The 144,179-nt window shown below is 35.6% G+C and overlaps 3 protein-coding genes across 3 annotated transcripts; 2 read left to right on the forward strand and 1 right to left on the reverse strand.

The window, feature by feature from the left end:
* The first annotated feature begins 23,737 nt into the window (after positions 1-23,737).
* Positions 23,738-24,178, forward strand: LOC145692305 (uncharacterized). The gene has a single exon (XM_081767603.1). It carries the CDS (start codon positions 23,738-23,740, stop codon positions 24,176-24,178), a length of 441 nt encoding a protein of 146 aa, XP_081623729.1.
* A 6,804-nt stretch (positions 24,179-30,982) lies between these two features.
* Positions 30,983-96,378, reverse strand: LOC145692307 (putative glutamate receptor). Its single transcript, XM_081767604.1, has 4 exons — positions 96,234-96,378; positions 53,581-53,586; positions 42,616-44,231; positions 30,983-31,051 (listed from the first exon to the last, which is right to left on the reverse strand). Exons 1-4 carry the CDS (start codon positions 96,376-96,378, stop codon positions 30,983-30,985), a joined length of 1,836 nt encoding a protein of 611 aa, XP_081623730.1.
* A 16,201-nt stretch (positions 96,379-112,579) lies between these two features.
* Positions 112,580-113,433, forward strand: LOC145692308 (histone-lysine N-methyltransferase SETMAR-like). Its single transcript, XM_081767605.1, has 2 exons — positions 112,580-112,833; positions 113,016-113,433. Exons 1-2 carry the CDS (start codon positions 112,580-112,582, stop codon positions 113,431-113,433), a joined length of 672 nt encoding a protein of 223 aa, XP_081623731.1.
* The last annotated feature ends 30,746 nt before the right edge of the window (positions 113,434-144,179 follow it).

Consider the following 144,179-nt stretch of genomic DNA (forward strand, 5'->3'; position numbering starts at 1 on the left):
GTACACTCATGTCCAAAATTATTGTCGCATATCTATAACTGTCTTCTTGTAAGAATATAATTTGATAATGATTTTGCAGGGTACTTTTAATACTGATACTATGTGTATAATCGGGAAATATATACTTGTGGGAAATTTCATAGGAAAAAAAATTATAAATAAGAAAATTAGAGTGAGTAAAACAAAATGTTGCTAAATGGATAGGAAAATTTTATTTTCGTTTTATTAGGCTATTCTTATTTACTGCTCTTTTGACATGAAATTTGCCACATACATGTTTTTACCGATTATACACATACTAACATTATAAGAAATACCGGCCGAATTCGTTATCAAATTGTATTCTTAGAACAACATATATATAGACATGCGACAATAATTTTGGACATGAGTGTACGTTATTGAAATACATCACATAAACTGTTAAATCGTAAAAATAGTGAAAGATAGAAAATACAAGCGGTTGTAGTTTCACATATCAGCAAAAGAAGAATTGGCAGAGTAGATCATGAACCTCCGCCGCCATCTTTTAAAACGCCATTTTGAAATTTGATATTTTTTTGAAATGGAAAGGTAGTCATGTGATATATCAAATAGGGCCAGCTAGTTTCCAGAAAGTCAATTATGAAGTTTAGTGATCATTATCTGCACTTATCTGTAAGATTTAAGATTATCCTTATAGTTATTTACGAAAATTAGGAGACTGATACTTGTATGTTGAAAGTTTGGATTATCACGAAAACGTATGTAGGTTAAACATATCTCCAAGCCAAGAAAACTAACTGAAATTTGATATCCAAGTTGTATATTATTACATTATTTTTCATGACATTACTTCCAATTTGCTTCATATAGTGCCGGAGAGAATTGTTCCGGTCTGCAAGAACCGCTTCCGCTTGATTTTTTGTTTTTGTTTTGTTTCTTGCGCTTTCGGTCGATAACAATCTGGAATTTATTTGACTACCTTTTGTTAAATGACATATTTACCAATATAGACCATAACACAATAAGATCTGATAGATTGGAACGCAATTATTACTTCTGTACGTAGATCACTATTTTTTTCACTACTTGCTATATTTTTCACTCAACTTTCTTTGTCTATCTTCGTAAACAATAGCAACTCGGGATGAGTGTAGCATCTGATATCTGAATGAAAAGTGGACTACTGCAGTCGAATACAGCAATGAAGTTGAAACGGAAAATAAGTTATCGGGTGAGGTAGCTTTCTCGAGTGTCTATTGTGTAGCATTATGTTTGGTCGGTTTGTTTAAAATATGAAGCCTTCGATTATTGTGACAATGTCAGCAAAGGACATGATTGTTGTGTCCTCCGACGATGGATCATCATTGCAAGTTCCAAACTTGCGAACCAACATTGTCAATAATCGAAGGCGAATCAATCACGAACAAAACTTTCAATATACAAATACCAGTCTCCTAGATTTTCGTAAATAACTATAAAGATGATCATAAGTCTTCCAAACAAGTACAGATGGCGATCACTAAAGTTCATAATTGATTTTTTGAGAACATGCTGGCCCTAACTGATATATCACATGACTACCTTTTCATTTCAAAAAATATCATATTTCAAAATGGCAGATTTCAAGATGGCGGCAGAGGTTCATGATCTACTCTGCCAATTCTTCTTTTGCCAATATGTGAAACTACCACCGTTTGCGTTGTCTATCTTTTACTATTTTCACGATTCAACAGTTTATTTGATGTATTTCAATAACATTTCATAGCGCTTCTTCCAGCAACTTTGACCCCTTCCCGCTCCGTTTCTTATGGCACTCAGCGGCTATAACTTTGCACATATACATATTTTCACACCCACTATCAGGCGCACTATGTCTCATCCCGCAACTCGATTCATCCATTCGGACCCTTTACTTGTGAGTCAATTCACCGCGACTGTTATCAATAGCACACGGCATCCGGCAACTGATTTCCGTGATTTCAAGTAGGGGGTATACCAGCATCGACCGCCAGCACGAAATCCTAACTATTTCAACGCAAATAAAGATGTAGATAAAGATTTGCGCAAATACAAAGTATCGCATCCGTGTCCGTGCCACATACTTGTAATTCACCAAGTTCAAGGAGTTTCGGTATGTAAGTCGAGGTGAAACGCGTATGAAGCGGACAATTCGTTGTACTCATATTTCTTACGCTATATCCTGATGGGGATATGTATGTTCATCCAAATCCTTACATGTAACATTTACATGTACTAACCTTCCATTTACATATTTCTGAGTTTCTTGATTCGTTTCTTTTTTTTTTTGACCTGGCTTTTGTAGTAATCCCCATTTTCAAATTTCAAAATTTAATTAAATGTGAAGATGAATATTTTAAGCAATTACCCTTAATTGTTATCATTACAAAGTACGGGATACAAGTCATGAAGAGGTTTTTAAAACAGCATACTCCTCGCATATGTTGGGAATATGTATGAAATTACTGGTATTTAGTATATACATTACATAAAGAAGAATTTTCCCATCTACGTGTGCAAAATCAATACACGTAAATGTCCACCATTATTCAGTTCGCACACATGATCTCTTGCCACAATATTCGTCATCACGCGTTTCATTCTTGCTAGAATTATTGTATGGATTTCCGCACGGATGTTCTCCTTGAACTGCATTCGTGAGTGAGGTTTATTGGCATATACCTGCTCGTTGAGGTGTCACAAAGAAAAATAAAAGTCTTGTGCTAGCAAATCTGGTGATCGTGGAGGCCATGTGTGCGCTGTAGCGCGATCTTGCTGAAACCAAACTTCTAGCCTAGCGGCGAGCACGTGGTCACCACGCTGCGACGCCATGTTCCTAACAGGCGCATCAGGAGCTTTCTAGATCTAGTGGCCGTTACGTCTTGCTTTCACGTGGCTCCCCAATTTGCCTCACGACGATGGGTGGACTCCGAAATTGGGAAGCACTAGCTGGGAATTGAACCTGGGACCACACAGACATGAGTCCAACGCTCTAACCACTTTTTTTTTCAAAAAAAAGAAAGAAGTTACCTGATTCACCGAACGTGCCCCATTAACTTGATTAACTACTTATTTCTAAGTTTCTACTTATTTCACTCGCTTTTCTATTCACCTAGAACGACAGGGACACGAACACAGAAACATCGAGGACAGTTAAAATTCCAAAGACTCTCCCACCAGGTATCGAACCCAGGATCCCGTACACCAAAGGCACACATCCTAGCCACTAGAGCAGCGGGGAGGGCTAACCACCAGACTAAGGTGTTCCATACATATGTTTCATACAATCTTGATAATAAAAGCAAAATGATGGTTAGGGAACTTTCCTCCATGCTTCTACTACGGCTATCGCGACATTCACATTAACCTCATTCAAATGGACAAGATTTTGTGTTGCGAACCTTCCATAAATTATGGCCAACTTGTTATAACTTCCTCAGAGAAGAACCATCAAACAAATTATAGGTCTAATAAAGCTGATTAAATAAATTGCAGGAACTATATACGAAACCAATTAACACATAATTTAGTGAAGTGTCGTGGGGATGTCTCTGACGAATTCAATACAAATCTTCTTGGAAAACAGGTAAAGGAGTTTAGCTTACACTACTACCAGTATAGAGTGTTTGGAGCATTTTTTAAAAATTAAAGTCATATGTTACAAAATACGGATGTCTAAAAGAAACTGACTATTCATGTGTACGTATATAAACAAAGAACTACAATACATGTAAACCCAGCGAATTTAGAACAGGAGCAAATTTCTGCCGAAAAAGGTTACTCAAATGATAAAAACCACCCTAACAAACAAACTAAAAACAAAAGATGCTACCAAATAGTAATAAATAGGGATGCTACCAAGACCTGCAACTAGTCTCGGTCTCGTTTTGTCTCGATTCGGTGTGAGCGGTCCCAGGTTCGATTCCCGATGGGGACTCTGTCGAAAAAGTGTATAAAGCTTTTTCAGGCCAGCCATCCTGAATGAGGTTTTCCTGGGTTTTCCTGATTCGCGTCAGGAGAATGCCGGGATGGTACCTAACATATAGATCCCAGGTCATTTCCTTCGCTCCCTGATCTTTTCTTCCTTCTTTTTCCCTAGATACTGTGTTTCTTTTTAGCGACTAGATGGTGATTCAACATATCGAGATATACTCGAAACGAGACCGAGATACACACACACACACTCTTGTCATTCGAGATGATACCAGGCCCAGTCTTGAAAGTCTCGGTCTCATCTCGAATATTGAACAAAAAATTACTGAAATTACCTTTACTTAAACTTAGCTGTTATTAATATACATGTGGCACGTTCAGTGTACAAGGGAATCAAGTCCACTTTTTTGGTTATTTTGGATATTCATCACCTCTAAGATCTCTATCTGAAGCTCCCTTCAGAGCATAAAAGATTCATGACTAGATACAGTACTCTTATAAGTAAATAACTTTTATAATTAATGGATACTGTCAACTTTTCTATGCACTTAAGCGTATCATACAAACTTTGTGAATCTTTTTCTTACATCTTTGGTATTTGAATTTGATTGCTTTGTGATCTAAACGCCTTATGAAATATAATGGTACGTTTTCTCTTGAAAGACCGCATTCATATGCGTATAGACGAGAGAAGTGGAAACTATGGCAAATGCCACCTTCGGTCCCTTGCTATGTCGAAAATCTTTTAAATTGCACAAGATTTTGAAATGGAATACAATATATTTTATAGTTTTTCCGGTTATTTTAATTGTTCAAACAGCATGTTGCCAACATATTCCGAGACATAATATTGTAAACACATAATGTATCAACTTTTCAACATTATTTTTGCATACAGTTCAGCAATTCTCCGAGTAAAGGCATATGTAAACTTTCTTGTTGTTTTTTGTTTTGCAACTGTTCGTATAAGTTATTGTATTACCTTTTTCTGAAACTAATTGTAAAATTTTTAGATTGGGACACATGCCACTGGAATTCCATAATTAGATAAACGGGAAGAACATCAGATTAAACCAGAGGATTGGTTAGTACCACCAAAATGCCGGCACTTTACATTAAAACCTGTAACAAACTGTATAAGATAACCAAGAAAGTTCTGTCGCTTTTCCACCCACCATCTTCGAACATCGATATGTCACATAACACGTACCTGGAAGATCAAAAATAGTGCCCATCAGCATCGACGACCTTCTGCCAACGTTCTGGAAGGCCATGGATTCCACCGCGGTAGAACTTAGTGGGACGTGAAGAGAAGGTATCAAGTACATTCTGCACCTCTACTAGGAATTTGAACTGTCGTCCTCTAAGGTGATTGTCCAAGAAATGGAACAGGTGATAATCGGACAGTCAGGGGAGTATGGCGGATGCAATAGTGTTTCCCATTGCAGGGTAGACCTGTGCCCTGTGTCATCCTACCCACATGGGGATTAGTGTTGTCCTGTACAGGAGGGCCCCTTTGAGATTTAGAAATGTTTCGAGTTTTTCTTGAACATTACTCACCTGCTGACAGTACATAGTTGCATAGATGCTCTGACCAGCTGGTGGCATTTCACGATGCACGATGCCGCGAGTAGGTCACCAAACACACATTATGATCTTCTTCTGGTGCAGTGCTGGTTTCGGCTGTTTTGGAACTGGTTCAAGGAATGCTAATCAATGATGACGGCGCCCTGGAGCTTCGTACAGAACCCACTTCTCATCACATGTTAACACCCTGTCCAGATATGGCTCCTTCCTCAGACGAGACAGCAAAGAAACACAGGTTTCTGCTTGCGTTACCTTTGGGCCCGAAGTCAAATCATGTGGGACCAATCTACCACACTTGTAGTGCTTCTCAAGTTGGTGTAGGTGCTGTCGAATGGTTTCTCCACTCACACTGAATTGTAGTCCCAGTTCCTCACATGTCTGGCTGCTGTTTGCCTCAATTGTTACCTGAAGATCTTCATTTTGTACATGTGTTGGTCTTCCGGCACGTGGTGTGCCTTCTTGTGTTTTGTCATCATCCTTAAACTTGTTAAACCACCGCTACACTGTCCACGTAATCACGACACCCTCACCAAAGGCTTGACATATCTTTCGCCTCGTTGCAGCGGCGTTTGACCAAGTTTGAACTCGTACAGCATACACACCCTTATGACGCTCTGTGGAGGTCCCATGTTCATTCTGTACTTCGCAAGTTCACGATGTAAGTGAACTGCCACAACCAGGTAGTATGTTGGATATAATCAAGCCAACAACTGACGTTCACCTTATCACCATTCGCATTCAACTCACGGTGTGAGGGCCAATGGAACACGGGCCTCTACAAAAAACGACAGAAGTTTCCTAGTTACCTTTATATTTCTAAAACATTTTTAGTAACTAATAAAAGTGCTGAAAAGGTGTATCCGGAGTGTACTTTTGAGGTATAATCCCAGTATTTGCAGTGGAGTTAGGGAACCTGTGCAGAAGAGATCCTATTATTCTTTTAAACGCAACATTGAAATCTACGTTACATATGAATTATTTAATCCCAGTTGGCTGGATAGCTGAAGGCTCATAGGATCTTTTCTTTCTGTATCCTTAAATTTTCAAGACAAATTAAAAACTCAATATGCTAAAATATTGGTATTCCCTGTTTCCTAGCAGCCGTGTTTGGTACATTTTTTCAAGTTTTGCTTATAATTTTTCAGATATCTAATTTTCCCGATAATTACACATTTATTTTCATAGTTGTAGAATTTTAAAGATAATCTTAATTTATATCGAATTAAATACGTAAAAAAAAACTGCATGTATTACTTCACTTTTAAACAGACTCTTCTGTATTCATTAAATCAGGAAATGCATTCCTGTTCAATAATATCCTCTTGCGTTTTTTGTTTAAAATAATAATGATATTATTATTACAGTAATATGATCACGATTTTACAAAATAGGCATCTTTCGGGAATTTGCCGGGCCTGATAAGATGCCAATTGATTGTATAGAGGCCCTCAGCGCCCATGGCCTGCAAATTACAAAGGGGAAAGGAACCTGAGGAAGATACCATTAAGGTAAACAACCGTCAAAGCTTCCTTTTCATAGAGGGTCTTGTTCCCCTTCCCTCTGTTGCCCCTAAGTAATCTTAACAGCCAAGTTACAAACTAGCATATTGATTTAACATTCATGCTAGTCCTTGTACACGTTTCTTCTTCGTTCCTAGTAACGTTTTTAACCTCAACGCCACTAGAAAAAAAAAAGTGGGGTACTTACCTGTTTGCACGACGTTTAACCATAGCGCACAAATAAAAGAAACTTAACTCTTAGTAACGATTTGATTGTTGACCTTTTAAACAGTAATTTGGATTTCAAGCAATGTTAAAAATTTTGAATAATGAAAATTTTCTTTCTAATGTGTTATTTTCAATTTAAATACACTTCATTGTTAATATACAATATAGGTTTAGTATATATTTGAAAACCAATTTTCACAAATAATTCATTAACGTACCTCTTGCTTATATAACATTTTATTTCAAACTGTAGTAAAATTAATGCTACGCAAGCACAAATGAGAAAGTATTAAGTAGAGCGAAAATATACTAAAATATGAAACATATTGCACCATAGTTACAGTCATCTGCAGTAAAGATAAAAAATAAATAAAATAGAGGACCAATCAATCAATCAATCAATCAATCAATCAATCAATCAATCAATCAATCAATCAATCAATCAATCAATCAATCAACCAATCAATCAATTTATTTATTTATCTATCTATCTATTTATCTATCTATACCATATCCCAAAATTGCGGTAACCCTTTTCTTAATTTATTACGGTATACAAAAATTACAGTGATATAGCTGTCGTGTATACCTATGTAATATGAAAAAGTATCTCACTTTTTTAAAAGTATGAGTCCACAATGCTTCGATATGGAAACTATGTGTAGCATGACATATGTCTAGATGGTAATCAAATTCTTGCCAAACTCGTTGGAGCATATCCTGAGAGAAAAAAGTTTTCTAAATTAGCTCACAAAAATATATGTCTTTTTCGCCGAGAAGGCTGAGTGAGTCATTTGTTATTGTTGCAGGAACCAAGAATAGACCATCAATAAAATCAGTGTACATGAGTTTTTACTCGGAAGATTTTTGAGATTTTTACAATTAATTTTAATTCTCTATAACTATCGCCTCATACGTGGTTGCAGTACACGAAAGGGCTGCATTTTCTGGTAATGGTGGCACAGACAGAGTATCTTTTATGTATCCCCATAAGAAGAAGTCACAGGGAGCTAGATCCGGGGATCTTGGAAGCCACATGTCGAAACACTGATCATTTTTCTCTGCTCGCCTATCCAGCGTTGGCGTAACTCATTGTTCAGGAATTCACGAACGTCGTGATGATAATGGGGTGGGGCCCCGTCCTGCTGGAACAGGAAATAGTTAGCGTCTTCTTGTAACATATCGAGGTATGTATGGCCAGTTACAGTTTTTTGCGAAGAAGAATGGTTCGTAAAGTTTCCGCAATGACATTGCGCAGAAAACGTTAACTTTGAGCGAATCACGCTCATATTCCAAGAATTTGCGAGGATTCTGGGTGCCCCATATTCGACAGTTATGTCTGTTCACTCTGCCACTTGTGTGGAAAGTTGTCTTATCACTAAAGCTTATGAGATCCACGAAGTTCTAATCCTCTTCCATGAATCATTGCACTTGGCTACAAAACTCAAAAAGCTGTTGTTTATCGTTTATCTTTTTTTTTTTTAATTGGTGCAAGAGCTGCAATTTATAGGGCTTCGTACACAGTCTCTTACGTAATGTTCTCCACACTATCGTCCGTGGTATTTGCAGCTCGCGGGATGCTCTATGAACAGACTTTTTCGGACTTCTTACAAATGACTCTCTCACACGGTCAACGGTCTCCTCACTCACTTTAGGATGGTCACTTCTTTTGTTAGAACACAGGCAGCCAGTTGTCACAAATTTATCGTGCCAGGCATAAATATACTTCCTGCTTGGTGCTTCTTTCGTGTACTTTGTCCTAAATTTCCTTTGCACATCTGTAGCACTCTTTTTTATCTAACTCCAACATACAGAAAGCACGCTGTGCACCAGAAGTCACTATGTTTACAACATGACGACGCCAACGCCAACTGCGGTTAATGTAGGAACTACGAGCATTGCCTAAAAAAAAAAAAACATTTGAGATACACTTTCCTATGACATATATCGTACACGACAGGTATATCATTTGTAGTTTTTGTGGAATAAATTGAGAAAAGTGTTACCGTACTTTTGGGACAGGGAATATATATAAAGAGAGATAGAGAGAAATGAAAGAATCTGAACTATGGCATGACTTTTTGTATAAACTAGCTTAAGTGAACTATTTGAACCTTCTTTCTGTCTACATATCTTCCTTTAGGGTGATTTTTTTTTTTTCAACAAAGTGAATTTATACGTAGATACCGAGCAGAAGCCAAATGCTGTTCGAAAATCAAAATTAAACAGTTCAGCTCTATTCTTCGTGAAAGGCGACGTACAAATTTGAAAATGCAATATTAAAGAAATTGCTGTCTTTCTCTTTTAGAAACGGAAGTTTCCAGAACGCTTGAAATAGTTTTCAGTTACCTTTAATGAAGAGATTGTAGGCTATACCGAGTTTCATCTTTCTATCTTGAGAGAGATTTTATTTACTGTGTTTATATAGCAAAGAATTTGAAACCCTTTCCCTTCTTAGTAGCATTATAATGAAACTGACGTAAACAACGGCAACCCAGAACTAACGGTACTGTACCATACCCAAGAACTAACTATATTTAAAAACTCACTGAACTGCATACATTTCAAGTTGAATAGCCGGTTTTTTCGTGATGTATCGCAGAACATGGAAAATATTATAGAAATTTCTCCTCTTCCTCTATAGAAGCCGAATTTTCGAAAACATTTTCACAGGACATGTTTCTACTTACAGGGCGTGCTCGATAGTTAAACACCTATGGGCGTAGCAAGGTGTTGAACTACAAGAAATATTGATTTATTGTAAAAAGTTCAAGTTATGTACTAACTACGAGGCACGTGGCTACCCCTAAAAGGCAATGTTGGGAAAACGGATAAGGTTGAGCATAAGCAGGAACATACTCTAGTATTCTGTGTTTGCAACAGAGATAGAGTCAGTGGCGTAAGGAAGGGGAAGGGGCAGAGGGGCCGGGCCCCCTCCAAAGAGGTTCGACAATGTACTTTGGTACTTTGATGTTTGTAATTTTTTATATATTTTATATTTATATATTTTTTGTTTGTATTTTTTCTATATGAACCTATAACAGCACTTGCCCCCTCCCCCCAAACACACATCCTGGCTACGCTACTGGATAGAGTCATCCGAGTAGTTGTTAATATAAGTAGCATATTATGAGAAAAAAAGAAAATATCTAAAACTCACCCCTTTAACCTTAAATAATACGTTGTAATTATTCAATAGAGATTGTACGTGTGAGTGAGAGAAAATTTAAAGTAACGGCCACAAGCAATTACAGTTCTTCTTTATTCATACCCCGTAACGTCTAACGTCTTCAGAACTTAGGACGTCATTTTCACTTTGAGAAAAGCCATTTATCGGTATATATATATATATATATATATATATATATATATATATATATATATATATATATATATATATATATATATATATATATATATATATATATATATATATAAAACAACTAAAACAATTTGGTTCTCCACTTGAAAATCATTCGTAATCGTCACACAGTTCTATATGTGAATTGAAAGGAAATATTGATTTTAAATATTTTTTTCTAACAGTAAGATTTAAGAGTTACTTGACCCTGTGTGCCCTTGGCAACTGTTGAAAGGTCATATTGATTTATTGATTTCCAATCCAATACATTATTACACTTGTAAGAAAGGGGAGAAGAATTCAACCCTCGAAAAGTTAAAATTTCTTGTTTGCTATTTGGAAATATTATTTAACAGGTAAGCTTGCGTCTCTCCTTTCTCGACTTGCCTGCAGAAGGCTCTGTTTTAATATCACATAGAAGTAGACCCTCATATATACATACATACATGAACAAGATCAGGTCAAAGGGAGGGATGTAACTTTAAACTACATTGGTTAAAAATGCAGAATAGAGAGTAAAACCTTATAATGGACAAAATAACGCATACTCCCTTCCCTTGAGCAAGCCTGGATCCACGCTTCTACATATATATACGTATACAAAGAGCAGATCATTTATGTTGAAATATGCGTTTAAGTTTTAAACTAATAAATAAATAAAACCCTGAATACCACCAGATGAACAGTGCTGACAACTCAACACAATGTTTTTTTTTTTTTTTTGAAATGGCACTATACCAAATTATCAATACTAGCAGAATGTCCATTCTTGACACAGGGAGAATACGTTTCATTTTGAACATAAAGGGCACCAAAACTGTCACCAATCAATTTAGGCGCCCAGAAACTATGAATTCGCCACTAAAATCGGTCATTTTCAATTATTTTTACATGCCACCATCTCCCCTTAGGAGTACTTTTCCTTTCCAAGTTGCAGGGCTGGATTTGGATTTAAATGGCATCGGAAGTGTCACAGTTCATCTCAGCGTCCCCGAACACTACGGATTTAACACTAATAAAGGTCACTTTCATTCACCTCAGCGACCACAAAACTATGGGTTCAACACTAATATCGGTAATTTTTGATCATTTTTATATATCTCCCTCCCTGCTCTCCCTCGCTAAGTTGCACTGTCAGAGTGAAATGATAAAATAAACATCCCAGGCCCGAACCTCACCCATGTTGAACATTTGATCGAGATGAGCGGGTGGTTCAAGAGTTAAGTCACAAACATAGTCACTTTCATTTTTACTTATATAAATAGATACAGGTAGATATAGATTTCAAGTCTACATTTTAAATGAAAATGGTAAGACATATATTATACATACATATACAACGTACTATTCAGTGTTACAAACTAAGGACGTTACAGTATCGCAAACATCAACATTTTTAGAGGTCTCTACAGCAATAATGAACAAATGAACAACCGAAGTCCATATATTAAATATTATGCTCATGATTTCGATACTTATGACGTATTTCCAACAACCATGATCGAAGTTCCAAGCAGGGGCGGATCCAGGACCGACTTCTTGGAGGGCGGTGGCTTGTCATACTGCTACTTTTAAGGGCTCCAAACTTTGGGATGGGTTTTATTTATATATATAAAATAAGAAAGTTTCCTCTTCTGGTTAGAAGGAATTAAAAATTTGACGCCACAGTATCACTAACATCCAAACTTCGGAATAATCTGCATAATAACGCAACTGAGAGGGGCAAGACACTGCACAGTCAAAGTGCTTTAAGTGTCTAATATTATGGTCATGGTACTGTATGATGTATTTCGAATTTAGCAGTAGGTTAAAGTTACAAGGAACTGAAAATTTGACTTTTTTTTAAAAAAGTTTTATTCCGAAGATTTTACATAAATATCACATCCAAGGACTTGTAGGGTTTCCAAACAAATAATAATAATAAATAAAAACTTAAAACTTAAAAGTAATGCAGTTTATAGCAATTTAATATCTGAAAACGTCCCAGAGATGTGATAAACATTCTTATGATATTCAACATTCTGAAAATTATGCATTGCAGAAACATTTTGTACTTGTAACTAACAAAAGCTATTGATGTGTTGTTATAAAATGAAGGGAATGTCACAATTGAAGGGTTGGATGCAAGAACAAGGTGTGTCCTTTTTTAGAAATTTTTCACGAGCTACGAAAAATTGTTTAAAATATTTAAGAATTGTACAGTGAAAGATGTGTTTATTATAATGTATGAATTGTGGTAATTTCTATTAGTTGAAATTATTTATACAGAGAAAAACTGCACTTTTGTTTTGTAGAAAGCAAAAACCACTCTTTTGGAGCCACCTGGTTCTTGCAACAAAATGTAAAAAAAAAAAAAAAAAAAAAAAAAAAAAAAAAAAAAAAGATATTGATCTATTTTGTACTGTAATATAAGCCTTCAGTTTAACTTCCAATTCTGGGTGGAAATCGACAAACATTGACAATGCTTCATGACCAAACGGGAATTGCATTGACAGCTTGCGCACAAGGATATTTCTGAATTTTGAAATTAAAATCCAAATGTGATTATTTCTGTGTAGCCACCACGTAGATATTAATTAACATGGACAAATCAACGAATCTGATTGTACAGCATCCGATCAGGAGAATCAGGTATGTGCTGAGGAAATATGAACCAATGCAGCTTAATGACGGTCACATTGCACGGCACATTTAACACTATGACTTTGATTTTCCGTAGATAACAATAATATTGACTAACTACAATATTAATTTAGAGAGATGAAATATTCCAGCTGTTATTCTGATTTATGGCTAATTCTTATTACAAAAGTTTAAACCAATTGGACACACAGGTATGAATTCATTTTTCCAAATTGTTTAGATTTATACATTACAGTCGATATGGTGAAATTTTACTGTATTTATTATTATTAACAACCTCAGGATACTTTTTCCTTATTCACCTATCTTAACAGAAGGATACGAGCATTAACATTTTAATTCCATGATGGTGAGTGCCATAAAGTGAAATTGAAGCAAAATTTACATTTTTCAAAAGTTTCTCCCCGGCCCATTTCTCATCCAAAAATTTGAAAAAAAAAATAACTTAGCATAATTTCATTGGTAATAATATATGAAAAAAATTGAAGAAAATCTGAGACATTGAAGTACGGCCATGTTTTAAAATTAGGTGATTTGACATGGAATGACCCAAGTAGATAATGCAGTTGTAGTTTGGCCACATGGAAGGGATGCATTTCTAAATTTCTAATTTAATACTGGAGATCGAGAATGAAGGAAAAATATTTTTGGATATAATAATTATGAAGGAAACCTCAGGACAGTAGAGTCGCAACGTATATAGAAAACCAACTCATCCCAGATAAATTCAGTATTAGAAACATTGTTACACAGGGTGTAACGTAGCCTGAGTGGGAAATAATGATATTCCCACAAAAACTAACGCTATGGGACATGTACTGGTAAAGTACATCCACAATTGGCATTAATTATCAGATAAAATCTATCTCTATGTATACTAACAAATAAACTGAAAAATAGAAGCATTTTTCAGTTCTACCAACTAAGTAAATCGTTCAATAGGTTATTCGAATTGTCTGCTGAAATAATAATATAACTTTAGTCGGATTATATATATTACTTAATTATAGAAAGAAAATGCAGGAATTTAAATAGGTTGACTGCAGGAATTTAAACAGGTAGTTTCAAGCCGCAATACCCGTTTACGGGTTCCACTTATCACTTGTTAACATGATAAAAATAATCCTTTGGCACCAGAATGTTACACGATCCTCGTAGCCTGGCCCTAGAAAGCAACCGGCGCTTATAACAATGGCGTCAAAATGGACGTACCATGCGGATTCATTTCTGCAATTTCTTTATTATTTGACACAACAGAGTGTTACACACAATCTGGCTTTGGCAGTCAACTTGATAAACAATTTTTTAAAATGCAAAATAGATATTACAACAAATATAACAATTTAATAATTGTGTAATCCATTGACTATCTCCACAAAAATATTCAATATTCCATTAAAGCTATTTTATTTGATAACCCTCAATACTAGTTGAATCAATTTAATAGAATAACCTTGAGACGAAAGGATTTCCAATTACAAAAGTTGACATTTACCAATTTTTCCCGCACATGACTACAATGTCTTCCATAGCGAATAATACACTTTGTATATTATAAATATGGTGTTATTCCAAAACAAACTAATAAGGTACTTCCAAAACCACTTGAAACGCCATTCATTCATACTCAATACTCACTTGACTTTGACTAATACTCACGCTATAGCCGTATTCACATTAAATATAAAAACAGCGAGTGTATAATATGACACCAAAGACTTCACCATATAACTTCGTAAATAGTTCCAGTTCTTAGACAGAATAAAGAATTATTCTTGGGATATACGTTGAATAATGCTACTTATCACAACTTTCCATTAAACAATTCACACACAGTGGTAACGTAACTTATTATAAAAAAATATCACTTCCCATAATAACCTGTAGATTATTGACTTTCGAACAATTTCTAATTTCCTAGTTTCGCTATGAAATTATTATAGTAAACATTTTGTTGCTATTTGATAATTGACAGCTTATCCAAAATACCGAAAACTATTCTTCATTTTACATCGAAAAGTATTCCATTTGCAAAGAACTGAAAACGAAGTCCCAATATCACTACCTAAACTTTCAACATTTGACTGTCCCTTCTCCATCGTAGCCGTAATTATGAACATACGGCTACAGACAACGCACAGTCCAGCGTCTCGAGTTCTAATCTTTTTCACTTTCATACTTCATTGAAATCGCTACAAGGGCGATATTAATATCTGACAATCTTCAAAAAGAAATACGTAATACATTTTTTATAGAACATGGTTACAATAAAAAAATATAAATAAACAGTTAAAAATAATCCCTAAAATGTAACAAGAAGCAGAATTTGGAGAGACTTGGGAAGAAAAACCAAGATTAGTATTCATACCCTTCATTCACAATATCTCTAACTATTGTAAGAAAATAAGCTCCTTATTAAAGAGATGCTGAATAACAATAATTCATGTGCCGTCTTTAGAGTTTAAATAATTACTTGAAAGATAAACAAAGATTTGACACCACAAGTATTATATTCGGTCGCATGTGACTATGGCGTAACATACAATGGAAAAACAGAATGAACAATTAAAACGTAATATTGGAAGCATATTAGATCTGTACGACTGAACCAACCGAGAACAGTGATGCCAATACGTGGGAAAGATCCCATTTCGTGGGATTTTTGAGAATGGGATAAAGAGATTTTTTCACGAAATTGGCTATAATGGGATTTTTCTCTCACCCACAACAAATTTTCAAGTTACGGGAACATAAACGAGATTGTTCCTTGTCGTGTTCTCTTACTTTCGTAACAGCTTTGAGTAGTTGTTGTAACCACATGCTGCAGCGATTCGCCACCAGGAGAACACATCCACAGGTAATGCATTTGTTCAGGAGCAGAAAACTCGATCATAGAGGTCAGGGATGAAAAGTCAAGAGAGGTAATGCTATACTCAAACGCGCCCGCGAAATAAGTGTTCACTGAGGATTGTCATTGTTTTGTAGTCGGTAGTTCTTATTCTTTGTTGTCAAGGAAACCCCTTTGGTTGTGAAGTTCCAGAATAGTGTGAGAAGTGGTTTAATATGTGTGATAATCAAAAATTAAGCAACAAAAGGCGTAGGATGTGCTTAGGTGAAATATCCGGAGGTGATAAGCCAAGTGAAAAATAACAAACTACCAAAATATTTCAAACAAAATGGCTCGAGAACGAAGCTTTTCGAGGTTGGTTGCGTCCAGTGGAAAGTGATATTACAAATGCTTGTTGTGGGGCTTGCAACGTTACAGTATCTTGCGGAAAAATCGAACTTGAACGGCATGCTAGTACAGCTAAACATTTGAAGAATGTGAAAGCAATTGAAGGTATTAAAAGTGTTGTGGAGTGTTTTGCTAAGGAGAGTGGAGACACAAAGCATTCTGATAATGTTAAGTGTGCGGAGATCAAATTAGCGGCATTTTTTTTTTTTTTTTTTGTAGAACATAACATTGCATTTCAAGTTGCAGAACACCTGACTTCCGTGATAAAAATCGCATTTAGCGATTCAAAAGTAGCAGCAGATATGTCATTAGGGCGAACGAAATGCACGCAATTAATAGAAAAGGCGGTAGCAAGAGTGAAAGTGAGAAAACAGTAGGAATAATTAAAAGTAAAAATTTTCAGTTCTCATTGATGAAAGCACTGATATAGCTGATGGAAAAGCATTGTGTGTTCTTGTTAGGTATGTTTCCCCCTATAACTGGTCGCGTGAGAACAGAATTACTTGAATTGATCTCGCTAGATGCAAGGAACTGCTCGTTGGGGAATACATTTATAGCTTTTCAGAAGTATCTACAAGAAAAAGACGCCCTCCTACAAAACATAATTGGTGTCACGTGTGATAATGCATCTGTGATGATGGGTTTTCACAACTCATTTGTTTCTAAGTTGAAGAAGATAGTACCAAATCTTATTGTGCTTAATTGTATTTGCAATTCATCGGCTCTGGTAGCAAGCAAGGCTTCTGAAAAAATTCCGCGCTCATGTGAAGAATTAATACGTGGTGTGGCAACATATAGTCCGGCAGTGCTAAACGTTGTGCAGAGTTTCAGGAATTTTTTAATGTTGAAAAGCATAAACTATTGAAATTGTCATGCACAAGATGGTTGGCACTGCATTCTTGCATAGTTAGACTGCTAGAAATCTGTGATGTGCTTCAACATTATTTTCGAGTTGCTCCCTTGGATCACGAACTGAATAACTCTTACACAAAGGCGTATATGTTGTTTCTAAAATATGTACTTGTCTTCTTCAACAGTTCCAATGCTCTTTTTCAGTCAAGGCAGGTACTGATACATGAACTATTTGATAACTGTAAACGATTATTGAGAAATTTTGGTCAAAACTTTTTGTTACCCGATGTCCTTGCAGAAGTAGAAAATATCAATGTTTCTCATCCTGAAAATTTTGTGCCTCTAGAGTCAGTTTATCTTGGCCCGGAATGTGAGAACTTCTTCCAATCATTGCCGACTGAATGTGAGAGTGATGTATATCTGGTGAGACTTAAATGTCTACATTTCTACATCACTGCAACGGAAGAAATGAAGAAACGATTCCAGGTTAACTCTGATCTATTTAAGCAGATGACGTTCCTCAACCCTTCATTTGCTTTAGAAATGGAAACAAGGACTGAAGTAAAAGTTCTGTCAAAGCTAGCTACACGTTTTGGTTGTTTTGACTTAAATGCATTAGAAGTTAAATGGAGAGGTCTTCCAGTTTTATGCGAATCTCAGAAAAATGAACTGATTGCAATGGATGTGGATGTTATGTGGAACGAGATATCGAAAATTTCGATGGACAATTGTGCTTCCCAAATATTAGCAGACTAGCAAAATACGTTCTTTCACTCCCACATTCCAACGCAGAAGCCGAAAGAATATTTTCCATTGTAACTGATGTCAAAACAAAGAAAAGAAACAGAATCGGGGCTAGCTTGAATTCCGTATGCCTGATAAGATCAACTTTTGGGGCGCATGAAGTTGACTGTACATCATTTCGAGTTGGGAAAGAACACCTCGAACTTCATAACAAAGCAAATGTGTACGACTGAAAGAGTAATTCAAATAAAATATCACGTATAAAAAGACAAAAGAACACATTTGTATGTGTGTGTGTATATATAGGTCTGTATATATATTATGCGTGTATAGTGAACTCTGTGAACAAAACTGTCCAAATTCTGTGTAATCTGTTATTACTACGGAAGAATTAGAACTTTTTGAAATACTCAGACTTCCATCGAGAAAGGTGAGTGACACATTTTTTTATATTTTAAATGCAAGTTTTGTAATTATTTGGTCTAGGAAATAATTCGTGCGGGTGGACAAGAGATGGCGCAACGAACGGAGCGTCCCACAGTTCCGTGTATCCACACATGTGTTGCAAACCCCTGTCATCGCGTATCGTTCGTAGTATAGGGCAGTGGATTAAAGCATCAACAACACCAGTTTGTATTTAAGTGAACATGGCGCAATTTGTGCCTGATAAAGTGTTTTTGCGGGGTGTCCTGCTGCATTACTTTAACATGCAGAAAAGTGCGACTGAAAGTCATCGTATTTTGGTGGAAGTGTATGGTGACCATGCTCTAGCTGAGCGAACGTGTCAGAAGTGGTTTGCACGGTTTAGAAGTGGTGATTTCGGCTTGGCAGACCAAGAGCGAGCTGGACAGCCAAAAAAATTTCAAGACGAAGAATTGACAGCATTGCTCGACCAGGATTCGTGTCAAGCGCAGGAACAACTTGCAGCAGCATTAGGCGTTGATCAAACAACAGTCTCCAAATGCTTAAAAGCCATGGGAATGATTCAAAAGATGTCACATTGGGTTCCAAGTGAATTGAAAGACAGAGACATTGAAAGACGAAAAACCATTTGCGAATTGCTGCTTCAACGACAGAGCAGAAAGGAGTTTCTGCATCGAATTATTACGGGTGATGAGAAGTGGATCCATTACGAGAACCCTAAACGAAAAAAGGCCTGGGTGAAACCAGGTGAACCAGGTCCATCACAACCAAAACGAGATATTCACTGTGCAAAGGTTATGCTGTGCATATGGTGAGATATGAAAGGTGTGGTGTACTATGAGCTGCTGCAACCGGGTGAAACTATGAATGGAGAACGTTATCGACGACAATTAATGCGTTTGAAGCAAGCTCTGGCCAGAACACGACCAGAATGGGAGAACAGACATGATAAACTTATTGTTCAACATGATAACGCTCGCCCACATGTCGCAAAACTGGTCAAAACCTATTTAGAAAATGTCGGATGGGAAGTTTTACCCCACCCGCCGTATTCACCAGACGTTGCTCCTTCGGACTACTACTTGTTCGATTGCATGAACAACGATTTGATTGGACAGCGGTTTACTTCTTCAGAAGATATCGAAACATGGGTCTCTGACTGGATCGCTTCCAAGGATGAGGACTTCTTTCGCCACGGAATCCGTACATTGCCTGACAGATGGGCAAAAGTGGTGGCTAGCGATGGACAATATTTTTCTTAAGGTATTTATGTATTTTGTGTTTGTACTACAGCTTCAATGTGTGCGTACCAACCGCACGAATTAATTCCTAGACCAAATAGTTTAACATGGGAATTTTTGGTATAAAATGGAAATTTTTGGTATAAAATGGGAATTTTTGCCTCACGAGATGGGATTTTGTAACATTTCAGGTTGGCATCACTGACCGAGAAGTAAGAATTATCACAGCTTTCATTACAAGAACAACATAAAATTTATTTTTTCGAAATGCATCGGATTCACTCACTAATATAATAGATTATTACGAGAAGAAATAGAAATAAAATTACGTCATAGAACATTGAATAGAGAAAAAAGTTTGAATTTGAGTGCTATTTAGAATATCTTAGTACAATAATAATAAAGAAAACTTTTATATTATAAATTTGAATTAAACTACGAATTATAACAATATTTGGTTGTTTGATATTCAAATTTAATACTATAAAAATGTAACAATTAAAATTATACCACAACATTGCGATTTAAACTTTAAGTATTAGAACTGTCACAAGATTCCGTGGTCCAATCTTGTTAGTAGTTTTGAACAGATATCGCACACGTTGCTAGAGATGGAAATATAGATCATAAAGTAATAATATAGTATAAGAGTTTTCGGCTGCTCTTTCCGCTGAAACTATGAAGACTGTGGCGCCGCCACTCAAGGAAGTTGAGTACTACGAACTACTAAAAGCAAAAACGAATCAAATCATTCAGAGTGCGTGAGTCTGATAGAATTAGCCAATGATACACTTGGCTACTGCCAGTAGCAGACGATGTAGTTAGTTACAACTCTAGCCGGTAGTGTCGCCAGGTCACTTTTGTTGCATTGTGGGAATGATTTAAATTTCTATTAGGAATGTAGGGAGTGGTTCATCAGGGTAATCAGTGATGTAGATAGTTTCGCGTTGCTATTACAGTGGAAAGCAGGTAAAACAATGCTACTAATCTCTTTGTGTTTGTGTATGGAAAGAGAATGAGTGTACGTGAAAACAAGATTTTCTTTAAAGCTCATGTGAAAGGTAACTGCAGGTATGTACGCCAGTGCAGATAAATACACCAATTGTCCATTGTTGGGACGTTTCCGATTAAATGAGCTATAATGTGCCTCCAATATGTGCCACGGGCTTGGACAAGTTCGAACTGACGAATACAACGCTGAGACCAACACATCGTGCGGTGTTGTTTGCTTCGGGAAGATGGAAGTACGTTATTATTTCAATAGAGGTAAGAATCCGTTACTAGTGCCGTGCTAACTCAGAACATTGCCGATTATTTACAGCAATTTACACCTTTTGTCGGGTCCGTCTAGAAACACTTTGTTTTGTAAGTGTAACTTTAGTATTTGTGATGCCATTGCTAGTAAATCAACGCCAAGCATAGTGCAGTGAAATACGCTAAAGCTTGGCGTATTTAGCTGCACATATGGCGAAATTGAGGATATGCACGCAGTGAGAGCCGCAAGCTTGATAGGTAAAAAAGCCGCTGATTTTTATAAACAAGCGGACGTTGACAGGAAAAGGGCTAAACATTAAAGATGACACTGAGTTTACGTCTATAGAAGATTTATATTAATTGTTGTTTATAATTTATTTGCTTTCAGACAATATCTCCAACCAAAAATAGTTCTTCCCGTCAATCTTGGAATCAGTCTTCTCTTGAAGCAGCCATCAAACCATTCGAAAAAAAAAAATATCAACAAACAGGGAGTCGATCGCCTATGGTATTCTCAGACGCACGCTGCGTCAAGAAAACTGGCATCAGTAGGCTAGCCATTAACTCCAAAAAAGTGTTCGAATGAGTGTTTATCGTTACTGTAAAGTCAAAGGGGAAAACACCATTCTCGCGAACCAACAAAATTGCAGGTCGATGTTGGTTCAAAGCATTTATGTAAAGAAACTGGGATGTGTCGATAAGTAAGTGTCAGAGTTTAAATTCCGCACGTGCCCAGAAACTAAATCCATTCATTGTCAAGAACCATTTTACAAAACGTCGTGAGATCATGATCAACTTACGTGTTATGGACAAGTCTCAGTGTATTTGGAATATGGATGAGAAAGGAAACAGTTTGTGCCAACATAAGCAGCCAAAAGTTTTGGCTGCAACCGGTGCTCGAAGGGTGCATCTAGTTGCTGAAGAACTCAGATGAAACGTGACTATTATGGCATGTGCAAATGCTTTCGGAAACGTCATTCCCCCAATGATTTTCTACAAGAAAAAACGAATGAGACCTGAATAGAGACTTAATCTTCCTCCAAAAAGAATATGCCAAATGACGAAAAAAGATAGTATGAGTATCTCTGTTTTCAAAAACTGACTAAATCATTTTGCCTCTTTCAGAACTCCAGGACCTTGTCTTTTAATCGTTGATGGTGCCACTAGCCACCTGATTACTTAATTGTTGCTGATGCAGAATGTTTAGGTATCACGTTGTACTGCTTACCTAGCAACACCACTCATGAATTATAGCCTATGGATAGAGCAGTGTTTGGACCATACCATTGGGACCAGGAAGTGTTGAGATTTTTTGACCAAACGCAAGCGCGTAAGAGCACGAAATCCCTCGTTAGCAAAATATTCACACCTTGTTGGGATAAAGCAATGTCACCGAAGAACATCAAAGCAGGCTTCGCCAAAAGTGGTATTTTCTCCTATTATCCTGATGGCATCCCCGATGAAGCCTTTGCCCTCAGCGCGAGCTCCGAGCGTCCTGAACGCGTAGCCGTGGATACACGTGGGGTTGAATTGCCACCAGGAAAGGAAGGAAAGTACCCTCATTATCTGCGGTAGCAGAACCTCAGCCTTGGTGTTCTGGAATCTCAAAAACAGCTGTCGTAGCCAGTGCGGTGGAACGAATGTCTGACACTACAAATAAGAACAGTGATGATGCACAAATCCTGAACGAGATTATGGTTGAAGTCGCCCTTGGAAGAAGTCAACTATCTTCACATGGAAATAACATCCGAAAAATCCGATGTATCTCTTGGCCATGACCCTGACGAAACCTTCACTTCAATGCTGGTACTCCTAAAGTAAAAAAGAGTACGAATCCCAGACGCCGTGTGCTGAACAGCCGAGCCTAACTTCTTCACGCTTAACCCGGGAATACATAGTGGGGTCCAGCCCGACCCCAAGTGAACTACCGACGAATAGTGTCAAAAAATGGAACTAGTTAGAACATTCCTCCTCTGTGTAATTTCAGTTGTCAGGCATAGTGAGTAACGGTCACAATATTTCTTTGCTCCTTCCTTGACAATCAAGGATATGGGGTCAGCCTGGACCCCGCTATACGTTTACGTACGTAAAATTTTAGTTTCGAGTGTTTATTTTCGTGAACTGTTTCTTGTGGATTTTTATCATGTTGGTAATTCGAGCTCGTCAAGATTCACTGTCCATTAACCCAGTGTTGTGAACTCAAATTTAGATAATGACGATAATTTTGATAGCGACGCTGACAACAGTGATACGTTCATTGATAATTTAGAAGTTGACCACGAGGTATCCGATGAACAATGTGCATCAGAAAGTGAGAGTGAAACAGCTGAAACTGATAGTGACACTGTTGATAGGGCAAACGTAATAAAAGAAAAAAAATGGTTTCCGTTGGTCGATTGAGCCACGTGCTCAAACTCGCCCTGTGGCACGGAATATTATTCGGATCCCAAAAGGCAAAGGTGTAGCACCGAATGTGAAGACAGGAACAGAAACCTGGAGCATCCTTCTTACACCAGATATAATAAAATTTATTGTTGTCCATACAAATGAAGAAATTACAAGACACGGAACAAGGTATGCATCAAATACATCGTATGATCAGAACACAAGTGAAGAAGAAATCAGAGCTCTGATACGGTTGTTATATATTTCCGGTGCTCAAAAAGATGGACACCTAAGTACTAAGAAAATGTGGTCCACTAAATTCGGTTCCCCCATTTATTATCATTGCATAATGTCTGAATGTCGTTTCCGATTTTTGATAAACTGTTTACGTTTTGATGATAAGTCCACTCGTAATCAACAAGATAAATTTGCTCCAATTCGAGAATTGTGGGAGGATCCACAAGAATACTGCACAGTGGATGAGCAACTTTTAGGGTTTCATGGCAACTGTCCTTTTAGAGTTTACATTACTTCCAAGCCCGACAAATATGGGTTAAAAATAGTAACAATGTGCGACGCAACAACGTTCTATATGATAAGTGCCATTCCTTATATTAGATCTGAAGAAAATCGCACAAAAGAGCCTCTTGCTATACAATATGTGAGAGAGTTATCATCAAGTTTCCATGGGTCAGGCAGAAACCTAACGATGAATAATTGGTTTACATCAGTTTCCCTTGCAGAAGAAATGCTGAGGCACAATCTTACAATAGTTTTAACACTACGATAAAATAAGTAAGAGATTCTGCCGTTCTTCCAGCCTTCTCGCAAGAAAGGCATTGGCACATCTGAGTTCGCATTCCGTAAGGCAAAATTTCGTACTGTACCAGAAAAGGAGAAAGCGTTTTATTGTTATCAACGATGCACACGAATAAGGATATAAATGAAAAGACTAAGAAACCGGAAGTTATTCATTTCTATAATGAAACTAAATGTGGTGTTGACACCTTTGATGAGTTTTGCCATACATATACAATGACACGCAAAACTAGGAGGTGGCCTCTAAGATTCTTCTATGGTATTCTGGATCAAGCTGGTGTCAATGCTTTGGTTTTGCTCAAAATTGCTAATCCTGGGGAGAAGATCAATCCGATGGATGTTTTTAACATATATAGGAGTGGAATTAGCACGAGAGTACATCGTTCAGCGTTACATTTCTCAGAATCTCAATAATGAACTAAAAATGTCCATAAGAAATATTCTCCGAATTCCAGAAGGCAATGAGAGATCTGAAGCTAATCAAGATAATGGCTCACAGAAACGTGGAAGATGCTATCAGTGCCCGAGAGCGAAAGACAGAAAAGCACGCGGTCAGTGTGGCAAGTGTCGAAGACCAATATGTGGAGAGCACAAAATGGCATTTGCTCTTCATGTCTGTAAGTGAGATACGAAATGTACGAGTATAAATCACATTTTTGAATATCTCTGTTATTTGAAAACTATACTCATAAAAGCATTTTATATTTTTGGTAATGTCCCGATATATAATTTAAAATGAGTTATTTAGATAAAAAAAATAATAGGGTCATTGATTCCTATGATGGCCATTGTTCACATGATGGCCACAATCACGTAATTTCAGCAGTATTCACAGAATATCGCTAATTGTGAGTTTTGTAAATGAGGAGAGCCACGCTAATTTCGAGGTGAAATTGTCATCGTTGAAATGTAAGTATTAACTCTCGTACACACAACGTTTTGAGAAATATGCATGTTTTAATACTTTCTTATAACATTTGAGTAGGTTCAACAGGGATGCATGTCTAGCTAAGTGTGTTTTTTTAAACAATATTGTTGGTGTCGCTTTAACCTTTCTTCTAGTTGGTAAAACACGAAAGCCTAGCTGTCGTGTTAGAGTGATCTGCCCTTTCGTCGGTAGTGAATTAAACAAGTGTGTTTGCCAATGACGGCCACAAAGTTCTGTTCCTATGATGGCCAGAGAAGTTAAGCGTGGCCATCATTTTCACAGAGCCATCGCTCCATCTACTGACACTGGAAAGTATAACATCATTCATTTAATGGCTTACCTGGAGATTCACCAGCGCAGAAGCAAACGCTGGCGTCAGACTTTGTAGAAGTGAAAAGTATAGTGAGCATTTTTTTCCCTGTTACTAAATTTATTGGAATACTCAGATAATTGGGTAAACAGTTATACATGAAGACCATTCTATGCTGATCCACGGCAAATCTCTTGACGATTGCCAATAGAATTCAGTTGCGACGTTGTCAGATTTTTTGTATGTTAGTATGTGACTGAAACATCTTTTTCGAAGTGCCGTTTTAAGTTTATGCGTGAAGTGAGTCAATGCTACTATCTCTGTAATTGGCTAGCCTGATGAAAGAGACCACACCCTAAAAGTCAAGAGATTTGGCGTTTCCTTTAAGTAGAGATGCATATAGAATAAGAATTTGAATGTAAATTAGCAAAATCAGATTTAAAACAAAATTCCACTTGGAACGTCAGCATTTAGAAAAATAGTTTTAATCTACATCGTTATTAACCAGACAAGTAAGAAACGTTATGACTGGGTTGTGAAATCAGACCTGCTTGCATTATCGATAGCATTAATCTCGAAGCGAGGGTGGATCCAGAGAAAGGATGCAGAGATCCCTCCACAAAACAGAATGAAAAAAAAAAGAAAACGAAATGAAATTTTTAAGTTTTACGTCCCACGATTATGCCGGTCAGGCTAAATGAGACGGTGATGATAAATGAATGAAACCTTTAAAACACTATTATAACCAGGCAACTAACATTTGGGAAAGACGCCATTCTTCAGAGGCTTTCATTAAGAGAGCTTTCCCAGTGTGTTCTTCGAAGCCTGGTCGCAAGCAGCGAATGTATCTAACGGTGTCAGAGACTTCGAAGCATGTGGGATTTTTCCAATCAATCCTGAAAAGATTCCTCCAGAAGGATATGCTTTCAGTGAAGATTCTGGTTCTGTGGACACAGAGACTCACATGGAAACATTCGAAAACCAACAACAAGAGGAATGCAGTGAAGACAGTCAACGATGCAATCAAACCAGCTCTCCTCAACCCACCATATCCACTGTATCTGACACTACCGTTACCCAGATCTGTGAATTTGCCTAATGATATTGATTGTACGACTATTCATACACAACCTGATGAACAACAAGTGACATTTGAAGATATTTTGCCAATCTCTCAAGCGCAGCCTACCAACCGAAAGAGGCCACATCGTAATGCTATTTACAATCCATTGTCTCCGTCCAAAATCCAACACATAAAAGAAAGAAAATCACGTGCCGTGGCTACAAAACCTAAGTTTTCTAGATCTCTTCATCGTCAGGAATATAGACCCACCAATACTAAGACTTCCAACGATACATCGGACATGTTAAAGGCTGGGTCTTCTACTCGCGTAATGACTAGGGAATCATCTAAGGCATGGAAAGATTTTTGTGGACAGTGTAACGGTTATTATTATGATGACTCTGGAGATGCTAAAATCTAGATTTAATGTACTTTTTGTAGTGTTTGAATGCTTCAATGTGCTTTTGTAGTGCGGGTACATGAAACCTGTGCTCAATCATAAGGTCGAATGGCAAAAACTAAATATTTTTGTGATGACTGCTTTGATGAGTAGGTAACCTATATAAATGATGTAATTATAAATGGTGAGTAGGTAACCTATATAAGTGATGAATTACTTCTGTAGTTAGCCCATGTCCAATATCTTAGTTAAGTAGTAGCTTGTGTTAGACCCTATTTAGTGGTTAGCCCTTACATATAATACTTGTAGCCTAGCTTGTATATCATTTATCCAACTATGTACGCCAGGATGTCCAATTGTTGTGTATGTCCATGTGTATGTTGTGAATAATATAACGTCATAATACTAATATACAATGAAAATAACATTCTTCTTATTTGTTCACACAATTTATTCGTTCTTTCGATCTCAGTAGAAGGGAAAATAGGCAGACCTTAATGTGGCCATATTAGGAGCATACCTGTGGCCATCAATGGAGCGTGTGTTTCAATGATGGACACTTTGCATCCTTTCAGTTTTTTGTAATAAATTAGGATATACTAAGCGTCCTTTTTTGTTTCTGGTGACTGTGTATAGTTGAAGTATGTCACTTCGCGTACACAACTTTTTGTGAGTATCGTTGCAATATCCTGCATGTTATTGAGCAAACAACGTTACAGTGGCCATCATAGGGGCAATGACCCTACTTTGTGATCATAGTGACAATCACATCAATAACTTTGTGCTTAAAATAATATGTTGTTTGTAGTTACATACAAATATCTTGGTATTTATATTTTTAAAATGCAATTTATTAGTTTTAATTACAGAATAATATCTGAAAACAGGTTCTATATTACTTTATTTTTGTTAAAAAGAGAGTTAAATAAACTGTGTTTATCTATGTTCCCAAGTATTATAAAAATTAGTAGTATGTATGTAAAATTTGGATGTGGTCCATATAGACCCCACCTATGCATTAAAGGGTGTAATTTTCACCTATGCAGTCCTGGGTTAATATTCGCTTAAGAGAATGAAAACAACTGTGACGATGTAGTGAAGAAGAAAATCATCAAAAAAGATTTACGACAAGACTTGAAACAACTGAGTGTCGACATAAAGAAAGAAAATGAACAAATACAATTGCAGAGAAAAGAAAAACAAGCGAAGAAGCCTGTTACTGATGATGTATATTGTTCTCCAAGATCAGTGGTACTGTTTTATGTGTGACGGCGGTGATGTCCTGGACATGCGAGCTTGTAGTGTGTGGAAAATATGTTCACGAGAAATAGGTAGGACGGACTGAAGAGGACAAAGATGTTTTCATTTGTCCCACATGTTCCATGTGATATCGGTGTACTTTTTTAAGTCAATGTACAGTGACATTATTTATTTTCTTATGGACTAAAACTTTTCAGTTTGAAACTTCATTTCAACTTTGGAGATTATCGTCGTTTTATCTTCATCTTAACTTTGGTTATTCTATTTTTTGCTTCAGCCATGTTGTGTAGCAATATTTGCGTTCGCGTAATACAGATGATGTAAGTAGTTGCAAGATTTATTACAGATTTTCAGTAGTATCCTAGACCTGGCGTAATTACCTGCACGTGTTGGTAATACGTATCTTTGTAACTTTTTTTTTTAACATTGGGTACAAGACAGAAGTGAGTCACATCATTGACACATTTTTTCTATACGGGAAAAACGGCTACTCTGTAACGCACATGTGGGGTTCTTTCTGGTTCATGAAAATGAAGGCCGTAAACAACCCAACAATCTTAACGTGACGTATTTATCTGCACCTACCTTAGTTCAACTATCTAGCGAAAAACAATAATTAGCAGTGCTATCTGCATATTACGACATTCAACAACTAATCATAAAAATGAGGGATCGACTGTTTTCTTTGATGATGCCGCCATTAAAGTTACTCCAATATATTTTGGCCTTCTGATTTAGCACTAATTTTCTTTCTGTACGGTATCGTCAGCACTAATTTAACACCAACTTTGTGTGTGGATTTCATCTCATTTGGTTGAATTAGTGGGGCTACTGTTAACCTAGCTCCACCTAGAATATTGTTAGTTATTGGATACTTTTGTAACGGCATATTTTTTTAAACACTATAAGTCCCTCAGCACTAATAGGGCATTAATTTTTGGCATATGTTTTAAAATTAGTGTGGAGTTGGGCAGTGGCGGATCCAGGGGGGAGTGATCGAGGCCTTCACCTCCAGAAGAGGAAACTTTCTTATTTTATATATAAATAAAACATCCCCGAGTTTTGAGCTCTTAAAAGTAGCAGTATTAAAACCCAGCGCTCCCCCAGAAGTCCGTCCTGGACCCGCCCCTGGAGTTGGGTAGGGGTCAGGTTCACTGACATTTTCTATAGTTCGAAATGGCTGCCGACGCTATTTATGTTGCACTCTAGTAGATAGCAGCAGTTGCCGTGGAAATAACAGGGTACCTCGTGCCGGTTTCACCCGCCTACCCGGTTTTGTACGACTTTTCCCTACACTATCATCAAAAGTATAATTTTTAGGATGAACGTAACATACACCGTAGGTTCAAAAGCATTTTCTACATATTCAAAGACATTTACATCGAAAGGAAAGTATACAATCATTTAAATACACACACAAAATGTACTATTGAAATATTCTATCATCTGTATTTTTATTATTTATTTCATTAGAACTGGAATAATATGTAATCTCGAACTTAGTGGCTTTCACTAAAATTATGCACATATCTTTCGTTAAAAATAGATGTCAAGCTCATCACTTAATGTTGATTTCTTTAAAAAGTAGGTAAGAAGTATATTTCGAACAGATTGTAACTGAATCGACAAGTGGAGAAAGAACATTCCACAACACCTTACTTTTCGAAAACAAAAGCAAAACCGCTTACCGAAAATTCTGTTGCAAATACAAAAGTATTTGTATGGGTCAGCATATATTAAAACATTTCGTTTCCGAAAACACCAATAACGTAACGAGGATGGATCATAGAACATTTTCTTTTCAGTATTCATCTTTTACCACTCACCGATTCAATTATTCTAAGGATATAGGAGACAAGACACGAAGGTGGTCATAAAGGTTTATCACCTCGAAAAAATCAAGCTGCACCCTGATGTTAGTCTCTCCTTACATATTCGCCTTCCAATGTGAAACATTTTCCCTAACTATAGATCACTTGGGTCACACTTTGGTTGTAGAAGTCTTCATTTTGACTGTCCAGGAAACGTTCTCCCTGAAAATCACCTCGTCGTCATACCTGAAATGCCTTCCATGCAATGGTTTCTTCGTCCTCGGAAAGAGGAAAAAGTAACTGTGTGCCATATCTGAAGAACAAGGTAGTGAGGTAAAATTAGATAGTCCAAAGAAGCAGCATGCGTGACTGTGTCCCGTGCATAATGAGCTAGGGCGTTGTTGTGAAGTAAAAAGACCCTCTTGGACAACTTCTCTCGACGCTTCTTCTTAATAGCTTCTTCCAACCTCATCAGGAGATTTTGGTATTATGCTCCTGTGATAGTTTGGCCCTTACATGCATGATATGTTAACACCACATATGACAGTCTCAGAAAAACACTCAGCATTATCTTGCCTGACGATGGCTGGGCCTTCCTTTTTTTCGGCGGTGTTGTAGCCACATATTTTCACTGCTTTCTTGCTCCTTTGTCTCCTGTTCCTAATGGTACACGAAGCACTTTGTCCATGGTGATTAGGCACTTAAAGATGTCATCTGGATTGGCCTGACACAGCTGCAACGTTTCTGCCGCTGCCTCGGTTAGGCGAGCTTTTCGAATGAGTTTGAGCAGTCCAGAATCCAACGGACCTTTGTCATGTGCAAAATGATCCATCACTGATTTTCACTTTTTCCACAATCGCCTTGATTGTGATACGCCGATCTGCGAGCACAAGGCCTTCTCTTACGATTCTCGGCAGAGAATCGGCATGGTCTGCCACTTAGTTCTTTGTCATTCAGACTTGTCTGACCACATTGGAAGCATCTACAACACGTAATCACTGTGTCATATGATGGTGCATTGTTTCCATGTACTTTCACCAACCTGAGCGTGAATTGGTGCAGCGTTATTCACCTTCAAATACAGAGAACAATTACTGGACGAAACTCCACTTTATTAATGGCCTGCACCATTTTGTTTTAGCTCTTCTAGTGGCGTGCGACGGTACTGATGCTTGGGAAAAATTAAATGAAATCTTTCGGTTTAACGTCCCTCGTTTGTGCCCTTTAGGCTAAGGGAGACGGATGATTAAGGGAAGTGAATGATGATGGAAGAATTGGTGAAATGGAATTCTGGGAGAAAACAGGAGTACTAGAAAACCCACGGACACGATGTTATCCACCACGAACTTACTTGGTCGGCGATCGAACCATGGACTCCATGCATCAGAGGTAAGCACTCTATCACTGAGCCATCACGTCTCAGCGACTACTTCTTTATTATTATAATCAACGATTGTTAAATTTTTCTTATTTTTGTTTTATCATGCTCAAGAATTGTACTACATTAATATTATTTCCAGGTTCACTTGCAAAACAATCCACTATTGTTTTTTAATCAAACATCCAAATCTCTCTCTATATAAAAGAAGACCTGACTGATTGACCAATGCCTAACCCAAACATATTAAGCTAAAAACTTGAAATTTGGACACTTCATAGGATTTGTGAGGTAAGGTACCACTAAGGAAAGATTTTTTGGAAATTCGACGAGGAAATGGGAAACTGAGGTGCCAATTATTATATAAAATGCCTATATCTCAGAATCTCTGAAGGTTAGAAAGATGAAGTTTAGTATACAGAGTGTAACAAAAGTAATGACGAAAAATGAAACCACAGATTCCTGTCATCAAAACAAGAAAAAAAAGTTATATGACATATAGTCCGGAAGTGGACAGGGGCGAAGATAGACAGCTTCGAATGTGGGGGGAAAGGAACTTCACACTTAGGGAAGAGAACTTGCCGATTTACAAAACCGCATTGAAAATGCGTGTCAACAGTTACGCAACACTCCGGGAGTGATGGAATGCATTTGAAATTCACGATTAGCACGTTGGATAGATGTGGGAGAACAGCACTTTGAATATCTTCTGTAGGTACGTTTATTATTAGCCCGTGTGACCTAGTAATTTGTAGTCTACTCTGTGTAAGGCACTACGTTACAAATACGGTACGTCGTTGTGGATTCTGCCTGTTATTTCATTACATGGCACACTAGTTACACTTGTTTTTATTTCTATCCCCTCTCTGCAAATTTCTACCTGGCATACCACTTTTCATAAATCTGAAACCTGTTAGCTTAGACAGTAATTTCTGCCAACACAGCTCGCACATTACTCACTTATTCTAACTTATTCAACCTTAATACCATTTTTCATCCTCAGCGCTTAATTTCATAGAAAGGTATCTTTCTTCGCGTACGTAACGTTGTCATTAATGTAAGTCAGCTACACCTCTGACTCATTTAAATTTTAGAGTAAATGCACATTACAGAATCCTTTTCCGCTCACTAATTTTCTATATGTGTGATTCGATTGAACAATTGTGCGAAATTAGCAATTACATTTGCATCCAACAATGTTTAAGATTCGTAAACGCGTTATAGAAGAAGAAGAAAGTTCGAAACTATTCAGGTAATGGAATTAATATTCAAAGTGTGGCTTAAACTAGGTTAGAAATTTCTTTTTAGTCTCTTATCCGTTGGCTAACGACAAACCTTTATCCTACAGGAAAGAGAATACTAAACAAGTAAAATGTATGCATGTATGGTACAAAATACAAAACAAAATTTGTATCGAAAACGAAAAAAAAAAAAAAAAATGAAATGAAATCTTTGAGTTTTACGTCCCACGGTTATGCCGGTTAGGCTAAAGGAGACGGTGATGATGAGAGACGAGTGAAATGGTGGAATGAAGAAAGTGGGAGGAAACGGCAGAACCCCGAGAAAACCCACGAGCACGGTGTTTGTCCACCACAAAGTTCACTTGGCGGGGGCTGGGATCGAACCCAGGACCCCAGGCACCAGAGATGAACGCTCTACCACTGAGCCACCGCGCCCCCTATCGAAAACGAATACTATAATTTGTTATTGTATGCTGAATATAAGTAATTCTTTTGTTATCAAACGTTTCCTGTTATTTGGCTCAACCATTTCGTTCCTGTAAAAGCAGGCGAAAAATTGTGGTCGGTCATTGTCTCAGTGCGAAAACAAAGCAACTGTTAATTTGTTTTAATACAACAATAGTTATATTTTCTTTCTAGTTTAACAACTTCCCGCCTTTAACATACAGTATTCAAAAAGAGCAAAGACCTTCGACAAGTTGATGTGTTGCGTGCGCTAAGCGTATAATATGGAGGTCGGGCGACAGACAGGAGAGGTCTTTGGGTACAATCGTGCGCTCCGAACGTCCTTTCACACACATATATACTTACTTGCTTACATATGCGTAAACTGTATACATTCACACGTCGCAGTAGCAGCAACATCTACACGTTTAACGAGCAAGTTTGGCTGCATTCGCATATGCTAAAAATAAACATTTTGGCATCTGTGCTGAAAGCGAAGTTTTAAAAGAACGACTGACTAAAAATTGTCTCAGTACTCCTAACTAAACAGTTCCGGTTATTTTTCTTTCATATTGGTTCCATTTCTAACAAATTCTATTTACTTAAAACGTATTAAAAGCGTTATAATGTTTTCCTGTTATAGTGCAAATTGACTTCATTGATGGCAGAACCAAAATTCACAATTAAACGACATTTTAGTTGATCAATGCGAATTTTCGAAGATTTGTTAAGATATAGTTGCCATGCGTCCTGTTTTAATACAGAAATCCCGGTTTGAAGGCTCCTGTTCTGGTGTTCCGTCGGTTCATATTTTGTCTTGGTTTTCAGTTGTGACAATCGTCACACCCCTTTCTATGAACGTTCATGTCCGTCCAAAATGATTGTCGCATATGTAGGGTAGTTGTGCCAGTCTTCGACCACCCCCTAGTTGCCGACCACTTTTCACTTTAAAACCAAATATTAGGTTTATTTTCCGATAAAAAAGCATGCTTTTTCGTTATAATTGAATTGCAGCTTATTTTGAACCAATCACAAAGATACTGTCAAAATATATTGCACATGCATTCGGTAATAGCCAATTAAATATATACCTACGGAAGACGCACTGAGTTTTCGACAACTTTAATCTGTTGCAAATGGGAACGACAGCGCCCTGTTTTTCGTGCTTTTCCATAGTTTTATCTCACCAGGTAAGAAATGCACATATTATTCTGTTACATGGAACTGTAGAGCACATTTTAGTAATTAAATTTTAGTGATAACTGTAAGGTATGAGGAAGAAATCAATAAAATGTAGTGGTCGGACAATTACTTATGAAATATTCTTTGTTAACTAGTGTTCGACCACAGGGTGGTCGAGCACTGAAAAATTGTAGAAATATCAATAACGACTAACTTTCGATTCATCTACATGAAATGAGTACCTAGTTACCAATTCTGAAGTTATAATGGAATACGAAAACATTTACTAGTGTTCGACCACTACTTTTCGTAATACATTTGTACTGGTCGAAGATTAGCTGTTTCTTCCTCAATGTCCGACCATGCTTTGCGTTTGTATTTTCTCGCAGAATTTCTTGATTCAAACAGTAATTCAGTGATCAATTTACATTTGTATAATCATCTGCTGAGTCTTACCGTTAATACATGAATATTCACCGAATGGCCGTGGCTCAGTGGTAATGGTGAAGAGGCAATCCATTGAGGATTCGAATCCCTCTCAAGAGCAAGGGTATTTTTAATTGTCCTCGATATTTCTGTGTTCGTGTCCCTGTCAGGATTGGATTACCTCCAATTGGCTCGAGGAGCATTCAGGCTTAATGTCTCGGCTGAGACGAACTTTGAAAAAAAATAGTAAAGCGTTGGTTTAGCATTCGGAAGGTCCTCGGTTCGATCCCAGCGGTCGACTATCTTGACTGAGTTCTTTCGGGTTTTTCCTCAGTCACACCAGGCAAATGCTGGGATGGTACCTTCAAAATAGGCCCGGGCCGTCTAACTTCCAACATTCTCTCCCCCGGTCGGAACCGTAGATGCCTAAAGGCCATAAAATAAATTCAAATTCAAATAACTGAATATTCATGTAGTTTCCGAACATTTTCAAGGATCATTAACGACACTGTTAGGATATGACATTTAATTTGAACAATAAATTTATTATATTTGGTCTAATTCGTTCAATACTGAACTACACTATTCTCGCTTCTATTCGTCGTGGAACGCATTCAAATATTGTTAGCTACTATCAGCTTACGTCTGGAATACATTTGTTTTCCTTGCATGTCCTTAAGAATTTTTGTTTCTTTCAGAGATATTGAGTGAGTAGGCCTAAGTTTAAACTGCCACCTTATTCAAACGAGGATCTACAAAAAGCTCTGGAGGCTTGTCGAAAAAAAAAACAAAAAAAAAAAAAAAAAACAAAAAAAAAAAAAAAAAAAAAACGCGCTCCATACGAAAGGCATCAGTAATCTTCTGAATTCCTCGGGTAACGCTGATGAATAAATTTCATGGTCAGTCCCAAAAAGCGAAACATAGATCCAGAACCATACCTAACACAGAAAGAAGAAGAGGAATTAGCAAACTGGCTCCTTAATATGAGCAAAAGGGCTTTCTACAGAAGAAATACGATCTTCTGAACAGTGTTAAAAAAATTGTCGATTCAGAAAAACGTAAAACGCCGTTCAAAGACAATCGAGCTGGTGAAACCTGGTACTACACTTACTTGAGGAGACATCCACAAATCGTGTCCCTAAACTTTGAACAAAGCGCGATACACTGTAACCGAGGGAAACATTCGCTTGTGGTTTTAGGACCTTGAGAAATACTTGAAACGAACGGGACAATCTAAATATTCTAAATGAACGGGATATTCTAAATGATTCTGAGCGAATATTTAATGCTGATGAATCCAGCTTTCAATTGTATCACAAATCAGGAAAGGCGTTGTGTCCAAAGCGTGGAAAAATATGTACGAGGTGAAGGGCAACGAGAAAGAAACATTAAATCTGCTTTGCACTTTTTCCTCAGCAGAAGAAATTGTATCCCCGATGGTCGTATATCTGTATGTAAGACATCTTCCAAAGGACGTCATCAGTGCAGTTTCTTGAGAAATTTTCGTAGGCCGGTCAGGTGAGATAGCGTCTGGATGCGAAGTGAAACACTACGAATGGATAGCAAACGCTTCCTGAAATGGGTGAATGATCCCTCTATTAAGAAACCAGTCCTTCTGCTAATCGACGGCCACAAGACTCACTTGGCAATGGAAGTCAGCGAATTTTGTTCCAGCCATGCTATAGTACTCTACTGCCTTCCACAAAACAACACACATATTCTTCAACCCTGCGACGTATTAGTGTTCAAATCGTTTTCGAGAGTTCTACATGGAAACTGAGTAAAATGTTATTTCTACACCACTAATTAAAAGAGTGATATACAAGGTAGCAACATAATTAGTAACTAAAAACGAATTTAGAAGATGGGGTTTATACCCCTTTAATCCAGAGAAGACGAAGCATGTTTGGTGCTGCATTTCACTGAACCTTAAATGAATTTGGTGGTCCCTTTCTTGACAAAACTATCACAAAATTACTTATTCTCAGCGACTATTGTGCGAAACTGCGAAGTGATACCTGAAAAACTAATGATGTAACATCTACAGATGCTATTAGTTTGGTAAAGTTATGCTTTAGCCTTCATAATGTAATTAAAAGCACATTAACCGAGTAGTGGTCGATGACTAAACAATAGGCGGTCGAACATTAACGAAAAATGGTCGAACACTAAAAGAAATCAGTTATTGGTGTTTCTCCGACTAATATTACATAAATGGTATAAGTTATCTCAGTTTTGGATAAAGTATAGATAAAATATAATTTTAGGAACACATGTGAGCTACTTGCATCCTCCTAAGTTGTTCCATTGAGTGAAAAACGATTAAGGACCATAAGAAAATGAGTTAGGTGGTAGAGGACTGGCACATTTACCCTATTACTGTCTTGTTGTGGGAATATAATTTGATAATGATTCTGCAGGGTACTTTTAAAACTGTTACTATGTGTATAATCAGGAGATGTATATTTGTGGTAAATTTCATAGGAAAATAATTATAAATACGAAAATTAGAATGAATAAAACAAAATGTTGCTAAATGGATAAGAAAGTGTTTTTCGTTATATTGTTCTTATTTACTGCTCTTTTGACATGAAATTTACCAGTCTTTGCTGATTATACACATACTGACATTATAAGAAATACTGGGCAAAATCGTTATCAAGCTAAATTCCTCAGCGCTTAATTTCAATTTGATAGAAAGGTATCTTTCTTCGTGTACGCAACGTTGTTATTAATGTAAGTCAGCTATTGTACACGTGATTCATTTAAGTTTTAGAATAAGTGCACATTACAGAATCCTTTTCCGCTCACTACTTTTCTATATGGATGATTCGATAGAACAATTGTAGGAAATTAGCAATTGCATTTGCATCCAACAATGTTTATAGATATTCGATAATCATTTTGTACATGACTCTACCTTATTTCCTCATTGTAATATTCTAAAATATTATTTTTGGTATTACATACTTTTGGTCCTTAACTTGAATTTTCCATGAAAAAATCAAGGACGCTACTATATATCATACAAGTTCAATCAAATTCATCCGATCGGGATTAAACTTGGCACGACGGTAGACCTTGAGCTGCTATAAAAGAGCTGGAAGTATTATGTTGTGCATGCTCTAGGTCCCCGAGTTATGGGCGGTAACATTTTGAGTCATATACTTTTTTTTCGAAAACAAAATGTACGTCGAACCCATCCGATCTGAATCAAACTTGGCATGATGTTCAGGACCTGCTATATAAACGTGTAAAATACTATGTTGCATATAGCTTTTGGTTCCGGAAATTGTCGGAGGTTAAATTTTGAGTTACATTATCGAAAACAAAGGAAAGACAAAATATCAACTGAAATCATCCAATCCGAAGCAAACTTAACATAGTAGTAAACCTACTACACAAACTTGTGAAATATTATGGAGTACAGGTTTCTGGTCACTATGATATACAGAAACCTCTAAAACAATACATTAGGCATAATAAAAACGTTATAAATACATTTTAAATAGCAATTAAAGGTCAGTCTTTGACAGAAACAAAATAATAAATACTGTTCAAATAGCAATTAAAGGTTAGTTTTGGACAGAAAGAAAATAATAAATACTGTTTAAACAGCAATTAATGGTGGTTCTTATTTTGTTCTGGTGTACAATGAGTTAGAAATTGGCACGAATTGCTTTAGATGGCAACACGTTTGATGACTACACTGACTCAAATCCCCGGGGCATGAGGGGGACATGTACTGCCATAAACCTGGAACTTGGGGGGACTGTCTCTTCCAATAATCCAATTTGAAATGTGATTTTCATCTATTGTAGATGAAGATTATTGTGGATGCTTAAGTAGAAATATACCAATTATAAATATACATTATTCAGATTTCAGAATGTATTCACTGCACTTATTTGTAATACTGATATGTACCATCTACATCAGCTGATATATAAATATACAACAGGTTCACCTCAGAAATCAGATTTATCTACTCTAATATGAATCTCATCTCCCCCTTCAGAATAAGCGTGAAATCTTCCCGCCTCCCAGTGGTGAAGACAACTCTTCTCCCCTGATCCTCCACAGCATTGTTTTTCAACTTCATAAATATTTTGAACATCGCTTTAAAAAAATTATGAGAACAGTCTTACACGCCCCCCCCCTCCCCAAAGTTCAAGACAATTTGCAGCGCTAGGTGACTACAATTTATGTAGTGTAACACTAACAAAAATCAATTATTTTATTTCCTACGTAACAAACTGTATTATAATATTTATGACAACGCGGTCAAAAAACCTTTATATTTGCTACTATTTTCTTAATTTTCAGCGAAATCTTGTGAAAATATACATAAAAGGTAGATAGTCAATATAATAAACTTGCATTGTCTTTTTTTTTTTTAAATTTGTTTTTAATCTTAACTTCAATATTTCGTGTTTCAAGTCTATTATACAGAATGTTCGAGAAGCTTAGACTCTTACAATTTTTGTATTTGGCAATACTGTAATTACCTTGTACACTTTTTTTTTTTTTTTTTTTTACAGAATATAAGTTACAGAATGAAAAGAAATGCTCAGAAAAGAAAGAAAGAATAGTGTTAATGTGGTTTGCTGTATTTTAGACACCTACAGATGTGAAAAGAGAATACAAAAGGAAATTTTCATATTTAAAGAGTACTAAGTATTTTAAGTATTAGCTTAAAACTTTTAAATGATGCATTTGAAAGGGAACATGTGTTTTGCGATCTTCTTGTGTTATCTTACTATCTTACCGAGACACTTATTATTTGAAGAATATATACGGTAATTATACTGATTAAATGTTCCTAAACGTGTTAATGTTTCTAATATTTGAACTAAGAAGTTTATGAATATTTTACATATTGTTTAGTTTCAACAAGATGAAAAGCATCTACATTTCTCTAAACCTATTAAATCAATTTGAATGGCCAGTTTCAAGACTGATGGGCTAGACTCGTTTATTGATCACTAATGCAACTGACTTATTAAGGGCAATTGATGAAAGGTTTATAGAAAAAGGCAAAGAGTGTATTTGTATTTATAGACCTAGACAAGGCTACTGGCTGCTTGAATTGGGAGTTATTATTGCGAGTTCTAGAAAAAAGATTGGGCTGCAACGGGATGATTGAAGACTCATGAGAAATTTATATATGAACCAACAAATAAGTGTTAGAATAGCGGAAAAATCAAAGGAAAGTGCAATTGGAAGGGATGTTTTCTCTCGCCAACATAATTTATTAATTATTTAAAAGAGATAGTAGAAAAGACCCTACATAATGAAAACGTTATTTCGGCAGGAGATAGAATGTTAGGTATATATGCTGTGCAGCTGATGTGGCGGTTGTAGCGGCTTCTGAAAAAATAAATAAGATTATGGAAAACTTGAGGAAGGGCTGTGAAAAAAAATTGGAATGAAAAAAATATTGAAAGATAAAAGTGATGGTGATACGAACAAAATGAAATGAAGTCGTTAAGTTTTACGTCCCACGATTATGCCGGCTAGGCTAAAGGAGACGGTGATGATGAGAAATGAATGAAATGGTGGCATGAAGAAAGTGGGAGGAAACGGAGGCAAACACACATGGTATTTGTCCACCAGAAAGTTCACTTGACGCTAGCTGGAATCGCACCAGGAACCCATGTACCAGAGGTGAACGCTCTACAACTGAGCCACCGCGGCCCTAGGTGATAGAAACGAAGCGGCTGGTGTCAAATATTGAAGTAGAAGGAAAGAAAATAGAACAAATGACTACTTTTCGATTCCTGGATAGTGTTATTAGTGATGATACAAAGTGTGAACGTGAAAAAGAAAAGCAAGAATAGGAATGAGAAAAGATGTATTTAGAAGGAAGAAAAATCTACTCTGTGCGGCTTTGAATAAAGAGCTGAGGAAAAGGCATAAAATGCTTCGTGTGAAATATTATCCTCTTTGGGGCCCAAACATGGACATTATGCTAAAACGATGAAAAAGGACTGGAAGCTTTCAAAATGTAGGAGTGAAGAAGAATGGAGAGAATTTGATTGTCGAGCGCAAACCTAACAAGAGGGTGTTGTTAACTGGTAGGGGAGAAAAAGAACAATTTTAGACATAATTGAAAAGAGGAAGAGAAATTGGTTGGAACATTGACTGAGAAAGAACTGGATCATGAGGGATGAGCTAGAGGGTATAGTGACAGGAAAGAGAGGAAAGGTGCGAGGAAGGCTGCAGTTGACGATATCAAAACAGAAAAACCGTACATCAAGATGGAGACCGTGGAGACAGAAGTTTGTCAGTTGCGGCAGAAACCTGCCAATAATGGCAGAATACTTATGATGATGAATATTACTGATTATGAAACCTTGAATAAACCTGAACGAAGCTAAACTACAGCTGTGGAGGTAAACACCATTATACCAGCAGTATATTATAAGTTGCAGAAAAGTAATCCCTACAAAATAGTCCTTACTCACATATAATTCAAATTCTATGGCTAGAATTGTTAAAACATTGGTACATGCCAATCCTTATCTCTTCTTTGTGAGTTTCTTAGTTACTTTTGCCAAAATAAGACCTTGACATTAGTTTCAACTTGTCTGATGAGAAAAGCTCAACCGTTAGTCTGTTCTTAACTTTTATCTTCAGTTGTTAATTTAAGCCTGATTATTAGTATCAACTTATTAATTATTTACCTAGGTATAAACGTTTAGAAAATACTTTTATATTCCGTCTCGTTTTTTCTCAGAGCAGCCTCTGCTGTACCCGCACAATTGATTTCAGCTCACCTAGAGGGTACTGAACTCCTTCCGCAACAACGTTTTAGAGGGCCAGGACCTACAGGCTGCTTGTGACATTCATGTCTTTGCGATTATGTATAGTCAGTACTTTGTTCTTCTCGCCGTTAATGCTGGATTTCTAGACGGAAGTTCGATATTTCCTTCTTTCAAATAGTTCCCCAATTGCCATGACGCTGGATGGACGCCACTATACTATCAACAGTAGTAATACCATGCGGAGTTCTCAGCGCTGAGTGACGTCATTCAGCGCTGAGAACTCCGCATGGTATTACTACTGTTGATCAAAAGCAAGTGAAAGGTTATGAATCCGATTTTGCATTTCTTACCATTATTGCCATTTTATATACGTATTTTAATCACTGAGTCAGTTGAAAGGGAAAGTTCAACAGCATGAAATTCGTTTTAAATACACTTCATTCAGAAGGTTTCTATTACAATTAAGTAAGAATTGAGTGGATATTTCAACTTCGGATTCATTCACGGATTGGATTCTTTGAAAATTTCCTTGTAGTGAAAATGGCATGAAAAATGGCAACCCCTCATTAGGCCCCAAAGATTCTTTCTCTGCGTGCATAATTACTGATGATTACCACCGTCAAAGCATCCTTTGGGTTTGGAAGTTTCAGCCTGACGTGCCAAAATAAGGATGTACGAGAATATTTAGCTTTTTATTAGAAAATATCAATTGAAGCATAATTTAATATATAAACAACCCAAGCTATTTAAAAATATGTTTATAATCTTTACCTGTTCTTTAACAGTAACCTAATTATTAATTTTACGTTAAAGAATCATTTTGTTAATACTATACTTCGATTATATTTTCAATTACGATGCTTATGGAAATAATCTCAGTTACTGGAAACTTCAACTAACTTTCGGTTTTTACTTCCTACATATTTTAAAATTAATTGGATTTGAATTAAATAACTATGTAATATATTGTCATATGTCATACGTTTCTTGTTACGAAAGTGTAGTATCTCAAATGCTGGGTAATAACAACACTTTGTACCTGTCGTAATATTTTAACTAAATTTTAGTTGGATTTAAATCAAATAACATGGGTAAAACAACGAACACCATCTAAGCTTAATTTTTCTAAGCTTAATAGAATTCAGTTATATTTGTATTTATATAATAAACATTCTACAATATTAACAATAACGCTTACCAACTGTCCAATAATCAAAATAAAGAAAGCGCCAGTCAAATGTTTCAATGAAATAACCACCATATTGCTACTTTTCTTTTCGAGACGCCGAAATTCTTCAAGATAATTGCGTTGCCACTTTGAAGTCAATCCAGCTTCAAGTAATAATTTAGAATATGAATAAAATTCTTCTTGAAACACAGATTGTTTTGGTAATAAAAATACAGCATAAAAATGAACAACAGGTTTCTCCAAGTAATGAACCAATGGCACACCATCACTATCTTTATAGTTTTTCATTACGAAAAAATTTGTAGACGTCTTCTCGGTTACAATAGCAAAATCTCTTTTAGTAGCTGTACGCTTAATGCCTTCCCGTGGAGAGACAAGAACGACAAAATTATCGAAAATATAGTTTGAGATTGGGTCGTTTTGTGTTTGAAAAAACGATCTGGCCTGTCTGGTACCGCCTACAGTAAATCCTGATTGGATAACTTCCGTTACATCTTCAATGTCTGACTGGAATGATGGAACGCTTAGAAATCCGACCAAAGAACTTTCATAAGTAGCAGAAATAATCAAAGAATATAAGACCCACAACAGAAAAAGTATTCGAAGAAAATTTCCTTGTGGTTGACGTGAAACAGACAAGTGAAGGGAACATGCTAGTAACTGCAAAGTAGTATTTCGGAGAAATATTATGTCCTTTTTCTCCTGTAGTGCTTTTAGTTTCGTGAACACAATAAAAAGTATATTATAAGCTAAGCCAGTTGTAAATATAAACACCCATGAAGTAAAATTGAAGGGTAAAAATATATTTTGCCAGGCAGGAATTCGAAATGCTTTAGGGACTACCCATATCAATCGACGGGGAATAAAGTTGAAACTGAATTTAGTATGTTTAAATCTTGCAATGGTTGGTATTAGTCCACCAACTCCTATATCTGACCTTTCATGTACGATATCTCCAAGAACACCTGTAAAAGACCCATTCTTTAAATTGGCTCCAAATATCTTTCCGTCTTTCGGAGTTGACACAACCAAAGTAAAATTCATTTTGGCTGCAATTGTTTTGAGAATTTTACCCTCTATTCCACTTATCTCAACTACGTGACTTTTATTACGTAATATTGTAAATGGTGGATTGTTAGTACTTGTAGCTCGCAAAGGACATAAATGTAAATTTTTAGGTCTTTTGGTGTAAGAAGCAATGTTCTTACACCAATTTTGAAGTTCATTACAGTCGTTGAGCGTAATTAAATTTAACGCTAAGTCACACTTATTATACGAATATGCATTGCGTGTATAAAGCAATGATTTTCCATCTGCATTAATGATTATCACAACCTTAAACACCTTGCGTATTAACGCTGTAGAAATATACTTAATTATGTTCTCAGAAGAGCGAATGAAAATTATAAAGCTTAGGTTAGGATTCCACAAATTTAGCTCTGCAAAAACTTCACTAATATTAGTACTCTCGATGAACCGTGATGATGATAGTAATATAACATTGGATTCTGACATGATTCTTTTATATCTCTCTTCTATGTAAACGCTATTCATAGCAACCACAACGAACGGAACAAACCAGTGATTTAAATCAGCGAAATCACTCATTCTCATCCAGACAGGATCTGTTGAAAAAATAACCAAATTTCTTACTTCAGAGTTTAGATAAAGATCAATGAAGTTTCTCACACACAAGTTCCCATCATTACTTTTAACATTTAGGATAGAAAATATACTTCCGGTTTTCTCTGCATAAATACTATTTACTACAAGTGCCACAGTAATATAAAGTAGATGCATGCTGAATACCGTCAATCTGGAACAATAAAGTAATTAATTAGAACTACAGATATGGTGAAGAAAAATATTTATATAAGAATACATAAATGAAAACACTACAAAAGTTCTTGGAACAGTAAATGTTGAGTTGTAAAGTTATGAGTTGAAGGTAATTATTGTTGACCAATTGTGATTTCCTGTTCAGTGCCAGTTAGTTGAAAATCAAAAGATGAAATTTTGTTGCTAATTACCCATTTGATTTTTTAACTATGGAAGTGAGCGGTCCCCTTCTTCACTTACCATATGGCTAGGTCCAAGTGAATAACGAGGTCGGCAGCCCATCGCTGAAACCTGTTCGAAGCTCATATGACCTATGGCATGGTCTTATACAAAAATGCTTAATTAAATCACATTACGTAAAGCCACAATTCGCAAGGTCGCCGTATAAATATTCACATCTGACAACACTATATCTCCAAGTTCGGTGATGAAGATATCCTCGCCTTCGAATCAATAGTATAATAGCGTCAAAAAAAATGTATAAATAAGCATTCACTAAACACATAAATATATTAATACTTAGAATTTAAATACGAGAAACTTCATTACTATAAGGTAGTAAGGTTAGGTAACAGAAATATATTACAGAAACGTAACAGTAAGTTTCAAAAGTTTCATAGTTGTAATTTAGAGCAATGACACAATTTGTAACAATACTTAAAACTGTATATTTCCATACATGTAAAATACCAAAAAAATAATAATTAAAAAAATACCAAAAACACCCTTTTTATTTTTTAACCATATCATGCATGTGCTAAGATGATTCTATTTAAAAACTTTCAAAAGTTTCATAGTTGTAACTTACGAGCAATGACACAATTTGTAATAACACTTAAAATTGTATATTTCTGTACATAAAAAATAATAATTACAAAAAACACCCTCTTGATGTTTTAACCATACCATGTATGTGTTAAGATGAATGTATTAAAAAGTTTCAAAAGTTTCATAATTGTCTTTTGAGCAACGGCACAATTTGTAAAATCCCTTAAATTTGATTTCTATGCCCCTTAATGTTTGACAGTGTAACGTTTTGCAAGGTTACTTAAGATCTACTGAAAGAGCAAGAATCAAACTTTCATTTGGCACCTGTATGAGCCCAATAACTTCAAAAACAAGGAAGTTATGGTAATTTAGTTCCATGATGCTGAGTGCCAAATTGAAGCAAAATTCACATTTTTCAAAAATTTCTCCCCAGCCCATTTCTCATCCAAAAAATCGGAAAAAAATAATTTAGCATAATTTCATTGGTATTTATGTATGAAACAATTTTGAGGAGAATCTGAGACATTGAAGCACAGTGCTCTAGGTGATTTGATATGGAATGACCCCTGACAGAAGTTTAAGAAGATAATTTAATCTAAGCTAGTACTAGATATGAAATTAAGCTACGCTGGAAATACCTCTATATATTATTATCTAACTTAATTTTTAGTTATCTCTTCATTTGGCTAGTTAGTTCATTCATAATCATATCTTCTATATTTTATGTTCAAATTATTTATATTCATTTCATTATTTTATTCCATATAATTCTTTACGTTCTTTACAGGAAATGATGGTATATTTCTGCTATCTTCCGAACTACAACCTCCGAGCTGGTATAGGCTGAAGATAAGCTGGGGCAAACGCTGATCAGGAATATAGATTCAGAAATAAACACAAGACTTTTGACGACATATGTATAATTGATTTTGAAATTTCACATATTGAGGTACATCGGCAAGTAAAATTGTTGAGGGTTCAAATGGATTCGAATTCTGTAATTAGAAGCTCATCTTTACACCGTGGCACATTGTAATAAATTGCCGAATTTACAGATGTAAGTAAAATTTTATAAGTTGCAATGTCTTGTTTTGACAATAACTTACTTACAATAGTTAGGTTGTATATATTATTTTTTCTATCTATTTTGAACAAGTACAATTGCAACTGTGGGGTTAAGTTCCAAAGTTGGGCGTCCGTTTCCAGCAAATTTTTTTAATTTACAGGAAAGATATGGATAATGTGATCGTTTGTGTGATTGATAATATATAACGGTCTCGAAAAATATGTTTATTTGTTATATATAAGCGGTTATAAACATGGGACTATACGGCGAGCGGAGGGAACTACTTGGCGCAAGGTAACCAAACAGTTGCATTGTGGGAAAAGAATAAGCATTTATGTTATCAACATGGCGAATGAACACAAACAGTTTTAACATTTGTGAAGCAATACGTTGATAGCGAGCAAAATCTTTTAAAAGTTTGTGAAGAGCAGAGATTAATGAAACTAAGAACAAGTTGCAGAAAATGTGGAAAGGAGATAACAGAAAAAAAAAACGTGGCGAAAGCGGACGCCCAACTTCGGAATAAATTCCGCAACTGTGTATAATGTTGAAACTATATATATATATATATATATATATATATATATATATATATATATATCCACATTTCTAGTTATTCATCTTGTCAACGAACCTCTTTTCTATATATTATATTTCTTCTTCTTCTTCTTTTCCGATGATAGTTTTAGATATGACTTAGACCTTAAACCAAACTGTCTACATTCTTTCCCGTCATTGCAAACTAAACATGGCATCACATTAATGAAAGCAAAATACATGAAACCAGAAACTTTTGTAATGAAGCACGAAGTGATACATTACAGAAGTTAATTGGTGTTAAAATCAAATACATCAAGCTATTAACTTAAGATAATCGAAACTCCGATGAATGGAATAGTGGTCGATTATAGCAACTTGTATGTGATGTTGAAAGTATAGTTTCATTGTGAAGTTTAACTATAAGTAAATTGCTATCAACAAACTTCGTTAAGAAATTTGAGATGATCATGTCACCAACTTCATTATTACTATAATCATCTTTCGTTTCTTTGTAATTAATAATATATTGCCTTGGCGACTTATATTATCGACAACGAATGGAGAAACCTAAGACAGATCATAAATTTCACGAAACAGTAATATTAATCCATTTAACAACTACCGGCACGGACAACTGACCAGCAACTAACAACAACTCATTATTTGCCCGCTATTTATTATACACAACTTAAATATTGCAACTTAATATTTATTATTAAGGCTCTTGTTTATTTTCTTCATAATTTCAGTAAAAATGGACGACTGTACAATCCCAATTAACATCTTATTGTTAGCAGCATACTTAGGTCGTATGTTAGTGTTTAAGGTATATTTGAACACCAACGTAAAGATTTAGAATGATTCTTACCAAAATATCTACGATTGAACTGATATCGAAACAGTATGGAATTTGCTACAAAATATAAACATTCACTGTAGACACGCATCCATTTTATTTGTAGGAAACATTATAGAAACATATTAACACCATAATTTGCTTTCAAATTGTTTCTTATTTAGATGCCATTCTACCATAAAATATACGAGCCTGTCGCCTTTCAAAATCGAACACATGTTACATGTATTATAGGATACAAACCAAAGACAAAATTAGGTTAAAGACTGCCTGGTACAAAATGAAATACTGGAATTGATATTGACAAAAGTGGTCCAAATTTGTTACTAGTATTCCTCAAATTATTGTTGTTAACTGAAAATAACCCTATTACTTTTTTCTTGCATTAGCAATATTATAGCCAACATATAGCTTCAATCAGAGAAAAGCAGTTATACTAGCTAGTTATCCTGTATACTAGATCAAAAAACAAGACATACAATATTGTAATCATATGTTGTTATAATACCTGTTGTTAATATAAAATATAGATTCTATTGTGATATCCATCAAGATATCAAAAGTAGTGAGTAAAAAAAAACTAATAAACTATACAAAATAAAGCTCACAACAATAATTTATTTGTAAAGATAGTAAAATAACAAGCCAGAGGTTTATGGAACGATTATGAAAACGAAATGAAATCTGGGTTTTACGTCCCAAGATCATGCCGGCTAGGCTAAAGGAGACGGTGATGATAAGAAATGATGGAATGAAGAAAGTGGGAGGAAACGGAAAAACCCCGACGAAACCCACGCACACGGTGTTTCTCCACCACAGATTCACCTGGCTTGAACCGGGATTGAACCAGGGACCCTTGGCCCAGAAGTGAAAGCTACCTCGGTCCTCTGGAAAGATCGTAATATAACTATTATTATACAGGGTGTTTCAAAACCACTGTCAACGTTTGAGAGTTGATTTCTGACACCAAGATAAGACGAAAAATATAGACTAACTTGGGTGCACAAATCCTTCCTTTCGGAGTTATAGGCTACCGAAAATAGGGCCTATGAAAAAATGAACTTTAAAGGTTCTAGCTTCAAAACTATGGGACTTACCGTAGTCGGACCAACATTTCATTTGGGAACTAATGTGTGAACTATCCAAAATACATATTTCAGATTCATAAGGTACTTATGCAACAATTTTTATGTAGGCAGTTTGGCTATGGACATATAACTTGAAGTACTTACCAACTATCTCTATAAAAGTTGGGGAAGTACCGCAAGATTTTGAAACATGTATATTTGGATAGGGCACATACTACTAAATAGTCTCGACCGACTACGGTAGGTCCCATAGTATTGGAGCTATGGATCTTTAAATTTCATTTTTTCATGTTTTCGGCAGTCTATAACTCCGAAAGGAAGCATTTGTGCATCCAGCTTGGTCTATACTTTTCGTTTTATTTTGGTGTCAGGAATCATCTCTTAAACGTTGCTGGTGTTATTTCGAAACACCTTGTATATTCAATGGTTCCGAAACACATATTTTTTGATAATTTGAAGACTAGTAGTGATTACCAAAACAATTCTAACCTGTGACATTTATCTAAAATATATTTAAATACAGATTATAAACTGTTGCGAACTAATAAGATAATTTGTGGCAGAGATTCCACAAGGCACATTCCAGACGATTCTGTAGTTGCTTCACTTACATCCATAGGAACTTGTGAAAGGAGCATTGTAAAAATAACCTTCTTTTTACATTAAATGCATTTGAAGTGTATGATAAATAATATTACAATAGATAAATTTTAAAAACTAAATTATCGTTATTACGTTATGCATAATTTATTTTAATTTCCCATGAGAAATTTAACGATGTTTTAAAAATGTTCTTTCCATAATATTTGTACATTTTAAATTGTCAATAATGATACACAACATGTTAATATGCACTTAGTTCAAAATCGAAATATGTATTACACTATATACCTTTTATAAATATCTTCACCATTTACGAGTTGAATAAATAAATTTAATTGTTTCCAGTATGTATAGTAGATTTCTAGTAGATAATTTTACCAGGTTTCTAAAATTTGTAAATGTGTAAAGTAAGTTCTCAGATGTAGAGTAAAATTCAAAGAAATTCCATCCAACTCTTTTAAGAAACAGAAGAACATGACAAGCACCATTAACCCTAAGCAAAAGCTCGCAATCTTACCAGAAAGTGTTCTGAATTTAATCATGCAAAAGTACCAAATTAATCAAGTGACTTTCTTTTATACTTTTACCTAAGCATATAACATCCAATGGCAAATTAAAAGATTTTAAGAAGTTTGTGTAATTAAATAACTTTCCCCCAACTGCTTGTTAAAATTTGGCCGTACGTCTACGTCAAATATAAACCAGACAATAGTCGTAGAAGAGAATGTAAATCTTGATTGAAACATGAATGCTTTTTTTAATGACATAATAATTTATGTGGTTGACTTCGTTTAAGAATGCTAAACATAATAAATGATGCTATTGATGTAAAAGAAAAGATTTATAAGATTACGTGACAAAGATTTAATGATTTATTTTACAAGTAATAATAAAGCAGTCTGTCGAGCTGTCTTTCCAATAATGAATTTCTTACTTTGTGTACAATGATGTAGATTGCCTCGGAACACACAATTCTTTGTGAATATCCATTTTGATTTAATATACACACAAGCAATATATTCTTTGTTATTTGTTTTGCATAAACTTTGCTAAAAGTACCATTAATGCATTGAAAACACTACTGAAGCGGAGTTCAATACGGTGCATTATTAACAACATCCAAATTAATCAGCGACAATATAGTCTCCATTCCCATTCTCTGTTACCTGCCAATTTAATTAATTGTGGTGAATACAAAGCAAAACAATTTATCAATGTAGTAGATATTCTTAAACCAATGTAAGAGGGAGACCAGAAGGTCATTTTGTTGCTTTATGACACCTTAAATATTCGTATCCTTTTCATGTTCCATAAGATTAGCAATAAAAGTTCAGATAAATTATGGTATCGTTTAGAAATTTGAACCAGGTACTTACCTCGATTTATCAATTTTGGTTTTTCTTTTATTTTTGTTCCGATTTTACAAAGAAATTTAAGTGTTATCTTCTGCAGAACGCTGAAAAGATAATTATAGGAAAAGCGAATTTTACTCTCATAATACAACAATTTTCCCTTATATTCCACATTCTTTGCTTCCAATTCATGCACCGGTTAAATATTTTGGTCACGCATTTTCTTTTCGTATTGACGAACAATTCTAGCTCCTCAGACCTTGCCAGTGATAATTTTAAACAAATATAATTCAGTATGTGGTCACAAAAGGGTTTAAGGGATTTACAGTTTTACAGACAGAAACCACTGTTAATTATTCGTCCCCAAATCTAGATAAGAAAGAATAAAATCGATTTTGCCTCTTAAATCTTCATAAAAAACAAAACAAAAAACGGTCGAACCGTTTGAAATTAATTTTTGAACATAGCACTGTCCTCAAGATGAGTGTTTAACACACCATTTTCATTGAAGCGTCTCTTAAAAAGAGAGAAGTGAGTCCAACATTATTTTCAGAAATAAATTATCTCACGAGTCCCATTTAGTTAGGATGAAACATGACACTTAAACCACGCACGTAGCCAGGATTTCGTAATGGGGAGTCCGTGACATAAAAAACTGTGGTTATCACACCAAGAGCTCGATCATTCTAAATTATTTTACTGGCAACGTATATTAGTTTGTTAGGACAATAAAATGAGGATATGTTAATAAGTATTTTAATAACAAATTATAAAGAAATCTCGAGTAAAAGAATACAAAAAGTATTGAAAAAGATTTTACAATATTTACGTTCCTTCCTCTGTTCATTCAAATATCACAATTTTCCTTTCATAATGATCTCAACTATTATAAAAAAGTACATATGCAATAATGTCTTGTAAAATATTTTACAATATCTGCGTGAGTCAAATCTTAACAGAACTTTCTTTCCACATAACTTTTTGTTTTTGTTATTTCGTCAATTACTGTTTGTTTCAAAAGACAAGTTAAAGGAGCAGCAGAAAACTGTTTCTGAAATAAAAATTATGATAGGAAATGTCCACACTATTACAGAATGGCACTAATTTTTCGAAAAGTTGAAATTTCCCTGACTAGTAGCAGAAATTCTGAGAATTCCGTAACTTTTCTAGAAATTTCAAATTCCCTGACTTTTCCAGGATATCCCGCTTATTAGCCACGACGTATGAACATACGACGCAAAGATGGAAAACAAAACGGAACGTTATAGAGAACTGTTACATTATACACATTACTGACTCTAGGTTATGTGAAAATAGCATTAGTATAATGTTAGAAATATTATTGGCAAATGTATAGCAGAGATGATTCAAACGCTTAAGCCAGAAAACTTTAAAATATATTGCTAATTTTTCTTTATTAACACGAAATTATACTTCATGATTTGATGGATTATCTTTTGTAACATTGTTATTTTACTTAAGTAAATGGCTGATTCTTCTTTTTCTTGTTTCTTTTGTTTTCATCGCTCCTTAATTTTTTTTTCATTTCTGGTTTCGAAAGGGGGCGAACCCCCGGACTTGTGCCTGTGTAAACTGATTAAAAATACGTAACAATTTCCCCTGCTGTTTCGAAAATTACGCTTTTATGGGAAAAAACTAGTCAGTTACTACGTACATACAATCTGTTTTTGTTTTTATAAGGTGCCCAATATTAGGAGAGACATCCGAATCATGTAAAGAATCGCTTCATTACAATTGTATACTAGTCCCAATATTTTGTTTCTGTTTGATGGTTTCATGTTGTAATTAATTGTTTCATTTTCCAAGATCTTAATGTATCCAAAAAAATATTTATTTAATTATTAGATATTTAATTAGTTTGTTATGTCAGCAAATTTATTTGTAATATTGTGAGCGTAGGCCTGACATTCGATGACATCACTTTTACATCAGAGGAAGAAACAGAAAAATGTATAATGTATTACTGACATAAATAAACTGACATAAATAATCTATCTTAAACTATTTTTACGATTCAACAATTTATTTGATGTATTTCAATAACATACCATAGCCCTTCTCCGACCAACTTTGATCCTCTCCTCCTTCGTTTCTTAAGGCGCTCGGCCGCTATAACTTTATACATATAACTATTCACATCCTCTATCAGGCACCTACGTCTTATCCTGCAACTCGATTCATCCATTTGTGCCCTTTACTTGTTAGTAGTACTGAGGAGAATCTGCAACAAGTAAATTTAGGCCCTTTTTATAGAAGGGAATTAAGTTACCTGTTTTTGTGTACTATGATAAATAACAGTATTATGCAGTTCTAAGAGATTTTGGGCCCATCCAAGTCAGGTTTTGGGTCTTTTCTAGACCCGATGTCATTGTTCATCGTAAAGCTTGTTTATTCATAATGTCCATACAAAATTCGTAGTAATATCGACGTCTGGTGTACCATCTGTACCATCTTCGCTGATTTGTAGATGAGCCTTTCAAGAGTAGAAGCTGTATCAGAATTGATGTATTGCTTAACTCCATACTTCTGAAAACAGAAATACCTGTTAATGAATTAAATGTGTCTACAGAGGTAGATAAAGTAAAATAATTATGAAGCTAATGATGAAAATTGAAAACTACATATGTTCCTAATACGAATATATAAAAGTTTATGATGATTTTTTAAATAATGAATTATTTAAACAAATATTAATGTAATAATGACAATGATAATGATATTATGAAAGAGAGATGGAAGAGAAAGCTATTTATCTACAGCTACACTACTACGCCTATCCCACATACCGCTTTGAGACCTATAGAGAAAGGAAGGAAGATACTGTGACTTCAAGATACTTACCTGGACCTGAAAAGAGAAACATAATGTCATGGAAGATATTTGCCTAAGGTATTCTGGTCGAAGAAATAACGCTGATCTACCATAAGAATTTATCACCTGAAAGAGAAAATAAAATGAATAATTATGTATCCTTTTATAGTATATGTATTGTATTATACTATTCCAAATTATGTTAGGAATTATCTACCTTTATTTAACATTAAGTGTTTAATATTTAAAATATTACTAGCAGATATTACTAGCATATATTACCCGCTTCGCTGGGTTGAAATAAATAATTTAAATGCACATCTTTGTATGTTGTATGGCTGAATTTGGATCTATGTTGCATCGTAAGTATCAATGTTCATCTTACTGATCCTGAAAATTATGGATTCAACACGGATATTGCTCATTTTCGATCATTTTAATGTATGTCACCCCTCCTCATTCCCAAGTGTCGGGGCTGAAAATGGAATAAACAGCATGAGTAGTGTAACTGTTCATCTCGGCGACCGCAAGGACTATAGATTCAACAGTAATATCGGTCATTTTTGACCACACACACACACACACACACACACACACACACACATATATATATATATATATATATATATATATATACTAATATTGGATATTTTCGATAATTTTTAAATATCTCTCCCTCCCCCAAGTTGCGGGTTTGAATTTGGATTTAAACGGGATCAAAAGTATCACTGTTTATCTAAGAGACCCAGAAAACTATAAATTCGACACTGATAGTGGCCATTTTCGATCATTTTTATATATCTCTTGCTCCCCCTCCCCTAAGTGGCGGGGCTGATTTTGGATTTAAACCAGATCGGAAATGTCAACTGAATGGGTCCGAAAACTATGGATTAGACACTAATATTGGTCATTTTCAATCATTGTTATTATGTATAGCTCCCCCTCCACCGTGCTGAGGCACACGGCATCAGAATTGTCACTGCTAATCTCAGCTATTCCTAAAAGTATGGATTCGACACTAATATTACTCATTTTCGATAATTTTAAATGTTTATCACCCTCCCCTACGTTATACCCTCCTTCCCCTTAACTATCAAGGGTGAACTTGGATTCAAACAGCATCAGAAATGTCACTGTTTCTCTCATCGACCCCAAAAACCATGGATTCAACATTAATATCGGTCATTTTTGATCATTTTAAAATTTCTCCCCCCCTCTTCCCCCCTACGTCGTCATAGTGAATAGCCTAAAGCAATCCCTGCCCCTAAACTCATGTATGTTGAAAATTTGATTTGGATTGGTCGGGTGGTTCAAGATTGAAGTCACAAAGGCAGTCATTTATATTTTATTTTTTTACCTATATTTCCCCCTCCCCCTCCCCTACGTTGGCTCGTCAAAGTGAAACGGTAAAAAAAAAAACACTCAAGGCCCGACCTTCATGTATATAAAAAATTAGATCGAGATTGGTTGAGTGTTTCAAAAGTTATTAGGTTTTACTAGTTTTTATTTATACGTCCCCATCTCCTCCCCCCTTCCCTAGGATGTACCGTTTTTCGTGAAAGTATTATAATGTTTCCAGATCCAAACCTCATATATCCTGAAAATTTGATTGACATCGGTCAGATAGTTCAAGAGTTATTAAGTTACAAAAATAGTCACTTTCAGTCTTATGTAAATTGATTTTTATATATCTCACCCTTCTTCTCCTCCCCCACGTTGCTCCTTCAAATTTAAATCATAAAAACGATCCCAGGCCTGAAAGTCATCTGTGTTGAAAATTTGTTCAAGATCGGTCAAGTGGTTCAGGAGTTACTAAGTTTTATTTATTTTTTACGCCCCTCCCCTCAGTTCTACCATCAAAGTGAATAGCCTAAAACCAGCCCAGCCTTGAAACTCATCCACGTTACAAATTTGATCGAGATCAGTGGGGTGGTTCAGGAGATTTAGAGTCACAAACATAGTGATTTTCAATTTTATATATATAGATTATAATGAATTTAATTCCGTGCTTGTCAATGTTTCGAGATTACGTTTTTTTAAGGTTATTCCATAATTCATGTTTTACGACGTAGGAGTTGTCAAGAGCTTGAAAGTGAGCTAAAATCGTTGTCTTTAATATAGTTTTCCTGGATTTTCTTTCGGTGGTGACCCGTATCATTTTAATGTCACATCATAACATTGAAGGTTAGTCCATGCAAAGTGTGATGCATACCCTATCCGAGGTAAAAGTTGCTCACAGGCACCGTGACTAAAGAGCGTGAATATCGACGATGAGCTGAGACACTGTCGTATGATTACGCTGTCGTCATAAGAGAAGAGAAATACCTGTTTCTAATTGCTGACTTTTATCAAAGGATGAGAAAAATGAGAACATCTGGGCAAGCATTTGAAATGATTTCTTAAAAATATAGTAGTTCTTGGATTGAATTTTTTTCATTTCATCTTGATTGAAATAGTGCCCTAAGAAGAGTTAGGGAAGGGGGTTAAAATTAACCTATAACATATTTCCCACAAACCTAATTCTTCCTAATAGCGGCGGTAGCTCAGCAGCAGAGCATTCACTTTTGGTGCAAGGGGGTCCATGGTTCGATCCTAGCTCGCATCAAGTGGAATTTGTGGTGGACAAACATTATGTGCATGAGTTTTCTCATTGTTCTTCAGTTTCGGGGTTATTCCATTCATTCTCATCATCACCGTTCCCTATAGCCGACGTGGCATAATATTGGGACGTAAAACTAAGAGATTTAATTTCATTTTTTTTTTAATTCTTCTGCGCAACGAATGGATTTTTCTGCTAATCATAACACTGCTCGACAAAATGAAACTTTTTGAAAGCTGTTTTTGATTTGACACCTGATTTTATATAATTTGAGGTTGCTAATTACGAAAATGAAATCAGTTTTTCCCTATCACGTCAGGGTTTTCACAAATCGGAAAACATGATTGCGTATATTGTACTATTTACACAGCAACGCTGCTAGTATAGAGTAACATTATGACTATATATTTCTAACAAAGGAACATTATTTTGCGTCAGAACTAATCTGAACATCGATATTCTAAATAATTAGGGTCATCAGTAGTCTAACTAGGGAGGCAAACGGGGCTTGTGCCCCGGGCGCCGGATTGGGAGGTCCCAAATTGGGCAAATATTTGGGGGAGCGTTTTGGTTTGGTTAGTCAGGGGGGGGTGCTAAGGCGCGTTCTTGCCCCAGGCGACAACTAGCGTATTTACGTCGCTGAAGGTCATTGATAAACAACTGACCTCATTTTTGTCTCTGTTTTTTTTTCACTTGGAAGTTCCTAAAACTAGACTTCCTTTTGTGAGTAGTTCGTGAATCTTCACGTACCAACGTTCCAACAATAATTCACCAACATAGTTGTTCTCCAACGTCCCTGATAGTGGAATTTAATTGTTTTGATGTCCTGGTGAAATTTTTCATACTGTTCTTCACTTTAATCACCGAAGTTAAAATGAAAGCTGTCTGAATGTGAATACAAAAAATAAATCTTAAGACTCATTTTGTTCCCTAATCTTTTAAACTTCTGGAGCATATTAGACACAATGTACTTGTAATTTTCATGTCTGTTGTTCCCGAGAAAATTATGACACACGTCCCTGAATGCACTTCATGCTTCCTTTTCAACACTTGTTATACAATGTTCAAAGTCTGACTGATCTGAGGACCGATGAGTATTCCTTCTTTTAACTTAGCACTGGAAAGTTCTGGGAATTTTGTCACTAGACACTGGAAGCACTGCCCATCTTTATTCAGACATTTGACAAATTGTTTCATTAGGCGCAGTTTAATATGCAAGGTGGTAATATGACTTGTGAAGGGTCTACGAGGCAGATGTTTTTCACATTTTTACTTCCTATATTGCGGGTTTCGCTGACAGTTAATTTGAGTCCAGTGTTTATAGCGTTGTCTGCTGTTCCATTCGCAAAATGTGGCATGGATATTTGGTGTACCCTTACTGCTGTCCAAGAAGCATACATATCACCTTCAGATCGCCGCACAATAACCACTGATGATCCTCCTATTTTATTTTTTTAAAAACATTTCCATATTTTCGTAAATTTCCTTTAAATGTACAGAATAAATAATGGGTATACCTATACAGAGAGTTGTTGGTTGCTGTTGTGAAGAAGCAGACCATTCAAACGTCTCTTGTTGGAATCAATGAATAGCCTCCATTCCTCTGCATTATAGTTCTCGGAATCACAGCTTACACAGCGCTGTTATTGCGTTTCCTATGTGTAACGCGCTGTGATATCATTCAGTGCTACCAGATACAGTACATATTTTTTCAATGTTAGCAGAGTAAGTAACTGCACGTCTTTTATTACAAATTCAAAGATAATTAGAAGGCTATGGCATCGAAAGTATCTCTTTATATTTGTAATTATAATCAGTACTTCTTCCGAAATATATATTTATACGGTTATTTTCCTCTCCCCCTCTCATCTATTTTAAGAAAACTCTACGTGATAGAGCAAAACAAACTACAGTTTTGGATTTCTCAGGTCAAAAACATTAAGAAAACCTTAATAGTTTCCAAACAGCAAAATCATTGTAGAGCAGTGAATTAAACCTTAGTTAATTAATTGAAATGCTAATTGCTGACTTATCTTGCAGTAGAATTCAAAACTTTGATTTGAGTTACGTTAATCAACTGCATTCTTACTTTTAAAACTAAGATTTGAGTAATGGGTACATCATGGGCACCCCCAGAAAATTTCTCAGGGGAGGGCAAATGTTTGTGTCATGTTTCACAGTACTCTCATATTTGCAAGATTATATTTAATGGATGCCTTGTACGGAATTAAACCCCAATCATTCCTTTAATGGGACGGCATACATAGTATTAGTTTATATACTATTAGTTTGAGCTCTGTTAGTAGTTTATTGAATGGGTTCTCACAGGTGCCTATTAGGTGAACATGTGTGGTCTCTAAAGAACAAGAAAATCAGGAAATGAAGAAGAAAATATATTTTACATAATCAGATAAGAATGCAAACACATTCATTTGAAAATGTTTAAATCTTACAATATCTTTATAATTCTTCCATATACCTTTGGAGCATAATTAGACAAACTCAAAATTAAAATCCAGACATTTTATCTGTTTGTACAATGACAATAAATGAAACAAAGTTTAAAGAAAATAACCTTAGCTGCTGCCGGTTGACACACTCTGTGTACAAATTTATATACGAAAGACAAAGAAGTCGATTAACTAATTTTGGTATATTTAAAAAGTCCTTAAATGTGTCAAAGAAAGATAACTCGTCTAATATATTAATACCATTCTTCATTGACAGATATTCTTGGTCAGACATGTCAAAAATCACATTTAGGTTCCAAAGCTTAGAGGGGTCAGTGCCCTCCCCTGCGGGCGTCCATGGGATACATCAGGAATTTTTAAAATAACATTCAGTGTGGCTGATAAGTACGACCAGCATACTTTTCTTTTCAAATTTCATAGCGGAATTGCACGGTAATCACTTTGAAATTCATATACGTATATTGGAGACTTTGGAATAATATTAATTACTTTGAGACACAATGTTGGTCTACCATAAACTACAGAAAAGTATTACCGTAGTCATACCTTGTACTGATGTTAATATATGTAAAGAAGACTTTGGCTACGATCTCTGTCTGAAACTTACCTTTGTATTTTTTAAACTCTACTGTGTGAGCACATAAATACGTTATTTCTATTACTTACTTATAAATGAAAAAGAACAAATATTTACGCTCTAAGAAACCATTGAAATAAAACATAAAACCTTTGCAAAAATGTTATTTATTTATGATAAAACACTTATATAGGCAATTTAAAAGCACCGTTTTATCATAGAAAACCGGTAATATATGTAAATTATGTCAATTACTAAGACTATTAATTCTTGTTATATTAAATGTCGATATTAACCATTACAGTTGTCTCGGATCTAACGCAGTAGGTGAAATATTGACATGTCATACATGTCAAACATCGCAAAAGCCTTTCCCTGAAGGAAACATTACTGTTTTCCATTAAAACTGGTCTGAAAATATACTACTTGCTAAAAGGGTGTCAAAAGGCTTATTACATTTAGTCAGATATATATGACATAAACATACAACTGTGAAAATAATTGATTGACAATGCGTAGAAGTGTAACTGCGTACAAACAGAAGTAAGGATACATAAACGTCAATCCTCAGTGGAAGGAGACGTAATAATGACGTACTATGGTTACCAAGGAAGTACACAGAGGGTGAATCCTGGAGTTCGGACAGCCCGAAATCCCGACTTTCCTCTAAATTTAGTCTAATTTTAGAGGTAATTTTACAAATATTGATATAATTTATACTCATATTGAATTTGGAGCATCCTGAAAATCTTTGAATTCCCAAAATAAATTCCTGCGTACATATTTGATGGTTCTCTGCGTCTTAATGGAAAGAAGCATACTACGCCATAGATCAAATATATTATTTAGATCAGGCCTGTCCATGAATTGGCTCCCGGAGCAGAAGCGTGAGCGAGCACGAGCGGAGACAAGAACAGGTGAGCACAGGTGTTCGTAGCTTCACCCCTTCCACTGCATCCGATAAGTGTTGCCAACCACACATGATAGCAAAAAACCTACGGCCAAGCCTGGTCAGAAATTCGCACGATGTTGAAGCATTGAGCAAACGCAAGCGTGAAATGTGCAGGTTGTGCTCTCCCCCTCCCCATTTCGAAAGCAGTGACGCGAAAAAACTGCAGGAAATAAAATTGGTACGTTTTTTGGTCGAGGAAGACGCATGATAGAGGTTACAGTTAGCGTTGAAGTAACTAGCAAATGAACAAGAAAGAACGAAAGAAAGAAACTAATTTTAAACATGTCAGCTTACAGACGTAAAAACGACTGCAAAAATCGAAAACGAATTGTTTCAGACCTTTTTAGTTTGCTTACACAATTCGTAATGTTGTATTACATTAGCACTCGGTCTATAACTTGTCACTCGCTTCACGTTTGCTAAATTGTAAACGCCTTTCGTTGCTAGATTGATAGCAGAACGACGGGAGGTTGAAAATAATAATAATAATAATAATAATAATAATAATAATAATAATAATAATAATAATAATAATGCGTATTATTACTACTACTACTACTACTACTACTACTACTACTACTACTACTAATAATAATAATAATAATAATAATAATAATAATAGTAGTAGTAGTAGTAGTAGTAGTATTCGGACCAAAGAGGGATGAAAATGGGGATTGGAGGAAATTCATAACGAGGAATTGCATAGTTTATACCGCTCATCTAACATTGTTAGGGTCATTGAGTGTAGAAGGCTCAGGTGGGCAGGCCATGTAGCCAAAATGGAAGAAATTAGAAACGCTTTCATAATTTTAAGTGAAAACCCAGTTGGAAGAAGACCACTAGGAAGACCTAGGCGTGGAGAAACTGGATCCAGTTGGCTAAGGACTGAAGTTAGTGGAAATATTTTGTAAACGCGGCATTGAACCTTCGGGTTCCATAGGCCATAGAGTTAGTTACTTATTATTATCTAAAAGAAATGTTCAAATGTTGTTAAGAGACAATTACATAGAAGAACTGAATTCCGACCAAACACTAATTTGCCGGAAGGAAATTCCAGTGCAGTCCAGCCCACTTTAAGCGTTATCCGTGCAACCCACATTTCATGTTCAAGACATTGGGAATAATTGTTCGTATCATTCAGTTGGAACGTTTCCTTCCGAGCTTACGCTGTTACAGTAGGGCTACAACATTGTGACTTTCAAAATCAGTCAGTAACTATCGAAGAAAGACAAGCGTGTAGCTTCAGTCGTTGATATGATTTAACATTCTTTTTCATTTTTAGCAAGCCACCGGCAAGCAACTAGCCAATATATTTTTCATTATTAAAAAGACACTCCTTGTTTTTAAAAAAAAACACACTAATGGTAGTCACTAATGGCCACTCTTAAAAATGGAATATCTCTTTGGCTCTCTTAATATTTTGTTTGTTTCTTTGCGATCAAAGTAACTTTAAAAGTGGAGTAAGAAATACTATTCTTCCTATTGATAGTGTAATAGTGGCTTCTAATCTGCACAACCAACCCCTTGCTAAGCATATTCGTACATACATACATGCATAAGCTAATTTTCTGGAGATAATACTTAGATAATTACAAACAAGTGCTGTAGTATTTTTTTCGTATCAACAGATTATCTCTTTTCCTAAAAAGCGAAACAACATAATATAACAAACCCACACTCGGATTAAGAACTTGATTATATATATATATATATATATATATATATATATATATTTATAAATGTAAGCGATGGTTTGAAAATCTTTGAGTTTTACGTCCCACGCTTATGTCGGATAGGCTAAAGGAGACGATGACTATGAGAAGCGAGTGAAATGGTGGAATGAAGAAAGTGGGAGGAAACGGGAGAATCCCGAGAAAACTCACGAGCACGGTGTTTGTCCACCATAAAGTCCACACGGCGCGAGCTGGGATCGAACCAGGGACCCAAGCACCGGAGGTGAACGCTCTACCACTGAGCCACCGTGCCCCCCAAGCGATGGTTTGGTTCCACCACATCCTTCTTTAACAAAAGGAAAGAAAAAAGAAGAAAAGTAACGTACATAGTTTATCATTTGATTGCTGTTACAAGTTTGTGTTGTCTATAGTTAACGGTTACCACATTGTAAAAAACACTTTACACTAAATGGCAATCAGTTACCATACATACTTTTTTTATTTGGTAAGCTAGTGATTACCGCCAAGGTTGACAACACTTCCGCTCCTGTAAGGACGAAACCCGAAGGTGCACGAAGCACGAACAACGGTATTTGCACGTAGAATGCTCGTGAGCATTCACGAGGAGAGTTTTCACTATCTGCTCGCCGTTGCCAGGGCTGATTTAGATCTTTCAGTGAAACGGAAAGCAATTGGTCGAATGGAAGCCAGGCACAGCAGAATATCTAAAGCCATGTGTGTGTGTGCCAAAATTTTTGTGAAGTTTATGAAATTAATTCCAACGAACAGCTTTGGCAATGGTTTCTTCAAACTCATCCGTAAAGTAAGATGATCGTAAGTTAATCGATCTGCATCTGAAAGGAGAATGGGTTACTGATGGGGCCTCATAAAAATCGATACCAGCAACGAGTTTCGCATCAAGGACAGTTTCCTCACCGCTCAAATATAAAGAAATAAGGTTCAAGAGTAGTATGTGAGGAAGTTTAGGTCTGCTGTTGGTATTGAATTTATTGTCATGGATTATACTACTGGTCTACATAGAATCTTTTTCGTCGACATCTTCCTCCAGTGAAGATACAGTTCAGTTTATATGATCAGAAACTTAATGCTATTGAACACATATGAGGTACTTTAGGGATGCGGGCAGCAGAACGCTACACCTACAGACGGCTAAAAGTGGCTTTTTGACGTACATTGACATCGAATTGAGTACTACAATGCACATTGGATCATCGGAATAAAGCACGGGATAGAAATAGACGACCCAAAATGCCATTAAAACTAATGAAGATTTTGGCCATTTATTTTTGTCCCCTCCTTAAGTGTCACCGAAATTTTGAAGATATGAAGTCAGATCTAGATAAACATTACAATGAATCTAGTAGATAGACATTCGGGTTATGAGGCAACCCAGGACCAGAGGTCCAAAATGTCTAACAGATTCATGGTGGCACTGAATTTCATGATGCGAAAGAGACAATTCAACATATCATCTAAATTGCTATTTTGTTTTTATTGGTATTGGTATTGGTTTTGTTTGGTATTTAACAGAATTATTTGCCTAATAATGAGAAGCCTCCATTTACCTTGATCATGAGCTATAAGTTATCGACTAAATACCACGAATCAATTGAAGCGTTTTGCCTTCTATCACATACCTCAGTATTTTTGTCAGTATTATAACTATTTTCTATTCCAATTTAGTACATCCAATATTGTTATTTTCTCCTCTCCTTCCTCTATTTCATTCCACAGTGGGCCAGATGCAGAATCTGACTGGAAAAAAATAGTATTCCACCTATACATGCAATATATGATCACTATACCAGTAAAATTATTACTCGGTGCCATAAGTGACTACGATATATTCAAAACAACTGAGAAACGATACGTAAGAGAGAAATAATGAGCTAAAAGATAAAAAGAACAATAATAATTAGCGAAATAGAACAATAATATATTTTACCTGCAAAGATTGAAGAGAAAGCATCCTTCCAGAGGCCTAGAACTCATCACTGTAGTCTTCGTCGTTGCCGTCTGCATCGTTATTATTATTATTATCATCATCATCGACGTCATCGTTACCATCATCACAGTTATCACCATCGCGATCTTGGCCATGTCCTACTTTACCACCCTGAGATGTGCATCATTTAATAGCAGGTTCTGTAAGCAACTTCCTGACATCGAGGGGGAATGAGTTTTTGTTTTTGTTTCGGAAAGAAAATTGACTTGAAATGATAGGATCGGACCTGAGGAGGAGCATGTTCCATGCATCGCGAATGTTCTCTTTCCGAGAAGTTTTCCTTGCATGAGCTGCCCTATCTGCTGTAATGTGCTTATGTGTTGCTTCTTGAGCTTCTTCGGAGAGCATTCCAATAGGCAAGATGGCTGTCTCAATAATTCTTCCTCCATGAATTAGAATTTTATGAACAAAAACCGGAATGAAGAACCGTGGATATAACTAAGATACAGTTTGGTAGTCTCTAATGTGAATTCATCAAATCTTTGCATTAATTGGAAAATCGTATGATATAGTTCGCAATATAATACCAAATCGCCGAATCAGATCTTCATTAATTCCTGTAATCTCAGCGGATTGCGATTGATCTCGGAAGAAACCCCACACTATGTTTCCATCATTAGAATTTCCTACTCCTCCAGGTTTAGGCTGATCTACAATTAATCCCATTTTCGTTCGGAACTCTTGAATAATTTGCTCCTTCCGTGCAGGGAATTTGAATTGTATACGGGGTCTCTAACCTGCCATTTGTGAATGTCCAACCAATAAGCTATGTGAATTAGGCATTCGAAAAATCGGATCCAAGCATATAAGGGGGAGATTACAAATCCATATCTTCTCCTATCTATCGCTTTTGTTCGTAATTCAATATAGTTCATATTCTTAGGAGTAGATCCATATATATAGCACGTTTGAGATTAAGTTTCTGTTACAGAGTTGCACATCTTCCCATCCATCATTGTGAACACAAGTTCAGGGACAACATTTACTTCCTTCTCCTGAATCAGTACATTAGTAGGATTTAAATTGCGTATTTACGTGTCCATTAAAAGAACCTCCTTTCTCGACAGTTCAGTTGTCTCTTTTTGGTACAACAATTTAATGGGTCGACAAAATCTAGGTGATGACGGTCTGAGATTTTGCCACAAAATTGCTTTGTCAACCTCCCCATCTGATGTTGAATATAACTGCGAGGGAACGAAAGAAATAGCAAAAGTATTTGAGTCACTATATACACTGTTCGATTCATCTTCTGTTTGAACTTTCTGCTTATATACACTATGACAACTGCTCCCATCGCAACCCCACTTACACATTAAGTTGATTATGTCTCCATCTCTAATACACTGTTTAATAACATCTTTCTGCAAAGTTACGATGCGCTCAATTGTCTGATCTATTATTGCTTGTAAATTAACTTCGGCTGAGATGTCAGCAACTATAATATTCTCCTCTCTGGGATAACACTTTAATTTTGCTTCCCGCACCACATTATACAAGGATATATGTCACAATGTTTTACCTTTGCGCTTAGTCTGAAATTGATGTACTGTCTTTTAGATAAATTATTATCTACAATAAGTGCCACGGCTTCCTCCGGAGAATAAGTGTTTCAATAGAGTTTTGGCGAATGGTAAGCCTTCTTGTATTTTGTTGTTCTCTTAGGTGTCGTTTGAGTGATTTCTCCTAATACAACTGCGGTATCTCTTTTTCCAGTTGTTCTCAATGACCTTTGGGTAGCCAACACCAGCTCTTGCTCAGAATTCTTTGTAACGAGTGGCTGTACACGGTTTTTCTTCGATTTCGCTCTCGAATCTTCGAAGGGTTTACTAGGTCTGCCTGATTTGCTCGTCTGAGGCCTATGCTATTGTCTTCGAGACCTCGTTTTGAAAGTAATAACAACTTTATCAGAGAACTTAATATGTTTTTCCAACCAATCATTATATTTGGATAAAAATCTATCAGTCATTCTATTACACAACTTCCAACGCTTCTCGAAATCACCTTTGAAGTCACTTTTAAACTGCGAAGAACATCTGCAGAAAGGCTTTCCATTCCATATTTGTTCGTAACGTAATTATAAAGTGCTTCGTTTGATGGTTTAGAATGCAGCACCTCGTACAGGTCCTTGCGCGTCACGACGAGCATGTCCGGCCCTCTACACCTATCTTTGAAAATAAGATAAATATAAAAATCGGGCAGGAATAGTCAGTAGATCACAACTGTATTTCGAAATACATATATCAAACTAGACCATGACGAAAAATCTCGCTATATGGACGTAATTTTTAAATGTCAATTTGAATTTCCAATAACAGTTCTTTACTGCGTAATTACTTGTACTCTAGAGATACTTCTACAGTAAAGCAAAATAAACCAATCAAACAAAACTTACGTCAAACAGCAAGTAGATATACATGCCTTTACTCATAGCTTATTTCGCGAACGTTCCTTGCCTTTTCACGTGTATAATTAAACCACAAATTTTACGTTCAGATCACCTGAATTCAATACGCCACAAAGCAGATAATGAACTATCAACTTTGACGCGCTGTGACCACCACTACAGGCTGTTATATGTGTTCATTCATATGCAGCAAGAAACTTTGGTTATCACTTAACAAAACTGTGCTGTTCGAGTGTAGATTAGAAATAGTTGCCAAAAGTACTTTTTTCCAGTCAGGTTCTGCTTCTGGCCCACAGTGCATTTGTAGTCTCGTAGGAACTGCGCAACAAAGTTGGAAGATTAGCTTGTCAGTAAGCTAGTGTGTTCGTTAAATATACTCTTATTTGATCTCATGAAACACGGTAAACCTGGGAAAAATATACTCACAAACGAATTTAAGTTATTTGAGGTTGTTTGACTAGTGGTATCACCATATCGCATGATGCCAGATAGTTTACTGGATGCCATGCAGCATAGGGTTGAATCTTTATATACTCATAAAGGGAGTGGATTCAAATACTAACTCCAGCGTCTGAAGTGATAGGTTCTGTGCACTATAGCAATGATCAAAGACAAAATTTTCGGATATCCAGGCCCGGACTGGCCCAGGTGGCTAGGCCGCGATTGCTGTTTGCCTAGACAGGAGCCAAATCAAAAGGGGGCCAAATGAAAATTTTAATAAAGAGAGAAGGTCACATAAATTTGGAATAAAATTAAGCAAATCAAAATGAAAATTCATTATACCAATTTCTGGTAGCAATATTAAGATTTACTATTGATAATTTCTTTTATCTTTTATAATTTCTTTTATCTTTTATTACGTCGCAGCCATAGTACATAATTCCATTACGACCAACCTATAGGCGTACGTGTGCACGCGATTTGCATAAATACACACAATCTGGGTGCTTGACAGTTCGTGGACCACAAATGCCTACTGATGTTAATATTCTTATGAGAAGACTTTCTCGTGCTTGTTCCCGAAAGTATATCTCTCCCCGCAAAGATATTTCGAGCTACGTGCAGTGGGCGTAGGGCTGTTCCGATAATCGAGTAATCGATAACAATTCGATAAAATTTCAAAACCGTTTCATCGATAAAGAATTTTAATTTTATCGAATTATCGAACTTTCGAGACTCCCGAAATGACCGAGACTCCCGAAATGTTCGAGACTCTCGAAATGTTCGAGACTCCCGAAATGTTCGAGACTCTTGAAATGTTCGAGACTCCCGAAATGATCGAGACTCTCGGAATGATCGAGACTCCCGAAATGTTCGGGACTCCCAAAATGTTCGAGACTCTTGAAGTGTTCGAGGCACTCGAAATGTAAGAAACATTAGACAACTTCGAGACACTCGAACTCTTCGAGAGTCTCGAATTGTTTGAAAGCAGTAAATACAGAAATATATCAATATGATCGCATTTGTCGAGTCGCTTGAATATTTTGAAAAGTTCGGGATTATCGGAGTATTCGGAAGAAACAATGAATTCGAGGTTATCATAGTTGTATATAATATGTATTACATATATGCAGAGTGTTCATTTTAAAACTTCTCTCCTTAGCAATGAAGTGAAGTAAAAGTTTCTTCCCCACAGATCTGTATAAGGTTTAAGCAGTCTGTCAGAAGAGAGAAAGAGAAAACATGCATCGCCTGAATGGAATTGGAATCCAAGACACCATTAGTCTACTAATAGTCACTTTGCCGATTGCGCCAATAACGGGGCAGGCAGGAAAATAATTTTACATATGATTTCGAGGGTTTAACTTAAAGTTCTGTATAGAGACAGCTACTGATATAGCTAGAGATAAGGAAATTCGAGAAGGCTGAAGACTTATCAAACTTCCGTTTCGAAAATTTACTATCTGGCGCTCGAATGCCTTCGAGTATTTGAGATTGTCGTGAAACAAACCTTGAGAATTTTGGGTGCAAAGCTCCCTATTACAGGCCGTCCTGTCTGTCTGCATGTGGCATCCGACGATAACTTTCGAACGGATTGTCCGATTTTGATGGAACTCATTTTAAAATGCTCTCGTTTGCTTTCACCAGACACCTATTGTTTTGGTTGCCATACCACAAGGGGATTTTTCCCGAATTCAAGTATTTGTTCTTACTTTGGGCGTAGGCGTGTGAAAGCTACGATAACTTTCGAATGAATTGTCCGATTTTAAAGGGGATTGGTCTAAATGCATATGTCAGGTATTTGTTGCTCTTGGTTACTTTACGATATGTGATTTTGTACATAAGATGCCGTGCGGCTCTGGGCATTACCAACCTCAGATTCAATGCATACCTGGAGGGGGGATGCGGCCGAAGCGTGGTACAACATTCATCTACGACTGAGGGCACATTCCCTACATGCTCTCATGGCATGGTGCTATGCACAAGGGAGAACTTTACATATGACAGAACGAAGACTAAAGGAGAATGAAATGAAGTGAAATCTTAGTTTAATGACCTACTATTATGTCTGTTAGGCTAAGGTAGAAGTATGATTAAGGCAAGTGAATGATGATGGAATGTGAATGTGGAAGGAAACGGGAGCACGCCGAGAAAACCCACGGACACGATGTTGTCCACCACAAACTTACTTGGTCGGGGATCGAACCAGGGAGGGATGAAGGGGAAAGGGGAGAAAAACACACATCCTCTGACTTACATTTCAATGGCTCTGATTCAATTTCCATATCAAATTAAAATAACTTCCGATCACTTCTTAAGGAAAAATAGAAAACATTATTTTGTCAAGAGTTCTCTCAACTGCTTCGTATATTGTTGCAAACAGACTTTCAAAGAAAGATGGTCGTGCAGTTACTTGCATCGCAGCTGTTGAAAGAAATATTAGACCCTATCTCTCCTGTCGTGTCCTGCATACAATAGACTACTTATCACTGTTTCTTTCTTTTCCGAAACAAGAAGCCAATGTCTTTGAAATCGATTACGATTACATTGCACTTCGGTTGTAATCAGATTTCTCTATGGGAAACAAGGTTATACTGCTAATTCAACCTGAAACAGTACTGGAAAGTGTGTTCAAGTTACTGAAGTGAAAATGTCATCGAAAAGATCATATGGGATATTTGGATCATTCTGAAACTTGGATATTTGGATAGGGCACATACTAGTTCCTAAATAAAATCTTGACCCGACTACGGTAGATCCTATAATATTGGAGCTATGGACCTATAAAGTTCATTTATTCATGTTTTTGGCAGCCTATAACTCTAAAAGGAAGCATTTGTGCACCCAAGTTGGTCTATACTTTTTGTTTTATCTTGATCTCAGGATAGGGTTGCCATATTTTGAAATTAGAAAAGCGGGGGATTTTAAACCATAAGTACTGATGCGAACTTGTGTATTACAAATACTGACGATCCTTCTGACCATTTTTTTGAGTGATTTAAGTGAGACTTCCAATGTACTTTTCTAACAAAACTAAAGAAAATTTAGTTTTTGCCTTTAATGTTTTATTAAGTTCAACAAATGTGAGTCTCAAATTGTAAAGTAAGTATTAAATAAGTATTACAGTAAAATATCTCTAATAAGGATATCTGTAAGACAAATTTTCAAAAAAAAAAAAAAAAAAAAGCGATATATGGCAGATGATGTTCATACGGTTTTCTCTCTAAGGAATACAAAATAACTTCTAAACTTTTATCGTAAGAAAGCTGAAACATATTTAGGAGTCTTGGTCCATCTCTTATAAAATTTCTAATCATTTTCAAGGATTTATACTTGAAATCATACTAACATACGAAAATACCACAGTTTCACAATATATGAAATACAGTATAAACATTTTAAAAGAAAAAATACTAATAATGAATCTAATCTAAACAAAATGTTAAGGATACCGTAGGTTCAATTTGCAATCATTTCTAAATATATAAAGACTAGTTGAACATATAGATTACGTAACAACATAGACGTGTTCAGTTGAACTGGACAGAATGTTATCAAAGAAATACGCACCCATGAGATCATACATTAGTATTCGTGGGTTGAACCAAAATGTGTATGATTATATTAATTTTTTTTTTTACATTTTTCATTCCCTTTAACTTTCTTTTAAAAAATCTCGATTGTATAAAATCTTATCATAAAATTCTATTGTACAAAACCAGTTGACAGTTTCTACGTTCATCTTGTTTCTGTCATCTGTCACCTCGCGATTGCGATTGACACAGAAATGTAGCGGTTTACGTTGAATATAATAACACTTTATCAACAAAGTCGTCTTAGATTTCTCTCCAATCCAAAAAAGCGGGTGGTTTTCCGTGATTAAGAGATGATTAAGCGGGGGACGAATATAGAACCTAAAAATCGGGTGGTATCCGTTAAAATCAGGTAATGTGGCAACCCTATGTCAGGAATCGCCTCCCAAACGTTGGCGGTGTTGTTCTGAAACACTCTGTATAAAATAATGCACCACGTTCTTCTGAACTGATGCAAAACTCTTACGTTTTTAAAGCCTACATTATTCGACCAGGAAGCAATCTGCCTCCACCAAACGACGCTTCTGGATCCGCTAGTGTGTGGATTCGTCATAATGTACAAACCGACTGTATAGAACATATGCTACACTTTATATTCGCTGTCGAGGAAATAGATTTATTTCCTTTTTTCATCTTCATCAAACTTAGTGATGATCTCAAGGTTTCCCCCGGGTAGGCTTACCATACGTCCTAGATTCAAGCCCGATCCGGAAAATTGTCTGGGATTAACTAATGCCCAAAATTTTAGGGAAAATGGAAGACGGAAATTTCGCTGTGTTTGATCAAGTGCTTGGCTTGCAATTCTGTCTTGTGCTGATATTTATGAAAAAATCAATAGCGATAAGGTCTTCTTCGCAAGAATACTTTACTTAGGAAAATAATTAAGACAATAATATAAAAATATATTTTAAGTATAGAAAATGAGCATAAGCATTTTTGGAACTTAATATTAGACTTTTCTTAACTTCTCAATAAACACACGCAATTCTTAAAAATATCCAGAAATTATGGTAATCCTACCCCGGGAGATTTTGAATACACGGTGGGTGAAAGTAGGAAGAATACTGGTAAGCTACGGTTAACATGATCAGAGATATGTTTGTGGGGAAATATTCCTCCTGAACAATGCAATGAAATCACCACTGATTTGACTAACATTTATTTTACTGAAAGGCTAAAGGGGGAGTTTGCGCCCAAAGCATCATTATATCTCAGCGTTTCCCAACCTTTTTCAACTTGCGGCACACTACAAGTGTAACTTGAATTCTCGCGGCACACCCATTATATATATATATATATATATATATATATATATATATATATATATATAATTATTACTACTATTATTATTTGTAAATATAAAATACCGTGGTATTTTTATGTGATTACTGTCCTTTGTACAGAGAAGAAAGCTCGATCACTGATTTTCCCCCATGGTAAATCATTATGCTTATTTTTCATACTAGTTTTCAAATAAAAAACAATTGCAATGAAATATAGGACTCGGGTTTTTGAAAATCTATTTTCTCTTTCGAAAACTGTATCAAACCTTTAACTAAAAGGGAAGATCACTAAATAACGAATAAATAAACAAATCTCCTATACTTTTAAAACTCAAATATAGGTAATTTGTATGCATGTTTGCTTTGTTGAATTTATTGAATGATATGTTAAAATTTCAAGTTGCGAAATAGTCTGCAACAATAAAGAAGCAATAATGGTCATGACAATCATAAATACGTTTTTCAACATTAAAAATGTACAGAAAAGTAACACAGTATGAAACTTAAAATTGTAGATTTGTGGTAGAGGTTCATAATAATGTGAAATACAAATATATATTTTCCCTTATGTCTTGCAATTTGGTTCCTATCGAATTAATAATTTGTTTCGATTTCCTCGCGGCACACCAGCGGCTCATTCGCGGCACACCAGTGTGCCGCGGCACACCGGTTGGGAAACGCTGTTATATCTGATTGCGGCAATGTGTGAACTAGTGGCCATTAAGAGAAAGCAAACACGACAGAAGATAACACATTTGGCTTAAAAATAAAATTTTGCTACATTTTAGCAACACCGTACGCGATTAATATGGTTGAGGTGGTGGGCGTATTCTATATCGTATGAAAAGCAAATTACCCTATTTGTACGTTTAAGACCGTATGTCTGAGAACACTGATACAATATCTGTCAGCAAATAACAAACAAGAGAAAATTCAGGAGGAAATTGAACTTCCTATGTGTGCGTGTGTGTGTGTCGGACGAAAAAGCAATCCCTGTCTGTACGCTTTCCTTTCTCCTCACAAATACAACTTTGCAATAACTTATCAGATGAAAAAAAAAAAAAAAAGCTGACTAGTTTGGCTGCAAGAAGGAATCATTGGAGAGGTGAACGAACCGAACTGCCCATCACTACTTTTGATAATACCCGAAACTTCGATAATACTCAAAATTTCGTTACTACCCGAAACTTCGATAATACTCGAAATGTCGATAATACCCGAAACTTCGATAATACTCGAAATGTCGATAATACCCGAAACTTCGATAATACTCGAAATTTCGATAATACCCGAAACTTCGATAATACTCGAAATTTCGATAATACCCGAAACTTCGATAATACTCGAAATTTCGATAATACCCGAAACTTCGATAATTTCAAATACTCGGAAGGTTTCGAGTAACCGATGACAACTCGATAAATTTTCAGTCCCGAAGTTCGATAGGTCCTCAGCCTTATCGAACACCCCTAATGGGCGTTTCTTTGCAACTTATCGTATCCCTTTTTCACGAATACTGAAACAACCAGTGTTAAATTACATTAATTTATTCGTAGTTCTTTATCAACAAATTACAAATTTCAGCCATCCCAAGGCGAAATAGGTAAAAAGTATGCTAATGATTACTGTCTGTGTTATTCTCATAAATATTGTTTCATAACATATGTATACTGTGATTTTATATTATGATCTTTATGATATAATGTACGATGTGACTACTAATGAATAGTGTGCTTTTATCGCGGGAAAACAGTGGGCAGTTGGGGTAATGATGGTTATGGGAATTGAGAATTCAGGACGAACACATTATGTCAGCCGCCGGGGCCAACTAGTAGCCAGTCCTGCCCTGTCGATGTCAGTTAACTTATGTCACAATAGTATATGCTTAAACTTGCAGCTTGCGGTGAATTTTACTCCTTTTGTCCGGTTTGTTTCCTAATTGGAGAAATCACCATTATCGTCACCTCCTATGATAACAATTTTACCCCCTAATCAAGGAAAAAAAGATGGAGCATGGAGCAACTGTAATATTTTACAGTAGGCTGAAAGAGGTATCTCAACTACGGAGGTAGGACTGGGAAGACGGCGATAGATGATTAGTTTATTTGCTTGTTTTCATTAACTTGCTGCGATATTGCATTTTCATTCACTTTCTGCGATTTTGCTGCAATGATATACTTGGGTAGATCTTCTATGCTTCAAAATGATCTTTACTTTATATGTGCGATACGGATACTGGATGATAATAATTATAGTTTGTAATCTTGAAAGGGTGAAATATGTAGTAAGTAATTATCATATTTCATATTCGTACTGCATATTCACTTGAACACATGCTAGACAAAGGCCTCTCCAACGTTGACTTAATCCCACGGAAAATGCACTCAAGTCTCTCTCTCTCTCTCTCTCTTTCTGCATTCTCTCCTGCCTTCTCTACCTCGAGTTGGCTGTCCTGCCTCTGTTCAATGTGTGGCCGGGTTAAGAGTAATCTGCTCTAATACTGTATATCAGTCGTCTTCGTTCCGTCGCTTGCTTTCTACTGTACTTTCCCTTATGCATGTGATAACAAAGTTTTTTTTCCAAGCAAGGAGCTATGCGAAATATGGTCATACAGTTTACTAGGGCCAACTGAAGAGGTTTCTGAATGCTACTCCTACACATTGTCTCAGGAAGTATTATAGGAATTAAATTTGTCTCTTTCCTTCTACGAACACACCTGTCCATCCTCGAAAACTAGTTTTTTTGGAGGTGTCTTTGCAGTTTTCTGAAGACACCCTCTATTTCTGCACTGAAAGCTTATAACGCATGCTTGTCAGTATCGAACTTGTTCAAGCTCCGTCTAAATTCTTGAAAACAGTCCCATCGTGCTGCTCTAGAATGACTTACCTGTATAGGTTTTAGCCTCCCCTTTCTCCAAATTGGGGAGTCTGGAGACTTACATGCAATACTTATGAACGCAAAATTATTTATAGTTTTGTCACTTTCATAATGATACCGACACGATAGAAACCAATTACGTGTACCTATGCCTTTTGTGTTTTACATTATTCTTCGTTACCAATTACTAGAAAATACACTTACCCTTTCTCTAATTCAAAAGGATATATTGAACATTTTTATATCTCTAGGACCGAATTTTATTTCTATTATTTCTACATATCTCATTCGAACATCATCGTGATTTCTCTTCATTGACATTGTCAAACTTATTATAATCTGCAATCATTAAATAACGTGATGAACGAAAATAATCGTACATTAGATCTGGTTCTGTTTAATATAACAAATGTAGAGCTCAATAGGGAATGTTGTCCACTAATTCCTGAAGATGTACGAAAGGTATCCAAAAGTTCTAATAATCATAAAGAAGTTATCCAGATATTTACATGAAACTTTTTGTGCATAATCAGTGTCATTTCTATACATTCTTGTGCAAATATCAAATATGTGTCTAAAGTATTTTTCTTTCTACAGCCTGTAGAAGACATCAACCTGTATGATGAACAAAATTGATGCCCGAAGTGTCATAAAGTTTCTCCATTTGAAGGGCAACAACGTACGCCAAATCCACGACGAAATGAAAGCTATCTATGGAGATGAAAGCCCTTCATATGACATGGTTGTGAGGTGGAAGCGGAACTTTCAAAGTGGTCACATGTAGTGATGTGAGGTGGAAAATTTTCCGTGGAAATTTTTCTCCAATATTTTTCCGGAAAATTTTCCGTTCTAAACAAATATCAGTGATCAAGTATCAATTCCTCATTAACCTTAAAATTGATTGACTTCATGCATAGAAACGTTGAAAAGTGGAAGATCGTTTAAAGAATCTGAAAATTCTCATGACTCACAAAATTTCCGGTACTATGTAGAACAAGTGAAAAAACTTTTCAAGAATCAAAATATTTTCTGTCGTGCATGAAAAAATTGAAAACCTTTTTATAAGTAGGAAAATTGTCATCATTTTGAAGTAAGAAGAAAAACAACCTTTTATGAGTCGGAAAGCTTTATTTCTTTGCAGAAATAAGTAAAAGGAATTTCCATGGATCGGAAAATTTGCATTATGATGTAGAAACAAGTGGAAAAAATTTTTCATTACCCAGACAATTTTGAATATTATGTATAGTGATGTTAGATGGAAAATTTTCCACTATTTAACTGCACATTGAGCTTTAAAATTGAATTCCTGTAGAGGAAAGTTAAACAGCAACAAATTATAATTTTCCAGTTAACTTTCGGCAGCCAGAAAATTTTATAATATTTCAAGTTGGCAAGTAAAACTTTCATAGTGTTTCTCTCTCTCTCTCTGTGTGTGTGTGTATGTGTGTATGTGTAAATTGTGGGGAAAATAAATGGAGTTCGTAGAGTACAAATATCCCATCCCATTGTTTAAAATATAACAAGAAAGCGAAAAGAAACCTTTGTGCATTTATCAGTTATTTCAAAAACAGAAAATTCCACTATCTCTTCACACGCCTGCCCACATAATGAAATAATTACATAAAAATTCCAGTTCCTTATGAAGATTATTTTTGTAATATAAAATAAGAAGAAACTTTGATTTTATTGTGTTTAAAGCTATGAGAAGACATCATCTTACGCGTATTAAATTAACGAAATATGATTTTGTGAGATCAAAGTTGAATTTTGCAGGAAGAATACATTAATGTTTTTGAAATATTTTTGCAGAAATGAAGAATCGTTAGATGTTTACTTCATAAAACTTTCTTTCAGACAACATTTATTAAAATAAATTTTAAGGTTAAACAACGATGTAGGAATAAGTGGAGTATGTTTTTATGAATCGGAAAATTTTCCGTTCCAAAATTTTCTGGAAAATTTACATCACTAGTCACATGTCCCTTACAGACGGGCAACGAGCGGAGAGACCCTCAATCAAAGATGATCTTGCCATAGTTTAGGAAGTGGAGGCCGTTATCTTTGAAGACATAAGATCGACCATGGAAATAGTAATGGCAGAGACTGAACTAAGTTACGGAAGTGCGTAGAGGATTATTCATGCGGAACTGCACATGAATAAGGTGTCTGCACGATGGGTTCCTTGCTTGTTGACACCTCTTCAGAATCAAACTCGCTACGACTTTGTTACGACCCATGGTTAGGCTATGAACTTTTGCCGCATCCACCTTATTCGCCTAATCTTGCGCCACGTAACTTCTTCCATTTCTTGAGATAAAGAAACAACTTCGTGGTCGGCGATTTGACGGAAGAGAGGATGTAATTTTCGAAGTGGAACAGTGGTTTTCGAGCAAGTGGGACACTTCTACAAAGAGAGCTTGAAAAAGGAGAGGAAACGCTAAGGAAAATGTGTGACTGTAGAGAGAATACGTGGAGAAGAACCAATTTTGACCAATTACGGTGAGTATTGTATGTTTTTCTTTCATAATGATAATTGAAACCTTTTGATACTCCTCGTACATCATCCATCCATAGTAATAAATGTGATGCAGAAGAGGACCGCGAAGATTAAAAAGAAAACCAATATATCAGGGTACAATTTTAGGAAAGCTGACTTCTTAGGGCTGTACCTTGAATTCTCGTATATTGACTGGAACTGATTAAAGAACTATGAAATTGGCAACGGCCTAGTTGATAATCTCTATAATATATATATATATATATATATATATATATATATATATATATATATATATATATATATAATTTATAGTGTATTTGACAAGTGCGTGCCACTTAAAAACAACTCGAGAACAGCTTACCGTGGTTTTTTTACAAATGAAATTATAAAAAAATAAAAAGTAAAGCAATCTATCATAAAAATACAAATGTAATAATGGAGTTAATTATCTCAATAAATTCAATGAATTACGTAGAGAAATAAAGAAAAACATTAAGCTGGCATACAGAGCGTTCATACACGAGACTGAAAATAGCATTAATAACAATACTAATGAATTGTGGAACTTTATAAAAAAATAAGACTAAGCATCTTCCTTGGGGGAAATTGAATTATGAGGGACGCGAACTTTATCATATTAATGAAATAGGTAATGGTTTAGCACAGTATTTGTCGTCAGTATTTGTTCCAGATACAGGTCAGTAATATTCCTACAAACAATTTATTAAGTGATGTAAATAAAAAAAACTAAAGTCACTTAGCATCGAGGAAATCGCTCAATTAGAAGTTGAAATGACAATCAAAAAATTAAAGCCCAGAACGACCGTTGGCCCTGATAGAACACCTCCATATATTATAAAGAAGTGTATAGGGTGTCCCGACAAAACGTACCACTTGAATTTTCTCGACAAAACGTACCACTTTTGACGACCTGTCATAAATGACAACCTATCATGGATTAATTAAAGCATTTCTGATATTTATTCCACGACAAAACGTACCACTTATATAAATTACAACCTGTCATGGACTAATTAAAACATTTCGGATATTTAATCCGCGATAAAACGTACTACTTCAAGTTAAGAAACTACTTCCTCATGAACAGGTAAAAGAACGGCAGTATAAGGTTGAGAACAGACAGGTAATGTGTCGAGTTGTCAAAGTGCAGAAACTCATTGGTAAAAGGGGGCTCATCTACAGAGGAAATGTAGCAGCCTATAAACTGAAAGACACAGCTATAGATCATGAAAACTTTTTGGATATTATTCTTTCTTAAGCAAATTTGATCTTCCGCTTAAAAGTAATTTAGATAAGGTCACCGATAAGAGTCATATACGAGGAAGTAAGCAGGATAGTGGTCGCATAACTTTTACTAAACACGGTGAATTATGTTCTGAATGCTATCAGCACACTTATCAGAGAAGATATTTCGAAAGAAGTCTCTCAACCTTCAATATTTTCTGTTCTATTAGACACTACTCAAGATATAGTAGTTTCTGGCCAGTGCTCTGTTGTTTTACGGTATGTTGTTAAAATGGTTGTTAAACAAAGTATTGTTGTCATTGTAAAATGCATATCTACCACAGGCCAGTGTCTTTGCGGTTTACTGCTGGAAATTCTTCAGAATTTGAACCTTGATATTAAGAAGTGTATTTGAAATTCAACCGATGGCTCAAGTAACATGCAAGGACAATATTCGGATTTTTTCAATTCACCTATGATCAGTTACATGTGTGATTCAGTTGATTTTGAGTTTAACGGTCCTTTTAGCAGCGAGGCTATATGAGACGGGACATACTGATTTACGGGAAATCCGAAGCACATGAGCTCCCGCCGGGAATCGAACCCAGGTCTCCCACGACAAAGGCGCATACGCTAACCGCTTAACCACTAAGAAACTCAGTTACACGTGTGGTGTTACGCTCATATACTCAATCATGTCATATGTGATCTGACAAAAAAATGCATTGATTCCGTGTCATTGTTCTGCTGAATGACTGAGCGATATTTATGCGTGAGTCTTATCAGCGGATGTACATTTGGAAGATCAAATGTTAACAAAGGCGTCTTACAGTTATTGCGGAAACAAGATGGTAGAAAACACACTGTTTTTCAGAAAAAGTTTGGTCATTTTTTGAACCCAAAATGTGCTTTGTATATAGAGTTGATCATAACAATTAAGAAAATTGCTTCTACAGAAAATATCAAACCAAAAACTAGGTGTAAATCGAAAGGATATATAAAAGATCTTCTCAAGTTCAAAACAATTCGGACAGCAGAAATGTTCCTTAAGACATTTCAAGTGACGACCTCTCTGTCAAACTATCTCTGTGACAGAGGTTATAGAGGGTGCTGCTAGTGTAGTCCTATCGGATGGTGCAAACTACTCTGTTCCAACTGAAAGAGTAGAGAGATGATTTGAATCCGTTAAGAATGCAGCATTAAGCTTTGCAGAATGGGCCAATAACAAATTTAAAGACTTAGAACGTGGTTTGTTTTTTTTTCTATTAACCTGTCGACAATTCGCCTTCAGAGATGGACAAAGATTTTCCCTGTGACTATGAAAGTAGTAAAAAAGTGATCGATCTGGCTCAACATTAGCCAACCTAGCTCATAATAGGCCAACTCACAAGCCCCTGGGAAATTGACCACCGTGCACCGTGAGCCCACGGTCTTTTACGACCTTCATTTTAGGGGTGAATTTATTCCCTTTTATGAGCACTTTTAAGGGGGTGTATTCGTTCTCTTTTATGAGCCCATTTTAAGGGGTGAACTCGTTCCCTTTTACGAGCATATTTTCCAACCCCTATTTGAACATAGCAGAATATGAACATACAACAGAACAGATTCGTTCCCATTTATGAACACTCTTTCAGGGGTGAACTCGTTCTCTTTTATGAGCACATTTTAAGGGGTGAACTCGTTCCCTTTTTCAACCCCTATTTTAACATAGCAGAAATTACATAGCACAGCTAATAAAAGAACATGGTTTATTTCAGAAATTACACTGAGACTACGTAACACACAACATCCTCCATTTTAAGGGCGTGTACTCGTTTTCAACCCCTACGAACACATAACACTACGTAACACACAGCAGAACAGATAACAGATAAGAATATGAAACATAGAAGGGGTGTATTCGTTTTCCAACCCTTATTTTAACATAGCAGAAAGTACACTGAGACTATGAACAGATAATACATAAGAATACGTAACATAGCAAGGGTGATTCATTCCAACCCCTATGTATGTTAATTACGAACAGATAGAAGAGCACATAAAACTACAACCTCCATTTTAAGGGGTGTATTCATTCTCCAACCCTTACGAACACATAGCAGAAATTACGAACACACAGAAGATCAGATAATATATAAGACTACGTAACATTTCAAGGGTGAACTCGTTCCCTTTTCCAACCCCTATTTTAACATAGCACATCAGACAGAGACTACGAAACATAGCAGAGGTGAACACACAGCAGATACATAAGACTTGTTCCACCCTTATTTAGAGTACGGTATATTTTCCAACCCATGGTCTTTTACGACCTCCATTTTAGAGGGTGAACTTAAAAATTACATAAAACAAAGACAATAATGAGGTTGTATTCGTTCCATGGAAGATTAAACATAGTCCATTTAAAGGGTGGGCCTATTTTCCAAACATAAGACTACGGAGGGAGGGTGTACTCGTTCTCATTTTTCAACCATTATTTGAACATAACAGATAATACATTCGAACCCTATAGCAAAGATTCTTTTAAGGAGTGAACTTGTTTTAACCTATATTTGAACATAGCAGAGATTATTTTAAGAATGCGAAACTTCCGTGTTTTGTTATCAGTTACATAATAACTTCCGCCATATGTAGATAATTCTCATTACGTCATTCATCCGGATTTTAAAAAACATTGACCTAGTTTTCTCTTTAACAGACAATAACTTGTCATTCAACGATAGGAATCCCTGAACGTAATGTAATCAATCACAAAGGTATAAAAAAAGAGGGGAATTCCCGAGGATGACTCATACTATTGCGCAATATGACGTAATGCGGTCAGACAGGTATAAAAGACTGACCGACATGTTTTTTTGTAATCACTTCATGTTTACCGTGTGAAGCGTAAAGTTCAGATATTTTTTGTGTGTGTGTGCGTTTATATTATTAGTGTGGTTTATTAATAGTGTGGTTTTGTTTTCTTTTGTAAGTAAGACATTTTATAATAATAATATTATATTATAAAAACTCAGTTCAGAATTATTATAGTAACTTTGAAGAGTTAGTTTTTTTTAAAAAAAAATGGCAACAAAAAAGGTTAAATCAAATATTATCAATTCTGATACTCTATTTAATAATAATTTTAAAAAAATATTTTAAAATGTGATACTGATTTAAATGAGGATAGTGGATGTTTTTTAAAGAATAAAAGAAAAGACTGTTTAGATATATTAAAACAGGAACAAGATAATTCAGCATTTAAAGTAAATTTTTCTTTGGCTACAACTTTTGTAAAACCAGTAGATTTAGAAACATGTCGATTCTTTGTAAATAGTGGTAACGAAATTATTTTACCGAGTACAGATGTGAATTCTATAATAGAAAAACTATTTAATAAAATTTTATTTGAACAAGAAAATAGAGCAATTAAGAAATCAGGGTGGCCTTTATGTTCTGAACCAAACCATCACTTAGAAATTAAAATCAGTAAATATGATCCTCTTTCCGCTTCTTCTTTTATAAAATTACCTCAATGGATTTTATCCACAAAATGTGTTTTAAATATTCAAAATAATGATAATAGATGTTTTATGTACTGCATTCTAGCTGCGTTGCATCCCACAAAAGAACATCCACATCGTGTGAATAATTACATACAATATATTAATACTTTATTACCATTATTTGAAAAAACCAATATAAAGTTTCCCGTTGAAATAGAACACATAAGCAAATTTGAACATATGTATAATTCCGTATTTCCTAAGGAACAAATTTCCATTAATATATATGGCATTAACTATGATCATGAAACTATTTTCCCGTTACGTATAAGCGAAAACACAGCTGTAGGTAAACGTATAGATTTACTCTATTGTGAAGAAAATTGCAACAGTCATTATTGTCTTATAAAAAATCTCAATGCGTTATTGAAGAGTCATAAAGAGAAAACTTATGTAAAATTGCCTCAATGGATTTTATCCACAAAATGTGTTTTAAATATTGAAAATAACGATAATAGATGTTTTATGTACTGCATTCTAGCTGCGTTGCATCCCACAAAAGATAATCCATATCGTGTGAATAATTACATACAATATATTAATACTTTATTACCGTTATTTGAAAGAAACAATATAAAGTTTCCCGTTGAAATAGAACACATAAGCAAATTTGAACATATGTATAATTCCGTATTTCCTAAGGAACAAATTTCCATTAATATATATGGCATTAACTATGATCATGAAACTATTTTCCCGTTACGTATAAGCGAAAACACAGCTGTAGATAAACGTATAGATTTACTGTATTGTGAAGAAAATTGCAACAGTCATTATTGTCTTATAAAAAATCTCAATGCGTTATTGAAGAGTCATAAAGAGAAAACTCATGTAAAATTGCCTCAATGGATTTTATCCAAAAAGAATTGTGTTTTAAATATTGAAAATAACGATAATAGATGTTTTATGTACTGCATTCTAGCTGCGTTGCATCCCACAAAAGATAATCCATATCGTGTGAATAATTACATACAATATATTAATACTTTATTACCGTTATTTGAAAAAACAATATAAAGTTTCCCGTTGAAATAGAACACATAAGCAAATTTGAACATATGTATAATTCCGTATTTCCTAAGAAACAAATTTCCATTAATATATATGGCATTAACTATGATCATGAAACTATTTTCCCGTTACGTATAAGCGAAAACACAGCTGTAGGTAAACATATTGATTTATTATATTTAAACTCTCATTATTGTTTAATTACAAATTTAAATGGTTTAGTCAGACATCAGTTAGGTAGTCATCAAACATTTATTTGTAGACGATGTTTAATATCTTTTTATAACAAATCAAAATTAGATGAACATGACAAATTATGTAAAGAACACACTCCAACCAAAATTAACATGCCGAAGAAGGAGAAGTTTCAAAATTTCGAAAATTGAAATTGTTATTACAGAATGATGTAATAATAATTGCAGATATGGAAAGTTTATCAAAACCTATAAATAAACAAAGTGGATCTCATACAATACAAATTCACCAACATATACCATGCAGTTTTGGTTATATTGTATGTTGGAGTAACAACTATATGAAATCAGATTTAGTTATTTATCGGGGAGAAAATGTATCGATGAAGTTTATGTCTGCTATGGAGAATGAATTAAGAAAAATCATAAACATATTAGATCAAGAAAAACCATTAATACCATTAAATAGTTCTCAGTTACAGGAGTTTAACCTATGCACTGAATGCTCAGTTTGTGATAGTAAATATACGAGTAACAATAGAAAAGTTAAACATCATAACCATTTAACTGGTCAATTTATTGCCACGGTGTGCAACAAGTGTAATTTACAAATTAAACGTCAAAGTAATTTTATCCCTGTCTTCTTCCATAATTTGTCTGGGTATGATGCACATTTATTTGTGAAAGAATTAGGTTGCACCCCTGGAAATATTTTTGTAATTGCTGAAAGCACTGAGAAATACATAACATTCTCTAAGCACTTTAATTTTAATGGTAGACCTATCGAGTTACGTTTTGTAGACTTATTTAAATTCCTACCGTATAGTCTCGAAAATTTGGTGTCAAAATTAAAACCTGAGCAATTTGTCTATACAAAGCAATATTTTTCCGATGAAAAGTTTCCTTTAAATCTCCGTAAGGGTATTTATTTTTATGAATACATAACAAATTTAGATACATTTAAAGAAACTGAATTTCCTGGAAGAGAGGCGTTTAGTAGCAAATTGAATGGAACACAAATTTCCGAGACTGATTATCAATATGCAAAACTGATTTGGCGTGTGTTTAAATGTGAAAATTTAGGGGACTACCATGATCTATATTTAAAATGTGATGTACTTCTCACAGCAGATGTGTTGGAGAATTTTAGAAAGACATGTTTAAATGCTTTTTGTATTGATCCGATTAATTGTTTTACTGCACCTGGGTTGGCATGGCAAGCCATGTTATATAGAACAAAAATTGAACTTGAACTTTTATTAGATATCAATATGTATATGTTTGTAGAAAAATCGATTCGCGGAGGTATTACTCAAGCTGTGTTAAGATATGCCAAAGTTAATAATCCTTACGTACATGATTTTGATGCGGAAAAAGAAAAATCTTATTTACTGTATATTGACATGAACAATCTGTACGGACTATCAATGATTGACTATTTACCATACGGTGGTTTTCGGTGGGAGGATAAAATTGACAATTGGCAAGACAAACATAAAATTATCAATTGGCCCACGGATAGTGAATGGGGTTTTTTCTAGAAGTGGACTTAGAGTATCCACCTTATTTACACGAATACCATTCTGGTTTTCCGTGTGCTCCAACTAATGAAGTTCCACCGAATGGTAAATATTCAAAATTACTATTGACACTTAAATCGAAATCGAATTATATCTTGCATTATAGAGTATTACAATTTTATCTAAAACAAGGTTTAATATTGGTAAAAGTACATAAAATATGGTTTCGTCAATCTAAATGGCTTGCATCTTATATTCAAGAAAATACTCAACGCCGTGCACATGCTACAATTGAATTTCAAAAAGATTTCTATAAGTTATTAAATAATTCTGTATACGGAAAGACAATGGAGAATGTACGAAAACGAATTGATATAAAATTAATTAACAATGAAAAAAAGTGTAAAAAATTAGTAGCGCAAAATCAGTTTCAAAATTGGGTAAAATTGGCTGATAATTTGGCATTGTTTCATATGGTAAAAAAATCGGTAACCCTTAATAAACCAATTTACGTAGGAGCGACAGTTTTAGAATTATCAAAATTAGCTATATATAACTTCCATTATAATATAATGAAACCGCGATATGGAGATAAAATTAGAATTGCATATATGGATACTGACTCTTTCATATACCAAATTAAAACTAACAATATTTATAACGATATAAAAGATATGATTGAGTATTTTGACACCTCAAATTATCCTGAAAATAATTCTTTATATAGCACACAAAATAAACACGTTTTGGGTAAAATGAAAGACGAATTAGGTGGAGTTCCTATGATTGAATATGTTGGGTTACGAGCAAAAAATTATGCAATAAAAACTGGTGAAAATAAAGAATTGAAAAAATGTAAAGGGATCAAGAAAAATATAGTTAAAGAACAAATTACGTTTGACGATTATAAATCATGTATATTTAAAAACGAAACGATCTATAAAACACAATTTGAAATTAAAAGTAAATACCACAATTTAACAACAAATCAGGTAAGAAAATTAGCGTTAGATCCGTATGATGACAAAAGAAAAATTTTAAATTGTAATATACACACTGTTCCTTGGGGGTATTATAATAAAGATGTAAAATGTACGATTTGTATATTGTAAATACGATATAATTTTTTGGATATATTAGTATTAAAAAATATGTCACAATCAGTTCGAGAACAAATAGTTGCAGAATTACATAAAAGTGCAAGACGAAACTATCCTCGAATACCCGTTATAACGAAAGGGATTCATGATTTATGGCAAGCTGATTTAGTTGAAATGAATAGTGGAAAATTGAAAGGTCTAGCAAAAATTAATCGAAATTACAAATATTTATTAACTGTGATAGATACATTCTCTAAATATGCTTGGGCTATTCCTGTGAAAAATAAAACTGGTAAAGAAATTACACAAGCATTTATAACAGTACTGAGAAAAGCAAACAAAAACCCTAAATTTTTACAAACTGACAGGGGTCGAGAATTTTATAACTCAGAGTTTCAGAAGGCGATGAACCAAAATAACATTAAACATTATTCCACGTACAGTGATGTGAAAGCAAGTATTATTGAAAGATTTAATAGATCATTACGTAATTTAATGTGGAGAAAATTTACACTGCAGGGAAATTATAAATGGATTGGCATTCTGCCGGAATTACTACATAAATATAATAATACTCTTCATTCCACTATTAAAATGAAACCTATCGACGCTATTAAAAAAGAAAATGAAAAACATCTATTGACAAACATCTATTGCAAAAAGTTTTCTGTGATAAAAAGAAAAAGTAAATTTAAGATAGGTGAATATGTAAGAATTAGTAAACTTAAGCGTTCTGGTTTTGATAGAGGTTTTACACGCAATTGGAGTACAGAAATTTTTCGAATTGTTAAAGTTTTCTTCACTAATCCTCCAACATATCACTTAGTAGACTCAAATAATAAACCTATTGAAGGAAGATTTTACAGACACGAATTACAATTAACGAAATTTCCAAAAACATATTTAATTGAAAAAGTTTTGCGAAAGAAAAATAATAAGGCCTATGTGAAATGGTTAGGTCTGCCAAAAAGTGAAAATTCTTGGATTGATTTAAAACATACTATATTGTAAAAAAAGAGAAGTCAAGAATTTATAGGTGAAAAATTACATCATTATCAAACGATATCTAATCTTGATGATGAAATGAAAGAAAGGTAGGTAGTAGCAATATATCTGTAATAGAGATGGAATGGAAAATTTCTTTTACATGTATGGTAGCAGGTCCTACAGGTTGTGAAAAATCATATTTTGTTAAAACATTTCTTGACCATTATAGTAAGTTATTTAAAAATATTGTTTGGAGTTATGGTGAATGGCAACCGTTGTATGATACTCTTTCAAACTTTACGTTTAAAGAAGGTTTACCTCAAAATAATGAATTTCAAGCACATGAGGGTCCACATCTTGTCATTATAGATGATTTAATGCGTGAGTGTGACCATCGGATTGTAGATATATTTACTAAGGGTAGCCATCATAGAAATATAAGTGTAATATTTATCACACAGAATATTTTTCATCAAAAAAAAGGAATGCGGGATATTTCGTTAAATTGTCATTATATTGTTTGTTTTAAAAATCCTAGAGACCAAGCTCAAATTAATTATCTCGCACGATAATTGTATCCAGGTAATACAAAATTTATTCAAGAAGCATATCAAGATGCAACTCGAATTGCACATGGTTATTTACTCTTTGATTTAAAACAAAATACTCCTGATGAGCAGCGAGTTCGAACAAATATCTTTCCAACAGATTCTTTTAATTATGTTTATGTACCTGTAAAAAAATAATAATTGTAATATGGTTTATATTCTAACAATTATTTGTGCTTTAATAGCCGTAAAAAAATGATTAGTAAGGAAAATGCACATTTGTTAAAACTTTTAGCAAAGTCAAAACCGAAAGCACGTAAGACAATTTTACAAAATGCAGATCCTGATTTAATTCGCTCTATTTGTGAATGTTCCTATAACGTATTACAGGGAAATGTTCCATTAAATAAAACAGAGATAAATAAGCTAAAAAATATATAAAGGAACTGAGATATTTGGTGAAAAAAGGTCCGTCATTAAAACAAAAGAAAAAATGAATAATTATACAAAAAGGTGATTTTCTTACTGCTTTGCTTGCACCTATTATTGGAGGTATACTATCTAGTTTAATTAAATAATTATGCAAAACGCACAAAAACTTATTTTAATCGCACCAGAAAAATTACATCATTATCAAACGATATCTAATCTTGATGATGAAATGAAAGAAATTTTAAATAATAAAAGTTTAAATGCAGAAGAAAAATGGACAAAATATAGAGAAGTCTTACAAAAATATTTAAATATAATTCAAAAACCGGCAGCAGTTACAACAACAGCAACAACTACTACGGAGGAAGAAGAACAAGAGGACGAGGAGGAGGAGGAGGATGATGATGATGAAATAATATCTACTCTCCCTGAAATTTGTATACGTAAAGCAAGACCTTTATTACGTAAATTGAAACAAAATCCAAATATTCAATGGGACGATAATGGAAATGTGAATATTAATAATAAATTAATTCCAGGTGCAAATATAGTGGATTTGATATCCGATTTTGTTAGATGTCGTAAGAAAAATATTTCAGTTGCCGGCTGGAAACCTTTTGCTACATTATTAGCAAAAGCCAATATACCTTTAGAGTACATTGGTAATCCTCAACGAATAGATTATATTAGAAAACTAACAGAAGACGAAGAAGACGAAGAGGATGGTCCTCCACCCCGTAAACGCAAATGGTGTACTTATAAGCAATAATAATAATATTCTATTGTAATCTATTGTTATTTTTAAGTATATAGAAAGAAAGATGAATGAACCATACCTCAATTATTACATACATCAAGCAGGAGGTAATTATAACGTGTATAGAGGTACAGCATATCAAGAAGGTTATGGCATTGGTAGTTTTCTAGGAGGTTTATTTCGTACTGTATTTCCTTTATTAAAACAAGGTGCAAAAACTGTTGGTAAAGAATTGATACGTACAAGAATTAATGTAGCAGGAGATGTACTAGATAATAATAGACCTATTGAAGAGTCTTTGCATGATCGATGGCAAGAAGCTAAAACAAATTTAAAAAATAAAGCTCAAAATAAATTAAATCAGGTGTTGGAAGGATCTGGAAGAAGAAAAAGAAAGAAAGTTCATTTTAGTGGTGCTGGTGTGAAACGGATAAAAAGATCCAAAGATATCTTTGATTGATTGATTAATTATGGAGCAAAGTGATAGTTTTTATCTCACACTTCCTAGCAATAGTTCTATGGAATATTTTCCTCAAAATACTCTTGCTTGTTATACTACTAAATTATATCAACCTATTGTACTGGAGAAGGGAGTGTGGGAAACAGCTGTTGTTGAAGTGCATTATACAAGTTCATTTCAGAATGTTTCCAAATATACAAATAATATTTATTATCGTCTCACGAATACAAAAAACTGGAAAATAACTCAAATCTTACCAGGCCACTATTATCATGTTGATGATATTCTATCTCAAATTAATCATAAAAGTGATATATTAAATTTACAATTAAAAGTCAAAGCATCAGTGAAACGAATTGAGGTTAATAGACTAATAAAAGATCAAGAGAAGCATATAGAACTACGCCTATCTCCTGAACTAGCCAGAATACATGGTTTTGATCATATACAGCAGGAAGATATTGCAGTTGTGCATCATGCTCGTTATCCACCTGATTTACAAAAAGCGCTACCTACACTTATGTATATTTACAGTGATATTGTAGAACCACAAATGGTGGGTGACACCGTAGCTCCATTGTTACGTATTATAAATACAAATATTACAGATCATGGTATTAATAATGTACATATTTTTGATAATCCTCATTATGTCACCGTGCAACGTAAACAATTTGATCAAATTATTATTGATTTAAGAGATAGTACAGGTAATCCACTTCCTTTTCAATATGGCAGTGTATGTGTAAAATTACATTTTCGTAGACGTAATATGGTATTATAAATTTTACCATGTGTGAATATTAATAGTAAGAAAAGAGGAGAAAAATGCAGTGTGAGTGTATGAAATCAGAATTAGATTTATTTGCTGGTTTACCCACTCAAACCAGTATAATAGGTAATAAAATAGTTCCATATAAACCTGTGGCTTCAATAGCTGATAATGCACCAATAGAATTTGTAGTCCCCGGTCATGGGGATGACTATATTGACTTACCGCACACAATGTTATATGTTAAAGGTAAAATTACTAAATCAGATGGTTCTAATTTAACTTCTGCCGATAAGAAAATCGGCCCTGTAAATGATTTTCTCAATGCAATGTTCAGTGAAGTGCAATTATATTTAAATAATCAAATTATTTCCTACTCTTCACATACATATCCATATCGATCGTATATTGAAAAACTACTAAATTATAATGCTGAAGCTAAAACAACGCATCTTCAAACATCAATGTGGTTTAAAGATACTGCAGGGCATATGGACAGTGTGACCGATGCTAATGTAGGATTTAAACAACGTTTTCTTCTCACTACTTTAAGTCAGTCATTTGAATTATTGGGTTATATTCATGCTGATATTTTCAATCAGGAGAAATTTTTACTGAATGGAGTACAACTGCGCATTAAACTAATTCCAGCTAAACCTACATTTTGTCTAATGGGTGACGCAGATGCTGATGGAAAAGTTGTAATTACAGATGCAACATTGCTTGTGAAAAAGGTTGATGTATCACCAGCAGTTAAAATAGCACAAAATAAAGTATTACAAAATCCTAAATTTAGAATAAAATATCCTATAACAAAAGTGCAGGTGAAGACAGAAACTCTGCCACAAGGAATTATGGATAGTACACTTCCAGATCTGTTTTCAGGCATAGTGCCTAAACGTATTATTATTGGTTTTGTTAGTAATACTGCTTTTAATGGTACTTATCAAACAAATCCATTCAATTTTCAACATTTTAGTATGTCATTTTTTACATTGTATGTTGATGGAAATCCAATGCCCTTCAAACCTTTACAACCAGATTTTGATAATAAGCTATATGTACAAGCATATTCTACGTTATTTACAGGTTCAGGTATTTATTATTCTAATCAAGGTAATAATATTTCACTCGCTGAATATCCTAATGGTTATACTCTACTGGTGTTTGATTTAACTCCTGATTCTAGCGCAAGTGCTGCATTTCATACTAGTCCGCAACGGCAAGGAAGTGTACGTTTAGAGGTTCATTTTAAAGAAGCACTGCCATCTCCTGTAACAACAATTATTTATGGTGAATTCTCTTCAGAATTAGAAATTGATTTCCAGAGAAAAGTATATATTAATTAAAGATGTTAAATACAATTGAGCTTTATGAAGCATTACAACAAAATTTGCCTAAAGATCATTTTATTGGTGTATATGCTGCTGATGAGTTACCTTTGTTTATTCATACATTTCCAGCCGCCATAATTATAAACACTGATTCTAGTGATAAGCCTGGTGAACATTGGGTTGCTGTTTATATATCTAATATGTGTGTGGGAGAGTATTTCGATAGCTATGGTATACCTCCCTATATACAACATCATATAAGGTTTTTAAAACGAAACTGTCTGTATTATACATGGAATAATAGACGTATTCAAGGTGATTTATCTCAATTTTGTGGACATTACTGTTTCCTATATTTAGCATGTCGTGCATCTGGTTATTCGATGCAGGATTTTTTAAACAAATTCTCACTCACTACTATTGATGCTAATGATATTATGCTTTATTCATTTATGAGAGTATGATGATGTTATTTTTTTTAAACTCCGCCATTGCCGGTCCCAAGCCCTGGATGAGAAAGGAGGAGGGTTGGGGGTGTTGCTACCCCCGTAAAAGAAAATAACGTTGGGTTGGAAACGAGTACACTTCTATTCTCTGCTATGTTCAAATAAGGGTTGGAAAACGAATACACCCCTTCTATGTTTCATATTCTTATCTGTTATCTGTTCTGCTGTGTGTTACGTAGAGTTATGTGTTCGTAGGGGTTGAAAACGAGTACACCCCCTTAAAATGGAGGATGTTGTGTGTTACGTAGTCTCAGTGTAATTTCTGAAATAAACCATGTTCTTTTATTAGCTGTGCTATGTAATTTCTGCTATGTTAAAATAGGGGTTGAAAAAGGGAACGAGTTCACCCCTTAAAATGTGCTCATAAAAGAGAACGAGTTCACCCCTGAAAGAGTGTTCATAAATGGGAACGAATCTGTTCTGTTGTATGTTCATATTCTGCTATGTTCAAATAGGGGTTGGAAAATATGCTCGTAAAAGGGAACGAGTTCACCCCTTAAAATGGGCTCATAAAAGAGAACGAATACACCCCCTTAAAAGTGCTCATAAAAGGGAATAAATTCACCCCTAAAATGAAGGTCGTAAAAGACCGTGGGCTCACGGTGCACGGTGGTCAATTTCCCAGGGGCTTGTGAGTTGGCCTATTATGAGCTAGGTTGGCTAATGTTGAGCCAGATCGATCACTTTTTTACTACTTATGAAGATGAAGCTGCTTCTATCCAATGACCAGGTACTGCATCGAAGTATTCAACACAATATTGGACATGGTAGTTTTGAGTATTTCTTCAAGATTCAAGAGGCAATGTACTTTATGGATTATTTGGACCCTAGCCACTTCAACCAAGTAACAGAACTTCCAGACGTGCCTTTCGATAAACTTTAATATTTTCTGAAAAACTTCAGTTAATAAGTTTCCAAGGATACTATAAATGTATTCTCTTAGATTTTTGAAGGACGTGGATATCCTTGAAAGTCAGGCTTGATGACGAGCACAACCGAGGAAAAATGACTGTGCTGATGATGCAAGTGAGTCAGAATTAGGAGAAAATACATTTGTTTACAAGGAAAGCGAATGCAAAATGTGTTGCAAAACTGTCCAATGTGCTGCTTTTTAATTTTGCAGAATTGTAATTTGTGGCAGTAATACTTATCCAGGTTTCCAGCATACATATTTTTATTGACTTTGATCATAACTCAGGTAACATGTGAAAGAAATTTTTCAAAATTGAAATAAACTGAAGTACATTAAAAATAGGCTAACGAGTACCATGTCTCAGGAACATTTGAAAACATTTTGTTGATGTCTATTGAAAAAGATTTATTAAAAAATATTTCGAATGCAAAAGTGATAGATACAGTAGCATCAAAAACTAGTACACTAAAACATCTGCTAAATTTGTAATATAGTATACGTTCTCCTTGAACTTCATATAATATTTTGAACAATTCAAAATAATATACTGATGAAAGAATATCAGGTTTTAATTGCCAATTGTTAATACTATTGACTTACTGTAGAAAGAAAACTGTGCAATTGATTTTTGACATTGAGATGCTGGTGGCCCTTGCGGGAGAAAGCGCCCGCGCCCCTCTAATAATGCCTATCCGTCTCTGGTCCAAAGCCTGGATAAAGTGTGATGGAAATCAGCAAATTTTCAAATATTGCTTATGCAAGATTCTTGCTGGTCTTGGTCTGGCGAGAATCTTGTAGGTATGGTCTTGGTGTTGCGAGAATCTTGCAGGCATGGTCTTAGTCTTAGTCTTAGCTTTAGCCTTAGTCTTGGTCTTGCATCGGTACTTTTCTCACCACCAATCTGTTCAACTTTTAACCTTATTTTGGCCGATATATATATATACTTATATACCGTTCTATCAAGTGGTACGTTTTGTCGCCTGACATTATTTGATGGCTGATTGGAAGACTCTTCGCAAGTAGCCCTCCAGGCAGGTGGTACGTTTTGTCGCTTGTCATTATTTAAAGTGTTTTTAGAAAACCCTTCACAAGCAGCCCTCAGGGTAAGTGGTACGTTTTTTCGGTGGTACGTTTTGTCGCTAGTACGTTTTGTCGCGTATTCGTGTATAGATGCATTTACATATCCGCTATGGATTGCATTCAACTTCACTTTGAAAACAGTTTTTTTTTTCAGATAAATGGAAATCATCTATAGTATGCCCAATACCAAAGACCAATAATAAACATGAAATAAATTACTACCGACATATGTCAATTTTACCTACTTTCGCAAAGATATTTGGACAAATCCTATACCGACGGATAATTGACCACATGCAACCCGTAATCTCACCATTTCATGGCATTATTCCACACAAATCAACAACAATAAACCTTGCATTTACCACAGACTTTATAGCAAATTCGTTAGATGTAGGATGTCAGGTTGATGTAATATATAGATTTTGAAAAGGCATTTGACAGAGTCAATTACAAAGTATTATTGCATAATCTAGATGAATATAATTTTTCTTTTCCCTTGATCAAGCTCTATCCATCATATTTAAATAATCGTAAACAAACTGTTATCTGCAAAGAGTATAAATCATCAGATTATATTGCATATTCTGGAATTCCCCAGGGCTCTAATCTAGGTCCATTATTGTTCCTTTTATTCATTAACAATCTCCCTGATCATATATTACTAAGTGACAAATTGCTTCTTGCGGATGACCTCAAATATAGGTTAGGATAAAGACCACCCATGACTGTCTCAGTTTACAACATGACATGAAAAATATTGCTAATTGGTGTTCTCTTAACAAACTTAATGTAACCATAAACAAATGTAACATTTCGTCGTTTACCAGAAACAAAAATCAAATAAAGTTTAATTATTCAATCAATCAGACCTTACTAAATAAATTAAATTCAGTCACAGATCTTGGACTTACATTTGATACGAAACTGACATTTAATAACCATATAGCGAACATAGTTAATGAATCTATCGAAACGTTAGGGTTCATAATTAGAACTGAAAAGGAATTTAACGATATTACCACAGAAACAAAAATGTATTATTCCTATGTCCGATCAAAACTGGAATACACTGCTGTGATCTGGAAATCATCATAATAGCAATACCGACACCAACTGGAAATGGTCCAATCTAAATTTACCAAATACTTGCCGTACAAGAGAACTGGAATCTATCCATATTATGAAAATTATATAACATTAATAGGCAACTTCTGTACCCATACACTTGAACAAAGGTGAAACGTGATAGATCTGTTTTTTCTCTATAAAATAGTATAAAACGGGTTTGATTGTATGGATCTCATATCAATACTAAATTTTCATGTCCTGATACTTAAAACTCGTGCTGAAAACTCTGGCTTGTTCTATCGCAGAAAACCAAAAAATTATTGAAATCACCAATCTGGAGAATATGCTCTTCTTATAACAAAGTATGTATCGAACACAAAGGAATTGACATACGTAATATGAACTATATGTTTAAGAAAATCTTTTAAATTTATTATGTGATACACCAACACTATAATTGGGCTTATGCCTGTTGTGTTGATGACAAATAAATCAATAAATAAAATAAATAATTAAGGTTCCTCTTATTTAGCATTCAACTTTAAATTCTGTATATATGAAGTTTTTAGACAGAATAATGAGATAAAATTGTTTGAGAGTTTGGTATATGGAAAAGTGACGAAACTGTATTATAACTCTGCTTTACCTATTATTTGATGGTGTCGATGGTTAGATACCTGAAAAAGGAGGGAAAGGTAAGTAACGGAGTAAAGCAATATGAGGATATCCCAGCTGCTGTTCGTAGAGCCCGCGAGAAAAGACGAGAAAATTCCAAGCAGAGTCGGGAAAGAAGAGGTGATCTATAAAAGAATGACGTCATTCAGAAGAAGGAATTTTAGGTATTGGCAAAGAATTTAAAGTGACCGCCGAGGAATCAATTTAATATTTTTAATCTAGTAGAAATGAAATTCGCCATAAGTGCCTTGAATGTTAAATATTCGCTTATGAGAATAGCTCAAGCAATTAGTGGTTGCATTAACGCAGAAGTGAACTTTTTTTTTTGTTTTATTTGCTGAATTGACAACGTCCATTTCTCAAGAAGGCCGCATATGATAGTTATCAATAGACATAATTTGTGTGGTATTTTCCGGTTATTACTTACAATAATAATGTAAATGAGACTGTATGAAACTACATTAGATATATAACTCTGTATTATTTTATATATGTAACTTCAGAATTACAGTATATTTCTGGTATATTTCCTGTTTCATTGTATTCTTCTACTTCTTCTTCTTCTTCTTCTTCTTTTTTTTTACAGCAGGCCTATAAAACCATCCTTAATGACACTGAAGGCCGCAGGTGAGATCCTTCATGGCTAAGTGATTAGCGTAGGCACTTTCGACGTGGGAGACCCGGGTTCGATCCCCAGCGGGAACTCATGTGGTTCGGATCCCACGTTAAACTGTAGGTCCACGTCTCATAAGCCTCGGTGCTGAACGGCACGCTAAACTGAAATGAAATGAAATGAAATCAACTGAAGGTTGCAGGTTCCCTACCCTCCACTAACGTACGAATGGAATAAACATCTCATAGAAAAGTGTTGACTACTACGATTCCTTGAGTAACATTAATACTTCTCTATGATGTTAATAATAATAATAATAATAATAATAATAATAATAATAATAATAATAATAATAATAATAATAATAATAATAATAATAATAATAATAATAATAATACATACTACTATTTCATTATCACATGAGAACATCTTCAATGCTTCTAATAGTATAAATTAATATTCTAATTTTTTCATTATCTCGAAGTAAACGTGGAAGCGTTGTGTCTCAATGGTAGGGCACTTACCTCTGACACGAAGGGTTTCTGGTTCAATTTTAGGCCATGTGAGTTTGTAGTGGATAACATCGTATCCCTGGATTTTCTCAGGATTCTCCCGCTTTCTTTCAAATTCCCATCCCTTAAATGCATTTCCTAAGTCATTTACTTTCATTAATCCTTCGACTCCTTTAGCATAGGGTTTTACGTAAAAAGATTTCTTTTTCTTTTTCTTGCGATTTGGTTGAATTGAATTGATTTTGAGTTTAATGTCCTTTTCAGCAGCGAGGCTATATGAGACGTGGACCTACTGATTAACGTGTAATCCGAACCACGTGATCTCCAGCCGGGAATCGAACTCGGGTCTCCCACGCCAAAGGCGCGTACGCTAACGGCTTAGCCACGGAGGAGCTCTTGTGATTTGATATTCTACTGTCTTGGTAATCCCTAAAAAAATGTGAACAATGAACAGAAGTAAACGAAATGTTAAATAAATTGGATTTGTAAAAAATAAATTATTTATAAATTGTTAAATTCTCTTCCAAAATTTCAAGAACACACTCAAGTTATTGTATAATCTTACATAAATGTTCAATGTATGTTACTAACGAACGTAACGTTCCATATATGTGGAAACCATGTAGAAAACAGTCAGTTCGCTGTATTCAATAGTTTAGTAGTTGACCTTAGTACAAAACTGAACAAAAAAAGGGAATCTTTCAGTTTAAGCTCCCATGAATACACCCCTTAGGCCAGCGTTTCCCAACCGGTGTGCCGCGAATGGGCCACTGGTGTGCCGCGAGGAAATGAAAACCAAATTATTTATTAATTATATAGCAACCAAATCACAAGACAGAAAAAATGTGTATTTGTATATCACACCTCTACAATGGAAAAAAAATACTGTAATTGTAATATATTATTGTATATACATACATTACTACTACACAGATTGTATTTCGAAAACAGAATTTTATTAATATTTAAAAATTGTGATGTATATTAACCATGTTAATAAATTATAAGTTTGACCCTGTGTTACTTGTCTGTGCATTTTTAATGTTCAAAAAAGTATTTATTATCATTGTTATGACCATTATTGCTTCTTTTTTTGTTACAGGTTATTTCGTAACTTGAAATTTTAAAATCTCATTCTACCCTTTCGACAAAGCAAACACTCATACAAATTACCTCCATCTGTTTTAAAAGTACAAGAGATTTGTTTGTTCGTTTGTTATTTAGTGATCTTCCTTAGTGAAAGGTTGAATACAGTCTTCAAAAAGAAAGTGTATTTTTAAAAGCTTGAGTCCTATATTTCATTAAAATTGTTTTCTATTTTTGAATTGGAATGAAAAATAAGTATAATAATTTACGATGGGGGAAAAACCAGTGATCGAGCTTTTTTTCTCTGTGAGAAGGAGGTCAGTAATCACAGAAAAAAATTACGACGGTATTTTCTATTTACTACTATTACTAATAATAATAATATTTATGAGTGCGCCGCGAGAATTCAAGTTACACCCATAGTGTGCCGCAAGTTGAAAAAGGTTGGGAAACGCTGCGTTAGGCTAAGGGAGACGGATGATTAAATGAATGATGAGGAAGAATTGATGGAGTAAGAATGTGGGAGGAAACAGGATTACCCGAGAAAACACACGAACACAATATTGTACATTACTTAGCATAATCGAACCAGGGACCCCACACACCAGAGGTAAGCGCTCTAAAAGTGAGCGCCGTGCTCCCGGTACAAAACTAAACACAATCTCTCCTGTGTCTAAATGACACTATTAGTGATGTAAAGAGAGTGATTTGCGCACAGCATGACACAATATATTCTCTAAGGCAGCGTTTCCCAACCGGTGTGCGTGAATGGGCCGCTGGTGTGCCGCAAGTAAATCGAAACAAAATTATTAATTCTGTAGCAATTACATTGCAGGAAAAAAATGTATATTTCTATTTCATATTACTATGAACCTCTAATATGAATCTACAATTTTAAGTTTCATACCGCGTTACTTTTCTGTACATTTTTAATATTGAAAAAGGTATTTGTTATGATTGTTATGACGTTATGACCATTACTGCTTCTTTATTGTTGCAGACTATTTCGTAAATTCAAATTTTAAAATATTCAATCCTTTCGACAAAACCGACATGCATACGAATTACCTACATTTGTGTTTTAAAAGTAAAAGATATTTGTTTGTTCATTCGTTATTTAGTGATCTTTCTTGTTAGTGACAGTTTGGATGCAATTTTCGAAAAAAGAAAGTGTATTTTTAAAAACCTAAGTCCAATAGGCCTATTTCACTGCAATTGTTTTCTATGTTTAAATTAGAATAAAAAATAAGCATAATGATTTACCATGGTGGAAAACCAGTGATCGAGCTTTCTTCTCTGTGCAGTAATCACAGTAAAAGATACGGTGGTATTTTATATTTAAATATAATAAAATCTATGAGTGTGCCGTGAGAATTTAAGTTACACCCATAGTGTGCCGCAAGTCGAAAAAAATGGGAAACGCTGCTCTAAGGCAATGGCGGATCCACGTGGGTTGATCCCTCCTCTAAGGCTAATTTTTTTCTTCTACACTTACCTAGTATTTTATACACCCTTGCATTTTTAGCTTACGGTGGAACCGTACGGGAGTTTATAGTTTCACTCCAGGTGTATGTATAGAGTCATTGGGGGTGAAGTGGGTACTCCTAAGGTTATGAAGATCTGGCAACATCGTAATGACATGAAAGCTAGTACTGTCAGCGCTGCAGTCACTCAAGAGATACCTACTGCTTGAGTTGCGAAAACAACGCGCAAAAAACGTGTCAGAACCTATGTATTTGTTTCAAGCTAATTAAAACATTCACAGATTTTTTGTTTTTATAAGTTTTAAGCTGTATATCGTGCTTATCACACAGCTTTGGATTGCAGATTGTACTATATCGTAAAGCAAGGTTTCGTTGTGCATATGAAATAGATATTGATGTAGATTCTGCATGGGATAGTAAGAAAGTGGTAAGGAAACAAAAAGTGTAAAATGGGGCGTAGTGAGTAATGTCATGTGGGATGAAATGGGTACCTGTACTTCATTTGCATGTACGTTCAATAGTGATATATAATTTATCATTGTTGTACATAATTATTATATAACACTGTTCATAGAGTAAGTTGAATTGAATTGAATTTATTTAGGGCTTTAATCTAAGGCCCACGCTGGAATAATAAGGGATAAGGATGTGGGAACGTGACGATGATTGCTTGCTGCAATGCTGTGGACATGTTCCCTCCTCCCTTTGTTATATTCAAAGAGAAAAGATTGAAGAGTGAATTTCGGATTTTACCATCAGGTTCACGCGTGGGTATGACTGACTCCGGTTACGTTAATGAGGCTACATTTCTGAATTGGCTGAAACATTTCGCTCAACTAAAGAAACAGGGACCTTGCTTGCTAGTCATGGATGGCCATGCAACTCATTCGAAATCATTGGAAGTGCTTGATTACTGCATTCAAGTGCATAAAGATGCTTGAATACTGCATTCAAAAAATGCACACACGACTCATGCATTGCAGTCTTTGGACAAGGCTTTCTTCCGATCTCTGAGTGTATTCTTTAAGCAAGTATGCAATCAGTGACCTTTCTCACATTCAAATAGGTTATTAACTAAAGTTCAGTTTGGTCACCTACGAAATGAAGCATGGGGAAAATCTGCGACAGCTGGTAATGGCGTTGCAGGCTTTACAGTAATTGGTATATTTTTTACTAAACAGATTGATTATATCCTATGATAAACTTGTTAGAATTCAGTCAACAGATGCGCCTGATCAAAAAAGCGCTAAGTGACGTTCAGGAGCTCTACAGACAAGAATCACCACCAACGACAAGAGTACGAGAAATTTTATCTTCGCCTCACAAGATACAATCAGTGAAGAAGAGGAAGAAAGCAAGGCAGGAATATGAGATTTTGACATCTTCAGACCATATTTGAGAAATTGAGATGAACAAAATATAGGATATTTCTTCAATCTGAACGTCTAGACTATAGCATTATGAAATTGAGCAGAAACAAACTCGAAAAAGTCTCTTAACTATGAATCCTCGCGTAGAGAAAATACTTTTATAGAAGACATACAGATTCTGCGGAAAATCTTTACCAGTGCGACGTCCAGCAAATTTCTCGACTAAATACACTGCTAAGAATGTGGTGTTTGGTATCATGAATACTGCGTTGATGCGTCTAATCTGATGTTAGTTCCTGTGTAGCAAATGTTGACTGTTGTTTGATTTTATACTACCCCTTGTCTATTTCACCCAGACTTCCAGTGGAGATGGACACATGTGGGCCTTGTGTATGAAAAATGTAAACTATTGTTTCAGCTATGCTAGTGTAAGAAAAAGATCTTAAGTCTAGTTCACATTGTGTCGAAAAGATGTGTCATTTTCACCTATCTAGTGGATAAAACATTACAATTTACTTTCGAAGAATTGATACCATTTGTCACAGTGCTCATTGTTATCCATTCAATTTCGTTCTTGACTCAAACTGAAGATAAGAATTTTTTAATCTTTATTTGACCTAACGTCTGATGGACTAGTTCTCACTGCAAACTTAAAGCTATATTTATACCCACTTCACTCCATGCACCTACCCACTTCACTCGGCTTCTCGGGGTGAAGTGAGTAATTCAAACATGAATATTTTTTTTGTTTTCTTTCTGTCTTGTCTTACGATATCTTTGTATTATTCTATATTTACTTTGTAGCAGAATATTCAAATTGAACAAATTACCAATAAGTTTTCAGTTGAACATAAATATACGCTAGATATGTTCAATATGTTTGAAACCTACTCACTTCACCTCCAATGACTATATATGTGTATGTTATACTTTACTTTCCGATAACTTTTTGCCGGATCTGAATCAAATTTGGTGGACAAATAGCTTATGGCCAAATAAATAAATAAAAATGCTATATTTGGTAGCGGGGCTCGGATAGGGACAGGCTTCGCTAGGATTGATTCAACTTGTATATGGCTCTTTACTTCTTGGTAACTACTGATCGCATAAGAATCAAATTTGGTGGGCGAATAGTTCATGGTATATGTAACAAAGTTCTTTACATTTGGTGGCCGAGCTCGGCAAAGGACAGGCTCGAGTTAGTTTATCTTGTATGTGGTACTTTATTTCTCGATAACTACTGGCTGGATTTGAACGAAATTCGGTGGGTAAAATAACCCATGATCTAGGGAATTAAAATTCCTGTATCCCTGATATTTCACAGGTGGAGTCGGCAACACTTCTTCATAGATGATTCGGTCGCATCGAACAGTGAAGGTGGCTGAGGACGGGAACGGGAACGGGAAGACATTCAACCAATGGATTGGCCTACTTGTTTCTCCAATTTCAATCCTACCGAGCACGTTTGAGATGCTATGAGAAGAAGTCTTGCAGATCGTCCAGATGTACAAAGAACCATCCAGCAGTTGTTAACACGCTGATTGAGTAATGGAACGGCATACCGCAACAATTTATTACCAACTATATGAGCAGGATAGGAGCACGTTGTTGTGTGTAGTGATTACACATTCTTTTAAGGATTATTTCACTTGTTCTGTAATCAGGAGGATCCAACATGAATCGTTTTCAATGTAAGGTATCGTCTCTGTATAAAAGTGCCATTTTTCTTGTAATCACGTGTTTCTATATTTTCCTGTATCATACTGTAGCAGTACTTTCTATTATAAGGGTATCAGGGGTTGGTTTTGGTTGGTTTTTGTTTGGGTTAAGCCAATTTATGATAGTTGTGGGACTTGAACCTTGTATATCCCTGTTTGGGATAAGCTATAAGTTATGATCCTGGGATCGTTTTTAACTTCCGATAAGGAATGGACAAGGAATAATGAGATCGAACACCAATAGTTAGAAGAAAGAATCCACACTCATGGTCATGAGATTTGGGTGCAATTAATAACCATAAGAAGACTGAGTCGTGTGCCCACTGTCACTGGCGAGTCAAGTACATTATGGTTGTATTGATAATATATTTTTTATCGATAACTTTCGTAGGAACACTTGTGGGAGGAGCAACTAATGTTGCTGATACCGGATGGTTGCAGAGAAGCAGAAAAAATATACCTTTGCACTACGCTACTTTTAATGTACTTTACCTGTAACCTAATAAAATGTTGAGTTATGCACACAATATAGCAGATTACTTATTTTATTACATAATTAAAGAATAACACTAGAAACTATGCACAATAGCACAATTAAGGTATTCTCACTCGATTAAAAGATAGCATACGTAACAAATATATTAAGTATGTATATATTAACTTTCAAAAAATTATGAACACACTGATACAACGCAATCACAATATATTCTGATTTAAAAAATAATGATGACGGCCCTACAGCTCGATTTCGACGCGCACGAAAACGACATTACGAAACACGCACGAATATTATGATTTTGATAGTTTACCGAAAAACAATATATTTCTTGAAGAGATGACCATTATCCTTATTTCACTGGTCCTGTGATGAATTATTTTCACCAAAAGGGGTCCTCGGAGAGTAGTGCCATTTAGTTGTAGTACTTGCACAATTAGGCAAATACGTGTTATTGCCTTGGTGTTTTGGAGAGCACTCCTCGTGCGTTTTTTGCGCGTCACTTTTGTTGGTTCCTTTTAGAGCGTATGAATATACTAGTGGAATAAAAAATAGTTTACCCAAAACATTTAGTTTTTATATCACTGCTACGATAATAAGAAATAATGGATTAATTATCACTTGATTGAAAGTACATTAATTATATTGACGTTACATATTAGTGTAAATAATTAGTAATTATTCACAAAAATTCATATTATGACGTATAATTCACTGCAGTTGCTCAGAAAATCAGCTTTGCGTGGGTGTGAGTGAGGGTATAAACAAATACCTTTCCAAATACGGTCCGGCAAGAGGTGCTGAAATGTCTTGAGAAAAGAGGCACCTTCTGGGTAGAAAAATTCCACTGTTTCGCTCTTTTGCGAATTCCGACTGGCTAAATATTAATTCCAAGAACTGGCATTGGAAATATGAGGGTTGGTTAAAAAGTATATATAACAATATCGTCATATATGGCGTGTAACGGGAATGTCCGCACCATCCTAACACTATTGGGTTGCCTATTCCAGTAGTCCACCAAGGGTTAAACTTATTTTGAATTTGTTCATACTGAAGTGTAACAGTTCACATGTTCACTCGGAAACACGAGATCACGAAAATTCGAACGATAACGAACGCGTGGGCCATTTGCGGTAACGCGTGGGCCATTTTATCAATGTTTTTGAGTCCTTTCTTTTCATAATTCATATTTTTCTTTTTGTTTTAATTATTTTATAGTATGTGTATGCAAACACAATTTCAACATTTAAATGTAAGCCAATAGTTATATATGACTTAACATATTATTTAACACATATAAAAATTTAATGTAAACATTATATTCAATATTATGTTTCAAAACTTAGGCTAAGTTACACGAGTATATTAGCATATTTAAAGAAAATGTTATATTCAATAAAATATTACATTCAATAAAATGTATTCAATAAATTGTTATATTCAATATGAATTTGATATTCAATGGAAATATTATATTCAATAGAAATGTTACATTCAATAAAATATTGTATTCAATGCCATTTCAGAACTAACAAGACACAATAAAATATAAGTATTGCAAACCAAATATATTGCGATAAGTTTAAAAACAATAATAATTAATTCAATATCATATAGTGAGGTGATATTTACTTATTTTAAAATAAAACATACAGTACTATTTAGCAACAGTTAATCTATCAATAAATTATTTTAAATTATCATAATTTCACTTTTCATGAAATACTCCTTGCTATTGAATGCACAAAGAAATATTTATCACACTCGACACAAACAAAATATTTAAAACATTGACACTATTCATAAAAATTCAAAGTTATATGTTATTTTACATTCTAACGAGATATTTATCAAAACTTTTCAAAGTAGTTCAATACAACTAAAACATAACAGTATAAGGAATAATATTTCATTTATTTGAAACTAAATATGACTTAGCAGAAGTGAGCTTGTCACACTCGAAGTATATATAAATATACCGCTTGCATTGAATGTACAAGACAATTATTTATTTATATGTTTCCATCCCCGAAGCAAAGTGGAAAGGATAGAAAATAAGGTTATAAAATCAAAATAACATAGAGGGGACAAATAAGAAAATTGCGCTGAAAACGCGTTAAATAATATGATTAACCCACAATTTGGGAGGAAACTTTGCTTCCATGATTTCAAGTTTGACTTATTAGTAGTAGTAGACACCTCTCCATTCTTGCAACCCAACACCATGCATGAACTCAGTGTAAACCAATCTGTTACTTCACCTATCACTGTTGAAGAGATCACAGATACTGTCAAATGTAAACGAACACAGCGCCTGGCTTCTACCTACATTACTCATCCTCATCGCCAATCTCTTCACCTTCGTACTGCGTACAGGTTACTTTCCTCTACCCTGGAAAACATCTAAAACTGTTATGTTTCCAAAACCACATAAGCCTCCTCATGAGATCTCTTACAGGCCAATCCAGCTCACAAGCACATTTAGCAAAATTCTCGAACGCATTCTCCTTAAACGGCTTCATACTTACCTCAACACCAGAAATATCATTCCTCTCACTCAAGCAGGCTTCCGTCCTTGTTTCTCCATAAACGATCAACTCTTACGTCTCACAAGCCTTATCACTACGCATTATAATAGAGTGAAACCATCATGTCTAGTCTTATTCTATCTCGAGAAAGCTTTGGATAAAGTGTGGTATCTCGGTCTTATTTATAAACTGATTAGCTCCAGCTTCCTCCAGCATACATACGACTTATCTTTAACTTCCTCTCAGGTCGTATCACCTATGTTGCCATTAACGAACATTTGTCTCATCCCATCTTTTTACTGTCAGGAGTTTCACAGGGTTCTGCCCTTTCACCCCTGTTATACATACTGTTTGTTGCTGACATGCCACATCTCCCAGACAAAATTTATTCTTTCCAGTATGCAGATGATACTGCTTTTCTCGCTCTAGGAACATCCATCCAGCACATAAATAAGATCTTACAAACAGCCATCTCTGACTTCTGCCTTTGGTGCCGACACAGGAAACTCACCATCAATGCTACAAAAACGCAGGCTAACATCTTCATTCCACCAAAGAAAACAACCAAAGTCCGCAGAAATCCATGTTGCCTTTCTCTCCACGATACCAGGTTCCTCCGCAAGCTACGAAAGCATTCACATACTTAGGCATCACGTTTGACACACACCTCACCTGGATGCAGCACCTTAAAACAATTTCGACTAAAGCTCACAATCGTCTCAACGTGCTTAAACGTCTCGCAGGAACGTCCTGGGGTCTCACATCACACACAGTCTTGAACACCTACAAAGTCTTTCTCCGCCCTACTCTCACCTATGGTTTCACAGCTTGGATTGCCGCATCAGAAAAATTCTACCACAAACTTCTTATTCTCGAACGCCATGCCTTCCAAATTGCTTATCGCATCAAATTACCTAGCCCCACACGAGAACTATATCAGCGCATTACTTTTCCTGCGCTGCAGTACCATCTTCAATCCCTTCGACTCTCATACATACACCGCCGATTTCAAATGCAACATCCACTACTTTTCGACACAATGCACTATTTAGCACTACATCCCACACCTACCCGTTATCTTCACACTCCATTATCTCTTTTGTTTGCGTTATACCATTACACTCTTCCTCCTGATGATCCTTCACTCTTGCCTCTGAACGATTACGTCACTCATGCTCATTTGCCTCTCATTTTTCCATCATTTCATGCACAGTAATATTCTCATACTAACTTGGGTTCATCATGTCTCTCATCATAGCCTAGAGTCCCCCTAGGCAAGAAGATAACTGCATTCGTCCACTAACATTTTACTGTGATTGCACCTCATCCTATACTTCATCCTCATTAATTATATTACTATAATACTACATTACTATCACTTAGTTTCTATCCTCCTGATCGTATTTATAGTATATATTGTTTAGTATTCCTCGTTTATTGATTTGTAGATCATTGTTCATCTACTTTCATAACAGCTATATGTATGTTTTATGTTGAATATATGTATTTATGTCTATCTCTCCACCTAATGTTAAGGAACGCAAAGTTCCTTATGACCATTACTGTTATGAAATAAATAAATAAATCACTTAGACCAACCACCGACCTAAAAACCAAGAATCTCTTCAAATCACTTCCCTAAAAGAGGGCGTAACCCTCTTAGAGGTAGCTAGCCCTAGCTAGCAATGTAAAAAAAGCAATTTTATACATAATTTAGCTGTTTCCAGCTTTCTCGTTTGAGGCATTATTTACAGTGTCAGTTTCAGACTGACGATATTACGAGCTTGTAGACGCAAGCCCGGCAGTTCTCAGTGGCGGGCGAGGAAGATAGAGGGTTTCACCCGAGTGGAGACTGCACTACCGTACACGCTAGTGTGCATATTTTTGAAAGCTTGGCTTCATCATCCATTTTATCATTTTTCGTTCAACATACCACTGTTCGATCATTGGTTTTCTATCCACCAACCCTCATTGGCCACTATGACCAGCGGACAACATCCGAGTCTTCCTGCGGCTTCTCCTACATCATCCGTCTTAGCTCATAAAATAGAGAAACGGAAGAGCTACAAGGATGCATTTGAATCACCAGTAACTGCGACTCCAAGATCAGATGAGAATACCACGACTACGGGTGACGGCAACATAGCATCTACATCTACATCTCCACCTCACAAGAAGCACAACGACGATAACATCAGTATTGCTAGTTCTGACGACAGCTCCAGACTCATGATAGTAGACGGCATCCAGCAACTTTCTCACAAACATCAACCGGACGTACATAATTTTCTACTTCAAAACTTTGATCCAAAACTCCGCAACACCAAACTATTACTTCAGCAAATTCTTAAATACCGACCAGGCACAGAAATCTTACAAATTGTCCAAACTCAAAACGGCTATATCATAAAGTCAATTCTACCGCATTTTGCTACAACAATCAGAGACAAGCACAGTTTCGAAATCTTCGGCAAGACTGCTAAACTTACGAAACTCCAGGACCAAGACGAACTCCTACGCTATCTTTGGTCATTCACGGAGTGAATCCATCATACAGCGACGAAGAAATTGAGGAGGAATTACGTCAAGAAATATCTCCGCTTCCGTAACAACCAAGGAGCTTCTTACATGGTCCGGGTTTTAACCGAATCGGAAGATACTATTGATGATCTCTTAGAACACGGGGCATACATCTACAAGAAACGACACAGAGTCAAACCTTCGAAAACTCCAGCCCCTTTACCAATACGCTGTGACCGCGGCCCGGAGTATACGCACCCAACATCAAAATGCACTAATTCTTTCAAATTCGTTTACTGTGGTGGTCCCCACCGCACCCGGACCTGTCCAAACATGCAACAACCACCTGATTGTCCTACCTCTCACGAACGTCATCCTGCTTATAGTTACAAATGCAAATCGAAACCTGTTCCTCAACAAGCACAGCCTGAATTAGTTGTTCCTCTTCGCATGCACGATGCACCAAATCAAACCACTGAAACCTATACCACATCCGACCAACCTATAACTATTAAGCAGCTCTTAGCTTTCATAACTTTGACGCTTCAAAACATACATCCGTCGGCACGTCCTCTAGTTTTGTAACATGTTCAATTCGCTGCACAATCTGTCTTTCACCTCCAATTTCATGAAACTTACAATGGACCAACACCGTACTTTCATACTTTTCCATCTCAACAAAGCCTTTAGATTCCATCGCGTCATGAGCATTATGGGTTTAGTCTTTCTCTTTCTAAATATTCGTTCAATCTTCACTCAAAAACCACTTTTTGAACAACTCCTTCTGGAAGAAAAAGCAAATGCTTACTGAACGAAACTAATCTTACTCCGAAACTGCAATGCAAAATTCTAGGCTACACTTTAATCCGTAAGGATAGTATTCTTAGTGCCAACGGTGGCGTTGCAATTGGTTTCTCACTTTATATTCCATACCGCATACACATAAGCTCAGCTCAGAATCTACCGGAGCATCTAATAATCACACTCTATTACAAATCAGATTACATCACCATAGCAACAAGCAACAATCTACGTTCGACCAGGTCATCCAATTCCTCTGGCCTTCTTCCAGTACATTTTAAATTCCTTTCAGTGCTATATCATCTTAGCTGGCATCAATATCCATAGTCGTTCCAACAGAGACAAAACGAATTTTTTGAACTTCATCACCACTGCTACAACGGGTACATATCATCAACTGCCAAACCGACACGCCCAGATTATAACACGAATCCTGACATAGCTATCACTTCAGCTACTTTAACACAGCACACAATAATTGACGTCTTATATCCTTAAGGAAGCGAACATGTACCGATCAAGCTATGCATTCAAATTCGCACTCCACGACCTATTAACGCAACTCCACCTCGCATGATCCCAAGATATGATAAAGCAGAGTGGGAAAAGTATCGTTCATATATTTCATAAAACCTGGAAGGCCTTGATACACCTACTACAGAAGATGAACTATATCGTATATTGGATAATATTACACACATATGAATCACGCCTATGCATAATATATCCTACAATCGCAATATACACCATATAAACCTAAATTTCCGCCGCAATATCTTGCCATAGTGCAGCGATCCCGAATTTTTTTCGTGACTACATTCATACAGGAAGTCGCGAGGAACTTCGTCATCACAGAGCTCTTTAACTTACAGTAAGAAATTGTCAAAGCCTCCAAATTATGTCAATGGATATAAACCTGCAACTCTCTCTCGGAGACATCCCATCCTTCACGTTACTTGAAACGCCTCAATCCACTTTCTGGCAAATTTAACAAAACATCCTATTAAATCATTCTTAACGACACACCCATACACTCTGATCTCGATAAAGCAAATGCCTTCACCACATATATTCAAGATATCTTCACACCACTTACTTCTGATCGACCTGTTCATAATCATCTGGTAGATTGCTTTGATTTTTCATCCACTCATCTTCAGCCAGACGCTAACCACCCGCTGAACATTCACACACCTCACTCCTGACGATATCACTTCAGCCATAAGAAGGAAACGTAACACAGCTCCAGGCATAGGTTCCATCTCTTATTGCCACATCAAAGAGAGTCCATACATAGTTCTGTACCTTCTCTCATTCATCTATACTTTCATCCTGCGTTCTGGATTTATACCATCCCAATGGAAGACGTCTAAGATCTTGATGTTCCTTAAGCCGAATAAGCCCGCCAACAGTGTCTCTTCATATCGCCCTATTCAACTGACACCTGTATTTAGTAAAATTCTAGAAAAAATCTTAGTTCAACCTTTACACGTCCATCTTACTCATTATAATCTTTCACCACGTTCACAAGCCGGATTTCGTCCAAACTACAGCATTAACGATCAGTTATTACGTCTCCTCAATCACATTACAAGCCATTATAATACATCACGACCATCTTGTCTTACCTTGTTTGATTTGGAGAAAGCATTTGATAAAGAATGGCACGCCGGACTTATGTACAATCTTTTGAACTTTCGTCTTCCTATCACTTATATCCGATTTATCTATAGCTTTTTGGACTGTCGTCTTCCATACGTTTCTATTAATAACGCATTTTCTCATTCTATATTCATGTACTCTGGCGTACCCCAAGGTTCTTCACTCTCTCCTCTGCTTTATCTTCTTTATGTGGCCGACTTACCATCATTGCCTCCGCACGTTCATGTTTTTTAATATGCAGATGATACCGCCCTCCTAGCACTCGGCAAAACTGTGCACCAACTTAACGTTTCAATGCAATCCGCCATAGATTCCTTCGTTAACTGGTGTGAAAAGTGGCGCCTCAAGATTAACGCTCTAAAGACCCAGACTGTAGCTTTCTTGCCGCCCAAAAAGCGCACGAAGGTCCACCGAAACCCCAACCTACTTCATCTCACAGTCGATGATACCCGTCTTCAACTCAGTAAATCTGTCAAATACCTCGGCCTCACCTTAGACGCACATCTCACTTGGAAACCACATTTACAGGACGTCATTGTCAAAGCCTCAAACCGTCTCAATTTATTAAGACGTCTCACGGGTACTACTTGGGTCTCAGTGCCACAATTGTGCTAAATACTTATAAGGTCTTTTGGCGTCCAGTTCCGACATATGCTAATCTGGCTTGGATTGCTGCACCTCCTTCCTCCTACAACAAGCTGAAGATTTTGGAACGTCATGCACTTCGCATTGCATACAGGATAAAATTGCTCAGTCCGACATACGAATTGTACGAAAGAACGCCTTTTCCACATATTCTGTTTCATTTCGAATCTCTCCGTCTCAAATATATCGATAAAAATCTGTATGAACGCCATCCGCTCCTTATAGACGCCATGAACGCCCACACAGACTTTCCGATTTCAGCTTCTATTTACATACACAAATATCTCTTCTCTTCACGATCTACCATCACACACTACCACTAAACAACAACTATATCTCCTTAGCAGAAGAATTGAAGACCGACGATCCCCAGCCCCTCATCTGTCCATCATTCGCACTGTAATACCTCTGTCACTAATCTGGGCTTCCTCTTGTCTTTCATTAATGTTGGAGCAGCCCCCAAGCGAGAAGATTAACCAGCATCTGTCAACTAATATAACCCAGTGATGTATTGTCTTTTGCACTTCACAACATTACATTTCGCCTTTTTCATCTTCATCTCAAGATTGTGATCTAAAGATCACAATGTTTCACCTGACAATATTTGAAATAAATAAATAAAAATCCCTCTCTATAATTATCCTACCGTCTTTCCGTAATTTTTTCTTTATCCTTCCTAACTAAGTATGATACTATCCTAACTAAGTAAGCGCAGCACCAAATAGATTGTTACATAGCAACTGCGTACGTTACAGCAGCCATTTTGACATTTTGAATATGGTTAAAGCAACATGTCTTATACTGTTGGGACAGCCATAATAAATCTTGTGATGGTATCGACAACCATTCTATTTGGTATTTCCAACTATATAGGAGCTGTATAGTTGCAAGTACAATATTTGGCATAGTTGTAAATATCATAAATATGTCTAGGACAACCATAATTTTTGTTGACCCAGTTAGGGTTTTGTAACAATATAATATTGTACTCCGAATCATAATTGTTTCTGGCGCTATATTAACAATACTGTATAGTTACATTCAACTATAATTATGGTTGAATATAACAATACTGTTTTTAGAGTGAGTGGTCACAAAATTAATGCATTTCAAAATATCCTTATTGACCTCTATATAATATTTTAATAATGTCGTACTGATGGAGGTGACAGCAGAGAATTAAATTTTCTGTCATCTGGGAAATATTCACGCACTTTCATCCAATCAACTGGAGAGATTCCAATTAACTTTGCTGAAAGAAGCGTAGGTTGCCCTTTATGTTATCGTCAGCTGTCTTTTTCCTTTTTTTTCATTCAAGCACCAGAAGAGGCAGTCAGATATTTCTCACGTGTCATAAAACGATGACGGCACCATCATGAAGTCAATGAATTGATATTATGAGCAGTATTCTACTGAAATTGAGTGATCAAACGAGCCATCAAAATTCTTTCACAAAAGTGGGGAACAACGGGTGAATGAGAATTTTTCTATATTACAGGTATATATATATATATATATATATATATATATGAGGAGGATCAAAAAGTAATGCCTCCCTCATTATATTCTTTCTATTACAGGGGCTGCGGTGGCTCAATGGTAGAGCGTTCACCTCTGGTGCTTAGGGTCCAGGTTTTGATCCCAGCCCCCGCCAAGTGAATTTTGTGATGGACAAACACCGTGTGCGTGGGTTTCCTCGGGATTCTCCCGTTTCCTCTCACTTTCTTCATTCAACCATTTCATTCATTACTCATCATCGCCGTCTTCTTTAGCCTAACCGTGGGACGTAAAACTCAGAGATTTCATTTCATTTTTCTTTCTATTACAGCTACTGACTTATCTATGCATGACGTTATAGAGGTAGCCTTCCTCCACTAATGTAGTCTTTTCTTTTTCAGATTGAGTTATTACAACCATGAATCTGAAGCTCTGAAGCTAAAAGGAAGAGTCGTGATCGAATTTTTGGCGAAATAAGGTTGTCCACTTAAGGAAATCCATATGCGCTTGAAGAATGTTTATGGAGATCCGGTAATGGACGGTGTTGGGTGATGAAGTTTAGCAACGGAGAAACAGAAATCGCTCATAAACCAAGAAGCGGCCGGCCGACAACATCGATCACAGATGCAAATCGAGAACGTGCTGAGGAATTGATTCGAGGAGATAGGCGCATTACAGTTCAGAGTGTTGTTGATGCATTGAACATCTCGTATGGCTCTGGCCAAGGAATAATTGCTGACTTGGGATATCACAAAGTGTGTGCTAAGTGGGTACCTAAGCAATTGATTGTTGATAATCGGAGGAGGTGAGTGGACATTTGTCAACAGCTCTTGGACGCATTTGCAGTTAAAATCAAGACTTCTTTAAAAATGTTTTTACTGGAGATGAGACGTGGGCATACCTGTATGACCCTGAGAGCAATGTGCAATCTAAGGAATGGCGCCATAGTGATATTCCCCGTCGTCCCAATAAATTCAATTCTTCCAGATCAACCCAGAAGATTAAGGCAACAGTCTTTTGGGATACACAGGGTGTTATTCTTGTTGATTTCCTTCAAGATCGTGACACAATTGACAGCGAAACCTACGTAAACACACTTCGGAAACTTAAGGAAGCGCCACGAAAGAAGAGACCACTGAAAGACATTTATTCCATCAAACTCCATCACGATAATGCAGCCAACACACCTCACTTTTCACAAGGCGATTATGAATATGGGTTGGTCAGTTTACCTCACCCACCCTACAGCTCTGATTTGGCCCCTTCTTACTTTTATCTCTTTGGTCGTTTAAAAGAACACCTACGTAGTTGCCAATTCAATGATTTGGATGAAGTTAAAACAGCTGTAAAATCATGGGTCAAAAAGCAACCTCCTGAAATTTTCCAAAAAGGTTTGGACGCCTAGGTTCGAAAATGGCGTAAATGTGTTCAAATTCATGGAGACTATGTTGAAGGGTAGGATTCTGTAGAGGACAGTTCAGGCTATGCTCTACAATAGTTTGTCTTGTTGTATGTTCATTAATATTTTTTGTGACACAGGAGGCACTACTTTTTAATCTTCCTCGTATATATATATATATATATATATATATATATATATATATATATATATATATATATATATATATATATAGGGTGTCCCAGGAGGAAGGAGCAATATTTGGGGAAATGGTAGTATGGGTGATTCTAAGCAAGAAAATTCATATGAACATAGGTCCTAATCTTAACGGTTTGAGAGCTACAGGTTGTGAACCACTTTTCTTAAATTGATTATTGCTCACCCTGTAGTTATTCTACAGAGATGGTACATAGTGGATTTGAAACGGGAGTGTCATTTCAGATTTTCCTTGGGGGGGCAAGGCCCCTTGATATAAGTAAAATTTCGCGTATTTCACTGATTTACTACTATTTTATTGATAAAATCTATAGAGATCTCAAACTCAGGGGGAGCAATTGCCCTCCCTGCCCCCTCTAAATGACGCCCCTGATTTGAAAGGTGATGAAATGACCTTTTCAATGATATGCAATATGTGGCAGTGGTATGTTTAGAAGAGAAGTTATTGAGGAATCTTTTGGAATCGGTGTTGCCATCCAATGTCTTTAAATAACCTAAACTTTCTCAAATTTCCTCTATAGCTTCCCTTCCGAAGACAACACTGCCACATACTGCATACCGTTGGAAAGGCCATTCCATCACCTTTCATATCCGCTGTCTTACCTCTGTAAAATAGTTACAGGGTGAACAATAGCGGTACGCAACAAAGTCAAAAATGGTTCAGAACCTGTAGCTCTCAAACCATTGAGATTAGGACCTATGTTCATATGAACTTTTTTTGCTTAGAATCACTCATACTACAATTTTACAAAATATTGTATTGTACAGATTGTACAGATATACAGGGCGGATCATTTATCTTGATATGCCATTGTATCTTTTAAGCTATTAGACACAACAATCTGCACTATCCAAATATCGGCAGTGGGAAATTGTTTCGTATACTTTTGATACCACAAAATTAACTGTGTTGCCAACACAAAGTTATATGTTTTAAACAGCATTACGTCAGGTTATTATATATTTCAATTCTACAAACAACACCTCAATTGCCATGCGGTGTTGCAAATTAAGGATAATACAATATCACGAACATTGCAATTTTGGTGGGCTTTACAGCAGTAACAACTCAAATGAGACAGACGAGGCAATACACATTCAAACTACTTTAGTGTATAATACTATGATCATGGTCTGACTAGTGTAAAATTTCCGGAAATTTTGAACCTGTTTGAAAAAACAGCTTTTTCCAGTTTCTTTCCGGAAAAATTTGGAAAATAACAAAAATCTTTGTTATAAATTAATTATACTAATAATGGAATTCGCTAATAATGGAATTTTTATTCGAACGCCTAAGTTGAGAAATTTCAATATTGCGAATATATATATATATATATATATATATATATATATATATATATATATATATATATATATATATAAAAGAAGAATTCGAAAATAAAACTTGTAATTATTCTTGAAAATTAATAGTCTACACTCATTTCCTTTATGTACATTTTAGTCGTTTATTCGTGCTTGTGCAGAACTTTTACAGTTGCATACACATCTACCATCATGAAGCGTTTCTGTTGCAATAAAATACGGCTCTTGAATGAAATTGGCAGTGAGTTCTTAATGTGCTGTTTGATCCAAATTACTTCTTAAAAGAGAGAGAGCAGTAGGTAAATTTCACTAATACTCATGCACTAAAACATATGATTACTAACTAACTAACTAACTCTATGGCCTATGGAACCCGGAGGTTCAGTGCCGCGTTCACAAAAGCTCTCCACTGACTTCTATCCTTAGCTAATTGCATCCAGTTTCTACTTTGTATTCCTATCTCTGCGAGATCCATCTTAATATTATCCTCCCATCTGCGTCTAGGTCTTCCTAATGGTCGTTTTCCTATGGGTCTACCAGTCAAGACTTTGAAAGCGTTTCTACTTTCTTCCATTCTAGCTACATGACCTGCCCACCTAAGCCTCCTAGACTTGACGACCCTAACAATGTTGGGTAAACCGTATAAACTATGTAGTTCCTCGTTATGAAGCTTCCGCCATTCCCCATTCTCGTTCCTCTTGGGTCCGAATATTCTTCTCAGGATCCTGTTCTCAAATACTTTCAGTCTATGTTCTTCCCTCAGAGTAAGGGACCATGTTTCGCAACCATACAGAACAACAGGCATGATTATCGTTTTATATATTTTAAGCTTCAAATTCCTCGACAGAATTCGCGACGACAAGAGATTTTGAACCGAGTAGTAACACGAATTCCCTGCTTTTAGTCGACATTTAATTTCTTCGTGAATATGATTTTCGTCTGTTAATATTGATCCTAAATATTTGAAAGTATCCACTTTATCAAAAGCATTATTTAATATTTTAACGCCTCCACATATGATTACTATTATTTAATATTCAAATATAAGGTTTTATGCTATATAAACTTTGTGTACAAAATTTTGTATGTAAACAAATACCTATTTTCTAGTGCGACAAATTATTATCTGTACGATGAAAGTGTCTATATTTGTAACTTAACAACTCTTGAACCACAAAATTGATCTCTATAAAATTTTCAACATAGATTTTTTCTGGCCTCGAATGGTTTTTATCATTTCACTTTAAAGGTACCACTTGGAGGAAGGAAGGGGTGATATATTATATAGAAAATGACCGATATGAGTGTCGAATCCATAGTTTTTGGGTCGCTGATGCACAGAAACACTTCCGATGCCTTTAAATCCAAATTCATCCCCGTAGCTTGGGGGCGGGGAAAGGGGAAATCTATATCTATCTATCTATCTATCTATCTATCTATCTATCTATCTATCTATCTATCTATCTATCTATCTATCTATCTATCTATCTATCTGTATATATATATAAATGATCGAAAATGACCGATATTAGTGTCGAATCCATAGTTTTCGGGGTCGCTTAGATTATGACAGTTTTGGTGACCTTTATGTCCAAAATGAAATGTATTCTTTCAGTGCGACGAACGGGTATTCTGCTAGTCTTTAATAATAACGAACTGTAGTTTTATATGTTAAATTTTTTAATATACTTCGCGCTGCTCAAATTTATGCACTTGTGCGCAGTAACGTAGCGTGAAGTTTTGAAATGGGTAGGCTGAAATTAGATTCGTAGCTAGAGGGTGGCTAGGAGGGGCCCAATCCCCTGAAACTTGCAATTTTTGTTGTATGTATATATGAGTGTAAAGTGAATTTAAATTACCCCTCCCCCCAAAAAACTATCCCGCCCTTATTTAAACGATCACGTCTTAGTGTTCTGACTACGCTGTAATACTTGATTGAAAAATGCTAATTCATGCAATATATTTTTCATACAATGCAAGAAAAAGTACAAGAGTGGTTCTGCTTCATATTTCCCTTACACATACGGTTTCCTTACATATGCGATACTCGCATATCACACATACACTGTATTACTGTTTCAAAGAAACAAATAATAACGGATAGCTAAAGGACGATCTTAAGTGTAACTTCCCCAAATCATAGACAAACTTAAGCACTTCACCCATAACAACACATATCAGCATACTAATGGAAAACAGTAGAGCAGTAGCTCACAGTCAATTGATCATTTTTACAGAAAAAGCTAATTTTAGATTGAAAGTATGAAAAAAAAAAAAGAAACTTTAATCATCTGAGGTCTTCTTCAGTATCGATCTTCGAAAAACTTGCGGATAACAACGCAACGCAAAAAATACAACAAGCAATTATAACTGCTATGTCAATTATCGAAAACTAAAATGTAAATTTTACGCTGTGATAACGCAAACCAGTACGCAATAAGGTCCCTGATGAATTAAACATTTTTATTCTCTCTGTCTCTCTCTCTCTTTTTCTTGGTCAAAACTCGTTACTGAATGTGAGCTTCTAAATTTTTCATAGTCTCTGTTCTATACTTTCTTCCAAGAACGCATCCTGTCGCTTTTGTTTCGACAAACACCCAAAAGGCTAGCCTTTCGTCAACATTCGTACATTTTCGTTGCATCATGAATTTGTGTATAGCTCAAGAAGTTTTCGTCTGCTGAGGGTGGCGGGAAAGTGATTGTCACCGCCCCATTCTCCTAATTCCATGAGAGAAGCGGAAGGCTGGCCGCCGATAGCCTTCAATGCGTTCTTGCAGAAGCTTTGCTTCAACTCGCTTGATGTTTAAACAGCGTATTATAAAATAAATCCATTTTAATAAAATTAATTGTACCAATATCCAAATGCAACATTGAGGCTGATGTATAAATAAATGGATAGGCTAAGCCTTATAGCCTTAATGGACACTACGTCCCTGCTTGTGCGATGTGTGTGTGTGTGCGTGTGTGTATGTGTAAATAAGATCATCTCTCTTTTTGAGATGTTCGAAAAATATACAAATAATAAAGAGATATTTTAACCAGAAATCAGCAACTAAAAAGTAAAATTAAAACTTGTTGCTTTAACTATTTTCCCACTAGTGAAACACATTGTATATACAGGGTTCCTACTGGTCTGGAGAAATCTATTTCCCTGACCTTTGGCAGGAAATTCCCTGAATTGCATGACAGGTGTTGGATGACGTTGATATATAGACCCCTAAATAAGGAATAAATAACGGTGAGTATTTATATAAATATTAGAACATTTACTCTATAGAGACAAATAGTAATCAATTGCTCATACTTACATTCCACTTACCTACTCTAAAAATCTGAGCAACGTTCCATGGTTGACTAATTTGAAATTGGTATGGACGGTGTTATGCATCAATTGACCAAGCGCCAAAACACAGTTCTGAGATACTGAAGGAAATAAAAACATGTTCGTTCCCATTACGATCCAGTACTCGGCGTTTGGTCGAATAGCTTTTCGTGAACGTTGAAACAAATAGTAGGATTTCAAACTTTTTTTTTTTACATTATTTAGATTGTTTCCTACTCACTGATGTAAAAATCTCGAAAATCGCAAAATGGCGCCTGGTCAATTGATGCATAACACCGTGTTAGAAAAAATATATTTTATAAAATTTCCCTGACTTTCCCTGATTTTCAGTCTTTTTCTCTGATCTTCTCTGACATGCACCATTTTTCCTAAGTCAGAGCGGTTTGAAGAAAGTGTAAACGCTCAGTTAGTTGGAGTGGTTCACCACAGAGAGGCGCTGTCGTAGTTTTACGATCCCACTTTGTATGAAACACTACGGAAACTAATGTAAATCTCATACATGTTTTTTAACAGTTAATGAATTCACCTACGGTTACAGAAACGTAGCGTGTACTAATCGATTTTAGTATTAACTTGTATACTTAATACATATGTAGCAGTAATTTGTAGAGAAACATACAATTTTAAAAAAAATAATTAGAAAAGAACTACTACACCTACAATTTCCAAGCTCTCAAATTTGTTATATTTTTCCATCTATTAATAAAGTCTTTGTACATGATATTGAGGCCAAGCCCAAGTTATCTTTTAAAAGTTTTAAAATATGATGAAACTGGTATAAAATGGAATTTCAATAAAGTGGAAATCTGTCTATAACGGAAACTTTTCGAAGTCCTGGTGTGTCTTTATATTGCTTTCCAAATTTGTGTAAAACGGAAATCTGTCCAAAACGGAAGAAAATGTCGGACCCACTGCTTTCTATGCTTTATACAAGTTCCATTGTAAAAATAAATTGATGGCATAAATAATATTTTATTATAAGTAGGAAATGTAGGCCTGCCTGTAACTATGCTGCAAGATTTCTTCGTCGAGCCCTGAATCAGTAATTAAACATTAGCAATTTTTAAAAACTTGCGTGATGATTTTGCGATTTTTAACGACGCTAACTCTTTCCGAATTTCCTTTGCGCGAAAATAGAAACGACACTTGATATAATGTAAAACCAATTTGGGAATTAGTTCCATGGAATGTTCCTTACTACATCCCAGCGCTGTGGCCTCAACTGTGTAAATGTTTACGAGAAAGTGTCGCAGTCGAAAGTTGGACTACTTGTGGAGCTGATATTAAAAAATAAATTAAAGAATTATCATGGAAATAAGTTTTTATGTTGTATTCAGAAAACAAACAAAAGGTTCTTTGCTAAATTGCGGTTCTGAAATTAAAATATCACAGGCATTCGTCGATACAGTACATATTGGTTCTCAGTCTCCGTACAACTTGGAATCGTTTAACATGAGTTTTACATCATTTGGAGCAAATTTATTAAAGTAACACAAACTTCATCAGATAAGAAAACGATCATACGAGCGCGTTGCAAAACGTGTAATAAAGAAAGAGTTGGTATAGTTCAAAGAATGAAGAATCATTATGAGAAATGCAATGCTGTGAAAAAACTGGAAACCCAAGGAGATAGTAGAAGTGTTGATCCGAAAATTGCTTCTGATGATTCTAACATTAGTGATGTGGTTGAGATGCTACAGGGAACTTCAAGTAAGAATTAATTTTGTATCACCAATTTCTTTTTCATTATATTATGAACATTTTATTTCGACCCTCTCCCCTACCTCCGTTATAAAATTTCTTAAAAACTTTACACCGTGATATAGCTTGTGTGAAGGAACCAGGCGCGAAAACGCAAGGCACGGCAGTGACATACGTAACAAACCAATCAAGCGTGATACTACTTATTGCAACATCATTGCCGAACGTCAGTGAGGCTCTTCGGACGACTTGATCTCAATTTGTTCGTCTGTCTGTCGTCGTCTACAGGACGCAATATTCAGTCTTTTAACATTATATTTTGAGAGTAGAGGCACGGGACGTCCGGAAATCGCTGTATAGATTTTGACTGCGATGCGACGTAAAATTTCAAAATTAGTGGTTCGGATCCCACTTTAAACAATAAGTCCTGTCTCATATAGCCTTGCTACTGATGCAAAACTGTAATCAAACTAAACAAACTAATTTTATGCGTTTCAAACAAACTTTAGTTGGAGGATAAATTTGACTACAACTTTTTTTTATATATATTATTTTATGGGGTATTCAAAGCGCAAGGGATCCTAACCCATTATATTGTGTACGCTGCAGGTGGGAATGATTAAACATTCAAGCTCCAAATGTCATAGTCAATGATGCATAATTACGTTAAATAAATGTAGGGTGTGTTCCCCTGCGAGGAAAACGTAATATCCTCGCAATTACGAATCCGAAATGAAAAAATAAAAACTACGTGGCAAAAGGCAATATAGAGTTTTCTATCATTGTCGCTAGAGAGGGGCGTCCGTTTAGTAATCATCCGCACCGTTTTCTGAATTTCAGATTTTGGGGGCAGTAATGCAGATTTAGAAATCTTTTGCTGACCGAAGTCAAACAGAAAGAAAATTGAAGTCCTTACACTGAACAAATATGGATTTTGATCAGTTATGATCCATTTCAATTGGCCGTAAGAAGCTATAGGCCTATATTGTTCTCTTGTACATTTTTTCGCCCAAGGATCCCAAAGGTGTCTTTACTTTCGAGTTTCGGGACTGCTTAAATTCTGGAAATTGGGCGTAAACAACTTTCCAGTTTTTCCTCCGTATTCATTCAGTGTAAGAACTTCAAGCTTGTTTTGTTGGACTTTGCTTTTATAAGATTTCTAAAACTGCCTTACTGCCCCTTAAATATCAAATTCAAGGTAGAGGTTGGGGCAGCTGCCCTCCTGCCCCACTGACACTCACTGTTTAGCAGCTGTCATATGAAACTATCCCTCGCCTTTTTACGTGGTTTCAGTTACATTTATTTCGGATTCTTGACTGCTAAGATATTACATTTTGAAATAGAATTCATTTGCTGAGCAAAACTGAACTTTATTGAAAATGGACTTGGATCCACTGTGCTCTGAATGATCCAAATATTACTTTTCTTCAATAAATTGTTAACTTAAAAACAACCAATTGCATAGGCTTGCAGAAAATAATCTAAAGTTTTACAACATGAAGTGTGCTTCAAACATTACTTTTCGAAAGTTTATTATTTTAAAATAATTTTATTACCATCAGTGTTCTGAAAGAGAGGCCTAATCAAATTTCGCAACTAAAATCTCACCCGCCTCCACGAAACGCGAGCTTAGCTCCTAAGGGCATAATTAGGAAACTTCCTGAAGCAGTAACTCCGAAATGGCTTGTTTTAGGGCTAAAATAACCGCAAAAGCGTATTTCTGGTAAAATCCTGTAACATGACTTTCTTTGCATTTGAAATTTCGAAAGATGGCCGCCATGATGCTTGATAGCACCATCTGATATGTCAGACCACTTCCAAGTTTCATCATTCTCTCTCAACACACAAGGATGGTGAGGACTTTTGTTTCACCATGTATATTGATAGATTCTGTGAAATCTTCATAGTAGTAGATAAATCTACCTAAAAAGCTTATTACAACCAAGAAAGTGCTTAAGAAAATCACTGGCAAAAGGGTGTAATAAAAGGGGGTCGTGATATGAAATAAATTGAGAATTACTAATCTATATTGAAATTTTCTGTACCCAAGACAGTGTAGTCTTAACGAGGATAAAAGGTCAGTTGCAAGTAAAGAGCAAAAAGTCCTAACAAATAAGTTACTACACAACTTTGAAATATATGTTTAAAATCATTGTTTTAAACTGTTCAAAATGTTTAAAACATGTCTTTTTCGTGTGTGTTTTAAAACATGCTTAAGACATTTTGAACATCTTTTTCATGTTTTAAACACAGGTTTTTTTAAAACTTTTTTCAACCCTGATTGGTAGAGATTTGATTACACGATATAGAATTTTCACCATATATTGTATATTTTGGAATGTGATCCGATATATGTACGTATTCTAGTAGGATCTTAGAGTTTGGTTATTTAATTACCTTACCTTTAGGGACGGATTTAGTGACCCTTTAGAGACCGAGGAAAAAGATTTGATTTAATCTTTAAAATAACAATTTCACCAAAATGGAGCAACTATACTTTGAATGATAAGACTATACTCTGTTCCTCATATGTGTATCTCATCGAACTTAAGAAAACGTGAAGTGCTACCTCCGTATTGCCCTGGGGTTACCTTGGCTTGTCCCAAATGGGAACTCTCTTTACCATTCCTTATTATCGTTATTTGGAAACAGGGTAACAACACAATTACAATGCTCGAAATCTAAATATTACAATAAAATAATGTCAGTATTCTATGTCGATCCTAGTGTGTGGTTGGTTGCTTTGGAACTTAACGACCTATTCAGCACTGAGACTAAATGTAATGTGAACCTAGAATTTAACATGGGATCCGAACCACATAAGCTTTCACCGGGAAACGAACATGGTTCTTCTGCGACTGAGGCATGTATACAATTATCTACCCATAAAGGTGCTTTATCATAGTCGTATAAAGCTCCCTCCAGTAATCGAGGCAAGATCTCCTGTACCAAACGTGTGTATGCTAAGCATAGGCCACGAGGAAGGTCTAATTGTAGTGATGAAAAGCTTCAACTGGGAATCGAACCTGGATATCCTGTGCCGCAGGCATATAAACTAACCATTTAGCGACAACGGATCTCTAATCCCAGTGGTAGGAGTATAAATGGTTTGGATGCAAAATCTCGCTGCCAAAACCTCGCAGCTAAAACCTTCCAACGTATATTAACATTATTAATATTATTATTATCCCCAGAACTCATATATATTGTTATGACAAAATTTCGGGCTATGAGTTTCGGCCCAGCGAGATTTGGACCTCGACGTTTTGGCCACACGAGATTTTGAATGGCAATGTTTCGGCCGCGATATTTGTCCATGTACTGATACAAAGCTTCCACGGGAAATAGAACCAGGCTTTCCTGTTTGGAAGCAGAGAAAGAAAAAGAGAAGAGGAAGAGTAAGAAACCTTAACCAAAGAAAACAAACATCAAAGTAAAAAAAAAAAAATGAAAATAAGTTTTGATGTATGTGTTACAGAACTACGAAGAAATAAATCAAGGAAATCTAGAAATTCGATTTCCAATTTAAAATGATAAACTTTCTTTGGTGATTTACTTGGTTGTGAAACAGGTGCGAGAGAAAAACTAGAAGTCGCGCACAAGAAGAAACATTAAAATATATTAACCAAGAAAAGGTGAGAAATACAAGCCAATTTTAACACGTTTTAACTTCTCCTATTTATTTTTTTAAAGATTTTTTTTCAGTTTTTCTCTTCAGATTTCTGGTTTTCTGTGTTGCTGTTTTTTTCTGTAAAAACGTAATAAGTAAAAATTAATAAAGAAAAAATATAAAAGGGCATGACAAAAATGTATAAATTTTTTTGCTAAAAAAATTTAAAAATAGTGAGCCTCCTTGATACTAAAAGATGGAAAGAGAAAAGGAAGCAAAAGAAAGCAGAACTAATGTCGAAGAGGCACTCGTATGCCTTAAATAAAATCGTATGAGACGGGAAAAGCAGAGGGAAATGAAGGCCGAAAAAATCAAAATCTTCTGTTCCGAAGTAACGAACGCAACGAAAAGCTCTGATCGTAATGATATAAAGCTTCCACATGAAATCGAACCTAGGTATCTTGTGCCAAACGCATGTATGTTAACCACCTAGCCACAACGAAGCTCTAATCTTAGTGGTATAAAGCAGTGAAATTCTATTTAAGGTACTTGGACCTCCAGGAAATACGTGATGACTTCTTGGGTATGTGTAAAATTAAAAATGATATAGCTTTATTCTATACTATAATTTTATTCAACTTATAGCATTATAGTTTTATATAGCTATGTATACACTGTAAAAAATCGTTGTGTCATTTCAACGACATGCCTATGAGTTAACACAACTGTGTTAAAATATAACACAGACAGGTGGTTAGAACAACTCACTCTCCATTTGAAGTTGTGTGTCAAATGCCGGTAGTTGAAATGACACACAGTCTGTGTGTTAAATTAACACAAGTGTAGAATTTTCGGTGTTGTTTTCTGCGTGATTGCCAAATGTGTTGGGCATCTAATTATAAAGGCATGTGTACTGAAGCTAAAGACAAACACAGTAGAAAAAAAAAATCCAGGTATTCGCAAAATTTCAACGTGCAAACCGCGTGATGAGTTCTGAATTGTTTTACATAATGTTTCTGAAGAAATATGTCAACAGCGAGAATCAACGCCATATTACTGTGTCACTTCTACAATGTACTAGAGCCCACCAGTCAACACCGGGGACTGTTTCAAAAATGGGAAAAACAAGTAGAAACACGATTAAGAGGCAAACACATTATAAGCATGTAGGTAAGAGTTTTCTACCATTCTTCAACAATATATTGGTGAAGGTTGTGTTTCGCACCATCAAGAAATACTTCACTATAAGTGTTGAGGAGGACGACAAAAAAGTTTATGAAGATTTTCTAAGTGAAGTGTTCTGTAGTTTAATATTCTTATTTTATAATTAGAATCTTCGGTAATTTAAGCATGCACACCACAAGCTTTTCAAACACAGAAAAATGATTACATCAACACCGCACACGGAGTTATTTCAACACGGAAATAGGTGTCGTAGTAACACAGAAGTGGAGTCGAACTAACACCAAAAACGGTGTTAATCTGGTGGTCTGGCCTTGAATTTTAACACAAGGAGTGTTGAATTTACACCAAAACGGTGTTACTTATACGATTTTGACCTTCAATTATGACACAGAATGTGTGTTGAAATAAAAAGGAAATTATGTTGAAATAACACAGGGACTGTGTTATACTGATACTTGACATGGTGTAATAAATAATTAATTGTGTTAATTTCTTCATGTTGGTGCAATACCGCCACAAGTAATACTCAAGTAACACTCCACACTAGCGACTCTGACATGGCGTCGAATCAACACCGAAAATACTAACACAGATCCGAATTTAACACCGGTTGTGTGTTACAAACGTAACACACACCCTATGTTAAACGCCAAAACCGCGGGATCTGTGTTGAATTAACACCGCATAGTGGTAGCCATGTTGGAACCACTGCCCTGTGTTAAATTTGAGTTGAATTGACACAACCATTTTGTACTGTGTACTTATAACTTTATATAGTATATCTGGCTGTAAGATTTCTATTGGAGTTTGCCACAACTTACTTTTGTAAATGTGGACTTTCTTCTTACATGTAAGCCTACGTATATCAGAAACATGTAAAGGAATAAATTGAATGTTGAATCCGATTTAAGACGAAAGTTAAGCCAATTGAAACCACGCATTATGAAGTTGTGTTTAGCTAATTAAACACAACTTCACACTAAAGAAAGTATATAATATTTCTTTGTTACGTTCATTGCTGATCTTTATTTAAGCTGATTTCAGAACTGAAGTACCATAAACAAAAATATGTGTTAACTTAGTGTTATTTTAGTTTGTAATAACTGATATATTTTAATAAACAATTCATTGAGTATATTCAAAGATTAGTTGATTTTTCAATACATATTTACATTTAAAAAGTCTGAAATTTAGTTACTTAGAAACTAAATAACTTAACAGGTATGGAATTTCGCCCCTGGGACAAAGGAATCGTGCTTTTGCATGTTAACTTCGACTACCAAGTCAAATAAATTAATGTCTCATAAAATTACCAATGCCATTATAGTTTTATATGATACATTAATTTGTTGGGCTTGGCAGAGATTTCGTAGAAGCTGAATGGTTCGTCTTTTCAAAACTTAAATATTATCAATTCAAAATCAAAAAACAGTTGAGAATGCTAGAAGAGCATTACAAAACAGAACTTAAAAGGAATGATTTTTTTTTTCGAAATGTATATGAAATTGTATATTAAATTTAATTGATTAAATTTAATAGATAATACAATATAGATAATTATATTAATTTAAATTATAATTGTATAATGGATAATGGATAATAGTAATTGAATCAATAACTAATGACGCATTAATTATTTAATTAATAACTGGTATTGGTATTGATCAACACCAAAATTATCTCTCTATGACTTACAGTTTCCGAAATGTGGCTCCTTAAATCACCTGAAATCGGAACTTTTTTGGCCGATATCTCGGGAACGGTAAGTCTGAAGCCAAAAATTCCATCACTTCTTTGAGATAGATTTTGATGCTTTATCGAATGTACGGCTCAAAATGGAAAGATTCGCAAATAACAGACACACACACACATATATATACACACACAGACATAGAGAATTCAGTAACGAACTTTTTAAGTTCGTACAGCTAACTGGATTTTTATTTATTTTAAATAGAACTAAAAAAGAGGACGTTTGATACAAATAATATCCTCTGCTTTCAGTAAACAGAATACCTAAAAGGTTATGTAGAGTATTGATTGAAATCCCTTTCCTAGAAATACGCTGCTGAATGTAATACCCGATAATTTAATCTTTTAATCTTAGTGGTTAAGAATATTAAGGTTAATTTGAATAAAGCATGAGGCAATGACCTTTCCGCTGCTCACCGTTTTAACTACAAATAATAATAAAAAAAAAAGATTGTGTACGCCTCTTAAATCAATATCAAAAAACCATTGTTAAGAGCCTCTCATCAGCTGTTCGTGTACTTCATGAACAAAAGATGAAATCTTGTTTTGTAAGTTATACATGTGTAATGTGGCCTTGCAAAACTATTGTACAAATATTTTCCTTTAAAAAGGAGCAATCTTAAATGAAATACAAAATGAATTCATGCAACATTATGGCAGTTACTCCCTTGCCAACTGAAAACTTGTATCAAAATTAGCTAGTATACTACAACAATATACCGAAAACGTCTACGATAATACTAGCTATCAGTAAAAAACAGTTTATTACATTCTTCAATAGCATTAGCGTATAATAGAAAACAATTTATTATATTCTATAACAGTATTAGCGTATAATAAAAATAATTTATTATATTGTACAACAATATTAGTGTATAATAGAAAACAATTTATTATATTGTACAACAATATTAGTGTATAATAGAAAACAATTTATTATATTGTACAACAATATTAGTGTATAATAAAAAACAATTTATTATATTGTACAACAATATTAGTGTATAATAGAAAACAATTTATTATATTGTATATACAACAATATTAGAGTATAATAGAAAACAATTTATTATATTGTATATACAACAATATTAGAATATAATAGAAAACAATTTATTATATTATACAACAATATTAGTGTATAACAGAAACTAATATTATTTTCTACAACCGTGTTAGAGTATAATAGAAAACAATTCATTATATGCTAGAACACTATTAGCGTATAATAGAAAACAATTTATTATATTCTACAACAGTATTACTGTATAATAGAAAACAATGTTTACAACGATATTAGGGTAAAATGGAAAACTAATTATTATATTCTACAACAATGCTAGTGTACATTAGAAAACATTTCTACAGTAGCATTAGCGTATAATAGGAAACAATTTGTTCAAAGATTAGACATTTATCATTCTTATAATCTCATTAAGCTGACCAAAGTAACATGAGGGAGTAAATCCTAACGCACAGTTTTCAAGATCAACAAAACTGAAATTTTATGGCCCTAAAAATAAACGTCATTCATAGCTAACAGAAACAGGCTGAAAACATAGCACAATATATCTGTGAGCTGATATCAAAATATATCCCCATCAAATCTCCGTTATGACAGTAGGCTAAATAGTATAGTTACTGATACAATAACCTATTAACTAATTCTTAAAATGCAAATTTAAATACTTTTCACTAAATGTTTTGAGAGTTGTACGCTGAGAGGATTGTGGATTTTCTCTGAGAAGGAATTTTCAATATACAGTAGTAAAAAAAAGTAATACTGCAAAACGCTGGTAATATACGTTGAGCACGATCGGTAATATAGCCAGGTAGAATTTTCTAGCTCCGGGTGGGGGGAAATTTCACCCCGGGTTTTCCCCTAAAAACCATCACTGGTTGTATATACATATTACGTATAATTGTTTCTAATAGCTTGAACCGAGTAAAGCAAAATGCAATTCTGTACTTAACATGGTGCTTTACTCCAGTGCCGTTTCAACATCATTATGGATCCCTGAATATATCAGTGTGCTGGTGCCCCTACGACAACAACTCACAGTTAAAAAAAAAGTAGTAATATTAATCCAATGAAATGAAATCAGTGACAAATCACAATATCTATTTGTAACACAAGAACATCGCAGCAAATATTTTTTTACACTTCAGTATATAGTCTAGATTATTTTGGAGTAGTATTTACAAGTAGAAAAAATCAAATAACAATGGATTCAATTCTCAAACTTAACGGTTCTAATTTTTCTTGTACAATACATAACTTAATATTAAAAAAACTACTCCAGCAGAATAAAAATTAACAACTACATCAGCCAGAATGACAAGGAACAAGTATTTTTCAAACATTTTAATTATAACGAACGAACACAAAAATTCATTTTCCTCTAATTTTCTAGAAACTACGCAACATAATTTACCTTCAAGCATGAAATTTTATTTATTTCCATATAATCTATTGATGGATATACATTTCAATAATATTATAATTAAACACAAATTAAAGATTAAGAGTTGATCATAACTTTGGCCATTTCTCATTAACCATACTCAGGGCCGTGGGTTGTAAGCGCCCGGAGCGAGAATTCCCAGCCCCACAGTATATTATGAAAAACAACCAGAGTTTATTCTATACTAGTAGATTTAAATATGGAATATCAGATCATACCCTAAGGTAAGATAAAAGAAGTTGGTATTATGTCAATTTTTTCAAGTGAATAGTATATGTTGTTAAAACATAAAAGTTAATGAAAACATAGTTTTTAATTATTGTAATCGTGTGCTATTCTTGTTTATTTTGAACTTGATACACATCAACATATTAATAGCATAGAATATACAAATAACGATACCAATGTTAAAACCCAATGTGTAAGTGATAACAAAAATTTGATAATTTTCTGACATTTGCTAAAAAAAAAAAAAGCAACAAAATAAACTTTTCTTTCCTTGCGATTAATATAAATTTTTCAGTAAATTTATCATAGCGTTAGAATACTAAAGTAACTTTTTCATGTGACGTCTGTAATTATTTGTATTATTCCTTCAATTCAAACCTACAATTATAATTTATGTTCAAAATCAAAACATACGGTTTGTTAATGTTTGTTCTGCAAGGTGATGTTAACCATACGTTGATCCAAAACATGTAGTGTAAAAATAACGTATAATGATAACATGAAAATACTAATAAATTAAAATAGAAGTGATTAAAATTAACTGCACAATGGCATATTCATACTTTATTCAAACACTAAATGGCATGAAACATTTCCACTGCTGAGGAAGCGGACAATCTCGACCTTCAATATTTCTCCTGATTTGTCAGTAAATACTTGCTGTTCGCCTAAATTTTGCATCTCCTTTAATAGAACATGGATTGTAATTCGTGCGCATGCCCTGTTTAGAAAGTTCAGCACACATATTACAAAAATATCCGCCAAATCACCACCAGTCAGTTCCAGACATTGGAAGACAGAAAGCATGGAATGTATATTGTAAAAAAATCATATTTGCTAAGTAATTTTGCATATGGTAACGTGGATGATGAGACGATACCACGTTCAGAAGAATTTGTGCTGAATCTATACACCCATTCACAAAAATCTTCGATCAGTGCTGTCTGTGCTGATTTGGCCGGTCACAAAAAAGAAGACCACTTTCCACCAACGAGGGATGCTCTAATGCCCAATATCAAGTGAGCACACCTTCAAACATACATTTAGCGGCACGATAGCGACTCGAATATTGACTTCCTTAAACTAGAACATTTTAGTTGGCAAACTAAGAATGGAAAATCGATGCCAAATGGACCACTCAGGAGTCTATGGCTAAAAGTTGCCCAGAGTTAAAGTCCTGTACGTGTAAACATATGTGGGGCACAAACAATTGCAAGTGTGTGCAGGCTTCAGTGGAGTGCATGAACACCTGTAGCTGTAATGGTAACAAGTGCTATAACTTACTTATAAACACTTGTGTACTCAGAAAATGATTCATCTGATGAGGATTTAACAGACTATAGAAACGTAATTTTGCGCGGATTTGATATGATAATGAAGAATATTATTATAGTTTTGCTTGTTTCCAGTTAATTAGTAAGTATTTAATGAAGTTCGATGTAATATTCTCATAAATTACATATAAATAGAGTTATTGAGGTTTCTGCAACAACTTTTTTTAAAGTGACCATTGAGAAAATAAAGACCATTCTTGATCTTAGAAATACGCTTTAGGTGTTCAACAATGTTATTAATCACCCTATATATCACCTGTAAATGGTGTTTGCCCTCACTTAAGGCATCTTTACATATGTTCTTACCTTATTTATATTTTCTGCTTTTTCATTATGGTAAGATAAACAATTTTGTTAAAGAAATAAGGAATTATTTTGAAGACCGGTAGAAATACTGCACACAAATAGAGTTGAAAAATCTGAATCAACCTGAATCAATCTGAATATGAACTGCAAATTGATTTTAACACTATAAAAGATATCTCTACTTATCTCAATCTTTTGTAAGCCTTAACCGATGATCGTATCAAGTGACCGGAGATCTAGAAATGATCATGACAGTACAGAAGAGCGAGAAGTGTTCTTGAAAAATTGGGAAAAATCATCTTTTATCTCGGAAACAAAACCTTTATTGACTGACACGAACTGAGATTCAGTGGTGCCATTCGGAGCATCAGCATTCGAATCAAAGTGCACTTTCCTTCAAACTTCTCTCTTTGTACGGCTATTTTTGGAAGTAAACCTAACAATATTGGTACCGTTGGAAATATAATTTAATGCTCTACAAACGTAATTATGGATGTTGGTTTTCATATTTCAACTGATTTGGGAGATACAGAGAAAAAAAAAAAAAAAAAAAAAAAAAAAAAAAAAAAAAAGGACAAAATATGTCAGTTTTAAATGTTTAAGTTAAATTTTCCAAAAACTCGTTGGGTCTATCCAAAGCATAAATAAACAAAAGCGTAAAGCACATTTTAGAGATAAAACTGGAAAAAGAAATTCATTAATATCTTGATTAGTTTCGGAGATATGGCCTTATATTTGAAACGCTCATTTTTTAGCTTCAGTAGAGGGGAAGAAGGTGTACAGGGGTAACGTCCGCTTGTATTAAGCGACCGGCGGTCTAGAAATGATCAGGATAGTGGACTTGATTATTTAGGACCACCGGTTGCTTTTACTCTGTCGGGTTGATCTAACTTCTTATTTTGGAGACTTTTCCAGATTCTGCTTCCCGACTATAATAAGCAGAAATATACGAGTACTTCGAACCTTACTGGAATTATACACACAATTTTGTGTTAATAAACGTAATAGTTTCCTAGCTGCAGAGTTTCAATTTGTTCCAGGACTTTACGTACTCTCTGCACTCAATATATATGAGATTATATGCAAACTTTCCCAATAAAAATAAGAAAACTTACCTTAAATCTTAATTTTCACCGTATACTATGATTCCAACGATATTTCAGTTGTTGGAAGCGCTAAAAGAATTCTGCTGACTGTAGCGTGTTTAAAAACTGTTGCTATTCCGTTTGGATCCTCTCGATGAAGTGAAGATTCCATCTTTTCAACTGAAATTTCATTTTAGGAAATAGATAGAAATCAGAAGGGTGTATGGGGAACAAAGGTCATATTGTTTTCGGACATGAAGTCCCTCACAACGAGAAACAAACTATTATAATTAGTCTCATGTTCAGTTCATCTGCTAGAATGCATTGATATGTTCCATACGACAGTCCAATTCAATCAAGAATTCTGTTTCCTCTGACAGCAAGAATTGTTTCGTGAAGTTGTGCATGATGAATTAAGTGAAATGTTTTTCATCCTCCTTTTGTTAAAAACAGACTCTCGGCCACTTCTGAATTGCTTAATCTACTCAAATATTCTTACTTGGCTTACACATTGCTCATCAAAATCCTTTTACAGGATTCGGTAGGCTTCAACTCCAGTTTCTTTCAGGTTGAAGCAAAATGCAACTCTTTTGCTCCTTCTTGGCAGTCATTTCCAAATTCGTAGACACTGTAGAACAAGGTGTAACGAAACCAGAAGAAATATACACACTTATAATAATGTCACTTGTTAGACTGTTAGTTGAAATACATACCAGAAGGAAATTAGAAGAGGGGACTCTGTACTTCTACTCGCTTGGGCGGAATATTCATTTAAAAAAAAAATTGAGTAGTATCTCATACCCCAAGGAGTTAAAAGTCCACTTAATAGCGAGATCTCTTCTAAATTCTAGAAGCTTAAAATTTTGTCTCGATACGTTGAACGGTATAGCCTGTAGGACCCTGTCGTCCATTAGAGCAAACACTTCTCAGGTTTACATATTATGAGATGTATAAAATCTATTGCAATCTCAAATTCTATTTTGTTTCTTCACGCGCCTGAGATTCAACTCTGTGTATCTCCAATTTTGGCGAATTTGAGTTTTTGATTAGAATCAGTATAGGATGTCACAATCTGGTTAAGTAGTACACCTATATCACGATAAATGGCTCTGTCATTTCCTCAAATAATACCCCGTATATTGAGGCTGAAGCTAGTTTTTAAACAGTTTTTGTCTCTCCTGTAAAATTGGTGAAATGTTACTTACGCGGTATTGGATCTCAGACGACGATAATAGGGCTTTAAAAACTACTGAGGAAAAGCGATTGGATTCACCAAAGGATAAAAAAGATATTTACAAAACAGAAGAAGTAAAAGAATTTCAATTCTATATTTTGTAATACTGTTAAATTTTGGACGGACTCAGGGTAAAAGGTATCATAACAAGTCACTTTTTTTTTCAATTTTCGGTTTTTAACACAGAGTTGTAGTATTTTAAATGGCGCTTTTTTGTATGAAAAGCACTATGAAAAAACGTGACCAAAAACAAGTACAAGGGACTGTAAAAGGGAATAATTAAGCTTCAATGGAATCCACACTGGGTAAAAGGAAATAAGATGACTGACTTGTTACCTTTTACCTCGAGGAGTTTGTATTAAAAATACTGACTGCAGGTTGTGATTAGATAGTGACTTATTCCTTCATGTTTCCCAATTCAGTTTGATTGTGGTAGAATGCGGGCAGTACTAAAATGTACTGCAGCAACAATGTATTCAAGAGGGAGGAAAGTTTTAGAAATGGTAAAAACAAAACCTGATGAAGAAAGTAAAACTGAAACACCGGTTTCCACAGTAAATCCAAATGTTGGAAGAAAATTGAATTTCATGGCTAAAAAATTTAAGCTAACTAAACCTACCAATGGTAAAGGTACGCATCAGCCTAGTACATCCAATGTGGAATTAGAACTGTCAATCGCACCTAGAAAATAATATTTTTTCGGAAGTGCAGAAAGAAACTGCGAAAGAAACTGAAGAGGAAGGAAGTGTGTATTATGTCTTGAGTAGTGACGAAAGTGATAATGATCCTGTTTACGAACCAAAGGTTGAGGATGTAAGTCCACTGCAAGAAGAAAATGAGTGTAAGAGTGCCAGTACAAGAAAAGGTGTTAAAGGAAGGATAGAGAAATAAGAAAGAATAGGAAGCTATCCAGAAATACAGGACAGTAGGGATGCGCAGGAGACGAGTCGAGACAGGATTTTCCTGACAAACTTCGAGAGGAGACACGGCTCTTCCAATAAAGAAATATACATTTTACGAGTCGAGACATCACTTTTACAGCACACTTTCGAAACGAGACAGCCACAAATCTTGTCTGGTGCGCATCCCTACATATGAAAGGATGCGTAACTGAAAGTGGAATATATGTCACGAAAACATCTTTTATTATGTTAGACAAATGTCGTATGAAATGTAAACAGAAAATTAGTGAAGGGACGCAAAGTAAGTTGTTTGATAGCTATTACAAAATGGGTTCTCGTGACCGTAGATCATGTTTTTGTCAGTCTTAATAGATTTTAGTTCCCCGAAAGCAGGGGCGGATCCAGGGGGCGATCGAGGCGATTCCCCCCTCAGAAGAGGAAACTTTCTCTTTTTATATATAAATAAAACCCATCCCAGAGTTTGGAGCTCTTAAAAGTAGCTCTAAGTAGAAGTATTACAATTCAACGTCTTCCCATCCAGAAGTCCGTCCTGGATCCGCCCTTGCCTGAAAGTTACAAGAAAGAGAAGAGACACGCCAGAAAAGCAGAAAAAAAAATGAAATGAAATCTTTGAGTTTTACGTTTCAAGGTTATGCCGGCTAGGCTAAAGGAGACGGTGAAGATGAGTGATGAATGAAATGGTGGAATGTAGAAAGTGAGAGGAAACGGGAGAACCCCGAGGAAACCCAGGCACACGGTGTTTGTCCACCACAAAGCTCACTTGGCGGGAGAAGGGTTTGAACAGGGGACCTTATGCACCAGAGGTGAACGCTCTACCGCTGAGCCATCGCGGTCCCATAATAAAACCGAATAGTTACTAATCAATACCATGTCTCCGTAAATGGAAAGAATGTAAAATGTGCAAGTCGTGTTTTCTGAAAGTGTTTGATGAGAGACGCAAATTTATGTGGCTTATTTGCCAACAAAAGCAAAAATCTCCAGGATGTACAGTGACTCCTAACAAGCGAGGCAAACATTCTCCTCCAAATAAAATAAATTCATACAGATTAAGAAAAATTCGTGATTTCCTAAATTCTTTGCCAGTATTTGAAAGCCATTATTGTCGAAAAGAAACTAGTAAAAAGTACTTACCACCGTATATGACATTAGCTCAGGTGTATAAGAAATACATGGAATAGACACAAATTCCTGTTGGTTATTCATTTTTTGTGAATATCTTCCATAATATGAATATTACCATTAAAAGCCCCAAAAGGGACACATGCCATTCTTGTGATGCATTTAAAATTAAGCTTACATATGCTTTGAGTGAAGATGAGAAAGAAATATTAAAGCAGCAGGAAAACATCATACAGAGGCAGAATTAGCTTATGAGACTAAAATCACAGATAAAATGCTAGCAAAAGAAGAGACAGTGCTTGTTTTCGATCTTCAACAGTGTCTTCCCATACCATGCAAACATCAACTGCGTTCTACAAAACACAACTCTGGGTATATAACTTAACTGTCCGTAATCTAAAGAAAGAGAAAATCTCATGCTATGTGTGGTATGAAACCGTACGAAAAAAAAGAGGGTCAAATAAGATTTATTCTTGTGTATCAAAGCCTATTTCAGCTTTACCAAAGGACATTGATCACGAATTGCTTTACAGTGACTCTTGCTATGAACAAAATAAAACCACTCCATTTGTGGCAATGTGTGTAAACAAAAGAACTCACATAAACATTTTGGATCACAAGTTTCTCGTACCAGGACACAGCAGGATGGAGTGTGACTCTGACCATGGAAAGATCAAAAAACTTAAAAAACGATACCAATGCTCATCTCTCATCCTCATGACTGGGCACAGTTAGTAAGAATTGCTTCCAAGAAAAAATCCTTTTGAAGTAATTGAAATTACCCAAGACGATTTTCTTGATTTCTCCATACTAGCAAAAACTGAGCTGCAGATGAAGAAAGCAAACGATGAGGGAGCAAACTTCGTACGGCAGTCTGTGAAGTGGCTCCGTTATTTTCGTAACGAACCACTGAAGCTATATTATAAAACATCACTCAATGATGACAGATTCTGTGTTATGGACCTTTCTCGACGACGCATAAAGAATCTCACTTTGGAACCTCGAGTGTGTTACAGTGCATTATCGCCAATCTCAGCAGAGAAAAAGAGAGATTTGTTATATCTTTTGCCTTATATTCCACCAATATTTCATGACTTCTACACAGGTTTAGCTGCTGCAACCAATGTGCAAGACCAACTGCTTGATTCTGAAGATGATGAATAAATGCAGTTGATAGGGGAAAGTTTGTAGTTAGCTCCTTACAGTGTCATCATAATATTTCTAATTTTAATATAAACGGAATGAGTTTCTTTGAAAATGTACTATTGGTCGGTGTACACACAGGCATACTTAACAATATAAACATTTCTAAGCAGAATCTTAACTAATATTTTTAGTACTTTGTAAGGACTGCAAAGTTAGAAAGTATGTTATTCATTAAATTAATAGTAAACTTATTATTAGCTTCATTGTTTTTATCATAATATTTATATTGCAAAAGTTATATAAGATTAAAAATTATATTCCAATAAAATAATACTTGACAAACTTTTTTATCGTGTGTCGTAAGACTTCATCTCATCGCATCATCACCATCGGTTTTTAAATATTAAAAAGACAAAAAAGAATTGGAACTCTCGCAGTTGGGACGAGTGAGGAATAATAGTTGAAAACCTCGACGAGTATCCGATATTTTCAAGTGTTATTGCTAACTTGTCCCAGCCGCGTGTGTTAAAATTCGTTTTTCTCTTTTTAATGTTTAGCAACTAATGATAGTGATGCGATGAGATGTCTTACAATATACGATAAAAAAAATGTTGAACAGTATTATCAACTATGTATGCTCCAGTTCCTTTTTATTATTTTAAAAGACGTGACAATCTATGGGAACGAACTGGCCACCTGGAGCTCTAACCAGGTAAAAAAAAAATAGGGTATCCGTAGCTGGCGGAGAAAAATAAGCGAGTCATTTAGGTATCCCATCCCCATTTGTTGAATTTATTCGCGATCTTCGTATATACGGTTGGATTACTTACCTCATCGAGGTTAAGGAAACAACCGTCGAATTGTTTTTGTGCCTCCACGGAGGCTGACACACTAACTTGATCTTATGTTTAGACGACCTTGCTATTCTTTAGGCTTAACGATTTATTTTGATACTCTCCTCTTCGGAGGCAGATACTTGAACAAACCAGTTGACGACTTCGGCATCTCTACCGGCTAACGATTACTTTCTGTGCTTCCTCTTCGGAGGAAAAGTCATATTATTAAAGTCCAAACTTAGAGCATCGCTCTAAGAACATATCTTTTAGTAGGCACTCCACTACCCTCCTTTGTGGTAAGCTGGCGCCGTCTCCCCCTTTCGCTATAAAGATGACTTCTCAGAAGACCCCAGTCAAGACTGAGAAAAAGGCACAATCATCCAAGAATCCTAGTATCAGGGGCAAAATAATAAGATCAACGTATAAACCGGAAGATTTTCTTTTGCCTTTAGGCAAAAAGAAACAATCAACCGCCCCAGCGAAGCTAAAAGCGAAAACGACAACTACACTTAAACAGCCAAGTGAATCGCAGCCATCAACGTCGCATAACACTGAAGATATGGATTTCACAGTAGTGGGAACACTCAAGCGACGAAGGTCTTCTTTGGAGAACGTCAACAAGGCAGAGAAAATAATTAATAGCACCCAAGAATATCCACCTTTTCTCACCAGAAATAGGTTCGATATTTTGTCACCTGAGCAAGCAGATAATACTAGTGCCAGCAACAACAATGCACCGACTAACAAGCTCTCCAGTTTCAGGCCGCCTAAGATTTTCATATACGGAATAACAAACACATATACATTTATAAAGACCTTGTCGCGAGCATTGAAGGAGCCTCCCTTAGCTCAACCCAATAAGGAGCGCATCCGACTTCAAGCGGCTACCAAAGATGACTATAACTCGATCAAAACTTATTGTGAGCAAACGAAAACTGAATATGCCACAGGAGTAGCAAAAATGAAAGGCCCATAAAGGTAGTTGTCGTCTTCGCGACACCGAATTAGATGACCTGAAGGAAGACCTTATACGATTAGGCTTCAAACCAATAAGTGTCCACCAAATGTCTCGCAAAAGCAAGACTGATGATAAGAAAGTACTGATGCCACTGTTCTTGGTAGCTTTGGAGAGAACTGCAGCTGTTAAAGAGATATATGCAATTAATAACTTGCTGCACTACAAGGTCCAGATCGAACCCTATAAGCCTCCTTCAGTGCTTCAATGTTACAAGTGGGGCATTCCCAAGATACCTGCCAAGCTCACTCGAGGTGTCTCAAATGTGGACAACTGCATTTCACACAGTCTTGCAGTAAACCAGACACATCAACGCCCGCCACTTGTGCAAATTGTCAGGGGAATCACCCGGCAAATTACCGTGGTTGCCCGGTATTTAAGTCTTACTCTGAAGCACTAAAATTACCGGCACAGCAGCCGAAGAAACACCCAGAAGCACCCACGAAAAATTTGCAAGAACCAACGACAGAGAAAACCTCCATTCCCACTTCTGTTAATAACCAGCCAATCGCTACAGATAATGATCCTGAAGCTCCCATTTCTTCCAACATCCAGTCAAACTCTGCACTCAATCAAGGAAACTCTAAAGAAGATCTGGACTTAAAGTCCGTTCTTTCCTTCCTCAAGGAATTACCTTTCCGTAAAATAATAACTCATATCAAACGTGGGATTACATGATTCCGACAAGCAGTCGATTCAGCTTCTAAGGCTGCAGTTGTAATAGAAACTATAGCGGAAATGGTTGACGATGGCTGCTTCTAAATCCAAAGTTCTCCATCACTCCCTTATTCTTGCTACGTGGAATGCAGATGGCCTCGAAGGGCAGAAACACCTACTTATTAGATTTCTCATCCAACATAAAGTTGATATTATGTTTATACAAGAAACGCATTTTACTGCTCGAATCACTAGTTGGCGCTTACCTAACTACATTGTGTACAGACAGGATAGAGTGGGTAGACAGAAAGGAGGATTATTACTTATCATCAAAAAGTCATTCCCAGTCAGGTTGATTACAATACCACCTCTACTTACTTTGGAGGCCCTTGCTGTTGAGCTAATAACTCCAGGCGTTCCATTAATATTAGTCACTGGGTACAGGTCCCCGGCCACACAACTAGAGCCAACGGACTTCGATATCATAGCTAACTTAGGGCCAAAAGTCATCTTGGCTGGAGATCTTAATGCTAAGCATGGCGAATGGCACTCAATTAAACCTAACAACGCAGGAGACGCCTTACACCAATATATCCTAACGTCCAATTTCATCATCAGTGCCCCACGAGACCCGACTCACCATCCAAAATTCGGTGGTCAACCCGATGTGCTTGATGTCGCTCTTTGCAAAGACGTATCCTTTACTGTAACCCTTATGTCATCTCGGATTAAGACTCTGATCATGACCCTGTCATTTTCCAAGTTTCACACCGCAGCCTCGAACATACCACCCTCTCATCAAACAAATAGAAACTAATTGGGATGTATTTAAACGGGAACTAAACAATATGATCGATCTACGAGATAGACCCGCCACCATTGAGGACATAGAACAAGCAGTTTCCCACGTCACTTTACCACTTCGTACTGCAGAGACAGCAAGTACCTCCATCAAAATCTCTTCAACCCAAACCGGTCAATGCGACAGTTTTCATCTACAACTGTATATTCATCTGAAACGCTGGGCTAGGCGTCGATGGCAGCACACACTACATCCAGCATATAAGACACTATGGAACAAACTCCGTGCAAAGCTCAAGATGCTGACTATGCGACAAAACCAACAATACTGGGAAGACACTTTTCGCAATGTTACAGTAAATGATCGCAAAATCTGGACGTACTCCAAATCATTCCAACGTACTACAAACGCTTCAAAAGCTAGAGTCATACAAGGACCTCACGGACTGACTCAAGACCCTCAGTCACAAGCGGATACTTTCGCCGACTCTTTGGAAGAACAGTTCCAGCCCAATAAAGCAATTCTCGATCCTTATTTCCACCAGCACATCCGAACCACATTATATACCATAAGTAAAGAAAACCCTCTAGATGATATCACTTTAGTAACACCTCGGGAAATAGAAAGACATATCAAACGTCTGTCGGCAAGGACAGCATCTGGGCCTGATGGAATTAGAACTGAGATACTGAAACACCCAACAAGGAAATTAGTGGTCTTCTTAACCTATTTATTTAATGCCATACTTCAACTATGCTACTTCCCAAAGACCTGGAAGAAAGCTCGTATCATCACTGTACACAAACCTGGAAAAAATCCGCTGCTCCCAGAAAACTATAGGCCGATCAGTCTTTTGTCACACTTAAGTAGATTATTTGAGCGTGTGTTACTCTGGAGGCTGAGGCAGCATGTAGTCAATAATGATCTCATACCATCCCATCAGTTTGGGTTTCGTGCACAACATAGTACTACTACGCAACTCGTAAGCGTTGTAGATCACTTAGCAGTGGCTTTCAACAGAAAACAACACGCCCTTGGAGAATATCTGGATGTCTCAAAAGCATTTGATAAAGTCTGGTTAGCAGGGTTACTATATAAACTATACACCCAAGGTCTTCCAGATCGTCTTCTGCATTTACTTCGTTCTTACCTCATTGGCAGAAAATTTCATGTGTCTGTTGACGGTGTCAAATCCTCCTCTGGGACTATCAAAGCAGGTGTTCCACAGGGCGCTGTACTTTCACCGCTTTTATATACGCTATATACAGCAGATCTTCCGACCCTACCACATTGCTTTCTCGCAACGTACGCCGATGATACTGCCTTTTTCACGGCCAGTAGCTCCCCTGCACAATGCTACATCTATACGCAACGTCAACTAACAAGTTTTCAGGAATGGGCAAGACGTTGGAGGATTAAAGTAAATACAGACAAAAGTTGTGCTGTCATCCACTGTCGAAGACGCATCCGCGTCCCTCGACATCTTATCTATGAGAACGCACACATTCCTCACGCCACCCACGCGAAATACTTGGGAGTGACTTTAGACCGTGGGCTAACATTCGCCGCACATATCAGCGACATCAAGCAAAGAGCTTTACGAAAAATCTCAGCGTTATATCTCATCTATCGCTGCAGTTCACTTTCTCATAAGGTCCGCGTTCACATACTTAAGATGATAGTCCTGTCCACCCTCTCATATGCATGCTCTGCTTGGTAACACGCTTCATACAGTCACTTTCGAACACTTGAAAGTGTGCAAACTAGAGCTGGTCGTATAATCACTAGTCACGACAGATATACACGAAACAGACAAATTCTGGAAGATTTAGAACTTCCTACTGTTAGAGAACTACTGCGACATCTTCACAGTAAGTTCTGGCGTACTTTACCCAGACACATTAATCCAGCAATAGCTAACATCGGCACCGAATTCGCTCTACGAAATGTCTATCTCACGCCACGCATTTAATATCTTCCCAGCGTTCGCACTGATATCATCATCAGCTACTCTGCGACAGTTGCCGATGTAGTCTACCACGCCTAACAAAACAATAGTACTACCCAACACACCACCTGCACATGTTGCATATATTTTATACCATCTAACCCGTGGAGTCAGGGGCTTCGGCCCGATACTCTACTCAAAACTTCAAAATTACCGTGACCGTGACCGAGACTGTATGGGAACAATGTGATATTTTTGAAAACGTTCTAACAATATTCTGGTTACTTTGTACATTTAGTAAATCAAATTATGTATCAATGTAAACGTTTATGTAGTCTAACACGACAGTTCTGTAGTGTTCTATTAGAAATAATGTAATTTTAATTGAATATGATGATGACTTGTTCCTTTTTTACTATATCAATATGTAATTGAACTGAAGAGAATAAGTCACCTAATATTACATAATATCGTTAATAATGTTGGTAAGAGTAAAATTCCAATTCGTAACTTCAGAGTATTTACAACGAAACATATTGTAAAAATTTCAGATTTTAAAATTATTTCTTTAGGTGTTTTTACTATACTCCAATTAGTTTTTTTTTGGGGGCTCTCATGAAAAATGAATAAAAATGAGTTGTTACCTTTTACCCTGAATCCTTCCAAATAGCTTATAAAGGAAACATTTTCTCTTTGAGGTACACACTGATTACAATGCTAATGGAACAAGTAACTCAATTTTCTCAGCTGAAAACCGTAAACAACAACCAGAATTACATTTTCCGACTCTAATGACATTTCCAGGAACAATTTCCATCTGCTGTGTTCTATCGAGTTGAAATGCAAGCGAAACAGAAGGCAACTTAATTCCAATTCCAATTTCAAACGTTTTTGGTTACCACATGCGTTCACAGAGAAAAAGAAGGAGAGAAGAAAGAAAGAAAGGCAGAGAAGGAGTGCAAGGAAACATAGAACATGTAGAATTTCTATTTCATCTTACAATTTCAGTTGAAAATAATATGCATTTTGTAGTTAGTGTAACAAACAGAAGGATCGTGCATATAAACTTTCAAACAAAGTTTCAAAGAAATATTGCTCCTGTTAATGGTAGAAGTGCCCAAGCTTAGATAGATTTGTAGTATTTTATACTAATCTAAAAATGCTGAATCAGGCAGAACTATTTTTAATCATATCCTTCCATTGATTCACGAGAAAAATGACCTCAAAATTGAAATATACATGTAAATGAATGCAAATATCTGAACCTTAAAGTTATTTTCCTCCATGGTTGAATATCCTGTGCTTGAATATGCTGAAAAGTAGTTCACTCGGATTCAGTGTCCTCAAAATATATGTAATACAAAGTCCATTCAATAAATAACCGGAGAAAGTTGTATAAAAAATACAAAACTTCGACAAAGTTTGTGCTTCTTTGTTGATTTTTGGTGGTGTCCTCCGATGGGCCTGGAACACCTGCTTTGGGAACAAGATGCTGAGGATCAGTGAAATAAGATGGCGGTACCCTTGCAGGTTTGCACCAATGTGGAGCAGCGCAGTTTTATTAGATTTCTGTCGGCTGAAGGGTTGAAACCAATCGAAATTCATCGTCGGATGCCAGTGCAATGTGGTGAGAGTTGTTTGAGGCGAACACAAGTGTAGTACGCCTGTTTTCCAGTACCAACTTTTGCAATGTTGTTCTCCGTGACTGTATAGAGTATCCTGGGCATGACGAATCTTCAATACTTGTTATACCCTATTTGAACTTATCTGCAACTCGTACACTTGTATTTGACTCAAACAACTTTCAACTTATTGCACTGGAATCCGACGTGAATTTCGGTTGGATTCAAGTCTTCAGTTGACATAACTCTAATGAGATCCCGCTGCTGTACGTTAGTGCGAACCTGCAAAGGTGCCTCCATTTTGTTTCACGAGGCAGGCGTTCTAGGTCAATCTGATAATTGTTCTAGGACACCACCAAAGAATAACTAAGAAGCACAAACTCTGACGAAGTTTTGTATTTTTTTATACAACTTTTCCGGTTATTTATTAAAAAATCCCAACTAGAAAGTTATCATCTAAACGTGGACACTATTAGGAGAATTGGTTCTTTTTAATTAAAATAATTAGAAGTGATGGTTCAAAATATACAAGAATATAAATTGTATTTGATGTTTATGTTACAGTTCTTATCAGGAAACATGTTGCAGACTCCTGTTGCCAGAAGCAGAGTTTGGGGGGTGGCAAATGGGGCAACTGCCCCAGGCCCCGCATTCTGAGCATGTTTCATCCAAGAAGTTGAGTAGCCCAGATATATATATCTGGGGAAGTTGCTTATTGCTTTATCGGCTTTAGAAGTAGCGTGTCGGCGCTCGGCGATTTTTACCAGTACTCCGGCCCCGCGGGTCATTTTTGGCACTAGACCCCGCGCGAAACTAACGCCGAGTCTGCGTGTTGCAAACAAAACTACTACACGCAGCTTGGCTTAAGTAGCATCTCGGTGTATAACACTTCCCACAATACT

The sequence above is a fragment of the Thermobia domestica genome, chromosome 8 (assembly GCF_964235325.1).
Source record: "Thermobia domestica chromosome 8, izTheDome1.hap1.1, whole genome shotgun sequence".
NCBI lineage: Eukaryota > Metazoa > Arthropoda > Insecta > Zygentoma > Lepismatidae > Thermobia > Thermobia domestica.

Coding starts and splice junctions, on each gene's coding strand:
- LOC145692305 (XM_081767603.1), top strand. CDS start 23,738: ATGTCTGAATGTCGTTTCCGATTTTTGATAAACTGTTTACGTTTTGAT.
- LOC145692308 (XM_081767605.1), top strand. CDS start 112,580: ATGAAGTTTAGCAACGGAGAAACAGAAATCGCTCATAAACCAAGAAGC. Junction 112,834..113,015: donor ATTGTTGATAATCGGAGGAG/GTGAGTGGACAT, acceptor CAATTCTTCCAG/ATCAACCCAGAAGATTAAGG.
- LOC145692307 (XM_081767604.1), bottom strand. CDS start 96,378: ATGAAAGTAAATGACTTAGGAAATGCATTTAAGGGATGGGAATTTGAA. Junction 31,052..42,615: donor TTTTGATTATTGGACAGTTG/GTAAGCGTTATT, acceptor CTGTATTTGAAG/GTGAATAACGCTGCACCAAT.